The 144179-nt window shown below is 46.4% G+C and overlaps 1 long non-coding RNA gene across 1 annotated transcript; it reads right to left on the bottom strand.

Annotated features, from left to right (window-relative positions):
• Positions 1-64081: 64081 nt before the first annotated feature.
• LOC146344517 (uncharacterized) lies at positions 64082-140639 on the bottom strand. The gene is made up of 3 exons (XR_014792236.1): positions 138689-140639; positions 72676-72738; positions 64082-68248 (listed from the first exon to the last, which is right to left on the bottom strand). It is a non-coding gene; the product is annotated as an uncharacterized LOC146344517 (long non-coding RNA).
• Between the last annotated feature and the right edge of the window lie 3540 nt (positions 140640-144179).

Raw genomic sequence — 144179 nt, 5'->3', positions numbered from 1 at the left:
GGGGGGAGCTCCCCGTCTCCCCGGCCGCGAAATAAAAAAAGTAAATTGAAAAAAAAATGTGATAGGCTACGTAACGATTTACGTAGCCTATCACGGCTAGATTTTCAGTCAGCCGTGATAGGCTATGTAAAATTTTACGTAGCCTATCACAGCTGACTTTGGGGGGGGGGGAAGCGCGTACGCAAATCCTTATTTGGGCACGGGTAGTCTACGTAAAGATTTACGTAGACTACGGCGAAAATAAGGGCAACGCAATAGCGTACGCGCTTTTTTTTTTTTCAAAGTCAGCCGTGATAGGCTACGTAAAGATTTACGTAGCCTATCACGGCTGACTTTGAAAATCTAGCCATGATAGGCTACGTAAATCGTTACGTAGCCTATCACGTTTTTGTTTTGTTTTTTAGCTTTACGGGGAAATGGTGGCGGCGGCAACCGGTCGGAAGACCGGCCGCCGCCCCCACCACCACCGAAACGCCGCCGGGACCCGCCGCCGAGAGGGGCATTCACATGAGGTAAGTCCCATCCCGGGGGGGCGGAGAATTTCCCCAACAATTTCGGGGGGGCCGAATGCGTTGGCATTCGGCCTCCTGGAGATTTGTGGAGAAATTCTCCGCCATCCCTAGACTGAAAGTGTGATTAAATAGATGAGAATGCCCCTCTGTAACTGTGCAGCTGCAAAGGGATGGGGGAAGTAAATGGTGTCACAGGGTGATGCAGGCACTACGCATGCCTACAACATGCCCACTGCAAAATGCAAAGTCGGTTTGGGGAAGGGACAGACAGCTCACTAGCGTGGGGAAACCCATAGCAAACAAAAAACATTGCAGCAAAACGACTCCTTGGAAGTCTGCATTTTCCAGGTGAAAACCACAGATGGCTGCAAAGTCGTAACTGCATCATCTATCATGAGGGACCTCGACTCGCACCCACCCCGGAGTAAAAGCCAGGTGTAGATGGGCCCCTTATCTCAGGCCACCACTCACCTCTCCAGGGGGAACCTGAGAAGGGACTCTGAAGAAGATTTCAGGTGTGTATCAATAGCATGGCTGAGTGCTGTTTCATGTAAAACACTCCATGGTTATGGAAACTTCAGTGTCAGGAAGAAGGGTCCTAGGCTAGCCTCCCCCGTCCCCCCACCCCACCCCAGAAAACATACACACATGTGCTGCGGTACAGTTTAGGAACAGTTTCATACATAGCCCATTAGTATACACCACAGACGGTCTTCTAAACAGTTTTAAATGGGGCAGAACTGCAATCTGGCTGTTCAGTGTTATGCAGCCCACATTTGGTGCAGTAATGGAAAATATGCCCATATCTAAGAAGAAAAGACTACAGAAGCAAACAAGGGCTAGAATGAAACATGAAGAATTTATGAAGTCCTGGGAGGAGAGAAATACCATTTTCTGTCACCAACATTTTAGCAACATGATGGTAATCAAAAAGGGGTTTTCCAACACACACACACACACACACACACACACACACAATTTTGGAAAAGATAGAAAGACTAACAGCAGAGTATTCAAAAATATATTTAAGCTGAACATTTCAGCTTCTGCCGTCATCAGTAGCTGTGCCGTTAACTGAGGATCAGGAGTGGGTAGCACTTTGGAATGCCTGGACATAAAAGTTCCTTAGGAGAAAAAAACAGAGGTATCAGTGGCCTACCAATTGTCCTGCAGATTAAGGCCATTGGGACTAAGAGTTCTCAGCAGAAATTTTCCTGTTTGTCAAGCATGTCATTGTCTTTTGTTTGTTTTATTGGAAACAACTGTAAATCCAAGAGACTGTGTGAAGGTGAGTTGAAATGTCTTGCAGTTGGTTCCAACAGAATAAACAAAAGACCCAAAAGATGCTTGACAAAAGGGAAAATTTCTGGATCTCTAGACTCAGAACTCTTAGTCCAAATGGCCTTAATCTGGAGGACAATTCATAGGCATTACACCACTCATACCTCAGTTTTTTTCTCCTAAGGAACTTTCATCTCCAGGCACTCCAAAGTGCCACTCCTGATACCCAGTTAATGGCGCAGCTACTGACGAGGGTGGAAGGTAAAACGTTTAGCTTAAATATATTTTTTGAACACTCTGTTGTTGGTCTTTCTTATACATTTTACCTTAAGACTGATGGCATCCACAGTGGATCCAGAGCGTCCTCGTTGTTTTGCTGTTATGCCACTTTATACCAGCCTCTCTCTCTCTGTGTCTCTCCATATGCACACGCACACCATTCTTGTGTTACAGCACTATAACACTCAGTCATTTAGGTGATATTTCACTAATATTAATTTTAAACAAATCATACCTAGAAAAGCATTTTGCACTACTTAAAAGATTGGTTTTAAAAAATAAACAGAATGATAAAATGGCGCCCGATGTAAACATTATTTCGAATGTGTGCAGAGCTTCAGAATGACCTCCCTGCTGAATTGGAAGTACTCTTGTTGCATCCACTGGTGTGGACAGAACAGGATGAACATGCAGAAAAAGTGAAATATCCCCAATGGTGTAGAAACTCAGTTGTAATTTGTACAGCGGAAGAGCGATAATTACTAGCGCTAGGAGCCACCCTCTGGGAGCAGCCGCTGTCTGTTATCTCAAGTATGAACTCCATACATATTTTACATGCAAAATCTTGACAAGGTAGAGAACAGGTTGACCTCGTGGCACTACATAGCTAATCAGATTTGGTTATGAGAAGAAGTCAGTAAGGGCAAATGAAGTTATCTGAGGCAGCGGAAGCAAGGGCAATGTAAATGAACAGGTGAACATCCTCACAGGTATAGTTAAAATAAATAGGGGGAAGACCTTGAAATTGTCGAAAATGTTTCCTCAAAATAATGTGTACTTGAAGCAGGACCACACTTGCTCATTTCACATGTGGTCCCACAAGCCCTGCCCCACAGTACCTCCAGATGTTTGTTGCACCACATAAACAATGCATACACACATACCTTTCAGAGTCTGTGACCTTGATATCACGCAGTGCTGACCCCTCAAAACTGGGGAGGGCAGTGGTTAAAGGTAGTACACTATAGGGTGTGTCCGCCTGGAATGGACTATCCACCAGTGGTGTAATGGAGACAGGGCTCACAGGGACGTAGCCCTGGCACTTTTTCATTAGCAGGGACTCTGATGTCATCTGCCACCCCCCTCAGAATTCCCTGTTCCCTCTGAGCTTAGCTGCAATCCTCACTGTAGCTGTGGGGAGAATGAATTTTCCAAGCAATAATATATTGTTCCATGTTGGAATGCAAAGTATTTGCAATGACTTGGTCTGGAATGGGCAATTAAGACCTATTCGCTTTACCAAAGACGTGCTCCTGGTAGAGATGAAAACTCCTAGAACTGGTTTGTTGATATGGATTGACACAGCTGCCTGAAATTTTTGGACTGCCCTTGGAGACTGTCACAATGAGCTCCTGCATTTCCAAATTTACCACTACACCACTGCTATCCACTCTCCCTTGAATCTCATCACGCAGTGCCTGCCTAGCAGGAATGAGGACTTGCTCAAGAAAATCCATGGGCTATACAGTTGACCCAAGGAACCCAGAGGTCAGTGGAACAGGCAAGTCCCCTTTACTCGTTAAAATGCACACCGGCATTCCTTCTTTCTGCTGCACTAGATGTCCAGTTCTCCTCACCTCTCTTTCCTCCATGAGACCAGGGCACAGACAGGGGGTTCCTTTCACATTCTCATCCCACCTGCCAGTCACTGACCAAGCCCCTCTGGCACGGTACTCATTAGTGCTGGAAGGAAGCTGTCTATCCCCAATAGCTCCTCCCTTCTGCCCTATTGCACTGTCCAAGCATTGGGCTCTCCCACCCACACCCCGCATGAATGTTCTCCTGCCTCATTTTTCACTCCAGGTTGGCCAATGACCCAGTGGTGGCAGCATTTGGGGGGGGACTGCCTCTTTGGTTCATAACCAGGCTGGTGTGAGGGATGGTCCTGTGGTTGTCAGCTACATACTGCAAACATGGGGAGTGATACAAGACTGGGACAGAGTATATACAGTGCCCCATGTGTTCTCTTTTACAGAGAACAGTCCTCTATTTGAAGGGCTACGAAAGGACCATCCTCTGTTTGAAGGGTTGTCCTGTCCAATTCTAGTTTAAAGATAAGGAATCATAAAAAGTGTTGCCCATCAACAGTTAAGGCCTGGACACACAGGACACCTGGTCATTCCACACTATAGTGAGACATACTGTATTTCTATTTAAATTGTAATAATTATTTCTAAATTTGCATCTCTCTCTCTCTCTCTGTATGTATGTATGTATGTATATGTATGTGTGTGTATGTGTGTGTGTATATATATATATATATATATATATATATATGCATGGAAATTTTATGCAAACCACTGCCCTCTTTTGTCCTCTTTTTTGGTGATTCATAAATGGCCACCCTAACAGGGCAGGGAGTGTGTCTTAGCATGAGTTCAGCCTATACACTTTGCATACGAAAGGGCCTATATTGCTTACTTTCTCTTTTTAAGAGCATTTCTCCTAATGAATAACTGAGTGCAGTTTAAAGTATATTAGGCTTACTAGTACTTTTGGAATAAATATAAATCTGCCCCTTATTGCTGGCATGTGGCCTCCTGACCACATCCCAATGGCCCAGACACAGCCTGCATAGCAAATGCCTCTTTTGTAACTATTTTCATCTTTGCTACGCAGATGAAGAGGCACAACGTAAGAAATGAGCTACTGATATTCTTTCTGCACTTTCTGTGGGGGGAGGGGGGACGTGGGACGCATGACAAACAGGCATCCTGTATTTCTTATTTCAGCCGCAGCAATAAATACTGTTTATTTATTTTAATAGTATGCTTAGTGAAAGTATTACCAATATTTCCTCGGCTTAAAAACAACCCGGAATGTAAGGCTCAGCATTTTCTTCGTAATTTACAACTTTAAAAGGGTAAATTCTATTATTTCCTGTCAGAGCTGCAACTGGGTAAGTGCAGATTGTTACCAGATGACAGAGGATTAAATTTATTGCTGCAGTCATTAGTGCAGATTGATTTTGTTTATAACAACCCAAAGGGAATAGTAAGCCTATTATGAATGTGCTGGAGTCTCTCTCTCTTTGTATCAGGAGCCCGGGCATCTTAGTGCTGTGCCTCCAAACAGACACCTCTGGCAATTTCTTCCGAAAGGAAGCTTCTCCAGAGATCAGTGCCATTCTTGGGCTTTGTTTACGCATTAGGCTGAAATCCTAAACACGCTTACCTGGGATTAGGTACTTCTAAGTAGACATGTATGTCAAAAGAGAGAGTGGGAGAGAATAGTTCTCAAGCCTGCCTGCTTGCTTAGCTAGAGCCCCATCTACACCGGGCTTTTACTTCGGGGCAGGGGGAGTCAAGGTCCCTCATGATAGATGACACAGCTGCAACTTCGCAGCCATCCGTGGTTTTCGCCCAGAAAAAGTGGAGTTCCAAGGAGTCGTTTTACTGCGTTTGGGGGGGGGGGGTTGAGGCGGGTTCCCCCGCGGTTGCAGGCCACTGTTCCTTCCCTGAACTGACTTCGCACCTTGCAGTGGGCGTGTTGTAGGAGTGCGTAGTGCCTGCGTCACTCTGTGATGCCCCTTTACTCCCCCATCCCTTCGCAGCTGTGCAGCTACAGAGGCACAGAGGGGCATTTTCATCTATTTAATCACACTCGCGCACATTTTTTCAGCTTCGTATCTTCGCAACGGTTGCTTTTGGACTCAGGGCTGGGGAGAGTCTTGGGGGAAGGAACAACATCGCTCCAGGCACTGTTTCCGAGTGATGGCTAGGCATATAGTGCTCACGCTTGTGAGTGCAAACCATCGCGAGAGTCTCAGGCTGGGGCACTGACAAACTGATGGTGCGGAAATGAAGGAGCACAAAACACCCAATTTTTACCTAAAACAGGGTCAGAAAGACACAGCGGAGCCCCTCAAATGTAAAATAGCCACTGAAGTGTTGCACCCCCACACTCATGGGACTGTGCAGCTGTGCATTTCAGTATAATGGCCCCCCCAAAAAGGGCACGGCGAGTCTCTTAGGGAAGTGCGCAGTACATCGCGAGTGTATCGCAGGGCATGATGATTTGAAGCCGCATTGCTACACAGTTGTGACGGGGTGGGGGGTGAAAGTGGTGCCATATATATGGGGCCTAGGAGACTTGCCATCTAATGTGTGTGAGATGACTAGAGATTTCAAGGAAAGACTTGAAGGAGCAGAAAGTTCAGACAGTGGTGCAGGCAGCTAGGTAATTTTAGACCCTGGACTTAATGAACTTATGGGGGTGCAGGGGGCGACCCTTTAGGTGGCATGTGTATTACTTCAATTGTGAAGCACGCACCTAAAATTTCTCTTCTCCTTGCAACCCCAGCCACCATTCCATGCTTTACAACTGATTCTACATTCCTGACATGTTAAAACAACATTGTTTGCCAACCATGATTGTTTTAAAAAATAATACTTCAAGCCTGTTTTGCACTTGAAACTCACCTAAATCATGGCACCATCATGACTACAGGAATAGAATAAAGTTTGTTTCTGCTGCCCTCATCACCTGCTGCAATCTGGCGGGGGGGGGGGGGGCTGGGCTGTGGACCCTGGGACTTTGCCCCCAAAGCCCAGCCCTAGCTGCACCAGTGAGTTCAGGAGGGAATTCCACCACAATCAGTGTTCAGGAGGAAATGCCAGGTATAGAAAGGGCAGGAAGGGAGAAGGGAGAGGGGTGACTGAGACATCAGGAGCCCTTCAGGACAGGTGGTGCAAGAGCAGGAGGCAGCAGTGATAAAGAATTGAAATGGTGACCTGCAGCATGGGGCAGAGTGGATTTTATTTCTCGTGCCTCCCATCATATTGTGTGTATGTGCAAATATATAGATAATGTTGAGACAAATATTTGCAATTATTAAAAATTTGCCCTTTCCATTTTTGCCAAAGAAATTTTGACCATGAAATTTTACCTAAAACTTTGAAATTCAGTTGCCTTAGACTTACTGGCAACTTTTTATTGATATGCCAGCCTTCAAATATGAAATCTCATATCCTGACAACTATCAAATACTAAATACCATTATATCTCACCTATCAAAGACAATAATAAATGTCATTGCATGATAGTAACTATAAATTACCTAATATTGAAATAAAATAGCACAGAATGTCAAATATATTATGAATATTTCATGGTTTTTTTGGGGGGGTAGTATTCAGAGAATATCTGGGTAATTTTTATGTATGCAAACTTTTTTTTGCCTATCATGGGCGTTGCTTGAGAGAGCACATCAGTGCATGTGCCCCTAGTCATTTTAACAGTGGTCATAGTGAATTCTTTATCAGCAGCATGGTTGCAGCAAGTTGCTTTACATACATTACACAAGAACAAGGCAAACAGCAGATTAACTCTGGCCTGCCCTACCCTCATGCCCAAGCATTACAAGGGCTTTTATTTCTTCAAAAGCAGCTTTCTTCACAAATGATTCACTCAATGATCCAGCTACAGTTTTTCTCACCCATTCCTTTCTCATTCTCTTTGCTCCGTCTTCCCTCCTACTAGCATCTGCTTTCATGGTTAAGGAGACAGATGTGATCTCCATGTTTTGATCTGACAACCATACCATTGGTTAAATGTACAGTCTTCCTAAGTGTGGACTTTACTGATCATTCAGAATCACTGTCTCTAGCCTTTGGAGATGAGCTGAATATGGTTGTTGTCATCAGTGCACAGGATCGAAAAGACGTGAACAGTGACCACCGGTGAAAACTTACTCATCTCTGAGACAGCAACCACACTGGCTCCATAATACTTTACTCCTAAGAAAATAATAGCTCAGTGCTTGGTCTGCAAAGTGAGGTGGGGTGCTACCCCACTTCTTTTCAGGCAGACAAAACTGAGTCTGGCCTAACTACCCTGCTTACCCTTTTCACTTGCTTCATCCACTGCCAATACCAGATCATCCCTGTCTCAGAAAGACTTCATTTTCCAAATACCTCAGAAAATATGTTTACCTTTCTTCTCTTCCCTGTCATCTGTTTTTTACATGCAGCTGTCCACAGGCTAAATTCCTCAGAAAGCAGATTTGCTGCTGACTGTTCTCCACCTGCTATCACATCACCGCTAATTAAAAACTGCATCAATTAGTGCTCCAGTGGCATCTCAATGAAGCCATTTTCAACTCTCAGCAATCCTGACTAGACCATCTCCTTAATAAGGATAATGATGCCTGTAAATATTTGCCTCCAGCAACCAGCCCAAGCATGGGGCAGATCGTCTGTTGACAATGTGGCTAATGGGCCTTACAGGTTTTAATCCCAGAGCAGAGCTTCTGTCAGGCACTACACAAGCAAGCAAAACATCTGACTGAGAAAATGCTGGGTCAGAAGCCTATGATTATCTTCCTGCTCAAAAGTCCCTCAGACTCTCGCTTGTGCTTTATTTACCTCACTTTGCCAGGTGCTGGGCTGTTCAAGAGACAGATTTTTACTAGGTGAATTTCCTTGTCAGGATACTAGATTTACAGTATTCCTTTTGTAATATCCATTTGTTTATAAATATACAAATTGAGTAGAAGATGGGCAGACAGATAACTTTAAAAACAGTATTCACCATAACAGTAGCATCAGTTTGCTCTAAAAGCAAACTCTTGGAGTCCCTCCTCGGGTTCTTCCTTGCTAACTAGCTGCAAAAAGTCATGCCTTTCTCTTTTTGCTCAATACATTCCAGCTACTTATTTGTTTTTATCACATGCAAACAGGTGGGGTTTGTCCAAAAGCTAGTAGCCACCAGTCATCAATGCTCATTTCAGCAAGAGTCTTCAAACTATCTGTGCCCATTACAGACAAATCTTCAGCTGTTAGCCTTTTCTTCAGGATTGTGTGTAACTATCACCTCATTTCGTACTACCATAACATCTACTCTGTATTTTTAAAAATTAAAATAATCTACTTCTGTTTCATGCACTCAAAAGTATATGATACAACTAACCTGTATGTCAGAAAAAAAAAACCCAAGGTGAAAAGGGTGGAGAGCAGGGAGTGGGTACCTTTAACAGTTACATAGAAGAGCGATTGTTAGCAAGTGGACTTTTTCTCATGCCTGCATGGCAGGCTGCAGCTGCTAAAATTTTCTCTTCTATTTATTTATTTATTTGTTTGTTTGTTTGTTTATTTACTTCATTTCTATACCGCCCAATAGCCGAAGCTCTCTGGGTGGTTCACAAAAATTAAAACCAAACAACACACAATAAAACAATTTAAAATATATAGAACATTAAAACCACAATATAACAATACAACCACAATAAAATCTAGCAGCAGTGCAGGAGTTTAAAATACAGATTTAAAACAGCAAAGCTGTCTAGAAAGCTAAAATGCTAAAATGCCTGGGAAAATAAAAAGGTCTTCACCTGGCGCTGAAAGGAATACAATATAGGTGCCAGGTGAACCTCACTAGGGAGCTCGTTCCACAGCCGGGGTGCCACAGCAGAAAAAGCCCTCCTCCTAGTAGCCACCCACCTCACTTCCTTTGGCAGGGGCTCACGGAGAAGGGCCGCTGAGGATGATCTTAAGGTCCGGGCAGGCACATATGGGAGGAGGCGATCCTTCAGGTAACCTGGCCCCAAGACGTTAAGGGCTTTGAATGTTAACACCAGCACTTTGAATCGGGCCTGGAAATGGACTGGCAGCCAGTGCAGCTGGAAAAGTACTGGCGTAATATGAGCACGCAGGCCAGTCCCTGTTAACAATCTTGCTGCCCTATTTTGGACCAGCTGAAGTTTCCGGACCGTTTTCAAGGCAGCCCCACGTATAACGCATTGCAGTAATCCAGACGAGGAGTTATCAGAGCATGGATCACTGCAGCTAGGCTATCTCTGTCCAGATAAGGGCATAGTTGGTATACCAGCCTAAGCTGATAAAAAGTGCTTCGTGCCACTGAGTTCACCTGGGCCTCAAGTGACAGTTCTGGATCCAAGAGCACCCCCAAACTATGAACCTGATCCTTTAGGGAGAGTGCAACCCCCTCCAGAACAGGTTGAATATCACCTAGCCGGGCAGACGAACCACCCACTAACAGTACCTCCATCTTGTCTGGATTGAGTTTCAGTTTATTGGCCCTCATCCAGTCCATTACCGTGCCCAGGCACTGGTTCAGAACAGCCACTGCCTCACCTGGTTTTGATGAGAAAGAGAGGTATAGCTGGGTGTCATCTGCATATTGATGGCACCTCAGCCCACACCTCCGGATAACCTCCCCCAGCGGTTTCATGTAGATGTTAAACAGCATGGGGGATAAAATAGAGCCCTGTGGAACCCCATGGCACAATTGCCATGGCACAGAGCAATAATCCCCCAGCACCACCTTCTGGAATCGGCCATCCAAGTAGGAGCGGAACCACTGCAGTGCAATGCCTCCAACTCCTAACCCAGACAACCTATCCAGAAGGATACCGTGGTCGATGGTATCGAAAGCCGCTGACAGGTCCAGGAGAATCAACAGGATCGCACTCCCCCTGTCCCTCTCCCGGCAGAGGTCATCCCACAGGGCGACCAAGGCAGTTTCCGTTCCAAAACCAGGCCTGAAGCCCGATTAAAATGCATCTAGATAATCCGTTTCATTCAACAGTGCCTGGAGCTGTCCTACAACCACCCGCTCAAGCACCTTGCCCAGGAAGGGGATGTTGGCCACTGGCCTATAATTGTTAACATCCTCCGGGTCCGGGTTAGGCTTTTTCAGGAGTGGTCTAATTACCGCCTCTTTTAAAGCAGCAGGCACCACTCCATCTCTCAAGGAGGAATTTACAACCTCCTGGACCCAGCCAGACATCCCCTCCTTGTTTGATTTAATAAGCCATGAAGGGCAAGGGTCAAGCACACAAGTGGTCGATCGGACTTGGCCAAGCACCTTGTCCGCATCCTCTGGCCTCGGTAACTGAAACTCATCCAATAAAACTGGACCAGACGACGCTCTGAATGCCTCTACCAATGGAACTGCATTAATGGTGGTGTCCAATTCATGACGAATCTGAGCGACTTTATCCTCAAAGTGCTGTGCAAACCTATCACAGTGTGCTACCAAGGGTTCCACCATCTCTCTCCCTGGCCCAGAATGTAACAGGCCGCGAACCACTCGGAAAAGCTCCACTGGACGACACTGAGAACAGGCAATGCTGGTGGAAAAGAACTGTCCCTTTGCCACCCTCACCGCCACAGAGTAGGCTTGATAGTGGGCTCTTACCTGTGTTCGGTCACACTCAGCACGAGTTTTCTTCCACCTGCGTTCTAGCCGTCTCCCCTCTTGCTTCATTGCCCTCAGCTCAGGTGTATACCAAGGAGCTGGCCGGGCTCTGCTCAGAGGGAGAGGGCGCTTGGGCACGATCGTGTCAACCACCCGAGTCATCTCTGCATTCCACAGAGCGACCTGGGCTTCAACAGGAGCACCAGCCATACCAGCAGGAAAATCCCCCAGAGCCCTCTGGAATCCATCGGAATCCTTTAGTCTCCGGGGATGGACCATTTTAATAGGTCCCCCACCCTTGCAGAGAGGGAAGGCTGCCAGGAGTCTAAACCTCAGCAGGAAGTGATCTGACCATGACAAAGGGACAGATGTTAATTCCTCCGCTGTCAGATCACCATCCTTCTCGAGAAAACCAGATCAAGCATGTGTCCTTTTATATGCGTTGGGCTGATGACATGTTGGGACAGCCCCATGGTTGTCATGGCGGCCATGAAGTCCTGAGCTGCCCTGGATACAGCGGCCTTGGCATGGAAGTTGAGATCCCCCAGGCCCATCATCCTAGGGGTCCTCAACACCAAGTCCAAGACCACCTCCGTCAGCTCAGGCAGGGAGTCTGATGGGCAGCAGGGTGGGTGGTACACCAACGGAATCCCTAATCTGTCCCGGGTACCCAACACAAGGTACAAGCACTCAAGATCTGCACTCGAATGAGCAGGAAGCCTGGAGAGGGAGATTGAATTCCTACAGACCATGGCAACCCCCCCTCCCCGACCTTTGAATTGGTGTTGGTGCTGCACTGAGTACCCAGGAGGGCACAGTTGGGAGACAGTGACCCCTCCCAGTTCCCCCACCCAGGTCTCAGTAATACATACCAGGTCAGCCCCCTCATCCACAATCAAATCATGGATGAGGGAGATTTTATTTTGGGCCGACCTGGCATTCAGCAGCATCACCACCAGACCCGAGGGCAGACTGGTAAGGCTGCCAGGAACCAACAGGTTGGGGGAAGAACCTGGGGAACAGGGGAAAGCTGTAAGGTGTCTAGCCCCTCTTCTCCTCAGCTGGCCTGTTAATCCCCCAACGCCATACCTCCCCCTGCCTGTGACCACAGTTATAGTGGCACCTCCCCGACCCCCTGAGTTGCCCAATAGTCCTCCCAGGCACATATATATAAAATGCGCAACAGTTTAAAAGAATATAAAAAATAAAAGAGATAAAAGAGAACAGCAGCTAAGAAGGAGCAGATAAAGTCCACATTTGCCCCTTTCCCCTTGTCTTTAAAGCTGCTGCCCTCTGCTGCTGCTATTTGCTGCTGGTATCTGTGGCTGCTGGTGTCTCTGGAGAGGCAGGTGGGTAGGTCTTCAGATCTTACGCGACTCCAAGTGCGACTCCAAGTGCGCACTTAGCGTCGCACTTGGCTCAATGCCGAGGCGCTGCCTCTGGCAGCCCCGCCTTAAGTACCTGTTGGCGGGGGCAGAAGCAGGCTCAGGATCCACCTGGTGCAGCTGCTGGCTGGTCCTCCTTCCCCCAGGCTCCTACACCAATTGTTAAAGGTACATCCCATTGTCTTTGCATTCACTTGTTAGGAACGTCACATTTTTATTGGGCCTGTTTCTGCTCCTTTAACAACAGCCAAAGATATGTGAAAGATGTCTGAACCAAAATTAATTGAAAATTATGATATATGTACAAACATAAGAAAATGGGTTGGATCTAGATTTAAATCATACTGAAATTGGACCACTGAAACCAGTCGGACATATTCTAATCTTGTCTAACACCCATTAAGTTCAATAGGTTGACTCTAAGTATGACCAGTCTTACGAGTTATGGGTTTACTCTAAGTATGACTAAACTTGGACCCATCCCAACATCTATAAAATCACCCAAATACAAAATTCAGTCATAGTCTATGTAAAAAGACTGACTCATCTCAAAATATTCAATGTCAATAGCACATTACTGTCAAGAATAACTACACACAGTTCATACAGTAAGTGAAAAAGAATCAGCATCCAATAGATTTCCAAAATCTTGTCAACTCAATAAAATGGGCTAAATTATGTTGTAAGCCGTTTGGGCACAGTCTATATCTGTATGTGTTCTGTAAAATGCCTACTTTTTAGGAAATTCATACAATATTATTATTATTATTATTATTATTATTATTATTGTACATTTAATACAGTTAGGCCACAAAAAATTGAACAGCAGATTTGGCATGGAGTTGAAGTGATGGGAAAAGTATCAACTGCTTCATTTCTGCAATGCCCAGCTGCTGCTAAAAGGTAGAGGAGCAGGACCAATTTAAAGATGTGGCAACTCTGCTAGTCCCTCTCTTCTACCTTCACCCTGGGCTGTGAAAAATGTAAGGGATTGTAGACAGAAAAAGAAGGCTCCTGGGAATGGAGTTTTGAAACAAAAGCTGCCCTCAGGAGCAGGCTACTTTCAGACTGAAGACCATAATACCTGCAGGGTTCAGGGTCCCTCTATGTGGATCTGCAGTGTCAGATAACAAGCAGAGAAGGAGTTTCAAAGCCGGCCCTTCTAGCAGCTTCCAGATGGTAGGTGGGAGTGCACTGTGGGCCCATCAGAGCTTTGGCTATGAACCATTAGGCTGACTGTAATTCTAAAAGTTGCAAACCGGGCATGTGGTTAAGTACCTGAATCACGGCTTCACCATGTGTTAAGTCACTGCATGGATCCACTCCATTCAAATGTTCAGCATGGCAATTGGGTGGTGTGACTTGGCCCTTCCTTCAGCCCCAAGAAGAAAAAAGATGTCATTGCATTAGAGATTTAATATGTGCATGGCATGACCTTCTATTGTAGTTGCTGTACCTGTTGCCTATCAGGTATAAATAAAGTCTCAATAAACTATCAGGACTAGGGATGGCGGAGAATTTCTTCCCGAATCTTCCAACGCATTCGGCCCCCTGAAATCGGCGGTGAAATTCTCCGCCACCCCCCCCGCCACCCCCGGGACGGGACTTACCTTTGGCGAATGTCCCTCCCAGCGGCGGGTCCCGGCGGCGGTTTGGCGGCGGTTCGGCGCGGGCGGGGGCGGCGGCTGGTCTCCCGATCAGCTGCTGCCGCCGCCATTGCAAAAAAAAAAAACTAAAGTAAAAAAAAACACACACCCGTGCATAGGCTACGTAATGATTTACGTAGCCTATCATGGCTAGATTTTCAAAGTCAGCCGTGATAGGCTACGTAAATCACGTAGCCTATCATGGGTGACTTTGGGGGGGGGAAGCGCGTACGCAAATGGCGGCGGCCCATGGGCGCCGCCATTTGCGTTCCTTATTTTGGCACGTCTCGTCTACGTAAAGATTTACGTAGACTACAGCGAAAATAAGGGCAACGCAAATAGCGTGCCCTTATTTTCGCCGTAGTCTACGTAAATCTTTACGTAGACTAGACATGCCAAAATAAGGAACGCAAATGGCGGTGCCCATGGGCCACCACCATTTGCGTACGCGCTTTTTTTTTTTTTTCAAAGTCACCCGTGATAGGCTACGTGACAATTTACGTAGCCTATCACGGCTGACTTTGGAAATCTAGCCGTGATAGGCTACGTAAATCGTCACGTAGCCTATTACGGGGTCTTTTTTTTTTTTTACTTTTTGTTTCGCGGCCGGGGAGACGGGGCGCTTCTCCCCGGCCTGAATTTCGGCCGGGCGAGGCGGGAAGCCTCCCCCCCTTCGCCTGAACTTCGGAGGGGAAAGCGAAGCGCCTCCCCCCCACCGCGAAGCCAAGCTGCGAAAAGGTAAGTGACTTTCGTACATCCCTAATCAGGACAAGTTCATTGACCAGACAACCATCATTCATGTAATAATTTTATGACAAGTGAGCTTTCCATTCATTAATAGCTGCTGCCACAGGGAGAACAGCCAGCATAAGAATAACAGTTGCTACCCATGGGGTTGTGTTTTCCTTGACTGCAACATTCAGCCAGCAGGAGGCATGTCTGAATATTCCCCCCACCACTCCATTCCTTTCTTATAGAATGCTAGCATGATAGGGTTCTAGCCAAGCATCTCCCCGACATGCTAGTTTTGTGTTGAAGGGCATTCAAACCAAAATTCCCTCACCTGCAAGCTGAAATAATGCAGTCCAAGAAGAACTATGCCATTGTCAAGGCATAAAACAGAATGTAGGCAGCCTGCAGGACAAATAAAGGCAAGCAGAAGACGGGGGCTGAAGCTAAATTCTTAACTGTTGAGACACCTTGCTCAGAACAAAGGGCCAGCCCAGATTCTCAGCTGTTTTGGCAAGGTGATCTTGTATTATTTATTATTATTTATTACCCACTCATCTGGCTGGCTACCTGGCCACTCTAGGTGGCATACAATATGAATAACAACACAAAATACAAGATAATCAACTGAACAAAACAACATTGCTCTTTAAAAAAAACCTAACCAACCCCAAATGCCCACCTGAACAGCCAGGTTTTCAAAGCCCGGTGGAAGCTCATCAAAGAGGGGGCATGGTGGAGGTCATTAGGGAGGGAATTCCACAGAGTGGGGGCCACCACAGAAAAGGCCCTCTCCCTAGTCCTCACCAGCCTAGTGTCCTGTCTGATGGGACAGGCAGAAGGCCTTCCGAGGCTCTTTGTGCCATTTGACAAGCTGTGAAGTCAGTCTGGGCATCTCCGGTCGAAGGCTGTGCGGCCTCCCGCTGGCTAGCTTCATTGGAGATAGGGAAGGGCGAAAAAGCCATGTCCGAGCTCGCCAGGCTCCCCAAGCATCTGCTCTCTGCTCACCTCACCTCGATTTGTGCTGGTGCTTGCGATCGCTGCTTGTTTTGTGGCAATGGGAAAATTGTTCAAAATGAATAGCTGTCGAATGTAAAAGTTGTGCAAACAATCCCCACATTTGCACAAAGTTCAAAAATTGCGCAAATTTTCCCCATAGACTAAAATGTGGCTGGTTTAAAATGTGTGCATTTTCAGAAAGTTGTGCATTTTCAGAAAGTTGCACATTTTTCAAGTATACATTTTGTGAATGGGAAGGAAATTTGTGAACATTTTTGCAGAAAATGCACTCCCGTTCACATTCAGGATCACGCATTTTTGAGTGATTAGCAAACAGCAACTAAAAAACCATACGTCCCGAATCGGTGGTGCTCAAGAACAGCAAATGGCTTCAGGAACCTCTTCTGGCAAGCTGCAGCGAGAGAAGGTCCAAGCCTGAATGTGAGTCTTCCTGGTTCAGGACCCCTATTTTCTTAGGGTCGTGTGATCAGTGGTGATTTTAGACCCTAGCCTTAATTATCTTATGGGGTTTGGGGTCCTTTAGACGGCCATGGGTATTACTTCAGTTGTGAAGCATACAACTATCATTTTTCTTCCTCCATCCCCAACCACCATGCCATTTACAACTGCTTCTACATTCTGCATATGTTAGAACAACAAAACTGTCTTCCAACCCTGATGAGAAAAAGAAATACTCCGACCATGTGCAGTTTTGCATTTTAAACTCACTTAAATCCCAGCACTATTATGACTACAGGAATAAAATGGAGTTTGCTTCTGCTGCCCTGATACTAAATACATTTCTTTGGCAATAAGCACCATTTTGTCATAGAAAAGCATAATATATATTTAAAGTAAAAATCACAAAACAAGCATCTGTAACCATGTACATGCTCAGTCAGCTGCTCCCTAACTCAGCAGCGTCAGCCCTGGTGGGGCCCGGCACACCCGCGTTGGCCCAGGCCCTGATGCAGGGCCTTCTTGCCACTGCCTCCACCACCTGCTGCTCTCTGGGTGGTCACCTGGGAATCCCCTAGGCTGCAGGGGGCCTGGGCTTCGGCCCTGATTCTAGTCCTAGCTGCACCACTGCATGTGTTTTGCTGTGTGTATAGATCAGTTCTAAACCCCCTCTTGGCCTCTACGGGGCAACAGTGTAGAAAGGGTAAAGTCAGACAGTGGCTTCTGCAACAAACAGGATGAACATACAAGCCCCAAACTAAGAATAAACAGGTGAATAAACTCCCGTGCCTCTTTGTTTCAGTGGGGGGGAAAGCCCAAGGACGATTTTTTAGCCCGTTGCCAGTTTTCCAAGGGTGGAAGGGTCACTTCCTAGTTGGTGTTACAAGATATACTTAAAGCAATCTAAAGAGGGAGGGAAAGTGAGAGAGGCAGAAGCACAAACTGTGCTAGGAAAAATGTTTAGCTGACATGTTTACTTTTCTACAGATGTTGCTATAATAGTTTAGGCTGCTTCTGGAAAACTGCCCTTCCTATCTCATCGATTGTTTCTTGCCTATAGATAAACCTGAGTTGAGGCTCCCATTGATTTACATCCGGTTAACAAATCCAGTTCTCACAAGTCATTCCAGTGCTTTTCAGACCAAGTAGTTTTTTAGGGGTGGGAATTCATGTTGGGTATAAATAATAAAATAACGTGTTCTTACACTGGCACCTGCCATTTGGATTCATAGGAAATGTGCTTCAATGCTGAATCATTTTGCATCAGGACTGACTGAATGATCCAATCACATATACCAGGGATGCAGAACCTCCAGCCTGCAGAAGTTCTGCATTTGGCCAGCAGAGCCTCCTTGGGTACCTGCACCAATAGGGATCAGAAAAAACAGCTGTAAGACTGGAAACCAAAACCAAAAAAGGAACAGCTGCACCTACTGAATTCCCAGTGCATTCTGACACAGGTCTTTATCAAGGGGAAAACTCTTAGAGAGTTTTCTGGAGAATTCCCTCTCCCTTACTTCTTCCAAAGAGGATGCCCCCTGGAGGAACCTCCTGGAGAAATCCCGCTGTTATCTCCAATCTCAGGTTGGAGATAACAGCGGGGATGCAGGTGGTGGTGACTCGGCCAGTGTTGGGAAGAGCAGCTGTGCCGGCCAAGTCTTCCTTCATGCACCTTTCACAACCCCACCCCACCCCCGCCCCAAAAGGGACCTAGTTCGTGCAGTGCTTGGAAGAGCAGCCGCCCTTCCCTATGCCGGCCAAGTCATACTTCACATGCCACTTACAACCCCTGATGGGGATGGAGATTGGTGCACGAATGAGGTGCCCGATTCTGCTGGTGCTGGGAGGCTCACAAGTATGGAAACTGCTGTTGCCATTCCGTTATGCTTTAGATATGTGAATGTGCTTTATCCTGAATATTAGCGTATACTTTGCACAGTTCAGGTGGGTAAAAACCCATATTACACAGAAGAGCTGTTGATCTCTCACGTTTCTTTTTTTCACTGAAATTTGCTAACAGCAGATATTTAAACTTTGCACCATTTCCCTGATTTAAAATTGCACGCACACCAGGTGCCGTTTGCCTCACAGGAAAAAAAAAAAACCCATGGGGCAAAAAAGCAGCCCAGGGGGAGGATAATGGCATGAAAGGAAAAGGTCAAATACTCCTCCCCCTCCCCCCAGGAGCAAATTCTCAGACCCTTTGTGACTGCATTAGGTTTTTTTTAATCATCAGGAGATCCATCCGGGGTTCTTACATGAAATGCTTAGTCCAGTCTCTGCTAACATGGACATTTTAGTGCATTGCACAAGCATGAAATGCTATTTTCACTGAGACCTGAAAGTACATGCTAAAGTAGTAAAAGAATTTCCATGCTGATTAGAGGGTCTGGCGGTGCTTAAGACACCAGGCTAGTGCCGAAAAGCCCTTGCTTCCTCAGAGACACAAACAGGATAGAGTCTGCGCATCAGTGAGAAGATTCATTTGCAGAACAAAATACATTTCTGAACCCACAGCACTAGTGAAGAAAGATGGTGATGATTTTAAATGTTTATATGTGGTCCTTAAAGACCATACAGCATTTTCAAGGTGGCTCACACAATGGAATTATAATAAAATCATAAAAACATACAAATGCACCTTTACTTCTTTATATTTGCCTAATGTTAGAAACTACCAATGGCAACTTAATACAGTAATTTTAGAATGTCATTATTACCACCACAGTCAACTCACTTGTTTTCAAGTGTCTTCCTGCTACAGTTCTACTAAATCCGTGCTTTAGGGCACAATCCTATGCCTGTTTAGACAGAAGAAAGTCCTACAATACCCAGCATTCCCCAGCCAGCATAACTAGCTGGAGAATGCTGGGCATTGTAGGACTTTTTTCTGTCTAAACAGACATAGGATTGCACCCTTAAATACTTGATACACCGGTCAAGTGGTATATATTTGCTTCTTGATATATGACCCAAGAATATAGAAGCTGGTGATCATCCCTGCTTTGTCTTTGTATTAATAAACAGAGAAAACTCCTTAAAGGATGAAAGCCCATTCCAGCATTCTGGGAACTCTTTATTTCTGTTGCATTCATTACTTGTGTGTACTCTGCACTAAAAAAAAATAAAAATGAAAATCAGTTCTGTACTTTGGCCATCCAAATTCTTTGCCAAGAAAAGCTGATTCCCATGACCTAGAACTGAGCTAAAATGGCTTCCCAAACTTACCATCCCAGTTGCAGTGAAATGTGTCTGTGTGGGGGGAAGAGCAGTTTTTATGGGCTGAAAGGGGGCAGGGGCTGCTTCTCTAGGTGGCCAGCAGCTACCATTTTTATTTCCCTTCAGTTCCCTGCAAATGGAGATTTGTGATGACACAGGGTCGTTCGCTGGGCACTTTCAGGAAATCATCATTATCTAGCCACTCCTTCATGTTATAATGTAGCAGCAGCATTCTTTATCTTGAAATGTTTTCAAGTCTCTCTGTAGTTGATTCAGTGGACTGCAAGTGTAATTCCCATTTTGTGAGTGTTAAGAAGTATTCTTCACACTGTAACCCAGTGGTTCCCCCCACCCCCAAGTATATGACAAGATCCACCTTTTTTCCTAAATAAAATCTGGAGACATGCTTCACTTGCCCTTATAGGCCAAAATATTTATGATTACTTAGAGCAGCCTTCCCCAACCTGGGGTGGTATCCAATGTTAGCCCTACTTAGAGTAGACCCATTGAAATGAATGAGACCCAAGTTAGTCACACCTAACTTAAGTCCCATTCATTTCAATGGGTCTACTGTAAGTAGGACTAACATTGGATACCACCCCTAGTGCCTTCCAGATGTGTTGGGCTACAACGCCCAACATTCCCAGCCAGTGTGGAACTTATAGGAAATTATGGGAGCTGCTGTCCAGCACAACTGGAAGGTGCTAGATTGGGGGAGGCTAACTTGGAGTGTGGAACAGTAAAACCCACCCACAGAGGTCCGCCCCCACCCCAACTTCCTTGCAGGAGTCACTGGTCTGACTGAGCTTTCTGGTTAGGAGGTAGCAACTCATCGAGAGAGACACAAAGAGCAGCCTTCTCTGAGGGAAGGTAGTTCTCTGCATCAGGAATGTCTGAATGATCCAAACATACCCAATGTGCAGTAGAATCCTGCGCATCTACTCGAATGTAAGCCTGCTTGGGTTTAATGGGACTTACGGCAGGTAAGTGAGCATAGCACGGGTGGCCCTCCAGATGTTTTGGCCTAAAGCTCCCATAATCCCCCACCGTTGGCTAGGGCTGATGGGAGTTGTTGGCTGAAACGTCAGAAGAGCCACAAGTTGCCCACCCCTGGAGTATAAGATTGCATCTGCAGAGACACATCGGAATGATCAGTCCCCAGCAGAGGCTGAACGAAAGGAGGCAAAACCAGAGCACTGAATCCAAGAGATATGCATCAGGCAGCCTTCTCTATGGGACGTAACTTTGGACTCAAAAAAGCCTTTTAAGTATTTCTTGCAGAACACGAGCAGCTTTCTCACGGCACATTATTATGCCATGGCACATAGGTGGGGGATTGATACTTTCATCTTTTAATTTTTGACACCTCTGTGATGACTTTGAGTTGTGGCACATTTCCTTCCCCTGAGGTACTACTATAAGCACTGTGAGTGTGAAATGAAAAACATTTTCTGCGAGTCACCCAGAATGTGCTCCCCCTCCTTGCTATTGATTACAGACGAATAATCAATTGACATTTCACACAGTCTTATTTGTAATAATTCAAGTGAGCAACAGGATAATTTAGAAAGTGGCTACCAAGCATGTGCTGGTAATGAATCAAATCCATATGTGTAATTCAAGCCCTTTTTAAAAAAAATAAGAATAATGCTAAAGCTATGATGGCTTGAAGGAAGCCAAAGAAGTCAGTGCAAAAACATAATAATGAAGTACTGTGCATACAGAGCTTTTAGAGCATTCAAAGTGCTTCACATACTTTATCTTGTTGCAATCCTTACAACAGGGATGCAGAACCTCAGCCAGAACCTCTGTGGGCCTAATATGGCCTGTGGAGCCTCCTTGTATTCCTTCAGCGGGTGGGCCTTGGCCTCCAATTGGGGGGGGAGAGAGGGTGCAAGGGAAGCCCCACTGTTATCTATGATCAGGAACTGGAGAGAACAGCAGGGATGCGAACGGTGCAGGACTTGGCAGGCACTAGGAAGCTGGCCGAGTCTCTTTCTTCATGCTAAGGATGACAAGGAACCCTGGGCCTCTCTCAGCACGGCAAAAGGCAAAATGAGGGGGGTGCAAGAACATCAGTGAGCATGGCCACACCCACTGACATCATCTGGCTCACAGAGGGCCTGGTGGGGGAAAATTTGGCCTAAAACTCCAAAACAGTTCTGCACCCCCGCCTTACAACAACCCTATGAGGTAGGTCCTGGTTTCATCCCTCCCCCTCCCCAAGTCTTCTTCATTTCAACAGCCTAATTTAGGTCAGGGGAGTTCTTGCTATTGTTAAACGATTGGGAGTAGGGATGTACAGATTCTGTTAAATCCATTTTGCCTGTCTTTTGCAGATTTCAGACATCTCATTGTGGCATCCACTCATCGAAAGAAGTGGATTCTTTTTAGGGCTGTACAAGAATTTCGTTCCCTTTGTACTAATATGCATTAGCACTAATTCACACAAATTTAGCACTAATTCAAGTGGGAATTTGCACTAATGCTAATTTGTGCAAATCCCCCCCAAAAGCAAAAGCAAAACCCCAACAGCCTGCAAGTCCATGGAATCCACACGACTGGGAAAAAGCTGGTCTGCTCTGGAATCTGCAGGTCAGATTCATAGAAATCTGAACTCTTTTGAATCTGTTGTGAGTTTCTCTGACATCCCTAACTGGGAGTAGGGAATCCTTGGTAAGCTATTACAAATCACCCAGAGGCCTACCAGTAGATCCCAGTCTATCATCTCCCCCAGCACCCTGCTGACACCTTGAAAAATGCTTTTCCCTTCTCCACTGAAAGGACTGTGAACTGTGAAGGAAGGGAGGGGAATTGGGCCCAGGTCTGCACGCCTGTGGTATGAATCCTCTGTTCCCAGTTCTCTATCTGCCAAAGAGCCGCCATCTTCAAATCCCGGTTCCCACCTACCAGGATCCTTTCAGCAGTGAAGGGGGCTTGCTAAAAGAAGCGGAAACTGGGAAATCCATCCCACTGACTTGTTAGGAACATGATGGAGAAGAGGCTGCAATAAGGGATCTGGAAAAGAGAGCAAACAGGAGAAGCTGCCTTCTCCTGAATCAGATCACTGGCCCGTCAAGTCCAGTACTGTTTATTAAGAATATAAGAAGAGCCCTGCTGGATCAGACCAAGGGTCCATCTAGTCCAGCATTCTGTTCACACAGTGGCCAACCAGCTGTCGACCAGGAGTCCACAAGCAGGGCATGAGCGCAACAGAACCCTCCTGCCCATGTTCCCCAGCAACTGGTGTGCCTAGGCTCATTGCCTCTGGTACTGGAGGTATTCTGGAGGTATTGTGATTGGCAGCTGCTTACAAGGTCTCAGGCAGCAGTCTTTTGCAGCTCTCACCTGAAACTCCTTTAATTTGAAATGCCAGGGATTGGCCTTAGGCCTTCTGTATCGAAAGGAAGAGCTATGGCTCTCTTCCTGTCAGGAGCGCCCCAGCTGCCTCTTGCAGTCCCCTCCAATAGCCAACTCAGGACACAGACGATGAGGATTCTTTCCAAGGCTTTATTCTTGTATTACTTTATGACTCTTACAGATACTAATCACTAGCGACTAAGCAAGGAACTGCACTGGGGATAGATAGCAGAGTAGGGATGTACGAAAATTCCGCCACGGATCTCGGGGAGGCCGAATGCCAGCGCATTCAGCCCCCCGAAATCGGTGGAGGAACGGCCTGCCACCCCCCCGCCACCCCCCGGGACGAGACTTACCTTGGGCGGATCTTCCTGGCGGCGGCAGCTCCGGCGGCGGCTCTGGCGGCGGTGCGGCGGCGGTGCGGCGGCAGCAGCAGCCGGTCTTCCGACCAGCTGCCGCCATCGCCATTTCCAGTTTAAAAAAAAAACAAAAACGTGATAGGCTACGTAAAGATTTGCGTAGCCTATCACAGCTAGGTTTTTAAAAAAAAAAAACGTGATAGGCTACGTAAATGTTTACGTAGCCTATCACGGCTGACTTAAAAAAAACAAAAACGCGCGTACGCAAATGGCGGCAGCCGTGGCCGCCACCATTTGCATACACGCGTTTTTGTGTTTTTTTTTTAAGTCAGCTATGATAGGCTATGTAAACATTTACGTAGCCTATCACGGCTGACTGCAGGGACACAAATGGCGGCGGCTAGGGCCGCCGCCATTTGCATCCCTGCTAGCCAGCGGCCGGATGTCCGGCTGCTGGCGGAGCCGGCCGGCGGCTCCGCAGAATCCCTGCGGAGCACAGCCGGCCGGCCAGGATTCCGGGGGGGGGGAGGAACAGAGCACCTCCCCCCCCCGGCGAGGATTCCGGGGGGAGGGACGGAATGCCTCCCCCCCAACCATAAACATAATCCGTGAAAGGTAAGTGCCTTTCGTACATCCCTATAGCAGAGTAGCCTAAGCTCCAGGTAAGGCAGTTGGTCCCCGTTTGAAGGAGAACCACGGGAAGACTCTGAACTTATGGGCTATGGAGAGATCCTCCCTCTTTCCCTTGGGTCCTTGGGACGCAACCGTTTTTTTAGCGCCAAACGAGCGGAGCGCCTCCTTTCGGCGCCCTCCATCTGTCGTCGCTCCCTGCGTCTGCACAGAGCGTCCAGCAAGCCCCCTTCCAGTGCTCTCTCACTGCCAGGGTCATTGTCTACCCCAGGAATGCTGGCAGGAGGAATCTCTGCCAGCTGCTGTGCTTGTGAGAGATGAGCAAGCTCCTCTCCCACAGATTGCTGTTCCCCCTCAGAATCAGAACTGCTCTGGGGGTCTATGGGCTCAGTTTCCACCCTGACATCATCCCCGCTCCCATGAGCCCCCCCCCATGCTCCTCCCCTGGAGCCCCGGGTTTGTGGGGGTACAGCTGGTGGAAGCGCCTCAGCAGCAACAGAGCATGCACATTTTCCGTGGGTTCCCAGGATCGCTCATCTGGCCCATACCCCTTCCAGTCCACCAGATATTGCAGGTGGCCACAAGAAAGGCGGGAGACCAGAATCTCCGTGACCTCAAACTCCTCCTCCCCCTCCACCAGCACTGGTGGTGGGGGGGAGCTGGCTGAGCGATGAGGGTCACCAGAAACCAGGGGGGACAGCAAGGACCAATGAAAAACAGGATGGATCTTCATGGAGGAGGGGAGAGCCAGGTGAAAAGCAACAGGGTTAATCTGGGCCGTAATTAGGGATGTCAGAGAATTCCGCCACGGATCTCGGTGAGGCCGAATGCCAGTGCATTTGGCCCCCCGAAATCTGGGGTGGAATGGCCTGCCCCCCCACCCCCCTGCGGATCCCCCCCAGGACGAGACTTACCTGGGGCGGATCTTCTGGGCAGTGGAGGCTCCGGTGGATTCTGGATTCTGGGGGGAGGGACTCTGGGGGGGACTCAGCCAGGATTCTGGGGGGAGGGACGGAACGCCTCCCCCACCACCATCAACATAATCTGCAAAAGATAAGTCACTTTCGTATATCCCTAGCCATAATCTGGAAAGGCCCCGTGCGGCGAGGCGCGAGCTTCCTTGCGGGTGAGTGAGAGGGGAGGTATTGGGTGGACAACCAAACCCAGTCCCCCAGTTGCAGAGACAGACCCGGCTGGCGCCGCAGGTCCGCAGAGGCCTTGTAGGCTGTCTTGGCTTGCTCGAGGGAGTCCCATAAGAGGTGGTGTACCGCTTGCAACTCCTCTAAAAACTCATGGGCTGCCAACACCGAAGAGGGAGCTAGGGTGGACGGGAAAGCCTTGGGGTAACCAAATTTGGCAAAAAATGGAGTCTGGAGGGTGGAAGCATGGCAGGCATTGTTATAAGCAAATTCTGCGAGAGGCAGCAAGGAAAACCAGTCATCTTGCTGGTAATTGACATAACAGTGCAAATATTGCTCCAGAGTCGCATTGGTGCGCTCGGTCTGACCGTCTGTCTGTGGATGGTGGGCGGAGGAAAGATGGAGCATCACATGGAGAAGCCCAAGTAGCTCCCTCCAGAAATGGGCAGTGAATTGGGCCCCCCTATCCGAAATGAGAGCCTCGTAGGCATGTCAGAGAATTTCACCACGAATCACAGGGAGGCCAAATGCCAGTGCATTCAGCCCCCCGAAATTGGTGGCGAAACGGTCTGCCCCCCCTGCCCCCCCGGGACGGGGCTTACCTTGGGCGAATCCTCTTGGCGGCGGCGGCTCTGGCGGCGGTTCGGCGGCGGCGGCTGCAGCAGCCGGTCTTCTGACCGGCTGCCGCCACCGCCATTTCCAGTAAAAAAACAACAACAACAAAACGTGATAGGCTACATAAAGATTTACGTAGCCTATCACGGCTAGATTTTTAAAAAATACCATGATAGGCTACATAAATGTTTACGTAGCCTATCAGGGCTGAGTAAAAAAAAAACCGCACGTATGCAAATGGCGGCGCCCATGGGCCCCGCCATTTGCATTCCTTATTTTGGTACATCTAGTCTATGTAAACATTTATGTACACTACGGCGAAAATAAGGGGAACGCAAATAGCATAGCGTCTACGCTATTTGCGTTCCCTTTATTTTCGCCGTAGTCTACGTAAATGTTTACATAGACTAGACATGCCAAAATAAGGAACGCAAATGGTGGCGCCCATGGGCGCCGCCATTTGCGTACACGCAGTTTTTGTTTTTTTTGTTTTTACTCAGCCATGATAGGCTACGTAAACATTTACGTAGCCTATCACGGCTGACTGCAGGGACGCAAATGGCAGCGGCTACGGCCACCGCCATTTGCGGCCCGGCCGGCCAGGATTCGGTGGTGGAGGGACGGAGCACCTCCCCCCTGGCCAGAATTTCAGGGGGGAGGGACGGAGCGCCTCCCCCCCACCGCGAATCAAATTTTGTTACAGGTAAGTGACTTTCGTACATCCCTAGACCCTCGGGCCATCCGTGGAGCCGGAAAACATGCGCCAAAAAAGCTCCGCCGCCTCCCTGGCTGTGGGCAACCCAGAGCAGGGGATGAAATGGGCCATCTTAGAAAACAAATCCACCACCACCGGAATAGTGGTCTTACTGTGTGAGTGAGGCAAGTCAGTGTTGAAGTCAAGGGAGAGCAGTTTCCAAGGTCCTGAGGGGGTAGGCAGGGGGTGAAGCAAGCCTGTGGGCTTGCCGGAGGGAGCCATTGCCCACTGGCAGGTTGGGCAGGAGGCGACATAGGACTTGATGTCCTGACACACACGAGGCCACCAAAAATCCCGCGTCACTCTGTGCAGGGTCTTGGCGAAGCCAAAATGCCCAGCGGTGGGGGAGTTGTGGCACTGATGGAGGACCTTCTCACAGAGGGGTCTAGAAGGCACATAGACCTGGCCGGAATGGTAAAGCAGGCCACCTCGCAAAGAGAAGGGGGTAGAGTGTGGGGGCAGTGGCGAGCCCCAATTCCTCCACTTTTGTGCAGACAAAAGCATCCTGAGCCTGTTCAGAGTGAAGGAGCTCCTCCCAAAAGCGAGGCACTGCAGCTGCCTCCAGGCTCTGGGGGGGAAGAATCAGAGGGGGGGGATTTCCCTCACCCCCTGGCTGGAGGTCTGGCTTATGAGAAAGAGCATCCGCTTGCAGGTTGTTGGAGGCTTTCACATGGCAAATCTTAAGGTGGAACAAGGGAAAAAAAGCGACCACCTAATCTGCCGCTGGTTTAAGGCACGGGCTGTCTGAAGATGTTCCAGGTTGCGATGGTTGGTTCTAACTTTGACTGGGTACTGTGCCCCTCCAGAAGATGACGCCAGGTCTCCAAAGTGGACTTGATGGCCAACAGTTCCTTCTTGCAGATGGTATAATTCCTCTCAGACATGTTCAGCTTCCTGGGGTGGTAGGCGCAGGGTTGCAACCCGCTGCCCACCCGATCTGGCTGAAAAAGCACAGCCCCCACCGCAAAGTCAGCGGCATCAGTTTGCACTACAAAAGGCTTCCTCGGGTCGGGATGTAACTGGATTGGCTCAGAACTAAAAAGCTTCTTAAGTTCCTCAAAACCTGTTGAGCAGATGCCATTCAATGAAAAGGAGATTTCCTGCCCTTAAGGAGGTCCGTGAGAGGAGATGTCAGCCGAGCAAAGCTGGACAGGAAATTTCTGTAAAAATTTGCAAAACCCAGTAAATGTTGCAAGTCCTTCTTGGTGGATGGAGCCTGCCAGGGGAGGACAGCCTGGACCTTTGCAGGATCCATCCTGATACCGTCAGCTGAGATAATGTAGCCGAGATAGTCCAAAGAGGTTAGGTCAAATGGACATTTCTCCAGCTTGGCATAAAGATGGTGCTCGTGGAGGCGCTGGAGGATGGCTTAGATATGGTGCTGATGGACATGGGGGTCCTCAGAAAATGTAAGTAAATCATTGAGATACACAATGAGGAAAGTGTCCAAATAGTCCCGGAAAATGGCATTCATAAAACGCGAAAACGTGGGGGGGGGGCCGCAGGTGAGCCCAAACTGCATCCCTAGGTATTCATACACTCCGTACCAGGTGCCAAAACAGCTCTTCCACTCATCCCCTTCCCAGATGCGAATTAGATTGTAGGTGCCATGCAGGTCCAACTTTGTGAAAATCTTGGCTCGCCCCAGGCGCTCCAGCATCTCCGGTATGAGGGGGAGGGGATACTTGTCAGGGATCGAGACCGAATTCAATGCTCGGAAGTCATGCACCGGGCGGAGTTCTCCCGTTTTTTGTGCACAAACATGTTAGGGGCACAGGCGGAGGAGGAGGAGGGGCAAATGAAGCCACGGCTGAGGTTTGTGTCCAAAAACTCCCACAGAGTTCGAAGTTCCAGCTCCGACATCCAATACAGCCAGCCGGCAGGGATGGTCGCCCCAGGAATGAGATTAATGGCACAGTCAAAAGGGCGGTGAGGGGGGAGCTGGTTGGCCTCCTTCTTGTCGAAAACGTCCCAAAAAGCCGCATACTTCTCTGGGAGGATCATGGTAGCTGAAGAACTACCAGAAGCAGATGAGGAGGGGGAGGAAAGGGTTAAGGCCTGGGCTGGGACTGGCACCTCGGTCGGGAGGCAATGCTCCCTGCAGTAGGGAGACGCAAACTCCACCTGCTGAAGCCGCCAAGAAATCTGAGGATTATGCTTAGAGAGCCAGGAAACACCCAGCACAATTGGGTATTGGGGAACCTTGGCCAAGTGAAACTGAATCAGCTCAACGTGGGACTGGGCGCGCAGAGTGAGCGGAGCTGTAATCTGAGTCACCGTGCCCAAAGAAAGAGGACGCCCATCGATGGTCTCCACTGCCAAACGGGCAGGAAGAGGCAGGGTAGGAATCTTGTGGAGGTGAGCGAACGTTTCATCCATGAAACTGGTCATAGCCCCAGAGTCCACTAAAGCTAGGGCCTCCACCCCACCCCACTGGGAGGAGCGGAGGTGAACATGCAATAGCAGATGGGAGGGTGGGGGGGTTGCGGAAGGCACCCACCTGGTGGGGAATCGACCCCCACACTGGAGACCCCCAGCAAGCTTGGGGGGCAGTCTAGTCAGGCCTGGGGGCGAGGAGGAGGAGGAGGAGGAAGGAGAGGAGGGGGAGGCAGTGGGGCTGCAGGTCTGGTGTGGCAGGTTTTGGTGAAATGTCCCAGCTTTCCACACCAAAAGCATCGGTGCTCTGCGCGCCGCCACTCTAGTTCCTCCGGTGACAGCAGGGCTTGGGTTGCTCCCAGCTGCATCAGGGTCTCCTCCGCCCCCACCGCAGGGGTGGGAGGTGGGGCAGGGGGCAGGAAATGTGGGGGGATGGGAGGGAGGAAATCTCGGCCCTCAGCACCCCACCGGGTCTGCCGGCGCCCCTCCAGCCGACTATCTATCTGGTGGCAGGTCTGGATGAGGTCCTCCAAAGTAGGCGGCCTAGGCGTGCGTGCCAACTCATCCAAGATCCCGTCGTTCAAACCGTCCAAAACCTGAGCCACTAGCGCGGCATCATTCCACTGTAAATCCTGCATCAGCAAGTGAAAAGTTGTCGCGTAGCTGGAAACTGAGTCCTTGCCCCGCCTGAGGCGGCGAATCTCCCAAGAAGCCGTCTGCGTGCACAGGGGGTCACCGAAAAATCTGGCCATCGCTGTCATGAAACCTTGATAGTCCCCGAGCAGGGGGCCATTAGCGAGAAGTCCCGAAGCCCATCTAGCTGCCACGCCTGAAGGTAGGTTAATGATAAAGCCCACACGAACCTGTTCCGTCAGGAAATCCTCAGGTCGTAGGCACATGTACAGCTCCGATTGGGCCCGGAAAATCTGAAAAAGTCCTTTCTCACCAGAAAACTTCTCTGGCAGAGCCACTGGGCACTTGCAGTGGGGAGGAATCGGGGGGGGGGTTGAACCGCAGCTTGCAGACTCTGTACGGCAGTCGTCAGTTGAGCCATTTGATCACGAAGAGCCTGGTTCTCTTGTGTGACAGCTTGCACCGCTGAGTCCATGGCAGCCTCCAGAGGCAGTAGGAGCAGAGAGAAAAAAAAGAGGAACGGGGACCAAGCTGTCAGGAGCGCCCTAGCTGCCTCTTGCAGTCCCCTCCAATAGCCAACTCAGGACACAGACGATGAGGATTCTTTCCGAGGCCTTATTCCTTTATGACTCTTTCAGATACTAATCACTAGCGACTAAGCAAGGAACAGCACTGGGGAAAGATAGCAGAGTAGCCTAAGCTCCAGGTAAGGCAGTTGGTCCCCGTTTGAAGGGGAACCACAGGAAGACTCTGAACGTATGGGCTATGGAGAGATCCTCCCTTGGGTCCTCGGGATGCGACCATTGTTTGAGCACCAAACGAGCAGTACGCCTCCTTTCGGCACCCTCCATCCATCGTCGCTCCCTGCGTCTGCGCCGAGCGTCCAGCAAGCCCCCCTCCAGTGCTGTCTCACTGCCAAGGTCACTGTCTCTCCCAGGAATGCTGGCAGGAGGAATCTCTGCCAGCTGCTGTGCTTGTGAGAGATGAGCGAGCTCCTCTCCCATGGATTGCTGTTCTTCCTCAGAATCAGAACTGCTCTGAGGCTCTATGGGCTCAGTTTCCACCCTGACACTTCCACCATGGCTGCACAGGCAAACAGCTACTGGTGACAGACTAAGGCTAGTGCCATAATAGCATTCTGCATCAGCAATAAATACAGGTGAAGTTGCTCAAATTGCAGAACAGTGGTGGAACTGTTCCTGCACTGTACACCTAGATTGCACAGGGGGATGCATTTTAAGATGCTCTCCCACAAAGACAGAAAAACCATTTCTCCGCTTAGAAAATTAGCATGTCAGGTAGCTAGCTAGAACCCTTCTTCCTGGCACCTAGCTTTCTATATGAGAAAAGACTGTTTGTTTTGATACAAAGCATTCAATCATACGATTCCTCTCACTGCAACCTGAAAGTGCCTGGAACAGTTTTACAATATGATTGCTGTTGATTTAAACTAACCCACAAATGACATGAAATGGGAGTTTGTATATCTGCAGATTCAAGCACAAATGGTATTTCAATATATTTTATGGCATTTAAAATAACTTGAAGACAAATGCAACATCATATCCTAACAGCCTTACTTTTCATAGAAATAGCTTTCCCCCTCATTTTCATTCTCACACGTTATCAAAAATGGTATCATCTTTTTCCAGTGATAATGATTGCATTCTTCTAGGGATGGGGGAGAATTTCTCCCCGAAACTTCGGGGGGCCGAGCGCCAACGCATTCGGTCCTCCGAAGGTTGTTCGGGGAGAAATTCTCTGCCCCCCCGCCCCCCCCCCGGGATGGGACTTACCGTTCACGAATGTCCCTCCCGGCGGCGGGTCCCGGCAGCGGTTCGGCAGGTCTTCGTCAGGGGCGGGGGCGGCAGCTGGTCTTTCAGCCGGGCGAGGAGGGAAGCCTCCCCCCCCGGCCTGAACTTCGGGGGGAGCAGTGAAGCGCCTCCCCCCCACCGCGAAGCAAGCTGCGAGACCAGGTAAGTGACTTTCGTGCACCCCTACATTCTTCTTTTAAGAGTTGTGTGTTTAAAAAAAAAAAAAAAAACGGGGGAGTGTGGACACTTTCCTTGCCACTATGGCTGATCCGAAGCCAGCATGGGCTACTGTTGATCTATCAGGAATGAAACTCCACAGGACACCTGGGTTCAGTGACAGATGCCAAAGCTCATTTCCTCTTTGGATGCTTCTCCCACATTGGTAAACTCCCTAGAGTAGGTTCCTCAACTCGTTCTTACGAATAATTCTGGTACAACGTTCACCAGCAATTATACGCAACTCTAGTAGGCAACAAATGGTTGTTGAGGGAAGCACAACAAATAACATGATTGCTCAGTTTAACCAGTGATTATTGTCCTCCTTGATTTCACTAGGTCAGTCACTATCAGCCAGAAATGCAATCTCCACTATCAGACAGTTGAACTTCTTTGAAACATTTATCCACAACAATTGGTAGAGGGATTCAGAGTTAATTGGCCATTGGTTAACCAAGCATGGCAATGGTTAAATACCTTTCTCTTTTAAATTGAAGTAAAATTTGGGCAGAGTAACAACTGAATAGAACGGGTTGGATCTAGGTTTAGAGCATTTCTAAACCAGTGATTTATTGCACACTCGTCATTGGCCACAGAAGTGCGGGCCCTTTACATGGCATCATCAACCTTCAGGATATCTCTTGTGCTTTCCCCCCTTTATCCCACTTTCAATAATGTCAAGCAGACTAAAAAACCTAAGAGGGGTAGACTCCTCCACAGAAGCACTGGGGGTGACAATACGAGATAAAGCGATAAGGGACGTTAATGCAATATATCGGCAGCACCATCCAGTGGCTAATGAAACATAGAATTTAGCAAGAGAGGAAGTCTTTGATTTAACACACATGTCCAACTGTGTAAAGGAGCTGATCTTAATCCTGCAAAGAATCTGGAAGCAGAAAACCAGGAACCAGTAAATTGCAGAATCTGGAAATTGCAGAATTGCAGAAATTGCACATTGTAAATGACAGAATCCAGAACTAGTAAACTGCAAGATAAGAAGCCTGGTGTGGTTAAGCCCTTAGGCACATTTATTTATTTTATTTGTTTATTTATTTCATTTCTATACCGCCCAATAGCCGAAGCTCTCTGGGCGGTTCACAAAAATTAAAACCAAACAGCACACAATAAAACAATTTAAAATATATAGAACATTAAAACCACAATATAACAATACAACCACAATAAAACCTAGCAGCAGTGCAGGAGTTTAAAATACAGATTTAAAACAGCAAAGATGTCTAGAAAGCTAAAATGCTAAAATGCCTGGGAAAATAAAAAGGTCTTCACCTGGCGCTGAAAGAAATACAATGTAGGTGCCAGGCAAACCTCACTAGGGAGCTCATTCCACAGCCGGGGTGCCACAGCAGAAAAAGCCCTCCTCCTAGTAGCCACCCGCCTCACTTCCTTTGGCAGGGGCTCACGGAGAAGGGCCGCTGACGATGATCTTAAGGTCCCGGCAGGCACATATGGGAGGAGGCAATCCTTCAGGTAACCTGGCCCCAAGCCGTTAAGGGCTTTAAATGTTAACACCAGCACTTTGAATCGGGCCCGGAAATGGACTGGCAGCCAGTGCAGCTGAAAAAGTACTGGCGTAATATGAGCTCGCTGGCCAGTCCCTGTTAACAATCTTGCTACCCTATTTTGGACCAGCTGAAGTTTCCGGACCGTTTTCAAAGGCAGCCCCATGTATAACGCATTGCAGTAATCCAGACGAGAAGTTATCAGAGCATGGATCACTGTAGCTAGGCTATCTCTGTCCAGATAAGGGCGTAGTTGGTATACCAGCCTAAGCTGATAAAAAGTACTCCGTGCCACTGAGTTCACCTGTGCCTCAAGTGACAGTTCTGGATCCAAGAGCACCCCCAAACTACAAATGTGATCCTTTAGGGAGAGTGCAACCCCCTCCAGAACAGGTTGACTATCACCTAGCTGGGCAGGCGAACCACCCACTAACAGTACCTCCTTCTTGTCTGGATTGAGTTTCAGTTTATTGGCCCTCATCCAGTCCATTACCGTGCCCAGGCACTGGTTCAGAACAGCCACTGCCTCACCTGGGTTGGATGAGAAAGAGAGGTATAGCTGGGTGTCATCCACATATTGATGGCACCTCAGCCCACACCTCCGGATAACCTCCCCCAGAGGTTTCATGTAGATGTTAAACAGCATAGGGGATAAAATAGAGCCCTGTGGAATCCCATGGCACAATTGCCATGGCACAGAGCAATAATCCCCCAGCACCACCTTCTGGAATGGGCCATCCAAGTAGGAGCGGAACCACTGCAGTGCAGTGCCTCCAACTCCCAACCCAGACAACCTATCCAGAAGGATACCGTGGTCGATGGTATCGAAAGCCACTAAGAGGTCAAGGAGAATCAACAGGGTCACACTCCCCCTGTCCCTCTCCCGGCAGAGGTCATCCCACAGGGTGACCAAGGCAGTTTCCATTCCAAAACCCGGCCTGAAGCCCGATTGAAATGGATCTAGATAATCAGTTTCATTCAACAGTGCCTGGAGCTGTCCTACAACCACCCGCTCAAGCACCTTGCCCAGGAATGGGATGTTGGCCACTGGCCTATAATCGTTAACATCCTCCGGGTCCAGGTTAGGCTTTTTCAGGAGTGGTCTAATTACCGCCTCTTTTAAAGCAGCAGGCACCACTCCATCTCTCAAGGAGGAATTTACAACCTCCTGGACCCAGCCAGACATCCCCTCTTGTTTGATTTAATAAGCCATGAAGGGCAAGGGTCGAGCACACAAATGGTCAATCGGACTTGGCCAAGCACCTTGTCCGCATCCTCAGGCCTCAGTAACTGAAACTCATCCAATAAAACTGGACCAGACGATGCTCTGAATGCCTCTACCAATGGAACTGCATTAATCGTGGTGTCCAATTCATGACGAGTCTGAGCGACTTTATCCTCAAAGTGCTGTGCAAACTTATCACAGCGTGCCACCGAGGGTTCCACCATCTCTCTCCCTGGCCCAGAATGTAACAGGCTGTGAACCACTCAGAAAATCTCCACTGGATGACACTGAGAACAGGCAATGCTGGTGGAAAAGAACTGTCTCTTTGCCACCCTCACCGCCACAGAGTAGGCTTGATAGTGGGCTCTTACCTGTGTTCGGTCACACTCAGCACGGGTTTTCCTCCACCTGCGTTCTAGCCGTCTCCCCTCTTGCTTCATTGCCCTCAGCTCAGGTGTATACCAAGGAGCTCTGGCTGGGCTCTGCTCAGAGGGAGAGGGCACTTGGGCGCGATCATGTCAACTGCCCGAGTCATCTCTGCATTCCACAGAGCGACCTGGGCTTTGACAGGAGCACCAGCCATACCAGCAGGAAAATCCCCCAGAGCCCTCTGGAATCCATCGGAATCCATTAGCCTCCAGGGGCAGACCATTTTAATATGTCCCCCACCCTTGCAGTGGGGGAAGGCTGCCAGGAGTCTAAACCTCAGCAGGAAGTGATCTGACCATGACAAAGGGACAGATGTTAATTCCTCCACTTTCAGATCACCATCCTCCTGCCCAGTCGAGAAAACCAGATCAAGCGTGTGTCCTTTTATATGCACTGGGCCAATGACATGTTGGGACAGCCCCATGGTTGTCATGGCAGCCATGAAGTCCTGAGTCGCCCCGGATACAGCGGCCTCAGCATGGAAGTTGAGATCCCCCAGGCCCATCATCCTAGGGGTCCTCAACACCAAGTCCGAGACCACCTCCGTCAGCTCAGGCAGGGAGTCTGATGGGCAGCGAGGTGGGCGGTACACCAACAGAATCCCTAATCTGTCCCGGGTACCCAACACAAGGTACAAACACTCAAGATCTGCACTCGAATGAGCAGGAAGCCTAGAGAGGGAGATTGAATTCCTACAGACCATGGCAACCCCCCCCCCCGACCCTTGAATTGGTGTTGGTGCTGCACTGAGTACCCAGGAGGGCACAGTTGGGAGACAGTGACCCCTCCCAGTTCCCCCACCCAGGTCTCAGTAATACATACCAGGTCAGCCCCCTCATCCACAATCAAATCATGGATGAGGGAGATTTTATTTTGGGCCGACCTGGCATTCAGCAGCAGCACCACCAGGCCCGAGGGCAGACTGGTAAGGCTGCCAGGAACCATCAGGTTGGGGGTAGGGATGTATGAAAATCACTTACCTTTTCGCAGGGGTGCTTCGCGGTGGGGGGGAGGTGCTTCGCTTCTCCCCCCGAAGTTCAGGCGAGGGGGGGAGGCGTCCCGCCTTGCCTGGCCGAAATTCAGGCCGTGGGGGGAGGCTTCACGCCTCGCCCGGCCGAAATTCAGGCCGGGGAGAAACACCCCGTCTCCCCGGCCGCGAAACAAAGTGTAAAAAAAATCCAAAACCCCTTGATAGGCTACGTAACGATTTACGTAGCCTATCACGGCTGACTTTGGAAATCTAGCCGTGATAGGCTATGTTAATCGTTACGTAGCCTATCACGGTTTTTTGTGCTTTTTTTACACTTTGTAATGGCGGCGGCGGCAGCTGGTCAGAAGACCGGCTGCCGCCCCTGCCCCCGCCCCCGACGAAAGGCCGACGAACCGCCGCCGGGACCCGCCGCCGGGAGGGACATTCGCCAAAGGTAAGACCCATCCCGGGGGGGGCAGAGAATTTCACCGCCGATTTCGGGGGGCGAATGCGTTGGCACTCGGCCCCCCGAAGATTCGGGGAGAAATTCTCCGCCATCCCTAGTTGGGGGAAGAACCAGAAGAGGGGATAGCCATAAGGTGTCTAGCCCCTCTTCTCCTCAGCTGGCCTGTTAATCCCCCAACACCATACCTCCCCCTGCCTGTGACCACAGTTATGGTGGCACCTCCCCGACCCCCTGAGTTACTCAATGGACTTCCCAGGCACATATTAAAATGTTAGGATATAAAATATACAACAGTGTAAAAGAATATAAGAGATAAAAGAGATAAAAGAGAACAGTAGCTAAGAAGGAGCAGATAAAATCTACATTTGCCCCTTTCTCCCTGGTCTTTACAGCTGCTGCCCTCTGCCGCTGCTATTTGCTGCTGGCATCTGTGGCTGCTGGTGTCTCTGGAGAGGCAGGTGGGTGGGCCTTCAGGTGCTGTTCCATGTGACTCCAAGTGCGACGCCAAGTGCACACTTAGCATCGCACTTGGCGCGGCGCCGAGGCGCATGCCGAGGTGCTGCCTCTGGCAGCCCCGACTTAAGTTCCTGTTTGGCGGGGGCAGAAGCAGGCTCAGGATCCACCTGGTGCAGCTGGCTGGTCCTCCTTCCCACAGGCTCCTTCCCTGGCAGCCTCTGGCAGCCCCACCTTAAGTACATGCATAAGTGGGTGGAAGCAGATTTCCCCACCCCCCGCTCCCCTGCAAATGCTACACAGAGGGTCAGGGGATCCTGCTGAATGCAGTGAGCTGCATTACACTAAGAAAGACATGGATTTGCTAATGCTGTCCTGGGGTTTTCCTGGAACTCCTTTTCAGACTGAAACCTAAAGATGGTGCAGCAGTTGCTGCCAACGGTGTCGTGGTAAATTTCGAAATGTCGGTGCTCATCATGACAGCCCTGATAGCCATGCCTCCAAGGAGATTCCAAAAATGTAGGTAGTTCTGTTGATCCATATCTGTGTGTGTGTGTATGGGATAGTTCTCACTGAGGTGGTGATCGCGGGTGGTAGGCCCATCTACAACCAAATTAGATGACCAGCAAGTCAGTGAGATTGGATAGACCATTGTGTTTAGACTGGGGAGACCAGGCTTTGAATCTAAGTGTAGCTCACTGTGGGACTTAAGGCCTAGTTCAACCTGAGATGGCAAAACCAGGGTCCAGACTGTACAGTTGCAGTTCAGGGCTCTCACAGTTTAATCTACTTCCATAATATTTTTTTTTAATCCATCCACATTGAAAGCTGGAATGTCAAAGGAAAGGGTCTAGCCTTCTCTCTAAAATGCCAGTTTTCCATGTGCAGATATGGTGGTGGTGCTGCTGATGTACAAAAGACCACTCAGTCATGTGAGCCCGCACCTGCAGTCTGAAATGGAACATCTCACACACAACTTCAGCTCCTCCATGAGAACTAGGAGTCTCTCTCTCGACCTAACCTACCTACCTCACAAGATGTTTTAAAGATAACATGGAATGAATCCACCCACCCTGATGTAAATTGCCAGGAGCTCTTTGAAGACAGGTTGGATACAAATATGACAAAAATAATAATGCCATGGATTACAGATGCCATTGCCTCCAGGAGGAGAGAATCAGAGGTATACAGTCACCTCTGTATATAAACCCTATAGGAAGAACAGGGAAGGGTGTGCTGGAGGAGGCATTTCTCTGTACGTCAGAGAGGGCATAATGTCAAGCAGACTAAAAAACCTAAGAGGGGTAGACTCCTCCACGGAAGTGCTGGGGGTGACAATATGAGGCTCCAAAACTAATTTGGTACTAGGAACATGCTATTGTCCCCTGGGTCAGAATGCTCAGTGTGATCTTGAGATGGAAAACGCAATCAGGGAGACATCCTAAATGAGGAAGTGTTGTAATAGGAGGTGACTTCAACTACCGCCAGATAGAGGAGATAAATGCATGTTCCAGTCATGGTGAAATGGTTAAATGTCTCAAAGCCCTAAACGACTGTGCCGTAGAACCTACCAGAGGGGAGGCAACCATGGATTTAATCCTAAATGGTGCCACCCTAGTACAAGATGTGAGTGTTGTCGAACTAATTGGAAACAGTGACCACAGTGCTACCAGATTCAGTATATATTTAAGTGGAAAATTGCCCAGGCAGTCCAACACAGTCACATTTCACTTCAAAAGAGGAAACTTCTCTAAAATGAGGGAACTGGTAAAAAGGAATTTGAAAGGGGACATTAAGAAGGTTAAATCTCTTCAAAATGCTTGTATGTTACTCAAAACCACAATAATGGTTTGGAATAACAAGCTCACCTAGAATGTATACCCAAGTTAGGAAAGGTAGCGCCAAGTCCAAAAGATCACCAGCATGATCAGTGTCAAGGAAGCTATTTGAGAGAAGAAGACTCCCCTCAGAAAATGAGGAGAACAACAGGGAGCACAAAATCGCACAAAGACGATGCAAGCAGACAATAAGATGCAAGAAAGCATTTTGAAGAGCATATCGCAAATTATATCAAGGCCAACAATAAAGAATTATTTAAATATATCAGAAGCAGGAAAGCAGCTAGGGAGGCATTTGGACTGTTGGATGACAATGGAGCTAAAGGAGTACTGAAGGAGGACAAGGAGAGCCAGCCACCACTGAGTTCAGAGAGGGATGACTTTCCTGATAGGACTGTGCCCTAAAGAACTCAAATGTGAAATTGCAGATCTTCTACAAAAAATATGTAACATGTCCCTAAGATCAGCCTCTGTACCAGAGGACTGGAGAATGGCCAATGTAATGCCATTTTTAAAAGGGGGATCCAGGGGGATCTTGGAAAATACAAGCCGGTTAGCTTAAGATCCGTTCCAGGTAAACTGCTCAAAAGCATTATTAAAGATAAAATTAGTAAGAATATAGAAGGACAAGCCCTGCTGGAAAAGAATCAACACAGCTTCTGCAAAGGCAAGTCCTTTCTCTCTAACCTTTTAGAGTTCTTTGAGCGTGTCAATAAACATGGGGACACTCATGTGATCTGGTAGATCTGGTAGACATTGTTTACTTGCACTTCCAAAAGGCCTTTGATAAAGTCCCTCACAAAAGACTCCTGAGCAAGCTTAGCAGTCATGGAATAAGAGGACAGGTCCTCTCATGGATCGGTAACTGCTTGAAGAACAGAGAGTAGGAATAAATGGTAAATTCTCCCAATGGAGGGAAGTAAATAGTGGGGTCCCACAGGGATCTGTATTGGGACCAGTGCTTTTCAACTTTTTTTATAAATGATCTGGAATTTGGGGTGAGCATTGAGGTGGTGAAGTTTGCTGATAACACCAAATTATTCATGGTGGGTAAAATAAAAAGGGACTGAGAAGAGCTCCAAAAGGATCTCTCCAAACTGGGCAAATGGGCATCTAAATGGGAAATGTGGTTCAACGTAAGCAGTTGCATTTTGAGGCAAAAAATCCCAGCTTCAAGTATAGCCTGATGGGATTTGAGCTAACAATGACCAACCAGGAAAGAGATCTTGGGGTTGTGGTGGACAGCTCAATGAAGATGTCAACCCAGTGTGGGGCTGCTGAGAAAAAGGCAAATTCCATGTTAGCCATAATTAGAAAAGGAATTGAGAATAAAACTGCTACAGTCATACTGCCCCTATACAAATTCATGGTGCAACCACACTTGGAATACTGTATACACAACTGGTCCCCTAGGCAAACTGTGCAATTAGCACCCCCAAACCCTAAGGGCAGATCTAGGCTGAGATTTTGGTAAACTAGGAAACATTTTGCCCCTGTTTTTCATTTAATGAAGAGCCAACCCCACCCCACCTCACATCTTTGGAAGCAGAAATATTATCACTTATAATAAAACATGCCCCAAATGGTTTTTTTTAATTTATTAAGCACTGTAGCAGCACAGGGGGATCTGATTTAAAAAACCAAAGGAGATGAGTGCAGCTGTCTGCTCTGTAAAGGAACAGAAGTCCCATCCACAACGCCCAAGGGAGTTCCCTGGAAGAAGGGTCCCAATTGCATCCTCAGGGCGACATGGCCAACCAGGCGCTGCCTACTCCTAGGCTCAGCCCTCTGAGGGCAAAGGAAGCGGCTCTCTTGGGGGGTGGCTCTCACTCCCTGCCTGCAACTGGGGGCAGCAGCACAGCAGGAGAATATCCCGCATCATCTCACTCACGTCCACAGCCTCGGTCATGTTCCCTCTGTACACGCATGTATCTTTTTGTATTTTGTCACTTGAATTTGGTGCCCCACTTTATTTGGCACCCTAGGCAACCTCCTAGTTCACCTGTATGGATGGGCCACCCCTGCATGTGCAGTTCTGGTCACTGCACCTAAAAAAAGGACATTGTAGAGCTGGAAAAAGTGCAGAAGAGGGTAACTAAAATGATCAAGGGGCTGGAGCATCTCCCCTAGGGGAGAAGGTTACAACAGCTGGGATTGTTTAGCTTGGAAAAAAGGAGGGTCAGGCGAGGCATGATAGAGGAGTACAAAATTCTGCATGGTGTGGAGAATGTGGATAGGGAGACATTTTTCTCCATAGAACGCAGGGGTCATCCCATGAAGCTGATGGGTGGGAGACTCAGGACAGATAAAAGGACTTCTTCACACAGTGCATGGTTAAACTATGGAATTCGCTACCACAGGATGTAGTGATGGCCACCAGTTTGGATGGCTTTAAAAGTGGGTTGGACAAATTCCTGGAGGAAAAGGCTGTCAACGGCTGCTAGTCCTGATGGCTATGTGGTATCACAGGCAATATGCCTATGAACACCAGTTACTGGGGAACATGGGTGGGAGGGTGCTGTTACACTCGTGTCCTGCTTGTGGGTTTCCCGTGGGCAGCTGGTTGGCCACTGTGTGAACAGAATGCTGGACTAGATGGACCTTGGTCTGGTACAGCAGGGCTCTTCTTATATTCTTAAGGGATCAATCCTATGTCCCCTACACAGCGTCTGGGGGGACATAAGATATTTGAGTTTCCTGGATTCGAGCTTGAAGGCAGGAAACCGCGCTCTCTGTCCCCGCCCCCCTCACAGTGAGCACAGAGAGAATTGCGCTGGCTGCTGCTACAAGCTTGCAAATGCAAGTTCATAGGGGTGAAAGGGGGTGTTCCCAGGGGAAGGGAGGGGAAGAGACCGGGGTGGCAGCCATATGACAAGTCCTATGGCTAGCCAAGCCTCTTTCCCTCCCCAAAGCCTCTGCTAGACAGGTGAAGACGCCTGTCCAGCTTCAATGCAGCTCTGCATAGGATACCCGTAAGCCTCCGAGTTCAGAGGCTGGTGAGTACCCTGGGCGGATCCCAAAGGACAGCACCCTAAGGCATCCTCTTCTTTCTGAGTTGGCAGCTGAGTGCCAGATGGAACTCATCTGCCAGGTCCTGGCTAGCAGTTGTTGAGTCACACAGCAGAATATTCACATCACCATAAAATGTTCAATTCGTCTCACTGGTTAGTGGGTTTCAAGTGTCAGGGGTTTGGGGAGTGGTATTTCAATTAACTGTCAAGCCTTCATTGAGACCTATAATTGTGGATGTTTAATCCCTACATCCTACTGCAGGGAGCTAGAATTCACATACAAATCAGGCTCATGCACCTATAATTAAAGTTATTAACATTAATTCCAACAGCTCTTACAATGACTTTGATGAAGGATTGGAAATGTGCTGAGTCTGTAGTCGTGGATGCTCTTGCTGGCATTTCAGCATTGAAATTTGTTCACCTTTTTATCTATGACAAATTCTAATCTTGAATGTTGCTACTGAAAGACGATTCAGACTATTTTAATGGCCTGGGCAAAAGTGGTACCTAGGCCTGCTTTTTGGAGCTTTTGCAGTTCTCTGATTTTCTTGCCTCCCTGAGCACACCCACCACAAGGCCAGTGATGAGATGTGGCAGAATTACTTGCCCACCAGAAGGTCACCTGCTGCATTTTTGTTGGAGATGTTGCTCTGGGCACCCCTCATGGTTGGAAGGAGGGATGTGCAGTCTAGTGACTCATGCAGGAGTGGGAAGGGCCATGGGAGAGTGGCTGAGCACCTGCTTTGTATGCAGAAGATCCCAGGTTTGATCCCCAACAAGTCCAGGTCGGCCTGGGAAAGACTCCTGGCTGAAACACTGGAGAGCCACTGCCGGTCATTGTAGACTGAGGGAGGACCCCTTTGGGTCCAGAGGCCAGTGGGTCAAATGATGCAAAGAGGGCAGGGCCCTGCCCTGAAGCCCCAGACCCTCCCACTTTTTCCCCCACGCAGAGGCAAGTTGCCTTCTGTGAGGAAGGCAATTTGTCCAGTTCTTGCAGGAACTGGCCCCTGCAAGCCCTGGCTGAGTCAAGCACCTCCTTCCCAGGGTGCAGGAGGGGCAAGAAGGGACTTGGCTAGTGCTTCCAGGTGCCAGCTCCTGCAAAGCCAGCTGAGTTGTATGTGTCCTTCCCACCCCACTCACCTCCTGAGCGGGACACAAGCAGGGCAGGAAGGGACTCATCTGGTGCTTGCCAGACCTGGTCCTGCAAGCCCTGGCTGAGACTGGGGGCATCCTCTTGTTATCGCCAATCTCTGATAGGAGTTAACAAAGGACTTGAGGACAGAGGGGCCCGTGGAGGGTGCCCAACCCTCTGCCAGAGGGATTGGGCAACTCTGCAGGTCAGAGGTTGACCTCCCCTGGTGTAAACGATACCAGTCTAGATGGAACAATGGTGTAAGTGGTATAAGGTAGCTCGCTATGCAACACTAACCTCTGAAGGAGAGTAATTCTGTTGTCTCTCTGCTGTGGGTGTGAGTGTTAGATCATTCAATCATTCCTGTAGCAAAGGCACAGACGAATGAATGTGCAATCCTATGGGATGCGCCCTGGGTACTTGTAAGCCTCTGAACTTGGAGGCTTTGCACCTCCTGCTCTGCATTTTAGCTAGACAGGCGGTTTCTGTCTAGCGGGGGCTTCGGAGAGGGAGAGGGAAGGAGGTTAGGGATGGCTTGGGGTAGCCTGTAGCCCCACATCCCCAGTCTCCTCCCAGCCCCCAGGGATGCCCTCTTTCACCCCCTCCAAGCTCACATTTGCAAACTCGTAGCAGCAGCCAGTTCGGTTCTTTCCATGCTGGCTGTGACGGGGAGGCAGCCACCGTTTCCTGGCTCCAAGCTCAGAGCCCTGTCTCCGAGCTCGGAACCAGGAAACCATATCCCCCAGACACTGTCTAGAGGATGTACAGTTGCTCTCTAACTTGCTCTCAGAGGAGGCTAGCACGGAGATCCATGGTGGGGAAAGCCACACCTGCTAAATATGTGTGTGTCAAACTGCTATTAAAAGCCTCAGGAGCAGGGCCAGAGAGAGAGAGAGAGAGAGAGAGAGAGAGAGAGGAAGTGATAATGCTAGGCAGAAGAGAACAAGCCATGTTTAGACTGAAACTGAAATACAACCCACAATTTATTGATAAGAGCATCAAAAAGTCACTTAGATAAAATCAACATCCGAGTGATAATGTCCATAAGATCGCTCAGTGTACCATCATGGATTAAGAGCATCCCAAAAGGGTGGGGGCATTTTGCAACTTGAACAGCCTACCTGCACCTTTCATGGTACAGGCAGAGTAGGGCAGGCTGCTACCCTGTACACACACCCAACCCACCCTGGTCCCAGCACTCACCCTCTTCCCATGTCTGCTCTGGGACAACATTAATGCCTCACTTGCTTTGGAAGACTGGACCAGGAAAAAAAAGGGAAGGAGGCACAGTAACAGCAATACCTCCCATTGCATCAGTCAGTCCTGATCAAGGTAGGCAGCAAGATGAGAATGCTGCTGAACATGTTTCAACCATAAAAATAGTGAGGGGAAGAGAAATAGCATTCCTGCCTCCCCAGAAGAAACCCTTTGATTCAATCAACTTTGGTACCATTGTTTCCAGTGGCTACTGCTGCTTTAGCACTATCCCCCCCCCCAAGTTATTGCTTATTTCCTTTTATGAATTAGATTAGTAATCATAGCCAGTCAGGGATCATATAGTGCAATCCCATCGAAGACAGGTTGAAATCCTGTTCCTTCATCTGCCCTTTTACTGACCAGGAGCACCTCTGTCTTACCTGAGCTTTCTTCACACGGAGCTTTTATCCTGCGATTGAGATGGCTCCCTCACAGAAGTTTGTGGGCTCTTTACATGACGCCGTGATCATTCAAGGCACCTCCTGCATTAAATGCCCTTTGTTCCATTTCTGAATAAATCGCAGATAATGAGCTATCAAATGATCCCATTGTTTTTGGTATTTTGAATGTTGCGAGATCAATTTGATCTGCCGGCTTTAGCAGAATGGCAGTATTTGCAATCGAAACGTCTGTTGGTATCTAGATTGGGTCCTGCTGCTTTTACTGCCTCGGAGTCTCCCTCGCTATTGGAAATACTTATTGAAGCTGATCAGATGTATCGACCTACGATTCATGTTTATAAACATTTATTATCAATGAATAAATATGACACAAATGGTCATATAGGAATATATTCCTGTTTATAGCAGGAATGGAACAGAGAATTGGAATGTCCTATGTTGCTTCATCAATAGACTGCCATTTTGGCATCTGTATCAGACATTTCAATGGATCCTCGGTTACGCCTTATTCAGCAAAAGCTCTTGTTCTGGGTCTATTGGATACTACAACATCTTTTTAGTAAAGGCTTGTCAAATTCAGCTAATTGTTGGAGGTGTAATGCAGTCAATGCTTCTTTTATTCATACATTTTTGGAAATGCCCAATGGCTGCCTCCTTTTGGGAGGAAGTTATTGTGCGGATAAATTTTGTATTGGAAAGCTCTTTAATATTTACTGATGTAAATGTGCGTTTAAATTACGTACCTGCTTCTTGGAACGTAACACATGGTCAGTGTAAATGGATTTTTCGCACCCTTTTGGTTGCTAAAAGGCTGATACTATGATATTGGAAAGATAAAAGCTCACCGCCTATAATGCAATGGACTGAAGACTTAACAACACCAGCAACATTTGAAAGAGTGCTATATAGACACAACTTGCAATTATATGTGGATATTTGGTCTGCTTTTACTGAAGTTTATGTATAACTTTTTTTTCTCGAATATTGTAATGTTAGAAACTGAGGATTTTGAATATGTTGTTGTATTTTTGTTTTTATTTCTTTTTTTAGGTTTTGTAATGTTTTCAGTTTGTTTTTTAAAAATTCACAATAAAAGATTAATTTTTTAAAAAATTACCCCGTTGTCTTCTGCTTGAGTTCCCTCCATAAAAAGGGGAAAAGTAGCAAGAAGAGGAGCGAGATCGATGAAAGATAATGAAGACTCAGATATGGGGAGAAGGAGGGGGAAAGGGGAGGGGGGAAGGAAGTGGGTGAAAAAGGGAGTTGTCGTGAGCCTGCATTTAAAATGGACGCAGAAAGCCCTGTTTTAAATGCAGGATTTTAGGCGGGTGTAGAGGCACCCCGGGATTAAGCTGAATATATTCACCCTCCTCTAGTCAATTTAGTGACACCAGAATGATTCAGAACGTCAACAGCTTCCTTGGATTTTGATGGAGAGATGGGAGAGAACTGGGTGTCATCTGCATACCGGTGTCACTCATAGAATCATAGAATCTATGATTATTTTGGGAATTTTACTTGCTCAGTGGTGTTTTATATTGGATGCATTTTGTGGCTAGCCTAAATAATTTTTAGAATGTTTAGTTTATTTCTTCTGCTGTGTTTTATGTATGATGTATTCATTGCAAAGGCAACATACACACATACTCTCAAACACTGCCATACCCTGTTCAGGCTTAAGGGTCTTTTTGTTTGCTTGCTTTTAAAATTAAAGCCCAGAACCTCCTCCCCCTCCCCCCCGCTAATTCATCTGCACCTCTTGACAGGCCTGTTCAACTCTGCCTAAAATGTTCTCGAAAAATGGCGCAGTTCTAATGTAAAATTATTTCCTTCAGAATATGAGAGGAGGGCAAATGTCTAGTTTCGCTGGTCCCAATATGAGACTCTACACTGTATGGAGCTATCCATCTATCCATCTGAGTGGTGTGCTTTAAAAAAAAACACAGTGTCTGTCTTACACTGAGTATAAAGGCTTAAATTGCTCCTCACCGCCACAGATCCTTCCATCCTTGTGGCGCACCATGCACAAGGACACTGATTTTAGGCACACCACTAACCCTAACCAGTCTTTTTATTCTGTTGTGTTGGAAAGCATCTTCCCATGCACACTTCGGAACATTAATGAGGTGAAAGTGGTGATTAATTATCGGCTGCCCTTCTGTAATGATCTATGCATATGATACCTCCTTTGTTTTTGTAAATTGCAATGGCTTCCTCGCACTGCAGCATCCATCAAATGAAGAAGCGGGGGGGTTGCGCCCTCGGCCAGATGTGCCCAGCACCCTGAGGGTAGCTACAAGGAATTTACTATTTTTCCACTAAAGATATATATATATATATGTATGTATGTATGTATGTATGTATGTTTGGTCCCGTCATGGATCACTGCCTTGTTGTGGCGAAGGGGCTTGCGTAACTCAGTGAAGCCATAAGCTATGCCGTGCAGGGCCACCCAAGACGGACAGGTCATGGCAGAGAGTTCTGACAAAATGTGGTCCACTGGAGAAGGAAATGGCAACCCACTCCAGTATTCTTGCCAAGAAAACCCCATGGAACATAACACAAGGCTAAAAGAGATGACACCGGAAGATGAGCCCCTCAGGTCGGAAGGTGTCCAATATACTACTGGGGAAGAGCAGAGGGTATTTCCAAGTAGCGCCAGAAAGAGTGAAGTGGCTGGGCCAAAGCCGAAAGGACACTCAGCTGTGGATGTGTCTGGTGGTGAAAAGAAAATCCGATGCTGTAAAGAACAATATTGTTTAGGAACCTGGAATGTCAGATCAATGAATCAAGGTAAGCTGGAGGTGGTCAAACATGAGATGGCAAGATTGAACATCAACATCTTGGGAATCAGTGAACTAAAATGGACAGGCATGGGCGAATTTAATTCAGGTGACCATCATATCTACTATTGTGGGCAAGAATCCCTTAGAAGAAATGGAGTAGCACTCATAGTCAACAAAAGGGTGGGAAAAGCAGTACTGGGGTACAATCTTAAAAATGATAGAATGATCTCAGTACGAATCCAAGGCAAACCATTCAACATCACAGTCATTCAAGTCTATGCCCCAACCACTGATGCCGAAGAAGCTGAGGTTGATCGGTTCTATGAAGACCTACAACACCTTCTAGAACTAACACCAAAAAAAGATGTCCTCTTCATCATAGGGGATTGGAATGCTAAAGTAGGAAGTCAAGAAATCACTGGGATAACAGGCAGGCATGGCCTTGGTGTACAAAATGAAGCAGGACAAAAGCTAATAGAGTTTTGCCAAGAGAACACGCTGATCATAGCAAACACTCTTTTCCAACAGCACAAAAGACGACTCTACACATGGACATCACCAGATGGTCAATATCGAAATCAGATTGATTATGTCCTTTGCAGCAAAAGGTGGAGAAACTCTATACAGTCAGTAAAAACAAGACCTGGAGCTGACTGTGGCTTAGATCATGAGCTTCTTGTTGCAAAATTTCGGCTTAAATTGAAGAACGTAGGGAAAACCACTAAACCATTCAGGTATGACCTAAATCATATCCCTTATGAATATACAGTGGAGGTGAGGAATAGATTTCAGGGATTAGACCTGATAGACAGAGTGCCTGAGGAACTATGGACGGAGGTCCGTAACATTGTTCAGGAGGCAGCAACTCAATCCATCCCAAAGAAAAAGAAATGCAAGAAAGCCAAGTGGCTGTCTGATGAGGCTTTACAAGTAGCTGAGGAAAGAAGGGAAGCGAAAAGCAAGGGAGAAAGGGGAAGATATATCCAACTGAATGCAGAGTTCCAGAGAATAGCAAGGAGAGACAAGAAGGCCTTCTTAAATGAACAATGCAAAGAAATCGAGGAAAACAACAGAATGGGAAAGACTAGAGATCTCTTCAAGAAAATCGGAGATCTCAAGGGAACGTTTTGTGCAAAGACGGGCATGATAAAGGACAAAGAAGGCAGGGACCTAACAGATGCAGATGAGATTAAGAAGAGGTGGAAAGAATACACAGAAGAACTATACAGGAAAGATTTTAATGTCCCTGATAGCCATGATAGTGCGGTCACTGAACTTGAGCTGGACATCCTAGAGAGTGAAGTCAAGTGGGCCTTAGGAAGCATTACTAACAACAAAGCTAGTGGAGATGACTGAGCTATTTAGAATCCTAAAAGATGATGCTGTTAAAGTGCTGCATTCAATATGCCAACAAATTTGGAACACTCAACAATGGCCGCAAGACTGGAAAAGGTCAGTTTACATTCCAATTCCAAAGAAGGGCAACGCCAAAGAGTGTTCAAACTACCGCACAATTGCGCTCATTTCACATGCCAGAAAGGTGATGCTCAAAATCCTACAAGCTAAGCTTCAGCAGTATGCGAACCGAGAACTACCGGAAGTACAAGCTGGGTTTCGAAGAGGCAGAGGAACTAGAGATCAAATCGCCAACATTCGCTGCATCATGGAGAAAGCAAGAGAATTCCAGGAAAACGTCTATTTCTGCTTCATTGACTACGCTAAAGCCTTTGATTGTGTGGATCACAACAAACTGTGGCAAATTCTTAAAGTGATGGGAGTACCAGACCGCCTTACCTGTCTCCTGAGAAACCTGTACAAGGGTCAAGAAGCAACAGTAAGAACCAGACATGGAACAACCGAGTGGTTCAAAATTGGGAAAGGAGTACGACAAGGCTGCATATTGTCGCCCTGCTTATTTAACTTATATGCAGAGTACATCATGAGAAATGCCGGGTTGGATGAATCAGAGGTCGGAATTAAGATTGCTGGGAGAATTATCAACAACTTCCGATATGCAGACGATACCACCCTAATGGCAGAAAGCGAAGAGGATCTCAAGAGCCTCTTGTTGAGGGTGAAAGAGGAGAGTGCAAAAGCTGGTTTGAAACTCAACATTAAAAAAACTAAGATCATGGCATCTGGCCCTATCACTTCCTGGCATATAGAAGGGGAAGAAATGGAAGCAGTGACAGATTTTACTTTCTTGGGCTCCAAGATCACCGCAGATGATGACTGTAGCCATGAAATTAAAAGACGCTTGCTCCTGGGGAGGAAAGCAAACCTAGACAACATAGTAAGAAGCAGAGACATCACCTTGCCGACAAAGGTCCGTCCAATCAAAGCTATGGTTTTCCCAGTAGTAATGTATGGCTGTGAGAGCTGGACTATAAGGAAGGCTGAGCGCTGAAGAATTGATGCTTTTGAACTGTGGTGCTGGAGAAGACTCTTACGAGTCCCCTGGACTGCAAGGAGGTCAGATCAGTCCATCCTAAAGGAAATCAACCCTGAGTGCTCATTGGAAGGACAGATACTGAAGCTGAAGCTCAAATATTTTGGCACCTAATGCGAAGAGAAAACTCTCTGGAAAAGACCCTGATGCTGGGAAAGACTGAAGGCAAAAGGAGAAGGGGACGGCAGAGGATGAGATGGCTAGATAGCATCACCGATGCAATGAATATGAACTTGAGCACGCTCCGGGAGAGAGCGCAGGACAGGAAAGCCTGGTGTGCTATGGTCCATGGGGTCACGAAGAGTCGGACACGACTGAACGACTGAACAACAAATGTATGTTTGGACCTTATCAAAGAACAGCAAAGCAGTGGGTATAATGAGCTGCTCCAGAAGCAAAAAGGATTCACCCCAACCTGGATAGTGTCCAGTTCTGGCAAAGATGAGTCTGCAGTGGAGCCCAGGGGGAGAAAGGCTGACAGGATTTTGGAGCAGACAGCCATAGCAGGGCAGTGACAGGCAAGGAGTTGCATCCACTTAAACATCACAGGTCAGAAAGCAAAAGGTGCCAGAGACAGGTCCTTCTGAACCCAAGGCAGATATCAGGGAAGAGACAACGCACCAATCCACACTCAGTGATTGAGTGCGGGTTGTTTGTTGAACCGTGGGTTGTCGTGTTGTCTTAACCCAGGATATTTTCCACAGGGTGGCTTGTTAACCATGCAGTGTGGCTTGTTAAACACCCTGAACAACCCAACCACAAGTCATGGGTTCTCAAGGTGGCCTGTTTGAGAAAAATAAGCCACATTACATGGTTAACGAGCCACCCTGCAAAAAATATCCTGGGTTCAGACAACACACTAACCCACAGTTCAACAAACAACCCACACTCAACCACTGAGCATGGGTTAGCATGTTGTGCAAACCCAGTCAACTTGTTCCAGCAAGGGCTGGTGGCTCGCTGAGCTCTTATATAGTCCTTCAACCTGATCCCTCCTTCCAGGCTCTGTCCCCTTGCTTGAAAATTGAGAACTTTAAAGGGACCTGGAGACCAGCACATTGTTGTCTCTCCATTCCCTCTTGCTGGGCACATTGCCTGCAGCAGGGAACAGATTTGTCATGTGAGCCTTTGGGGCCAAGGATGCTGGTTCCTCAGTGGGGTCTGGCTCAGGAGATGCAGTCCCTGGGAACCCGGGCTCATGGGCTCAGGTCCCAGTGGTCCCTTGTTGCCAGGCCTGAAGCTGAGGACCCTGTACCACTGTTCAATGAAAATCACACAGAGACACACAGCCTTAAGCTGCTTTTTTGCCCTGTGGCAAAAAGGTAACACAGAACATGATGCCTCCTATATAAAAACATTTTGTGCCATTTCACTGAAATAGATCAACCATGAGGAACTGAAAGACTCGGCCTGATGCCTCATCTGCCCTTCCAACCCCTCCACTTTCCCATTGCCTACCCCATGTGCTTGTCCACTTGTACTGTCACTGTTCTCAGTTTGTAAAGTGTATCAGGGAAAGTGAAGGGGGAATACTCTTTTTTTTTGTTTGAGTTCCTATTTTCTTGGGGCCTGTTGTTTTGTTTGATGCTGTATGTAATATCACCAAATCAAGTTAGAACAGTTTGCTATCTGGAAAAGCATCCTCTATCAATGCCCTCAGGAAGTCTCAGCCTTAGAGGAACTTCTGTAAAGTATAAAAAATGATTACTTCACATTATCTTAATAGCGCTAGAATTTAACAAGAGAGAGCCACAGGTGAAGAGTGGCAGGATACATTTATCCTCCAACAAGACCTATCAATTTGCATGTCACTTCTGTTTTGAAAATCCCCATCTAGAGCTATAGATGTTGTGTCACAGGCTTCTATTACAAATTACATTTCTACCACTCCTTTGATAATAAGAACCTGCTTAATTATCAGTTGCTTTAAACAACCATAACAGCTAAGGCAGAAAGAGCTTGCCATTATGGGTTTTAATCATTATCAGCCCGGACTTATTTCTCCCTTTGATTCCTCCCAGTTGTGTCCTTCTAGCCGCATATCAGCAGTCACTGGGATTGCACCCCTTTAAGTTTAACCAACTCCTAGTGATCCTAGAAGCTTATAGGCTTGTATAGTTGTGTTATATGGGAACAAGAAATAGTAGGGGGTGACATACAAAGAAGTCCAAAGGTTTCTTGCTGTGCTGTGATTGTAAAGGTAAAAAAGGAAATAGAAATGCCAAAGAAAAGAGCTGTCAATTGCAACAATATAACACAGGAGAGAGTTGGCATCATTTCCTTTTATTTTTAAACACAGGAAAATTTATATCCTGTTTTATTTCCAAAAACAGGAACTCGAGGTAGCTAACAATTCTTTAAGATATAGATATATAGATATATCGTTGGGTTGGGTCCAGGATCTGCCTTCTGTTGGCGGAAAGGCTCCACTCTCAGAAGGTGCCTCCACCCACACAGCTCACCCCATTCAGCAGGGTCCCTATAGATTATTCTGAGTCGCATTTTCGGAGGGCTGGAGGGGCTGCCCTATAGAGGAGGGGTGGGGAAGTCTGCTTCTGCCAGCCTAACTGCACTTGCCTAAATCTGATCCAGCCCAGAATATTTAGAACTATATATCACCCCCACCCTTCCAAAAAACCATCAAACAAAAAATATGAACACAAGAAGCCAACAGCAATAAACCATTTCTGAGAGAAAACTGGGATAGCATTAAACAAAAGTCCTGTTCATGCATGATGTCAGAACGGGTTCTGCTAATGCACGAGTAGGAGTGCAGGGCCATGTACATCAGCGTCTGCTGCCCCCACCTCCTCAGTTCTGACCTTGCTGTATCAAGCAGCAAGTTCTGAAGGGGAGTTCTGTTATTTAAACTGCTTCTCTACTGCCTGACATCCCAGGATTGCCAAGCAGTTTACATAAAAACACATACAATACAATATAAAAAACAATATAGAATAGTATAAAACAATAAATACCTTAAACACATTACAACAAAAGCAGTAAAACAGAGCAGTGCATGATAGATTACAAGTCAGGGAAAGCCTGAGTGAACAAATGCATCTTCAAGAGGTATTTGAAGCTCAGCACGGTTTCCACCGTTCAAACCACATGTGGGAGAGTGTTGCAGAGGGCGGTGCCACTACCAAGAAGGCCCCCTTACTTTTGTTACCTGATGACACACTGTCAGTCATTCAACCACCAAAAGGCCTCCTTGGAAGACCTCAGGGGTTGATATGGTGTATATAAGGGAAGCGGCCAGTTAGGTATCCTGGCCATGGGTTGTTTAGGGCTTTGAATGCCAACAACAAAACCTTGCACATGGCTCGGTAGCTAAAAGGCAGCCAGTGGAATGCAGTTCTTTTAACACAGGTGTAATACGTATAACGCTGTGTCATGGGTTTTAGGAAATAGCTGACTTTGCATTATTGGACACACTGGGAAGTCTATTGAAAAAATGCTAAACCACCTGTTTTAAAACAATGTAAGATGTCTTATGATGAAATGCAAATGCTAAATACTAATTATGAATTAAGAATTTGAAAATGTAAATAAGTAAGGAGTATTGTATGAAATTGTATTAAAGAGAAGACAGGTAGAATAATGGACAGGTGTGAGACTACATAATTTGAGGCCAAAAGTAGACTTAAAGTTTTTGCTTATCAATTAATGAGCAAAAAATATTGTATAAGGTATACACATCAAAAAGTTTGATATATAAATGTCTAGAAAAATTATGTACTCAAGTTTAATCAGCAAATTTTGAGTAAAGAGTTATCGTCTCAAAAGTATAATTCAAAATTGATCTTATATAGCCTGAAAAGTATATTTGTAAGGCTTTTATGTGTGTCCTAATTTTTAAGAACATTTAATAACAATAAAATAATTAAGACAGTGAGCCCTAATTTATGAGACAGTTGGTAATATTAGTTATGAGGTAATTGCTACACAAAAAAGTATAAATATGTCCTGATTTTAGAATGCAGATGCTTCTTCTTAGAAGCTCATCACACACTTACATATCTGTATTGAATTCAGTATTGAATAGGGAACTTGGTACTTAGTGTGAGATCTCTCCTCTTTAAGGTATTAGAACTAGAAGTCTAAGAACTAGAAATGGTTAGAAAATTCTATTTCTTTTTAAGCTGTTAAGATTTAAGGATTTTTAGCAATGCTCTGCTTAACAATAAAATGTTTTATATGCACAATTTTGATGTTATGTTATAAGCATATTTATAATAAAAATAATAAATGGATCAAAAAAGATTTTCCTGTACTAATTCTTGTTAGTACAAAATCTGGCTTGCAACCTACGAAACAATCCTAGGTGTACACTTTGTTAATTTTGTTTAGAAGTATTTAATCTGCTATTAGGTGGTAAATGGGGAGCTAAATGCTCCCAAATTATAGACAGATCACTCAAAGTCCCTATGGGCGCAATCGTATGGCTGCTAGACAGTGGCTAGACTGTCATAGGGTTTTTTGTTTTTTGGGATCCAAGCTTAGATCCAGTGCTCCAAGGTCGGTTCCCAGTAAACCGCCTCCCTGCCCCTCCCCCACCACCTTGTAGGTGGCGTGGTTCATCCCCAGCTCCACACTCTGAACAGCAGTGCAGAGCAGGGGGAAATGGGGCATTCCTGGGGGCGGGGAGGGTACGGGACAGCAGAAGCACCATTATGAAGCTTCCTATGCACCGTCCAACCCCACCTGCCACTCTGAGGTGCCCTGACTAGACAGCCAAAACCAGCCATCTAGCTGAAAAAGCAGGGTGGCCAGAGTGTGGAGGAGAAAATCCCCTCTGTGCTCCGCCTGCCCTGCATTGGATAGTCGATCGCCTCCGAGTTCAGAGGCGGCTGATTATCCCCATAGGATTGTGCCCTAAACTGTAACAGCTAGAGCATGGAGCATCCTGGCTGCTGCATTCTGCACTGGCTGCAGCTTCTGCACCAGGAACAAGGACAGCCCCACATGGAGTGCATCACTGTAGTCTAATAATGAGCTTCCAGTCGCATTCTAGTTGCATGCGCCCAAATGCGAATAGAACTCTCTGCATGATCTGGGACTCTGTTTTATCAGGGTCCCCCATCATGCAGAGCTGACAGCTGTGGGGCAGGCATTACAGTTGGTCTAAGGTGGGTCTGTCTTTATCTGGCCTGCAGCTGCTCCTGGCTCTGTTACTCTCTTCAGGCAGTAGCAGCAATAAGGCAGAGCAGGGTTCTGATGGCAGCAGCCTCTCTTCTCCTCCTTGCTGCTTCTGCCCAAGCCATGCCATGAAGCACCTTCCCCCACCCTGACCAATGATTGGGGAAAGTAATTTCCATTCCTACCTGTACATGTTTGTGCCTGGAGGTCCCGTTTGTGGGTTCCAGCCAACAAGAGATAGAGGCAGCCCAAGGCAAATGCTCAAACAGAGCACAGCAGTGTTGGGTCCAAAAGCCATATCTAGCAGCGATGCTTTTTTCCCCGTTTTCATTTTTACTCAACAATAGGCACCGGGCGCCTGTGCCAGATCTTTAAAAGGGCCCTGTCCCCAGCACTAAAGTCCCAATCCAGATGAAGGGCCCTGCACCTACTCTAGAGTAAAAATGAAAAGAGAAAAAAGATGCAGCTGCTAGTCATAGGGATGTACGAAAGTCCCTTACCTTTGACGAAATTTGATTTGCGATGGGGGGGAGGTGCTCCGTCCCTCCCCCCGAAATTCTGGCTGGGGGGGGAGGCGTCCTGTCCCTCCCCCCCAAAATTCTGGCCAGGGGGGAGGCGCCCCATCCCTCCCCCCCAAAATTCTGGCCAGGGGGGAGGCGCCCCGTCCCTCCCGCCGCGAATCCTGTCCTGCCAGGACTGCAAATGGCGGCGGCCGTAGCTGCCGCCGTTTGCGTCCCTGCAGTCAGCCGTGATAGGCTACGTAAATGTTTACATAGCCTATCACAGCTGAGTGAAAAAAAACACAAAAAACACGTGTAGGCAAATGGCGGCGCCCATGGGCGCCGCCATCTGCGTTCCTTATTTTGGCACGTGTAGTCTACGTAAACATTTACGTAGACTACGGCGAAAATAAGGGGAACACTATTTGCGTTCCCCTTATTTTCGCCGTAGTCTACGTAAATGTTTACGTAGACTACACGTGCCAAAATAAGGAATGCAAATGGCAGCGCCCATGGGCGCCGCCATTTACATACGCGCGGGTTTTGTTTTGTTTTTTTACTCAGCCGTGATAGGCTACGTAAACATTTACGTAGCCTATCACGGTATTTTTTTAAAATCTAGTCGTGATAGGCTACGTAAATGTTTACATAGCCTATCACGTTTTGGGGTTTTGTTTTGTTTTTTACTGGAAATGGCGGTGGCGGCGGCAGCCGGTCGGAAGACCAGCCACCGCCGCCGCACCGCCGCCGCACCGCCGCTGGAGCCACCACCGCCAGGGACATTCGCACAAGGTAAGTCCCGTCCCAGGGGGGGTGGGGGGGCAGACCGTTTCGCCACCGATTTCGGGGGGCCAAATGCGCTGGCATTCAGCCTCCCCGAGATTCGTGGCAAAATTCTCTGACATCCCTAGCTAGATACGGATTTAACGTCTGTTTGGGGCCATGGATAGCTGGCAAAGCAGCATGTTCACCAAAGCGAACAGCATAGCCTTGAAGGCCCCAGTCAGCTACAAAAACTCAGACTTCCATCTTTTTCACTGGCTGCACTCAGAATTTCAATCTGTTTCTTTCCAGCCGCACATATATTTGGGGTGCATATCGTTCCTGGCCCCTGCCCTGTCTTATAGGTATGTGTAGCATCCACCAGCCACCAAAATCTGTTGCAAAACACCTTTTAGCCTTCCACCTTCTGTTACAGAAATTCCAGTTGTAATATGTTTACTGATTTTATAAGCTATGCTATGTCTATTCTACCTTTGGGTGAGATTGTCATGCCAAGCAAAGACACAGTGCCTTATCAGAGACTCAGGAATGCCAAGAATGTGTATACGTTAGAATACATGACTACCTCTCTGCTGCCTCTCTCTGCGCATGCCTGAGTATGTGAAAGGCGTTGCCTGTTTCCTGTCCCCTTCTCAGCTAGACAAAGAGATTAATACAGCGCAAGTGTAAGACAGACCCCAAAGACTTTGTGTATATAAGCCTCTGGGTCACATTACTTGATTGTGATCTTTGTTGGTGCGTTCGCCCCAAAGGTTGCCTTATTCTGCAGAATAAAATAGTGTTGGACCAGATCTCTGCCTCCTCTTGTTCTTGGTAAACAAGTTGGATGAGTCTACCAGGAATAGAACACAATTTCTGTAACACTTCTAGTACTCAGCGAGGAAACATCTTGAGCTGTTAGCTAAAGAAAGGCCACCGGTGGCTCTGTCTTCAGCTGATACCACGCAATAGCATTCCTGTCACAACATCATGTGTACATGTAGTTATATCCAGCCCACTAGATTTTTCCTATTTAACTTACCCTGGAATGGAACCCAATAGGGCCCAATGCACACTGCGACTATGGTGTTGCATACGAAATTCATTGGTGCCTTTTCGTTTTACCTCTTCTCTCCTTCCACCCAAAACACTCGTGCCATTCTATGCTCATACCCAGCATGAACTAACTGGATGACATTGTTTTAAACCAAGGTCTACTGTGTATTTGTAATAGAGCCAGCACAAATTTGACTGATATGGCAAGATATCTCTTTAACTGCATCATAATTATCAAAGCATTACTTCAGCCCCCCATTCCCTCCAAATGCATGGCTACCAGTTATTAATAACAGATTTGTTTAATTAATGGCACGAGGCAAAGCCAAGGTTGATGTTCTAATAAACAGGCCATTAACTTTGGTAATGACCAATTTGGGAAGATGATTACAAGCTGTATTCTACATCTTATAAAAGAGCAAGAATGCAGTTTTAAATCCAATAGGCAGCTGGGTTTTAACAGAGGCGATTTGCCTTGAAATGCCATCCTCATGGTTATAGCTCCAGTTTGTCATGAGAGAAGTAACTTGTAACTGAGAATTACAGCAGGTTCATTTAAAAATAAACACAACAAACTGAGAAGGAGGTAAAAGGAGATCCAAATGGGAGGTGGAAAACAAGCGCTCTCTGATCCAAGCACTGATTTGTTTTCTTGGTTTACGTAGAATCAGAAAATAACATAGCACACGGGTTCACATTGTCGTAGCCAGCATCAAGGGTAGGCATGGTTGGGCACCTGCTGAAGGCCCACACACCAGTAGGGGCCCACTGACAAGGGCCCCCGTTACTTGTTCCTCCTCCTCTTCACCACTGGAACTGGCTTGTTCGCCTGCCTCTCGCTCTGGCCCGGTCAATGGTGGTGGGGAGGAGCAGGACGAGGAGCAGTAGATGCCCCTGCCTACTTGTTCACTGGCTCTCTGCCTGTCAAGCAAGCAAGTGGTAGCACTGGTGAGAAGGAAAATGCAGAGCAGGAGCAGCTGGGGACAATGGCAGTGAGAGGCTAGGCTCCCTGAGGGAAGAGGGCCATCGAGGGTGTCTTGCCCAAGGGCCCTCCAGAACCTGGAGCCAGCTCTGCGCATTGTAATCCTGTCTCCTGAATGATGCTTCCTGATGGATTGTCCCAGTTATAAGAATAGAGAATCTAACCCAAGAGAAAGCATACCTTCCTGTTTTGGACTGCAGCTCCCATAAGCCCTAGCCAGCATGGACAGCAGTAAAGAATTACAGGAGTTGTAATCCAAAACATCTGAAGGGCACCAAGTTGCCTACCCCGATCTAGCCCATGTGATAAGCCAAGAATGAGAAGAAAGGGTTAAAAACTAGGGGTATGATCAACAGACAACCTGCCACCACAGCTCTGTGTATAAGGCTCAATAAATTAGACTAAGGCATTTTTCCACAAGCCATTCCAAGGCATTCCAATTATAAGTACACAATCTGAAACACATCTGACATATGGAAGTCCTAAGCAAATGTAAACAATTTCGAAGTGACCTTAACATTTCAAGCTTTAAATTCTGGTTCCAGAATCTGACAATCTGAATTGACCAATCATTTTGCATAGCACTTGCTTTTTCCTGTGTGGATGTCTAATATTTCTACAGGGATGTTTAACTGCAGCCTCAAATTCCAGCACATTTGGAGTGCACCAGGTTGGGGAAGCCTGGGCTAGATGGACCATTTTGGTGTAAGTCAGTCAAGAAGCTCCTGTTTGCAACGGCAATAAGAGATCAGTGGAGAAAAGCTCTCAGTAAACATACTCCCAGGACAGATTTCTCATTCTGTTTTCTGTTCATTTTAAATGCCTGTATTCCGGTATTTGAAATACAAAAATGGCCCAGTATACAAAGTTCTGGAATGCCTCCCACCAATTTCAGGATACTGACGACATTATCATCAGTTCTACCAATGAGACTTGGGGGCAAGCAGAGGAATGAGCAGAATGGGAAAGAAAATGGGTGCTTCCTCCATAATTGCTGGAACTGCTGTCTTCCAAAGTTATTGGAAGTTCACTGAGACACAAATGGAGTTAATAGTGGGGTCTAGCCATGTAGATTGCCAGAGCATCCATTAGTAGTAATTCTTCAGGGCTTTTCTTTAGATTATTAAACGTTTCAAGGGAATATTGAATGACCTGCAATCATACCACTTAACAGCTGCTAACATGTCACTTGCCAAAAGCCAGAAATGAAAAAATGTTATTTTCACCAAACGCACAGCTGGAGTCCCAGAGATTGCAGTTGTGTCGTGAGCCATGGAACCACTTTAATTATTGCAATGCAGCATATAAATATTTGAACTCATAATCATCAATGCATGCATCCTTCTTCTAATCAGGTTTTGGAATCTCAAGAGTTAGAAAACTGACTTGCTTTCCAAAACATTCAGCACTCAGCATTTCTTTATGCATTACAGCAGTCCAGTTTTGCGGTTGCTAGACCAGAAATGACTGTGCCAGGTCTGACTTTTTTAGACCACTAAAGATCTAAAGAGTTTGGGTCCAGGATTTCCTTTCCCATATGGTAAGCCCCGTTTATTTCAGTGATTCCACTCTAAGTAGGACGAGCATTGGATACAACCCTAAGTCTATAACCCCTTTCGCTATGGAGATATGCAGGGAAGTATTGTACCTAATTGCCCCATAAGGGATGGGGAACAGGGAAATTGATGCTCCAGACCTGATTCCTGTTCAGAAGCTCTTAACCTGTTACTGACCAAACCCACTCTTTTAACTCCTGTTCCGTGAGTTTGGGTTGTTTTTGCACCATGTCAGGATTTGCCCAGTTGGGGGAGGGGGCAAACACTGAAATGGAGACTACATTGAAGGGAGGAGAATAGGAACATGGGAAGCGGCCTTATACTGAGTCAGACCATTGGCCCATCTAGCCCAGTATTGTCGACACTGACTGGCAGCAGCGGCTCTCCAGGGTGTCAGGCAGGATTCTTTCCTCACCCTACCTGGAGAAGCCAGGGATCAAACCTGGGACCTTCTGCATGTAAAGCAGGTGCTCTATCACACTGAGCTACGGCCCCTCCCATAATGGCATGAATTGTTCGTGCCATTTCAGGAGGAAGGGATCTAGCATATGGGCCCTCCTGGCTTGCCATACTAGGAACTGTCAGCCCTTCAGTGCACTGCACTTTCTGTTTCAATTCCAGCGTTGCCAGCAGCCATTCTGAAGCAGGGCTTTCCCCCCATACTCCTATTATGAAATAAGATTCCTGGTTGGCAATGTACCCTCAGTGTAACTTCTATTCATCATATATAATAGGGAACGCTTATCTTGGTGGTGGCTGCCCTGCCCCCCACTTTTTTAATGGTTTAAAAGCCAGCAGCTTCGCTCATAGCAAAAGAAGGCTAATGTGTCCACACTACTGTGGATATGCTATCATCATTCCAAGGGTATTCTGGGAAGAAGGAAGCATGGTAGCTACAGCAGCAAATGGGGCTGGTGAATTAAATGACATTGTGATTCAGTCCCACTTTCTCTTTCTCGCTCTTCCTTCTATATACCCACCATGTTTATTACAACATTTCTACACCATCCATTAACAAAAGGTTCACTGGGCAGTTCACAAATAATAAAGGTTAAAGCCATGAAGTACAAAAATAACAGAGACATAAAATCTTAAACAGTTAAAAGAGCATCACAATAAAACCAGCCACAGAATACCTCTCCTCGCTTATAGCTGCTGATGTTAAGGGAAGCCGTGGGCAGAACTTTTGTGCAAGACCTAGACTGTGTTTCCATCAGCGATTTACTCCGAGCTGGCTGCATTCAGAGGTCATTAGGGATACATGACGTCGTGGCCATCCAGCAGCCACCACGGAGCTTATCAGGGAAAAACCGGATTTCTTGAGCCTGCTTAAAGTCCAATTCTTTTCCTCAAGTCAGGTTCTCCCCAGTATGGTTGCTGTGTGCCCCAACCTCCGCATTGACCTCGGGTATGCTAGCCCTGCCCAGGGGTGTGCCTTTCACCGTGCCCCCGCTCAAGGGGTGTTTCCTGTTCCCCATCCCTGTGATGCCCAGCACAAACCAATTAGTGTCTATTCAGAAGTAACACTGAGCTCAGTGAGGCTTCTCTCCCAAATGCTGCAGCAACAGGATGGAAAGATTGGGTCTCATTGGGAGGCTTGTCTTGCACACATTGGATGTAATTACTTCTAATTTGCACCTTCATTAGGGTGAAAGGGGGTAGACCCTGGAGGGAGGGAAGCCTTTCTTATTGGTTGAGCAGCCCCTGTCACTCAGATGATGTTCACTCCAACCCCCCGCCCCCAACCGGGAAGTATGTTAGGAGAAGCAACTTAAAATGAGGCGATGCACACCCGCGTGGAGCCTTGGCTGGACCAAAAGCAGCTCCTAGAAAAATGCGAGTAAGCCACTCTTTCCTTCTCCTTCCGTTGTTGTGGAAACAGGGCCCTATAGTATTTTGACATTGCCCCTCTTTTGGGGTGAAACGAAGCTTGTTTCTTGCAACCCACTTGCTGCAACGCCTGGGTGAAGGAATACGTGATTCTTCTGAGCTTGTGCAGAATGCCTTTCACTCACCCATGACAAACTACTGTCAAGCCCTTGTCCTAAACTCCCCCAAGAGCTGGGATTAGGACTAAAGAGGGAACACACAGACTGAGAATTAGAGAATGTGTTTCTATTTATTATTGTATATTAATTTATATCCCACCTAGTTCTGTGTTAGAGGGTCTGACTTGAAAGCAGGTGAATCACTGGCATTTCTTGTTTTAGTAATTAAAGATTAGTTAGTTATTTAGTTAAATAATAATGAACAGCCATCTCTACCAGCTCCCCGCCCCCTTCCTCAACAGTTCTGAATCCTAGCCTGTACACCACCCTGAGCTTATGTTCCCCAGTATCTTTGAAAGAAAAACGCAAGTGCTCAAGTTAAATCAGCAAAGGGTTCAAAGTACGATTATAAGAAAATCACTCCTTCCTGGCTAGCGGAGAGTATGCTATGTTACAGACTTTTAAATATATTAGTTTCATAAAGCCCCAAAGCAAGTTTTGGCATTTCAGAAGGTTTAAATGTATGCTCTTTGGGGTCTCAAAACTGTTCCCCTATAAAATGCTCTTTAAAAAAAAGAACTTAAACAAAGGAAAGTAATTAGTAAAATGTGTGATCCAGTTCCCAAGGAAGGCAAAGAGCATTTTATAGACTGAGTAAGAAATAGTTGGATGATATGCTCTTCTAGTATCATGCTCATTTCTGTCATCTCCATTAACTAAATAACCAAGTTCTTCACAGAAGCTACATTTGAGAACTAATTCAACGGAACACATTTCTGCATTATTGTTGTTCTTCAAATTCTTTAGAAACGATCAGTTACCTACCATGTAACTGCATAAAACACTACCACTAATGAGATTGTGGTTTTATGTTTATAAAGTGCAAAAATTGTTAATGGCACAGGCCTATGGCTGCTAGTCAGCGGCTAGACAACCATAGGATACGTCAGTTTCTGGGAACCGACCTCGGAGCCCATGCTCCAAGATTGGTTGCTCGAGAACTGAACTCCCCCACCCCCTCATGCTGCCTTGTAGGCAGCATGGAATGGCCCTGCACTCCGCGCTCTGAAGAGGAGCACGGAGTGGCGAAAACAGGGCATTCTGGGGGGCGTTCCAGGGCGGGGAAGACGGAAATGCCGGTACGACACATCCAACATGTCATCCGGCAGCCTCTTCCCCCACTCTGCCTTCCCGCAGCTAGACAGCCGAAATCGGCTGTCTAGCCGCAAATGCAGGGCGGCTGAAGCACGGAGGGCACAATCCCCTCCACGCTTCTCCTGCCCTGCATTGGATAGGCAGTCACCTCCGAGTTTGGAGGCAGCCACCTATCCAGGTAGGATTGCTCCCTAAGTTAGGTAAATGCTGCACTGGAAGGATAGAGATAACCTCCCTGATTTGAGTGCGATACCAGGGCTTCTCCACACAGGGCTTTTATCCTGCTATTGAGATTGGTTACTTACAGAAGTTTGCAGGTCCTTTAGATGACATTGTCAACCTCCAGGGCATCTCCCGCACTAAATGACTTATTCCATTTTTTAAAAAATCGGAGATAACGAGCTATCAAATTACTGCACCTTGAGTTTCCTCATGAAAAGAGGAAATCCCACAATAAGAGGAGCTAGAACACAGCAGCATCTAGTGGCTGTATAATGAAATGTATAGAACAATGCAGATAAGGGGGAAAGGGGGAGAAGGGAAGCATGGGTAAAGGGAGCCCGCCATGATCCTGCATTGAGGCACAGGTGAACTCAGTGGCACGGAGCACTTTTTATCAGCTTAGGCTGGTATACCAACTACGCCCTTATCTGGACAGAGATAGCCTAGCTACAGTTATCCATGCTCTGATAACTTCTCGTCTGGATTACTGCAATGCGTTATATGTGGGGCTGCCTTTGAAAACGGTCCGGAAACTTCAGCTGGTCCAAAATAGGGCAGCAAGATTGTTAACAGGGACTGGCCTGCGAGCTCATATTACGCCAGTACTTTTCCAGCTGCACTGGCTGCCAGTCCATTTCCGGGCCCGATTCAAAGTGCTGGTGTTAACATTTAAAGCCCTTAACGGCTTGGGGCCAGGTTACCTGAAGGATCGCCTCCTCCCATATGTGCCTGCCCGGACCTTAAGATCATCATCAGCGGCCCTTCTCCGTGAGCCCCTGCCAAAGGAAGTGAGGCGGGTGGCTACTAGGAGGAGAGCTTCTTCTGCTGTGGCACCCCGGCTCTGGAATGAGCTCCCTAGTGAGGTTCGCCTGGCGCCTACATTGTACTCCTTTCGGCGCCAGGTGAAGACCTTTTTATTTTCCCAGGCTTTTTAGCTTTCTAAATTTTTATCTTTGCTGTTTTAAATCTGTATTTTAAATTCCTGTACTGCTGCTAGGTTTTATTGTGGTTGTATTGTTATATTGTGGTTTTAATGTTCTATATATTTTAAATTGTTTTATTGTGTGTTGTTTGGTTTTAATTTTTGTGAACCGCCCAGAGAGCTTCGGCTATTGGGCAGTATAGAAATGAAGTAAATAAATAAATAAATAAATAAATAAATAAATAAAATTTAAAATGGAAGCAGAAAGCCCCAATAAAATTATGGGATTTTTTTTAACCTGGTGTAGAGATGCTCTCAGTCTCTAGAACTGGCCTAGATGAGCATGTGGGTGCCTTGTACTTAAGCCTTGATTTCAATTAAGTAATTTCAAACATTTTTTAAAAAATTGTTTAGATTTTTGCTCTTTCACGTTGACTTGGCACCAGCACACCTCCTCACCATAAAGTGGTTTAGATCCAGGGTCTGCTTTCTGTGAGAGGAAGGAGCTTTCCACAAGAGGAAGGGTTCTGCTTGCAGAAGGTCCCTACACCTGATTTGGGGGGATCCCCCCTCCCTCACACCACAACTCACCGCATTCAGCAGGGCCTCCTGACTATCTATATAGCATTTTCCAGGGGCTGCCGGTGGGAAGGAGTGGGTGGGGACATCCACGTCTGCCAGCCCAGTTGATCCAGTGTAAATCTAGATCCAACCCAATGTCCAGCTAAGGGTCTGGATTAATAGCCACATAATATTGCAAGAGAACATGTGCAGGAACATGGCCATAAAGGTTTGGACTTGTTCAGTATGGCAGTCTTTGTCCCTTAGTTATTAGGCATGGAAATAGACATATGGTGAGGGTGAAGAGTGGTGTAATGGCAGCTGATGTCACACAGGCAATATTTGCTTCCGAAAGCATAGATATTCTCCTACATAGTTCCTAGCAGGATAAACTCTCTCCCAAATGAAAGGTTGCAGGTTCCTCAAAGCAGAGATTACCAGCCTTTCTTCCCACCTTTCAAGTGGTCTGTCTTCCACCACATCAACAAAGTGGTTCAGAAGTGTGGGAGATTCTTACATAAAACCCCCTGGGAAAGAAAACATGAGTGACCATATTCTCTTATTGTTTGTATAAGCTATTTCAACCAGGGTGTCATTTTCCCTCACAGAATACCAGCCCATAAGCAGAATATAACTTCTCAAAAGATACTTGCAGAAGTGTCAGACAGGCATTTCAGTAAACACACCATCTCCTTTAACTTGCAAGACAAAGAACATGAAACTGACACAAGGATATTAAATTAACAGAGATAGACTGTGGACTATAACTTTCAGTCAACATGGCAATGAAAACTCATTTTGGGTACAGATGGGAATTTAGTAACATGATGAATGATGGTATAAAGCAGAACATCATGCTGGTGGAAATATAAATGACTGAACACCTAGGTTATTGCCCAGTGCAGCAATCACAGGAGAGCCATTCCAATTTTCCATCTTTTAAAACATTGTTTTATCTCCAAAGGATGCCTCAAGATGTATGGAAAAATAATTAATGGGAAAAGTGGAATCTGAAAGAATCATCCTCTATCTGTCCTTAAAACAAGCCAGCGTCCATTAATATGCATAGAGAGGCAGACAGAAAAATCAAACTAATCGGGGTAATTTCATCACCAGATTAATCAATAGCATGGCACAATCCTATGTTCCATGCCTGCATATTGCAAGGGTTGCACCACTGTAATGCAATGCCAGCACAAAACCAAAACTGGGCAGCAGAAGAGTGAGACTTAGACAGATCCCTAAGATCCCTCTGCTTCATCTCCACAGTACCACAGAGAATAGATCCTGGTTACTCCAACAGCCAGTCACAGGACTACACATTGACAGCTGTTTGTTTGTTTACTTACAATATTTGTATACTGCTCCATATCTAAAACGGATTTTGGAGCAGTGAACATAAAAGGTAAAATAGTAAAAGAATAAAAAGAATATTAAAATTATGCTTTTTAAAAAACAGAATGCCAGTAAGAACCAAGGCTGGTTAGTTAAGGAATGCCTCCTGGAACAGTGCTGTTTTCAGAAGGTGATGGAAACAACACAGTACTGACACCTGCCTGACCTCCAGAGGCAGGGAGTTCCAAAGAAAGGGGGCCACCACACTGAAGACTCTTCTCCTGGTGGACTCCAGTCAGGCCATACATCCATGTGCAACCACCAGGAGCAAGCCCTCCAATGACCTCAGTGATTGGGCAGGTTGGTAAGGAAGAAGGTGCTTTCTCAGGTATCCTGGTCCCAAGTTGTTTAGGGCTTTGTATACTAGTACAAAAACCTTAAACCTGGCCCAGTAGCAAATGGACAGCAAGTGCAGTTCCCTCAGCAAAGGAGTTGCACGCCGAAAGGGGGCAGCTCCCAACAACAGCTGAGCTGCTGCGTTCTGCACTAGCTCCAGCTTCCAGAGCAGCCTTAAGGGCAGCCCCACGTAGAGCACATTGCAGTAATCCAGTCTGGAGATTACTCACACCTGTACCACTGTGTATACAAACTCCTGAGATTGGTTGGGGTTATAAACAGCAGGCATAGACAATCAAACCAATGAGCATAGAGGAGGTGGGGCAGGATGGAACAAAAGGTGTTCTGAAAAACTTGAGAGGGTGATCAGCTAAGTAGCCGGCTCAGCACATGCTACACACCCTCTAGCCTTTGTGCTACACTGTCAGGTTTGAGGTATGTCATCCAGGGCTCCAACCTGGGATGCCATGCGCACAGAACCTGTGCTCTTCTGCTCAACTCTTCCTCTGCAGCTTTCTCAGTTCTGATGCATATGGCTGGGTTGATGGGTTGGATGGTTGGAGGGATGATAAAAGGCCCGTGGTGTGCGTTCCTCATGTTGACTGTGTGGATAGGGAGCTGCTGTGTCCATTATTGCTTGTGGCCATGGAAAATGTGAATTTTATCATAACTCCACATCTCTCCCCACACACTGCCCAGCAAAACGTTAACCCACCCACCCCGTACCTATTTTCCACCACCGGAATGCAAATGGCACTCTTATCTCAGTGAGCTACTGAGGAGATGGTGGATTTTTCGCAAGTGTTGCAGTCGTGTCTTCCCTTGTTTGTTCTAGTGTGTCTCTACCCACTCCTGGCAACAACAATAACAAAAAGCTCCTACCCACTCAGAAGGCCATGGTTCCTGTCACAGGGCTTCAGCCATTGTCCTGGGCATTCTCTGTGTGCCTGCTTTCTGCCAAGTGTGCAGTTTGGGTGTGCTGCTGGATTGTCCACCCTTGCTTCCCTGTGAGTCCCTGTGTGTTTCTCTGTCAAAAGGTTAATAGCTTGCAGGACATGTCTATATGGCATGTGGGAACTCCAAGTCCTATCTGCAGTAATGCTTGAAGTATGTGCATGACTTGAAGGGAGATGGTTATGCCAGACTCCGTTAGATCCAAATGAAAAGTGAGACAGCATCCCACCCCTTTGAACAGAATGGTGGACCTTGTTCTGCTTGACGCTACTTAGGTCACAGTGTAACTTAGCAGATTGTATCTTCTGGGGTGATGGCATTTCCTCGACACTGTTCATGGCTTGGCTCCTTCCAGCCATAGCCCCGCTGCCATGCTGCTCCATGACTGGTGCATGCACGCATAGTGTTGCCAAGGTCCCTGGTGGAACACCCATTAGAATTGCTACATTATAATTTGGTGGAGCTGTGGTCTTCTGCTCCACTTTGCTGCCACATGTCCATAGGGTCACAGCAATACCACACCAACGTTAAGCCAGCATTAATGGAGTGCCCACTGACTGAGACCATTGGCACTGGATTGCTTTCTAATGGTTCGCTTGATTAAACAGCTGTGCAAATAGTTACAGGCATGTTCAGGCTATTACAGCTCCAGTGTCTTGCTGTAATAAGAAATGAAAGGGACGATATTGTCTTTCATTCAAACAATGACTGATTTTCTCCATTCTGAATTGTAAGGGCACTTTCCATCTGCATCTGGGCACAGCCACAAGTATGCATGTGCCATTGCTGAGAACTGGAGAGTAATGTATGCTAGAGAACAGCACTCGCTGCGGGACAAAATGTTCCTTCATTTTGTTTGTGGACTTCTCAGAAGCATCTTGCTGGAAAACTGGTTACTAGGCGGGATGGACCTTTAGTCTGATCCAACAGGGCTCCTTTTATGTTATACCCATCTGAACAGGGATGCACGGTTCATATCCCCATCCAAGGAAGGAAAAATGGGAGGGGCAGCACCAAACACAAAGAAGCAAAACAAGAGACAAACCCTCAAAATGCTACTGGAAAATTGAGTTTTGTAGCCGACAGGAAGCTCTGGTGTGGGCTGGTCCATGAAGTCACGAAGAGTCGGAGGCGACTGAACAAATAAACAACGAAAGGCCCATCTAAGTGAAAGTAATCCTGCCAGATCAACCCTTCAGATGCTGAAATTAAGCTGCAAATGGAAAAGTCTCTATGAGCAACTGGAATTAACTTATCAGCGTATGCAGTCTGAATGAAAAGCTTTGCAACATTAAAACAGAATATAGTTTCCCAACCCCAAATCTATTAAAAAAAATACAAGACTAACCAATAAACATTAGTGTACCACACATAAAAATATGTGGACAATACAGGCACTATACAATCTTCCATTAAATAAACATTGTAAATGTTTATCCTTATCCTTAATGTAAACAAAATCACTACAGTGTTTTCTAAAAGATGGCTGAGGCAGACCTTTGTTTATGAGTGCCACCACCAAGAATGCCCTGCTATATTTCCCCAGGACCTTGCAGACCCAGCTGTGGGGGTGTGGAGAGGGCAATCAAGACTAACCAGGACCTCTCCTACTAACCTTTAAGAAGAGGAGGGTACCTTTGAGGAGAGATGACTCCCAGTGTTTTGGGGACTGAGGTGACATTTACAACACTTCTGTCAACAGCATATTCATCACAGCAAAACAAAAATAGCAATACTAAGGACTAGGGATACCATGAATATCTGATGTTTCCACTCCCAAAGAAAAAGCCAACTTGTTATTACAGGGTGCTGTCAGACAGACAGCTCCTAGCACAATCAGTTGAAAGGCGTTGTGTAGCTATTCCGTCTTTTCCTCCTTAACCAATTTCTGGCGGTAAGAAAAAAGACAGAAGAAGCAGAGGGCAAACACAGGAGGGTTAAAAATGGAAGACAACATTGTCTGGATGCCCAACCCCACCCCATTTCATAAACAAGGCAGGTTGATTACATGATAAAAGCCTTGTCTGGAAGCACCCACACACAAGTATCTGGAACAAACCACAGGTTCATTAATATTATTAATGGGTCTATGGGGAAAGGGCACAATCCTATAGCCATTAGACAGTGGCTGGATGGCCATAGGGCTTTTTGGTTCCCAGAAAACCACCTTCCTGCCCCCTGCCCTCTCCACCTTGTAGGCGGCGTGGTTTGTCCCCAGCTTCGTGCTTGGAAGAGCAGCACAGAACAGGGGAAAAGGGAGCATTCCTGTGGGCGGGGAGGGGAGGGGATGGCAGAAGTGCTGGTACAACACTTCCTATGCACCGTCCGGCCTCCCCCCACCCTCATCTCAGAGCCCCTCCAGCTAGATAGCTGAAATCGGCAATCTAGCCACAAATGCAGGGGGGCCAGAGCACAGACAAGAAGATCCCCTCTGGCTCCGCCCACCCTGCATTGGATAGTCAATCGCCTCCAAGTTCAGAGGCAGCCGACTATCCCCGCAGGACTGGGCCCTTAATTGCACAAGCTCCCGTAGATAATATTTTGTATGTTATTTCTTTATTTAAACATAGGAAGCTGCCTTATACTGAGTCAGACAACTGGTCCATCTAGCCCTTTATTGTCAACACTGACTGGCAGTGGCTCTCCAAGGTTGCAGGCAGGCGTTTTTCCAGCCCCACCTGGGCCCCATCTACATGGGGCATTTATTCTGGTTCTACTGCACCCCCAAGGTGATCGTGGCACATGACATGTGCCCCTGTCCACAGCAAGCGCAGTTTTTCATGTTTTAAAAATTTATTACAAACTCATTCTGTGACAGATTTTCCCATCGCAGCAACTTCAGTGCAGTTTGGGAGTTTGCATGACCTCAACTGCTTTCGGTGTGGGCTGGGGGAAGCAGCTCGATGTGGAAGGAAGAGTTCCGTCATGAAAGGGTGGACACAGGAGGAGTGGACTAAACATGTCTACTTGGAAGGAACTCCTTGCCTTCAACTGCACTTTACTGAGTACGAATGGAGAGAGGGGTCAGGAGCATTCCTTTGCCCACTTTTAAAAACATCCCTGGACCAGTGAATGAGTTCAAAAAGTGACCCTTACTCCCACCAAGAAAGGGTGAACACGGAGGTGTTGGCTTAATTCAGAAATAACTCATCCTCCATTGCACTTCACTGAGCGGGGGCGAGGGGCAGGAAGCAAGCCTGTGTTTTTAAAACTCGCTCTTATGGAAGTGTGAAGGTATGCAGAACCTTACTGATTTTAAAAGCTGATTGCTCCCAAATGACCCCTAATCCCACCAAGAAAGGGTGGACATGGAGGAGAGGTGTCAGCTGAAGAAGTCTACTTGGGAGTAACTCATCCTCCGTTGTATGATCGGGGGGGCAGGGAGCAAGCCTCTGTGCATTCACTGCCCCGCACCTACGCAGTTGTTGATGTTCAGTTCTACTCGCGGGACCCCTCCCACCCAATCACCCAAACACACTTCAGGTGTCATTTGCCCCATGAAAGTAGGGATGGCAAAGAAATCCGCCACAGACTCCAATGAGGCCAGATTCTTTAGAATCCGGCACCCCGGAGTCCGTGGCGGAACAGACTACTCCCCCTCCCACCACCCTGCGAAATTCTCCCCGGATGGACCCTACCTGCCACTGGCCGGTCCAGGTCCGTCTGCTGCCGTCCACTGCCCTGGTCTGTGGACGCAAATGGCGTCCGGCGTAGCGGATGCCATTTGCATCCCTACTTTAGCTGTGATAGGTCACGTAAATATTTACATAGCCTATCACAGCAAAGAGCACGGACGCAAATGGTGTCCACTATGCCATTTGCGTCGCTACTCTTCTCATGATAGGCTACGTAAATATGTACGTAACCTATCATGGCTAAAGCAGGGATGCGAATGGCATCCGCTACTCCAGATGCCATTTGCATCCGCAGCCCGGCAGCGGACAGAAGTCTGGCTGCAGACGGGCCCGGCCGGCGGCTCCGCACTCACCATGGAGCGGAGCTGGCCGGGGAGGATTCCGGGGGGAGGGACAGATCGCCTCCCCGCCCCCGTGGACGCCCCGAACTGGAACAGTGAGTGGGGTTTATACACCCCTACATGAAAGCGGGTTTTTTCTTTAATGTATACACCACTTTACTGGCTGTTTGCCACAGAAGGAGCAAACACAATTTCATGAAAAAACAGATTTAATGGAATCATCTCAAAAACTGGTGATGCTGGGGATTGAACTGGGGCCTTCCATAAGCCAAGCAGGTGCTCTAGCACTGAGCTATGGCTCCTCCCAGTATAGTCTGACAACTTGTCTCCCTGCAGGATCTTATGGTGGCTAATAATGAAAAGTTAAAATCCAGTTACAAAAATAAGTATACTAAGCACTCAATGTACACCAATGATTTGAATGCACTTTATAACTACAGCATATCCTAGTTGAAATACAGCTGTCCCAAGCCTACGATGCCTGCAAACAGGGTAAAGACCATTCATGAAAATAAAGGGACTGGTTTCACACATTCTAGTTTATTTCTTTGGCCAAAAGAGGGTTTGGACTAAGAACAAATGGGGACTCCTTCATTTATTCAGAAGAAGAAGAACCCTGCTGGATCACACCAAAGACCTTCCTAGTATAACATTCCTCTTATTCTTCTTGAATTAAATTTAACATTTAAGGCCGCAATCCTATTCAGATAGGCTGCCGCCTCCGAACTTGGAGGCAACCATCTATCCAATGCAGGGCGGGAGAAGCACGGAGGGATCGTTCCCTCCACACTTCTCCCGCCCCGCATTTTCAGCTAGGCAGCCAATTGCAGCTGTCTAGTTGCAGGAGGGCTGAACGGGGGAGGAGGCTGTGGTAGGACACATTGGATGTGTCATACAGGCATTTCCGCCCTCCCAGCCCCGGAAGGCCCCCCGGAAGGCCCCTTTTCGGCCACTCCGCACTCCTCTTGTGAGCGCGGAGGATGGGGCTGTTCGTGGAGGTGGGGGGAGGTTGGTTCCTGGAAAATCAGATATCCTTTGGCCGTCCAGCTGCTGTCTAGCGGCCATAGGATTGCTCCCTAAGTTGAACTTCAAACGGTATTTGCTGCCGTCACAGCAAAGGGGCTTCAGGATAGGTGCTCTCCAGGGCCACCTTGCATGCAATGCCTTGCTCTGAGGAAAGACTATTTCCTCAGAGTGAGAGGCACAGGGCAGGTGCACTGGACAGCCCTCTAGGCGCACCACTGGCCGTTTTCCTGCAGCAGCAAATACTGTTTAATTTTAAACAGTACTAGCCACCACTGTAAAAGATGTGATGCTCCATGGCTGGCTGGCTAGCGGGCAGCTGCTACAGCTGGGGGACACAGACATGGTGGCCATGCGTTGGTGTCATCTGATTTGTCACCTGAACTATTTGCCATACATCATGGCATGTAGCTCAAGGGCCAACCTTCCCTGCTGTTGCTTCCCAGCAACTGGCATACCGAGGCCTACTGCCTCTCTGATTCTGGAGGTAGCATGTAGCCGTAATGACTAGTAGCCAAACTAAAGTGAAGAAAGCATCTCCTTGATGTAGCATCTCGTCGGCAATGTTTCCATACATAACGAGGAAAGAAGTGCAGCGGGTGAAGTCTTAAATGCAGCTGCCTCAGCCAGGAATTACTAACCCTTGTTGCGATGCACTTTTGTACAGCAGGTGATGAATGGGAAGTACACATGTTAGTCTTCACCTGCCAAAAGAAGGAAAGGGAAGCAAAATGTGATGTCCATTTGCTAGGTCAAAAGCACAAATAGGTTCCTGCCATGTTTGTGATTTACTGATTTGTAACCCGTGAGTGCATATAATTAACGTTTAAAGGAACCATTGTTGTAAATCTAACCCTTCTCTGTAGCCACAGCATCCTTCCAACACCGCTTATTTACACTCCCGCCCCCTATCCCCGTCTGGCTATATTGATTAATTATGAGAATAGAGACTTGCATCCATGACATTCCATCTACTGAACTTACGCTCAAAATTACACTGCACTTAAAAAATTCTGCTGTGCTCTTTAACTAATGCTAAGAAACATAGGATTCGGATGGTAAGATGTTACATGTTCTCAATATTATTTTACGGAGTGGAGGTTTGAACACTTAAAAAGAACAATCTGAGGAAAACTGAAAAAAAGTGACACAAATGGCGGCGGCTACAGCGGCCGCCATTTCCGTCCCTGCGCAGCCCAGCAGCAGCCAGATGTCACTGCAGGCGGCCCCGGCCAGCAGCTCCGCAGAGTTGCCACGGAGTGGAGCCGGCCGGCGAGGATTTCGGGGGGAGGGACGGAGCGCCTCCCCCCCACTGCGGATGTCACGAAACAAAATAGGTGAGTCGTTTTGTACATCCCTAGGTGATGGTGGGGAGCAGTCCATTCTGCCACGGACTTCGGGGACTTACTGGAGTCCGTGGCGGATTTCTCCGCCATCCCTAAGAAGGAAGTCTTCCCTCACATCAATCTGCCCATCTTTTACAATTGTCACCAGAGACATTGCTCCTATTTCCTTTGGCCTTCAGAGGCATGCTTGGGACACATGTCAGGGCCTGATGTTTAGGCCAATGGTCAAGACATTCTTAGTTTGCCAGGCTTTTGCTGCATATGCTTGTCATCTGTATTATACAGGACTCTTGAGGACTCTTGTAGCCAAAGGGCAGGATATATGCATTCTAAATAAATCGAAGTCCATATGCAGCAGCAGGTCAGCTCACAAGCTCCGTCGCTTAGCACTGATTTCCTTCCAACACGCTGCATGTTAATCGAGCAACATCGCTATGTGATAGTAATTTATCCCAGGAGATCTGTTGCACAACTGAACGTTCCAGCAGTTAAAAAAAAAAATCTTTCTCAAAAATGAGAAATTTTAGTATTTAAAAAGTGGTTGTGGTGGTTTTGCTTCCTGAGCAGGCCTGTAGCCAGCCTAAAAGTGTATGTGTGGGGATGGGGGGTTATTCATCTGGTTTGCAGGCCTTTTAAAGACAAAATTGTAAACTGTTTTTAATTATTTGTTTGTTAAAAAAAATAGGGGGGCAGAGAAAATTGAGGTCAGAGGGCCAGGCCCCCCATAGCCCACCCTTGGCTACAGGCCACTTCCCGAGCTACTGCTAGAGAAGTGATCCAGAATTTGCTAACAGTTCTTTTTTCATCAAAGGATGGCATTTAGTGTTACCCTGCCTGTCATGCCCTCAGCTGTTCCAGGGTGCAACACAGGATTCTGATGAGGACAAGGCACAGGGCATTTCCTCAGGAGTAGGACAGTCAGTGTCTTATTCAGGACCCTCCCACCCAGAGGACACAGCCCTGCCATCATCCTCTGGCTCAGAAGATGAATCCCAGGGCAGAAACTCCCATCTCCCTAGACTCGCAGATGTCTCTGGTGAGGGCCCTTTAATGGTCCAGTCTGCTCATCCAGGAAATAAGGGGTGTAACAATGGACATAGGCGCATGCACTGCAATGGAGAGAACAGCTCTGATAGCGCCCAATAATAGTCTTCAGACACATGTAGGAAGAAAGCCAGACTATGAAGCACATGGTCTTCGATGTCTATATACTAATGCCCAGAGTATGGGAAACAAACAGAAGGAACTTGAACTCTTAATACAAGGGGGAAATTATGACCTGATAGGTATAACTGAGACTTGGTGGGATGACTCTCATGACTGGAATACAGCAATTGAAGGATATAACTTGTTCAAAAAGAACAGGAGGAACAGAAAGGGAGGTGGGGTTGCACTGTATGTGAAAAATACATATCTCTGCACAGAAATACAGGAGGAGGAGCTTGGTAGCTCCATCGAGAGCATCTGGGTTGAAATAAATGGAGCAAAGAATAAAAGGAACCTGGTGGTCGGAGTCTACTACCGGCCACCCAATCAAGGAGAAGACAAGGATGAAACTTTTGAAAAGCAAATAGCCAATGTTTTAAGGAAGCATGATGTAGTAGCAATGGGGGACTTCAATTTCCCCGATATTTGTTGGGAGACAAATTCTGCAAAACATGGCCCCTCCAGGAAATTCCTGACTTGTGTGGCGGATAACTTCCTCCTACAGAAAGTAGAGGAAGGAACTAGAGGATCGGCTATCCTTGATTTCATCCTAACCAACAGAGATGACTTAGTGGATAAAGTAGCAGTTACAGGAACTCTGGGGGAAAGCGACCATGTTGTACTTGAGTTCTTGGTTCTAAGGGAAGCAAAAGCCGAGTGTAGTCAAACGCGTACCCTGGATTTTAGGAAAGCTGCTTTTCATAAACTCAGAACAATGATCAGTAAGGTCCCATGGCAAGCGATGCTAGCGAGAAAAGGAGTCCAAGATGGGTGGGAGCTTTTAAAAAAGTAGGGGTGGACGAAAGTCCCTTACCTGTCCTCGAAGGTTGTTCGCGGTGGGGGGAAGGCGCTTTGCTGCTCCCCCCGCAAAGTTCAGGTCGGGGGGGGAGGCTTCCCTCCTCGCCCCGGCCGAAATTCAGGCTGGGGGGGAGGCTTCCCGCCTCGCCCTGGCTGAAATTCAGGCCGGGGGGGAGGCTTCCCGCCTCGCCCGGCCGCGAACTCGAAAGTTAAAAAAAAAAGAAACGACCCCTGATAGGCTACGTGACGATTAACGTAGCCTATCACGGCTAGATTTGCAAAGTCAGCCGTGATAGGCTACGTAAATCGTCACGTAGCCTATCACGGGTGACTTTAAAAAAAAAAGCGCGTACGCTAATGGCGGCCCCCATAGGGAGCCGCCATTCGCGTTCCTTATTTGGTCGCTGTAGTCTACGTAAAGATTTACGTAGACTACGGCGAAAATAAGGGCAATGCTATTTATTGCCTTATTGCCCCCTATGGGGGCCAATCCTTATTGCCCCCTATGGGGGCCGCCATTATCCGTACGCGCTTTTTTTTTTTTTTAAGTCACCCGTGATAGGCTACGTGACGATTGACATAGCCTATCACGGCTGACTTTGCAAATCTAGCCATGATAGGCTACGTTAATCGTCACGTAGCCTATCAGGGGGCGTTGTTTTTTTTTCTTTTATTGGAATGGCAGCGACGGCAGCCGGTCGAAAGACCGGCTGCCGCTCCCGCCCCACACGAACACCCGACGAACCACCGGCCGGACCCGCCGCCGGGAGGGACATTCGGCGACGGTAAGTCCCGTCCCGGGGGGGGTGCGGGGGGCGGGGGGATGCGGAGGATTTCTCCACGAAACTTGTTCGGAGGGCCGAACACGTTGGTGCTCGGCCCCCCGAAGTTTCGGGGAGAAATTCTCCACCATCCCTATAAAAAAGGAAATTCTCAAGGCACAATCACAAGCAATTCCAACAAGAAGAAAAGGTGGAAGACAACAGAAGAAGCCAATGTGGCTTCACAAAAAGCTTAGGGATGACCTGAAAACAAAAAAGGACACATATAGGAAGTGGAAAGAAGGCCAAGTAACAAAGGAAGAGTACAGGCAGATAGCACAGAATTGCAGGGATGGCGTCAGGAAGGCTAAAGCTGAGAATGAGCTGAGGTTAGCAAGGGATGTTAAAAACAACAAAAAGGCTTTCTTCAGCTACGTGCATAGTAAAAGGCAGAGGAAAGAAATGGTGGTTCAGCTATTAAATAAGGATGGCAAAACGATAACAGATGACAAAGAAAAGGCAGAGGTTCTCAATTCCTACTTTGGCTCAGTCTTCTCCCAAAAGAGGGTCTATGACCCCCCTGGCAAAGGCAAAGTACAGGCTGAAGGGGCAGGATTGCAGCTTGAGATCGACAGGCATATGGTCAAGGAACACCTCATTACTTTGAATGAGTTCAAATCTCCAGGGCCAGATGAACTGCATCCTAGAATCATAAAGGAACTGGCAGAAGAACTCTCAGAACTGCTGTCGATTCTCTTTGAGAAATCATGGAGGACAGGGGAAGTGCCAGATGACTGGAGGAGGGCTAACATTGTCCTTATCTTCAAAAAGGGTAAAAAGGAGGAACCTGGGAACTACAGACCAGTCAGTCTGACATCAATCCCTGGGAAAATTCTGGAGCAGATGATAAAGCAATCCATCTGGAAGCACCTTGACAACAATGCCGTGATTACTCGAAGCCAACATGGATTTGTCAAAAACAAGTCCTGCCAGACAAAACTGATCTCATTTTTTGATCAAGTAACCTCCCTTGTAGACCGTGGGAATGCTGTAGATATCATATACCTCGACTTCAGCAAAGCTTTCGACAAAGTGCCCCATGATCTCCTGATGAGCAAACTAGCTCAAAGTGGGCTAGATGAAACAACGATCCGGTGGATCCACAGTTGGCTACAGAATCGGACTCAAAGAGTGCTTATCAATGGGACCTTCTCAAACTGGGGAGAGGTAACGAGTGGGGTACCGCAGGGCTCAGTCCTGGGCCCAGTGCTCTTCAACATTTTTATTAATGACTTGGAGGAGGAGGTGCAGGGAATGCTGATCAAATTTGCAGATGACACAAAATTGGGAGGGATAGCTAATACTTTGGAAGACAGAAACAAAATTCAAAGTGATCTGGATAGGCTGGAGCGCTGGGCAGAACACAACAGAATGACATTTAATAGGGACAAATGCCACGTTCTGCACCTAGGAAAAAGAAACCAAATGCACAGTTACAAGATGGGGGATACGTGGCTCAACCACACTACAAGCGAGAAGGATCTTGGAATTGTTGTCGATCACAAGCTGAATATGAGCCAACAATGTGATGTGGCTGCAAAAAAGGCCAATGCTATTGCTTCCAAATCCCCGGAAGTACTAGTTCCCCTCTACTCAGCACTGGTTAGGCCTCATCTGGAGTACTGTGTCCAGTTCTGGGCACCACACTTTAAGAAGGATGCAGACAAACTGGAGAGGGTTCAGAGGAGGGCAACAAAGATGATCAGGGGACTGGAAACAAAGCCCTATGAAGAGAGACTGAAAGAACTGGGCATGTTTAGCCTTGAGAAGAGAAGACTGAGGGGAGATATGATAGCACTCTTCAAGTACTTGAAAGGTTGTCACAGAGATGAAGGCCAGGATCCCTTCTTGATCATACCAGAGTGCAGGACACGGAATAATGGGCTCAAGTTACAGGAAGCCAGATTCCGGCTGAACATCAGGAAAAACTTCCTGACTGTAAGAGCAATACGACAATGGAACCAATTACCTGGGGAGGTGGTGGGCTCTCCCACACTGGAGGCCTTCAAGACGAGGCTGGACAGCCATTTGTCAGGGATGCTCTGACTTGGATTCCTGCATTGAGCAGGGGGTTGGACTCGATGGCCTTGTAGGCCCCTTCCAACCCTACTATTCTATGATTCTATGATTCTGTATTGGCAGTGTGAAATGCTACCATTGCACTACACTTCAGCCACTAGATGGTGCTGTTTCATTGAACATATAGAGCATTGCCGAGAAGGGACGTTTTCAATTCCAAGTCATGTGTTCGCCATCTAAAGGAGCCCATCGTAAATGCAGAAAGAGTCTGGAAGAAAAAAGCCCCAGTAAGGATGCAGGTTTTTTCCTTAATGTAGAGAAGCCCTTAGTGTCCCTTACCCCTGCCCCAAACAGAAAAGCAATCTCCAAGGCTGTAGTTTGGTGATTTGCTGCCATTTCTGACTAAAGAGCTCCTACACTTCACTGCTACGAGTCCTGCACCCCATGCTGGGCAAACTGAACTGGAAAAAGGAGTTGGCAAAAGTACTTTGTGAGATACATGACATAAATCCACAATGAGGAGAGAGAGAGAGAGAGAGAGAGAGAACCTTGAATGATCTGTGAAAGATAGAAACCCAGCTCTCATTTTACAGAAGGGGTAGAGAGTGACAAGAGATTCCATTCTGTCCCTTAACTTTTGTCACAAAACCACTATTGTTTATTTGGCAATGCCTTCAGTTTTAAAAGTCAGGTGGAATCAATAGATAATGATCAGTCAGAAGTTCCTTTGCATTCCTATCACTCAGCATCGAGGAAAAATCCTGGTTGCCTAAATCAATCCAAAGTATTCCTTTCTTCAGAACGAAAACGAATGGCAGCAGAATTGGATGGACAATTCTAGTGCATTGCTGGAGACCGACCTAAGTTTCATTCCAGGTGATTGATAGGGAACAAACAGATGCCACATGGCTAATGGAAATGTTAAAGCAAACATCTGTCAAAGGATGTGAGCGGCTACTTAAATGGAAACACAGGTTTTAAGACCCTGTAAATCAATATGTTACTAATTGGTAAATTAATTACCATCTTTCATATCCCAAAGTACCTGCATCTGTTGAACTGTTGCTCACATTTGCTGGCTGTTAAGATCTACAGGCAAATTCCAGTACAATCCAACCTGTTTCATTTTATTTCACACATAAATATGTATATATTAAGAGATGTTAACAGTGGGAGTGGGGGCACCAGTAGCCAGAATAAGGCTTATGAGGACAAACATATTCTCATGTTTACTGGTCCAACTGGTTGTCTTTCTTTACAAGTGGTGGTCGTGATGTGTGTACTACAAAAGCAATTACTTATAAAATAAGTTGCACCAAGACAGTAAGGGAGATGTAAGGCAGAAACAACTTCTATGTCCGGGTTCCCTTCCTAGATCTGACCACATGGTGATGCACATTCAAGTTTAGGTATCCAAACCTATTTATGCGGGGCAGGGGGGAGATCACTAAATACTCAACGCGTTTTGAGACTATGTCTTTGCCTCAGGAGCAATTGATCTGTTTAAAATATATAAAATGCATATTTTTGTTGTACAATGAAATTAACATATACAGTTCTTTAAAATCTTAAAAATTAATTCTCAGCCACGATATTTACAGCTGTTTTCCTTTGCCACCCATACACTTGATAAAATTTCTACAGAAGCAGAAATAGGCTCGTCTAAGGGGTCATTTGCTCCTGAGGAAGGGACATAGTCTCAGAACACGTTGAGCATTTGAGCATTTTAGTGATCTGCCTAGAAAATAAATTATTTGTATATAGTCCAAGAATATTTTAGAGTTCTGTACAACAAATAAATAACGGGTACAGTCCATACTCAGTGGTGCTTTTGGATTTTTTCCTCTTTGGTGTTTTCTGTGAATCTCACAGCCAAACTTGCTTTGCAGTGATGCCCTTCCCTTAGGGTGGCTCCCTCCTATGTTGGCTTCTAAGAGTGGCTATCCTGGTGGAGCATCTGAGCCCTGCTCCTAACTTTTCCTAGTTTGCTTTGCGACACACCCTAGCATCTCTCAAGTCATGCCCCTCTCCCTCCTCCTCCTTGGAAACTTGAGTTCTCATAGTGAAGGGAGGAGGCAGCAACTCAGCCTGGGCCATCTGTTTGTCAGGGTCTTTGGAGGAATCTCTCCTGGAGCCTTGGCTCACTAGGGAGCCCTCCCCCAGGCTCTGATCTAGCTGTTCCAACTCTCTGATTCAGAATCAGAGCTGTCAAGCATCTCAAGGGGCTTGGACTCATCCCTGACATCAATATATATAAATTTAAAATGGATTACTGTAACCACAGGAGGGGGGTGGTGGATCACATGAAAATATGAAGCTATCTTATAAGAAGGATGCTTTCTGACAGGGATGTGCGAACTCACCCTCGTCCGGTTTCTCTGGACACCTGCCCAGCCCCTGCCCCTGCTTGCTGGTCCACGGACAGTGCTTGAGCCCCTCCCACGCTCGGCGAGCAGCCCGCACTCACCCCAGCAGCCTCGGCAAGCTCTGCAGTCACCACTTTTTTGAAAAATAAAATGGCAATTGCAAAAATGCACATCTTTTGTATGCACGAAAATGCGCATTTCTGCAAATGCGCATATTCTCATGTGCGAAAATGTGCATTTTTGTGAAGGCATACATTTGTGTGTGTGCAAAAATGCTCATTTTTTGAAAAATGTGTATTTCATGCGTACGCGAATATGCGCATTTGCCAAAATGCGCATTTTCATGTATGCGCATATATGCGCATTTTTGCAATCTCCATTTCATTTCCTAAAAAATGGCAACCACGAAGCTCGACGAGGCTGGTGAGGTGAGTGCAGGCCATTCGCCAAGCATGGGCAGGGGGCAAGTGGGGCAGAGGCTCAGCGAGCAAAGCTCGGTGGTGTGGGCAGGGGCGGTTCCACCTGATTCCTGTACTGAATCAGGCACCTGAGCCATCCCTACTGACAGAGTGTTTACAGTTTGTTTACTTCAACCCGGGCAGCCCATCCATGTAGGTGAACTAGGTGGTCGCCTAGGGTGCCAAGTTAAGTGGGGCACCAAATTCAAGAGAAAAAAATACAAATTAAAATTAAATACAAATAAATTAACAAGGATGTCATTATTTAAATTCCTGTAGACATGCAGAGGGAATATGACTAAGGCTATGGAGGTGAGCGAGGGACCGACTGGGGATGGTGGGGCTAAGTGAGGCTGCCTGCCCACCTTTGGGAACCGGTCTTCCCTCAGGCAACGCAGGATATCATCCTGCTGTGCAGCGCTGCTGCTCCCAGTTGGAGGCAGGGAGCCCCCCCCCCAGAACAGCCGCTTGGTTTGACTTTGGAGGGCTGATCCTAGGTGCTGGCAGCGCCTTGTTGTCATGTCGCCCCGAGGATGCAACCAGAGCCTTCTTCCAGGGCTGTGCTCGTCTCCTTTCTTGTTTTTATTAGACCTAATACAGTGCTGATACAGTACTTAGTAAAAGAAAACAATTTTGGTCGCATTTTATTATAAATGATAATATTTCTGCTTCCAAAGATGTGGGGTGGGGTGGGGTTGCCTCTTCATTAAATGGGAAATAGGGGCAAAGCGTTTCTCAGTTTACCAAAAACCTCCACCTAGATCTGCCTTGGGGTTTGGGGGTGGGGGCCCAATTGCATGGGTACTGGCAGCGAGTCTAGGGCCGCCCCTCACTTCAACTGACTGCTTTCCCTGTGTGGGAGACACTGCTTCCTGCTGTTGTTGTTGTGGGGATATTACAGCAATATAATTGGGGCAAGATGCAGTATTCACATATGGTAAAGGGGTTGTGGGGAGAGGCATGGGGGACACCACTTTGTGGGTAGGGATGGTGGTGGAGTCCAGTTGGGGGCTCAAGCTCAGTGGATTACTGCCAGCTCGGCCCCCTGGACTGGAGTACGTGGACCGCCGTGCTTGCCTGACTCGGTGTGCGCTGAGTCAGGCAAGTGCAGCAGGCCCCGCTGCTCCGCCGAGCTGCCATTCTGCGCAAAATGGCGGCTCAGCCTTTTCTATAAAGGACAATTTCACATAAATGGCAGCCATAAAGAGGCCCAATTGTGCAACATTACAGGCATAAATGGTCTAAATAGACATTTACGCCTGTAATGTTGCATAAAAGGGCCTCTTTACGGCTGCCATTTATGTAAAATCATCCTGTATTCTGTCATTTCAGGGTAGGTATGGCAAGCAGGAAATTATATAGTCCAGGCCCAGCCCTTGTGTAAAGTTCCACCATTGGTATGGGTATGTCCATGAAAAGAAGGCATGTACAATTGGGGTACCTGTGCCCATAGCCCCACACTATTTTCACCCATCCTGCCAGTGTATCGGGGTAATTCTGCTGGTGTAAATGTCATGTAGCTCTGAATCCGCTGGCACAGTGGGGCTTATACCTGTTTCTGAATCTGTTCAGCTAGCAGATCTGGAGTATAGGCTTGCACCTTAAACGTAATATATAATAAAACGCAGCACTGAAAGAAAAAGAGGTGCCCAGAGTTGATCAACTTAATCAGCTACTATTTTTTATTATTGTTAAAGATTATGAAGGTTTTGGTAAACTACTAATAAAAAAAAGAGAATACAGCATTTTTTTTAAGCACACTGATTATAAGGAAAGCTCTCACTGGCAGAACATTTAAACGTGCAAACAACCCCCCTCACCACCCAGTGAAATGGTAGAGTCAAAGGCTATTTACCACTTGATTCTGCTGGTTGTATAAACTGACTGCTTCTCTGTGGCAGCTACAAGGGTAAAAAGAAGGGATCCGCTGATGGATGAAAGTGTTTTGCTCCAGTCAAGGGTGGGTTGTGATGTTGATCTGGCTTAACTTTAACCTCCTTCGGGAGGAAAGAATTCATGATGGTCAAGTGAAAGAAATTCATTTCCCAAGGTCAAAACTAAATTTGAAAATAATTACACCAGAACTCCAGAGACTGAGATGGGCATATGAGCTCTGTGCATTCAAAGACAGGGGAGGCGGCGTTGCAGAAGAGACTGTTAAGTGAAAGGCTCTAACAGAGGGAGCGTGTGTTTTCTCAACTGTGCAGTATATAGATTGGGATGAATAATACTTAGCTGAAGACCAGAATACTTATTCCTGCATTTCAAAGGGGAATTCATTAAAGAGATCTTTCTCACTTTGTTAAGCAGGCTCACTTTTTAAAATAACACCCTTCATTTACCCAGCTAAAAACACTTTACTCCGTGACTGGGCATGTTTTGTTCAAACCCTAGGCTCTTGTTCATAAATTACAGCAATGTGAAAGTGGTGTTACAAATGCAGAGAGCATTGTTATCACTAAGCTTTAAGCACATATGTTTTGAAAGTCTCTAGGAGATGCCTTTTATTTCCCATTCCCTAGAAATCCAGCCACAAAATGTTTCTGAAATGTTTGGTGTCTGGGACGGTTGTGTGGGGGGTTTTCCCAGGATTAAAAGTGGAAGTGCATTGTAGTTTAAGGTCCCAAAGATGCTGGGCAGGGATCCTCTTTGCAACTGCACTATAGCCTTGTTAATACTTCCACCTGGCACCCCACCTTCCCCTTAGCCCAGTCAGTCAGGGCTCAGAGATGGGTCCATGGTTTCTGGGAAACTGTGATGCTTCTGAGATTCCCCAACATCTGTAGCATGGTCTACATCAGGAAATCCTGGTATGTCTTTCCTTCCTTCATCAGGGTGATGGCACTTGTCATATATTGACCTGAGGAACATGAGGCCTTTCTGCTCCAAGGGGTATAGAGTGATGGATGGTGACTTAATTGTTCAATGGACAGAAGGAAAAAGGAGGCCTCAAATATGCCCCGGGATCAAAGTATTAAAGTCCCAACATGTTCTGAGTCATATGCCCTTAGGAGGAGCCGAACCAATCTCATGAAGGAACAACTAAAACAATCTTGCTAGCTAGCTGAATAGCATGCAGATTGTTTTAGCTGTCCCTAAATGAGATGGTTTTGTTTCCTCCTGAAGAAGAGTTCTATGATTTAAAACATGTTGGGCCTTAATACATTGTGTCTAATGCACGTTTGAGGTCTGCTCTTTCTTCGTTCCCATGCTGATGGGATCCCTGGGCCCCCTCACAGAACAACAGCTCTTAAGGTTCCCCAGAGAGAGGGAATGACTAGTAAGCTCACTGAAGTCTGTGGTGACATGATCTTTCAGTAGTCACAATTCAAACCAAGGAACATACAGCAAATTTGAAGGAATCTGGGGAAGCATTATTTATTTGTTATTTATTTAAAATATTTCTTGGCCACCTTTCAGGGCAGAAGCCCTCCCAAGGCGGCTTACAGCAATAAAATACATAAAAACAGTTAAAATGTTAAAAACGATAAAAACATAAACACAGTAAAATAGCAGTAAGCCAACAATAAAACCACCCACACCAACAAAGGCAGTAACAGCAACAACAGCAGTTCCAGAGAAGGCTACAGATGCACTCATTTTCAAGGCTAGGGCTACGGAGGAGAATTTTTATAGGAACTTATCCAATTTGTACCTCCTTAGTCTATATGTGAACCAGAATGCACTTGTGTGCCAAAGTCTGCACTTTTCAGAATTTTGTGATGCAATTTACTACTAAAAACTGTATATATTGAGAAAAGGTATGCACAAAAATACATATTATCAGGGGAAAGTGTGCACAAAAATGCATTATATTAGGAAAGATCTCTTGCAAGAACTGCAAACCATAGGAAAAGGGCATTCAAAAATGAGTCTATTAAAGAAATGTGCACAAAAATGTGTAAAAATAATTTTGTGTAGACTTTTTTTTTTGCCAGATTCACAAACCAATGTGGAAATGGGCCAAAACAAATATTGGAAGGCATCAATCAACAAGCAATGATGACGGAAACCTCTGAACCCATTCCATACAACCTCCCACAAACAAGGCACTACCACAGTACCAGAAATAGTTCACAGTAATTCCATTTGCCTACCAAATGCTATATAACTCCAGATTAAGTGGGAAGCAGCCTATGCATCCCATTGGGTGTTTTGCAATGGGTCTGTGGAGTCATAGGACTACATTTCCCAACAGCCCCTGGTGTGACCTGTTTCTCTAACCTTGGGAGGAGCGTTGTCTTCCTGTGATGAAGAGGAAAACGAAAGGGACACTTACACACACACACACACACGCACCTGGGACTGGGAGCAGTCTGTGAGGCCTGGGAATGCAGGGGTGGCATGGAAGATCCATGTTAACAGTTTGGAAGCAAAAGTAGCTCTGGGATTGTTGCTACGCGAACTATGGGAAACGCCCTTGAAAAAGGGCAGCCTAACATATTGCTGAAGGTAAGGGCGTATGAATCACTTACTTGTTCTGGTTGGGGCATCTGCTGAGGGGGGAGGCGCTCCGTCCCTCCCCCTGGAATCCTCGACTGGGGGGGAGGCAATCCGGTCCTCCCCCCCCCCAGAATCCTGACCGGCCGGCTCTGCTCCGAGGCAGCTCTGCGGAGTAGCCGGCCAGGTCCGTCCGCAGCCAGACTTCCGGCTGCGGATGGGCTGCTGCGGACGCAAATGGCAGCCGCCGTAGCGGCCACCATTTGCATCCTTCCAGGCTGCCATGATAGGCTACGTAAGAATTTACGTAGCCTATCACGGCTACCCCCAAAAAAACACCCCGGCATACGCAATTGGCGGCGGCTACGGCGGCCGCCATTTGCGTTCCCTATTTTTCGCTGTTCTAGCCTACGTAAATATTTACGTAGGTAATTACGGAGGAAAAAAAGGGAACCGCAAATAGCGTAGTGGGCACTATTTGCGGTTCCCTTTTTTCGCTGTAATTGCCTATGTAAATATTTACGTAGGCTAGAACAGCGAAAAATAGGGAACGCAAATGGCGGCCGCCATAGCCGCCGCCATTTGCGTATGCCGGGTTTTTTGCGCGGGGTAGCCGTGATAGCACAGCTGTCTATCACAGCAGCCTGCAGGGATGGCAATGGCGGCCGCAGCAGCCCAGCCGTGGCCGGCCAACCGCCGCCGAATCCACCGCCGCAACCACCGCCAAATCCGCCACCGCCGAATCTGCCGCATCCGCCGCAGGTAAGTGCCATCCCGGGGGATTCCACGGGGGGGTGGGGGGCAGGAGGCCGTTCCGCCACGGATTCCGGGGGGCCAGATTCTGTAGAATCCCCCCGCAAAAAACCCGTCATACGCAAATGGCGGCAGCAACAGCGGCCGCCATTTGCGTTCCCTATTTTTCGCTGTTCTAGCCTATGTAAATATTTACGTAGGCATTACGTAGGCACGTAGAATCCGGCCTCACTGGAATCTGTGGCGGAATTCTCCGCCATCCCTAGCTGAATGTCTGCTATTGAACTGGCAAACCCAGAGGCCTGAACTGTTATATTTTGAACCCATTTCTTCTGTGCCACTCCCTAAGTGGCTGCTCTCTTCCCTGTTTACCTACTCAGTTAAACTACCAGTTTGTTAGCTATGTGCCAGTGTCATTGCTGGAGCCGGCTGGAGTAGTACAGAGGTTGGTGATACAGAAGTGTCTTCAGCACCTGCCTCCAGTCTTGGTTATACAGTCCTGCTACAGATTTATACATTTGCCACTGTTTGAATCTGCTGGCAGCTTGAAGAAGGTCAATACGCCTTTTGCCAGGAGAATGCTAGGGCCATTCTAGAAGGAATCCCACAAAGCTTTTTCTTAAGGAAACAGGGGGACCGCCAAAGCATCCAACCCCAGCCCCCGCCCAGCTGCATGAGCCCCTTGCTCCTCCTTGCCTGGACCTGTGGGGAGCACCTGCAGCCGTCGCTGTTTTGGAGGGAGTCGCCATTTTCTTTTAAAATGGCTACTCTTGTTCCAGAACTTAAATGTTGCGTAGATTGCAGCCATGAAGAGGCCATCTACACAACATTACAGACGTAAATGGGCCGTTAACGCCTGTAATATCGCGTAGATGGCCCCTTTACTCCGCAATCTATGTAACATTTAATTACCGGGAGAAGAAGAGGAGACAACTTCCAAGACAGCGACAACTGCAGATCCAGGTACGGAGCAGGGGGTTGCGCAGCTGGGCAGTCAGCTGTCTGGATCAGCCCGAAGCGCTTTGGAGCAATCCAACTCACTTTGGGCCACTCCCAACCTGCTCCAGAACCAGACCACTTCATTCTGAATCACCCCGATCTGCTTCAGGATTCAGCCCAAAGTGGTGCACAGCCCTAGGTTTTTGCATGAGAGAGGGAAAAGTGCTACTTGGACAAGCAAGAATGGAAGCTAAAGCAGCAAGCTCTCAGAAAGATTGTGAGCAGCCAAGCACCAGAGTGGGAAGAAACACTGCAAGGGGAAAGTTGGTGGCTAAGTCCCAAACCAGAGAGATTGAAATGCAAAGCCAGTCTTTTCAAGGTCTGTCTCGCATTGGGTTGCTATATTGTCAGGTTGACTCGGTTTCACCTGCATTCCAGCCCCCTGGTGGCTGTTTGCACCAATGGCTGGCCCAGACTGTCAGCTTTCATCGAAGAACCAGAGATCCGAAGCCAAATATGCAGGATCTATTCCATCCAATTATGTTGTGAGAAAGGAGCCTGCACATTCTTTTTAGTATTTTAGCCAAAGAGTGGTCCATAAATGATTGATGTTTTGGGAACCATAGAGATTTTAAAATGGTAGAGTGAAACATCCGTTTCCTGCAGAAGGAGGGCAGGAAGAGACCCATCTTGTAAGTCTCAAAATTAGTCCTGTCAGATGCCTGTGGTAAGCCTATGGTTGTCAAGCCCCCACAGTTTTCTCTCCCTCCTCCTAATCCTAGATCCCACCCACACCTCTAAAATCCTAATCCCCAGCCCCATTCTTTGCACCTGTCTCCTAATCCCAGATCTCACTTTCCTCTCATGCTGTTCCTAACTCCTATTCTAAAGGGGCCAGGGGAAGGTTTGCATAAAGTTTAGCAACAGTGCAATGCTGTACTCAGAAGTAAGGCCCACTGGGGCTCACTCCCAGGAAAGTATGCACAGGCATTAGACTTCTTACAGCATGTAACTGTCTAGTTTTATTTCACCTTTAACAGTTAAAATACACATTGCAGACAACAGAATCTAAGCAAATCCAACCCTATCTATAAAGCAACTATGAAAGGGGTGATTTGGAGTAGGAAAATAGTAGGAGAAAGAACGGTTAACCTTTTCCCAACCCACCAAATGTTTTGCGTAATTGGGAAATAATTGCATGTTGTGCCAATGAGGCTGCCCAGTTTGGGGAACTGGAATATGGCAACCCTAGTCTGACAACAATATCTGTAGATGGAAAAGAGGAGAGAGTAAGAATGGGCATATGAGCTCTGTGCATTCAAAGACAGGGGAGGCGGCGTTGCAGAATAAATTCACATTTATTTGTTACATTTATATCCTGCCTTTCCTCCAAGGAGCCCAAGGTAGCGTACATGATCCTCATCCTCTCCATTTTATTCTCAGAACAACCCTGTGGGATAGGTCAGGCTGAGAGTCAGTGACTGGCCCAAGTCACCCAGTGAGCTTCATGGCCAAGCAGGAACTAGAACCCAGGTCTCCCCAGTCCCACTCCAGCACTCTAACCACTACATCACACTGGGTCTCCAGTTCCACAGAGCAACATCTGACCATACACCCACATACAGATAAGAAGCCCATGATGTGTCCTTTGTATTCTCCCAGGGCCTAAGCCATGACACACACACTTTCTTTCCCACCAGCACCATGCATGAGATGATGCCCAACATACAGCCTTGTACTGTACAGTCCCTATATGGAGCTATAGCTCAGTGGAATAGCACAGGCAAACTCACAGGTTTAGTCTCTAGTAGGGATGGCGCAGGCACCTGATTGGATCCAGGAGTTCAGTGGACTCCCACACACCCATGCCCCTGACCCATGCTTGCTGAGCCCCTGCCCCCGCTCCCCCCCCCGCATGCGCACTTGCCAAGCTGTTTGTGAAAAAATGGTAATCGCAAATATGCACACATATAGTTGTATGCAAAATAGCGCCATCAATGGCGCATATATTCAAGATTACAGTCAGATGCATCTGGGATACAGGGTGTGAAGGTCTGAGGCCTACAGAGGCATAAGGAAAAACAGTCAGGCATAGAGGCCTCTTGGGAAGGGTAAGCCTGAGAAGAGTAGTTTCATTTCTCTGGTGAAGTTTCTATCTCAATTCCTCAGTTAAGTTTCATTTCTTCAGGTCTGAAGCAGTACTTTCAGTTTTGAGGGAGGAGGGTATATAAAGAGAGCGAGAGAGCCAGTAAGACCAGAGACAGCCAGAGCCTGAAGTGAGAGCAGAGTCTGAAGAGTGAGCAGTAAGAAGCAGCCTAGAAAAGTCTAATCCACGTACTCATAGGCTGAAGGAGTATAGGATTGGGGGGGGGGGGTTCACCTCTACTGTGCTGCATCCAGTTGCTCCAGTGGAGTGGTCTGCCAGCATATCAGAGCAGTTGCAAGTCACCAGTGTATGTTCCACAGCAGCGTATCTGGTGCTGCGTTGGCATAGTGGGATTTTCCACCATATCCTCCAGTCCCTCAGCCCAGTGTATCTTGAGTATCGGATAGTGATGTTAATGTTGTGGTTTTGTTTTGTGATTGTTTTAAATTCCTTTAAGGATTATGTATTAATATTTAATGTTCATTTTGGAATTGGTGGAAGAATATAGGATATGTCAAATTTATGTAATCCAACTAAGAAAATTTAAGGACATAAGAACGTAAGAAGAGCCCTGCTGGAGCAGACCAAGGGTCCATCTAGTCCAGCATTCTGTTCACACGGTGGGCAACCAACTGTCGACCAGAAACCCACAAGCAGGGCATGAGCGCAACAGCACCCTCCCGCTCATGTTCCCCAGCAACTGGTGTACATAGGCTCAATTTATTTTTCAAAGACAGCATGTGGCTTGGCTTGCCCTTTACTTTATATAGTTTTTTATTCTGCACATGCCTTGGAATGCAACCCTCAAGTATAGTCCCTTTTTAACAGTGTCTAGTTCTATTGCAAATGCATTCTCCTCAAGCAAAATTGCTTAGCTTAAATTAGATATCTATCTGGGCAGCGTTACCAGCTGGGCCATTGACAATGAGTATTTGATCCTTGGCTTTAAAGGGCTATTGCTTAACGTGGTGAAGATTCACTCCTCCCTTCTTTTCAATCCACTTCCTGTATCTGTATATCAGAAAATAGGAAATTTAAGGGAAGATCTGAGTTTTGTGGAAGGAAATTCAGAGTTCCATCTAACCACTGATCACCATAGCAACTAAAAGAAGAAGATCTTTAACCTGCTTTCAATCACGGCTCCTTGAACAATATGAATGTGGCTTTATCTGCCAAGGCTTTGATAAAAGATCATCAAAACAGCTTATTTTAAGGAGGATAAGTGAATTTCCCACCCCCAAGCAAGTTCTTTTTTTATTTCTAATCTAATTTAAATTCAAGCCAATGTAGCTTATGCTATTATAATGTGCTATGACATTTCCTAATGTACAGTGTGGAGAAACTCTCCCTTTTTTTTAGCCGTGGCTATTTGTGGCATCACTAAAAGGTGAACTACCTAATTATCTATTCCGGCAGTGGCTAAAGTGTGCCACAAATCATGCCTACAGTACAAGAAAGTAGCCCATCAGTGCACACTGCAGTCAAATATGCAGCCCCTGGTACCCTGTGTGCAGCAGCCATGTATGGTGAGGCTCATTGTGTCCACTGCCATAAGAACAATGCCTTCAGATGCAGACTTGCAGGTAAGTTGTAGTTCCATAATCCATAACCTTTTCCCTTAATTACCCACCATTCCCGTGGCTGACAGTGGATGTCCTTAAAGAAAAGAGCCCCACTACAGCTGTTGGCTGTCAAAACCTCTTCCTCAAATCTTTCCTGCATCCCATCACCCAGGGCTGCCTCCTCCCACTGCAACTCTTATGGTTCCAACCTCCTACATCCATTCCCATCACCCCAGAAGCAGCTGTTTAAGGGACAGGGCCATAGCTCAGCGGGAGAGCCCCTGCTTTGCATGCAGAAGGTCCCAGGTTCAATCCCTGGCTTCTCCAGGTAGGAGAAGTAGGGTCTGGGAAAGACCCTTGCCTGAAACCCTGGGTCACCGCTGTCAGTCAGTGTGGACAGTACTGGGCTAGAAGGACCCATGGTCTGACTCTGTATAAGGCAACTTCCTATGTTCTGAGAGTTGCAAATATATTTCCCATCACATGTTTTCCTACATTCCTAAAGCTGCTTCCTGACTGGTGCACCGTCTGCCTCTGATCCCTGGCTACTGAGCCCTTCTGTCCATCTCCAGCTTGATCTGCACCTGCCTGGCACCACCAGTGATGTCATCTGGGTGCTGAGCACCACAGCCTCACTATGCAGACACCTCACTGGGCTACAATTAACGCGCAAACCAGCAAGCGGGCCCCCACAGGTAGCCCACTGTCTCACAGCCAAGCTCATGAGCCCTTTTGCTTTTGCCAGGACATGTCACTAACACGCCCCATCTGCACCACTTTGGCGCTGATGCTGACACTGGGCTACCCTGGCCTAATCAATACCCACAGCCATTTCAAGGTAACTGATGCTATGCACTACTGCAGCCTCCCTCAGCCTGGTGCCCTCCAGATATTTTGGACTACAACTGCCAGCATTCCTTACCATTGGCCATGCTGGCTGATAGGAGTCGAAGGCCAAAACATCTGGAGGGCACCAGGCTGGGGAAGGCTGTGCTATTCCATTTGTCCTGCCTTTCTCCCAACCCCCACTGATCCTCCAAAATAAAGTTCGGTAAAGCGTGGCATAAAAATGGGTACTGTGGTATATGTATTCCTTCCTCCTAAATGCACAGTGAGTAAGGAGCTAGAATTTACTTCTAAGTAATATGTTCAGAATCGGAGTATAAGCTGCTAATTTACAAAACATATGCCAAAATGTTCCAGAATGAGCAACAGCAGGCATCTTGGTATTATTAAAATGCGGTGCTTTTAGACAGAGAAATGTTTTCTGTCACTGAGTGGGCAAAAAGTACTTTTGCTATGAGCATCTAGAACTAGCTCAATTGAATTTATATCCCGACTGGGGATGTTTGTAAGCTGTAGGCTCATGTTTTTATCTATTTCTGATTAAATATTGTCCACATAAATGGCATGCACATTTTTCATCTTTAATTGTTATGGCTGAGAAGGTATGATCTATACAGAAATTCAATAATACGTTAGCAATTGCCATCCATGAGAAATCTGATCTGATAGTTCTGTTCAACTGAGAAAGCTGAGTTGCTTGAGTGAGGGCTTGTGGTCTTCCTAGGTGCATCTGGCTGCCCATGGTTGGAAACAAGATGCTGGACTAGCTGGAGCTTTTGTCTGATCTGGCAGGGCTCTGCTTATGTTTGTAGAATGGATTCCGCTGTTGCTTTCCTATGTAACCCTGGGCAGCTCTCATCCCAGTTCCCTCCCCTCCTTCAACCTTTGTTCTGCCTATCTATAAAGGATGTAATTTTGTTAGATGAGTCTCTTGATATGTGTATTGAAAATGGATCCCCTAAGCCGTGCTGTAATATATACAACAATGCTTGGCATTCTGGGTTCTAAAGCCAAGCGGATCAGAAATTAGTAGTCCCTTACCTTGAAAACAGTGGATGGCCTGCATTCATCACCTTGGCCCACAGCTGGGCAGGGCAATGCCCCATTATTAAGACACACTGATGGCTCTTTCCCCCTGGCATCCCCAAGGAAAAGTTATACCCTGTCTGCAGAAAGCACCGCCCTTCACGTGAGTGCTGCACCAGAGGTCTTTCAGGCAAGACGTGGCCAGCAGGGGTGGGCAATGTTTGTCTCCCACCAGCCCCAGTGTTGCCCCCGCTGCCCCCCCAAAATCAGCCCCCCAAAAGACCTTCATAGTGGCTACAGAGATTCCTCAGATAGTCCAAACTGGAAAGTGAGACTTAGGCTGATCTACATGGCAGTGGAATGTGAAGCGCTTTCATGTTTAATGTGGATTTCCATGAAATGGGCTTTGGTCCATCAGGGGCACACGTAGCCAGAAAAGCAGAGGATACAGTGCCTGAAAACATGCCTTCGCAGGTCACACGGCATGCATGACTGTGGGACTGTGTGGGCAGAGTCCCGTCACTCCCACTGAACCTCATCAAACACACAGATGCTGCTGAGCAAATGAGCAGCTTGTTTCCGGCCCCTGTCCCTGCTCCCCTGCTCAGGGAAGTTTGGATGTGCTGAATGAAGCCCCCATGGTTTACCCCACACCTCTCCCCTCTCATCCACCTGTGGGATATTGTGAAAGATTAAGGATTAAAACTGCATTTTTATGCATGGAGAAAACAGGCTGCATTCTACGAATGAGTCAATCCTGACACATGGGAATTGCGAGACTGCGCCTTTAAGAAGGGAGAAAATAGGCTGCATTCTATGAACGGGCCAAGCCTCTAATGGGAAAGCAGTGGGGAGGAGGCGCTCTGGTTTTCTCAGTGGGAGAAGGATGCTATAGAGGCAGTGGGGAGGGCAGGCTGCTCAAAGAGGCAGTGGGGAGGGCAGGTGACAGCAGAAGGGCAGCTCCTTATGGCTCTCTTTTGCCACCCTTTTGGCTCACTTTCTTGCCTCTGCTCCTTACATCTGAGTAGATTTAGCAGGCTATTCTCCCATCGCCTCTCTCCTGACCAGGCACAGCCAGGCAAAGACACACTCCTAGGCACGCCCAGCAATTTAATCTGGGTGAATGGGGCACACCGCATCAGAAGCATGCAGGAGCTGCATTTAAGGTAAAATCCACATTAAAACAACTTTCAGAAAAGGTGCGTTTTAGAGGGGGAAGCAACGGGGTGGCTGCAGGGTGGCCACAACATCATGTGTCCCAAATGACCCTAAAGTGCTTTCCTTCTACAGTAAATTCCATGAATAGATTGGCTCTTACTGTGAACTTCCATTCCGGTATTCAGGCAAGAGAGTGGGCAAGAAAGGTCTAACACACCCTTTCAAAGACAGGGCCAGCAAGTTCCTCCCATATTCAGGACACGGCTTCAGCCATACGAAAATCAACAACTCCTAGGCACGTGCAACAGTCGAGTCACTGCCTGAAGACTGCTAATGCCTAATGAACAAACATCAGAGAAGAGGAAACATGGACAGAGAGGGAGCCCTCAAGGAGTCTGCACTGAGGGGAACTGTGCAAAACACAACATCGCTTTTCACCACCAACCTGCCTTCCACCACCCAAGCAACGTGAGGATCTGCCCCCTCTCCTGCCTGTATAGCAGAACGGAGCTTCCAACTTTCCATTCTGAATCCCAGGGCAGGAGTACAGGCGGGAAAGGGATGTCCAAAGGCAGTAGCCGCATCCTGGGGAGTGGAAGAGGATTGCATGCTGAATAAGGAGGTTCTGCTGAGGCAAAGGTACCATTACTATAGTGCCTAATGAGGACATAAGGAGTCGGCAAGGTAGCCACCATAAATGTCTTCTAGTAGAGTGTTAGTGCTTAAAGCTGAGGAAATAGCAACTCTCTGGCTTAAATGGGCAGTCATCCTGGAGTGGAGTGGGTGGGGGGGAGAGAATGGCCCCCTGGCCTATAGGTAAGAGAAAGGACACTTGGAGACCCGTCTACTGACATGGTGACTTTAAGGTCTTGGAAACGTGTCTGGCACATACAGACATGCATCAGAGCATCTATATTCCTCTGTCCTGCAGATGTAAGTATGATGAAGCTGACGTCTAGGTTATGCCAAAGTTTCTCTTTGGCGTGAACTAGATTCAGGGGCAGGGCAGTCTTCTAACTCCTGTGGAAGGCCAAATTAATCTTGGCTATGAAGGCTGGATCTGTGTGGACTCAACTATGTGTTCTTGCCGTGGGAAAATACACTCCTTTTCTAACCGATAAGGCCTCCCACATTCATGGTAGAAATAAGCATGACCAAGAACACTGTTTCCAGGTAAGCTCTCAAGGAGGTTCAGAAGAAGGCTCATGAGAGCCTTCAGGACTAAGGTCACAGATGGAGAACCTGTGGGTAGGTGGAGAACAGACAAGCATGCTTCCCCCTTCCCTCTCCTCCATCTTACAAACTCCTTTCTTTCATTTGATGAAATCACCATACATTCCGGTTAATTTGGGGTGCGTTTGCACCAGCTATTTTCCTGGAAAACCTCTTAAGAAAAACTGATGCTGTTCATACCAAATACTGGGCAAAGTCATTGGTTAGTGCCCTACTTCTGGGTTGGTCACAGGAAAGTGTGTTGCTCATAAAAGTGGAACTCAGTTCTGCAGTGACATTTCATACAATTCCTGAACAGATGTAGGAACATCTGATCTGCCAACTGCCTGGGACTCCCTGTCAGCAGATCTACTTATACTCAAGCAGTTCAGTTTGCTTTCTCATGAATAAATCCACAAGCACAAGGGAGGACTCCTGTCTGCTTCAGACAACTGCTTAAAATATAATCCAGTTCTTGGTGCAAAATGGCATTGCTGCTGTATCCTACAGACCAGCAGCCTTCCCCAACCAGGTGCCCTCCAGTTGGACTACAACTCCTATCATACACCAGCCAGCATGGCCATTGGGGATGGTGGGAGTTGTAGTCCAACATGTGTGCACCAGGTTGGGGTAGGCTAATATAGCCAATCATCTACCTATTTATCCACCCACCCCTTGAAATGGAGCCCTTCTGATGAAGGGCTGCAGCAAATCTGTTGGCTAAGAGGGCTCTATTTCAAGTGGAAGACAAAGAGCTTTGCTACACCAGCAACATATTGCACGCTTGTGATTGGTGACTCATGGAAGTTTGCGGGTCCGTTACATGATGTCATCAACATCCAGAGCCGCTCCCACGCTTTTTCAGGTTTTTGTTGTTATTCAGTCGTTCAGTCGTGTCCGACTCTTCGTGACCCCATGGACCGTAGCACGCCAGGCCTTCCTGTCCTGCGCTCTCTCCCGGAGCGTGCTCAAGTTCATATTCATTGCATCCATGATGCTATCTCGTCATCTCATCCTCTGCTGTCCCCTTCTCCTTTTGCCTTCAGTCTTTCCCAGCATCAGGGTATTTCCAGAGAGTTTTCTCTTCGCATTAGGTGGCCAAAATATTTGAGCTTCAGATCCTGCTGTAAAAACCATTGGACTAAATCAGGTATTTTTTTAAATTGCACAGAATAGGTAGTATGTAATGCTGCCGTAGCGCTATACTTAAGCCACTAGATGGTGCTGTCTAAAGGAAAACATAGGAAAAGTGCCAAAACGGAAGGCTTGCAAAACCACGGGGTCGCCCATGTCCACCCATGAAATGGAGCTGATTGTAATCCTGCAAAGAATCCGGAAGCAGAAAGCCCTGGTAAAGCAGCAGGATCTTCCACTGATGTGGACAAGCCCCAAAGCTCTTGCAGTCAGCTCTCTGACAAGATGCCTTGTTTGTTGAATCGCATGGCAGATCAGGCTACTTACTCACTAGTAGCTGTTCTGCTGTGCTCTACCAGTACAAATGGCAATTCTGCAGACATCAGCACCAGGACATTCTGGAAGGAGGAAGGGCAAGGAGTTTTGCCTTCCAGACAAGAGCTACCTGGTCTGAATGTGCCCATACAGCAGCTGTGCCCTGCATTCAGCACAACGGATAAGATTTCACCCACTGTAGATGTAAGTGGCTGTACACTTGGATCCCAAAGCCCTGCCCTGTGGGCGTTGTTCTGTGCATATGCTGTCTTGGTACGGTGGGTTTGTCCAGCCATCAAGGCATCCTGGGAAAACAGTGAATGAATGTACAAGAACAAACAATAAGAATAAGTTCTCTCCGTGGTTTCCTAATCATTATATGGCTCCATTATCTCAAAACCATATCTATATATCTGCCCAGAGGAAGCCTTTCTTCCTCTACCACGAGACCTATTTAAGGCATTTTTCTTTCTAAATGGGTTTTGAAACAGTCACATCAGTCCTCCGAAATCTAAATGCAACTTCCTGTTGCATCTATCAAAACACTGGCAGTATTCAGTGGCATCCATGTGCACAGCAAGCTTACTGGAGCCCAGTGAAAATCGACGGGACTGGCACGCCACTCTAAAAGGAATGCCACTGTCTGCACAACAAAGCACGTGCAAGAAGAAGGATAGAACGTCCTTTCCTTTCATCCACGGGGAGGGAGGGAGAGACCAGGGAAAGAACTGCTTAAATTTCCCTTTTTCAAATATAAACGTAAAGGCAACTGAATAAAGAGCTGAACCAAGTACTCCGTCCATCAATAGTGGCCAGATTCCCAAACATGGGGACTGGGGACCATTTGTGTACCATAAGAGAGGCTAAAGTACACCTTGAAAAATTAAGCTACGCATATTGGGCTCATCAAGTGCTCCAGCCTTCCCTGGCCCGGTGCCCTCCAGATGTTTTCGATTGGAACTCCCAGCATTCCTGACCACTGGTCATGCTGGCTTGAGCAGACAGGAGTTGAAGTCCACAACATCTGGAGATTGGGGAAGGTGGAACTCAGGGCCAGCAGTCACCTGGGGCGGAACTCAGGGTGAGCTGGGCACCAAGCTGAGGGGAGGGGGATGCTAAGCTGAGGGGAGGGGGATGCTAAGCTGAGCTCAGTGGCTGTGGGGGGTTTTTAATGTACTGTCTGCAGGGAGGTAGGGTGGCAAAAAGCAAGTATTGTAACCTTTTTTTCAAGGTTGTACAGGTTGTTCGGGTGCTACCTACAAAAATGATCTTCCTTCAGTTCACTTTAAAGTATGTTTGTTCTTCAGTTTCCACAATTTGCCCCAGGCCCCCACAAAGCAAGCCCCCCCCCCACTCCTGTTTCAGTTCCTGGGCATACCATTGGCCCCTGCCCTGACACCGCTCGCCAGAATTCCTGGTATTTTGTTTGCAGTTTTCATAAGAAGAGGGACTGCTATATTTAAGAGTGTAAGCTGCCACTGAATCCCAACATGCAATTGTGACTTTGTGGGACCTCTCCCCAGCCATGATGAAGTAAATATTTTACACAGTTTTGTATGAAACAGAAGAGATGCTAATTTGAGGCTCAAACTGGCTGTGAAATGTATCCTTGGGAGGCTGGAAGGGAGAGAAGGGCCTGCTTATTAGCCAGGCCTGCAGTCCAACTGTAAGGAGTCTAAACCCATCGCGGGAAGGTAAAATCTATATGTCTGAGCAGCAATACAGTTAAGATTGGACAGGCAGGCTTAGGAGTGGCCCAGGCCCAGTAGCCCCAGTTACAGCGTTTGTGGTAAGGAGAGAAGGGTCAGGGAGGGTTTTCAGGAGGGATTCTGTGGTGGAGCAAGCAGCCTGTTCTGATCACAGGAAGAACTCCAGGCCCCCTGGGGAAAGAATTCAAGGAGGGAAGGAGGGAGGGAACGCCACCTAAGAGTTCCAGGCAACATGTCCGGCTTGAGAGAGGTTTCAGTGGTCCCTGAAACCTCCCTCAAGCCAGAGAATGCAAATACGGTGTTAAGGAGTATATATTTATTGCTCAAACAGTCTAAGAGAATAACAAGCTTTAGGTAAGAGGAGGCATATTACAAACATCCCTAAATACACACATGTTATAATCACTAAGATTATAATGAAAATAATAGCAAGCATATTGTTAACATGGTAAAACCTAGGTTCCTCTAACAGTCAATATCAAAGTTTCATATTTACCTAAGTGGAAGGCATGGTAGGCAAAGCCAGCCTATGCCCGTATGGTGGGTTTCTCGTTCTCCCAGGATCTCTCTCCCAAACAAATCAAACCCTGGTCTCTTATAAGCCCCATGAAGTTAATGACCTCATCCTTAGTTTCAGACCTGGTCTTACCACCATTCCCATTGTTTTCAATGTAGCCAGGCCTGCCTTTGATTCCAGTAATACATGAACAAAGGTATCGCTGCTAAACTAAACTGCTTGCTGTTTCCAGTACCTGACCAACCCACCTGTAGCAGCCTTCCTTCAGCTCCAAGGGCCGATCTACACTTACGGGTTTTTCTGCTTCCAATGAGGTTTCACCACCCATCTTTCACACTACGCAGTACCCGCCTCGAATTGGAGCCGGAATTTCCTGCTTCCGTGCTCCCGCTTTCAATACCCTGATATCCCGGTATTTCCCCTTAATGTGCTCTGATTTTCCGCCTTCGCTACCATATCTGGTCGTAGTCCCCTCCCCCGCCTGTCCATATTCAGCGGTGTTTGTATTTCCCTCCTGTCCAATCACAGCTCTCAACGGCTCCATGTCATCTTCCAGCTACTGATCACATAGCTTCCTCAGCACTCAATTTTTCCTCCGCAACAAGCAAAGGGCTGGATGTCTGCGTGCTTGTCTGATCTTGGAAACTAAGCAGGGTTGGCCCCGGTCAGTAGTTGGATGGGTGACCACCTGGGAATCAGGCTTTCTGCATTGAGCAGGGGGTTGCTCTATCCCTTCAAATGAGACTAAATTTTACCCCCTTCTATCCCCCGCTTTGGCTTAAAAAAAAAAATGAAGGCGTTATCTTCAAAGAATCATGGCTTCTCCATGATGTTTTTTTTTCTAATTCAAGCATGATCTTTGAAGATTCGAATCTTGTGAAGATGCTGGGAGCACCCCCCAAAAAAACACGAGTGCTGGGTGTGAAGCTGTGAAGCTTCACATCTTCGAATCTTTGAATCTTCAAAGATCATGCCTGAATTAGGGAAAAAAAAACATCGTGGAGAAGCCACGATTCTTCAAAGATAACACCTTAATTTTTTTTTTTTTTAAGCTGAAGTGGGAGATAGGAGGGGGTAAAACTTAGTCTCATTTGAAGGGATAGAACAACCCCCTGCTCAATGCAGGAAGCCTGATTCCCAAGCGGTCGCCCATCCAACTACTGATCGGGCCGACATGAAGCTTCAAATCATCAAAGATGCCAGCAGCAGCACCCCCCCCCCAAACGCAAGCCGCCGCCACTGCCCCTCTTCCTCGCACTGGCTGTCAAGGGCTGGTGTGGCGAAAAGAGCATTGGCAGACACCCCCCAGCCGCTCACCCTGGCCTCCAGCAGGGGGGGGGAAGAGGATAGGTGCCTCCTTCTTCCCTCCACCCCCATCTGCTACAGCGGCGGTGGCAAGGGACAAGCTGGTCATTTTCCCCAAGGCCAGGAAAACATGCGGAAAATGACAAGCCTCTCCCACGCCCACTGCTGGTGAGCGTGGAATGAGCAGAAACAGGAAGAGTTTCTGATCCTCCAATGAGAGCCGCCGTCTTTAAGAGCAGGAAAACAGCACAGCGTGTGAGTGTGAACCGAGCTCGCGCATTCGATGAAGCACCGCAACAGGGAAAATGGCTGAGTGTGGATAATCACGTTTTAATGCGAGAGCGTTTAACCCAACAGGACACTGAATTCGTTGTGATGATGGGCGCAATGTAGATCGGCCCCAAGAATGCATTCCATTACTCATAGTTATCTCATAATACACACACATGGAACTAGTCACATCCACAAAATACAATAAATTCTGATCAATTCCACACAGTACTATTCATATTCCACTACACCATCACCAACATTGAAGTAAAATTCAACTGCCTGTCCAGTTAGGTTTTGTAGGTGGAAAGACAGGAGGTGCCATCTTGTTCTTTGTCTCAGGCAGCAAATTATCTTGGGCCAGCCCTGTCGGAGGAGAAGTATATAGCTTAGTAGAGTCAGACTTCTGTTTCTGGCACCTGGTTATCACTGACTTCCCCTTAGAGGGTATGTGCTTTTAAAACACGTTAATGTGAATTTTTAGAATTGCCATTATTCAGGTTTGGGGGCCTTCCCTTCTGGTCTACAGAAGTCAAATCTCAACCAAGGGCTATTTCTAGAGCACATGCATGTAAATGCAGTCCACACTTGAACACTAAGGGCTCAATCCTATTGAGATAGATGGTCGCCTCTGACTTCTTCTGAAGTCGGAGGCGACCGCCTATCCAATGCAGGGCATCTGAAGCATGGAGGAGAAGATTCCCTCCATGCTCCGGCTGCCCTGCCGTTTACCTTACACGATTTTGGGTGTCTAAGCACAGCTTCGGGTGGAGGCAGGAACAGGGCTGGAGTCTAAAACAGCTTCCGCAGTCTCCTCCCCTTCAATCCCCGGGAACGCCCCCTTTTTGCCCTATCCGTGCTCTCTGTTACAAGCACAGACAGGCATGGAGGGGCAGCTGCCACGGTTCTGTCTGCCCTGGCTATGAGGGGGCAGGGACACGGTTTCCTGGCTGCGAGCTTGTAGCACTGGCTACAAGCTCATGGCTGGGAAACCAAAAAATCCTGTCTCTCTCAGACACTGTCTAGAGGACACAGGATTGCTCTATAAAGCTCCATGCAATGCACTACCAGCCATTTCACACACTGCAGCTGGGGAAGGTTCCTTCTGAACCGTTGAAAACATCCTAGAAGAACAGAGCTTCCCTATAATATATCTCTAAGCAAAAGAACAAACACGTTCTGTGCATTAAATGAGTGCTGGCATGCTTTTACAGGGTAAATAAATTCAGCACACATTTGACAAAGTGTTCGAGGGAGTTCAATGTGAGAGGATTAGGCAGTGATCCGTAACATGAGAGCAGGAATGTGACAAGTACACAAGTGTCCATATTTTCATCTGCGAAATGTTGAGGGATGTGTCTGCAGTTGGATCTTGGAGCGGCTATGCTCCATGCGCCCACAGTTTGCAAATGCCTCATTCTCCAGTTCCTACATCAAAAAATGTACAGAATATACAGAATATCACAGGATATACTTCCTGGTGGGGGTGGGGGTTGGAGTGAATGTCATCTGTCTGGAAGGGGCTGCTCAACCAATAAGAGAGGCTTCCCCCCTCCCCTTTCCCCTGAAAGTCCAGAAGCACCTGCATTTCAGGAGCAAGCCTCATTGAGCACAATGGGAGTTACTTCTGAGTAGACACACATATGCTTGTGCTGTGAAAGGCGGGGGAGAACACAAAGAGGGAAACCAGGTCCCATTTTAACCCACAGGACTTCGTTGACCACAGTGGGAGTTACTTCTGAGCAGACAGCAATGGGTTTGTTGTGGGAAAGAGAGCAGTAAACACAAGGACAGAAACCAGCCCCCATTGTACCCCACAGGATATCTATAACGAAGCACTTTAGGAACCACTTACTTCCTAAAGCAATGACTCAAAGCCTTGAGATCATGCTTAATCGCACTTAAGGAACTGGGCTTTAAAATGTGCCATTTCAATTCAGGGAGAATCTCTGTACTTTCTGATGTGGGCAGTCACATGCAAGCCTCATTCAGCACAATGGCAGTTACTTCTGAGGAGACACTAATGGGTTTGTTGTGGGAAAGAGAGCAGTAAATGCAAAGACAGAAACCAAGGAGAATCAGAGTCTCCAAATCACTCTGCGCCATGTCAGTTGAGGGGCTTCTCTGTAATTTCTGTGGTCATTGAGAGGGCAAGCCTTATTCAGCACAATGGGAGGAAACATCCCTTGACGGGGGTGACAGTGAAAGGCACACCCCTGGGCATGGCTAGCATACCCGAGGTAAATGCATGGGTTGGGGCATACAACAACTATACCGGGGAGAACCTGACTTGAGGAAAAGAATCGGACTTCAAGCAGTCTCAGGAAATCTGCTTTTTCCCTGAAAAGCTCCAGGGTGGCTGCTGGATGGCCAAGATGTCATTTATCCCTAACGACCTCAACACTCAGCCTGCTCAGAGTAAATTGCTGGTGGAAACACACACGCCCCAATTAGCAGAGCTCTCATACCTTTACTATGTGAGTGAAAGAGGGAATTTCAGTAAATGCATCTTGTCTCAGCCCTGCATGACACTATTTTGCAGTGCAGAGCATCTTTCTCTAAGACTACAATCCTATCTCCACTTGCCTAGGAATAAGCCCCATTGAACTTAATGGAACTTAATACCAAGTAGATATGTATAGGACTGTAAGATTTTTTTTTTACTAGTATACACACACACTCAAAAATGTCATGCCATCTAAATGAGACTCTGGGCCGATCTACATTGCGTCCGCCATCGCAATGAATTCGGTGTCCCGTCGGGTTAAATGCTCTCGCATTAAAACATGATTATTCACACTCACCCATTTTCCCTGTTGCAGTGCTTCATCGAATGCGCGAGCTTGGTTCACACTCGAGCGCAGTGCTGTTTTCCTGCGCGCGCTTGTCTGATCTCGGATGCTAAGCAGGGTCGGCCCCAGTCAGTAGTTGGATGGGAGACTGCCTGGGAATCAGGCTTCCTGCAGTGAGCAGGGGGTTGTTGTATCCCTTCAAATGAGACTAAGTTTTACCCCCTCCTATCCCCCGCTCCAGATGTTTTTTTTTAAATTAAGGTGTTATCCTCGCAGAATCAGGGCTTCTCCGCGATTATTTTTTTTCTAATTCAGGCATGATCTTCAACAATTCGAAGCTGTGAAAAAAAAACATCGCGGAGAAGCCCCGATTCTGCGAGGATAACGCCTTAATTTTAAAAAAAACATCCGGAGCGGGGGATAGGAGAGGGTAAAACTTAATCTCATTTTAAGGGATAGAATAACCCCCTGCTCACTGCAGGAAGCCTGATTCCCTGGCGGTCGCCCATCCAACTATTGACCGGGGCCAACTCTGCTTAGCTTCTGAGATCAGACAAGTGCGCACACATCCAGCCCATTGTTGCTGAGGAAATGGGGGCTGCTGAGGAAGCTATGCGATCAGTAGCCGGAAGAAGACATGGGGCCGTTGAGAGCTGTGATTGGACAGGAGGGAAATACAAACACCGCCATATATGGACATATATGGTCCCAGGGGAGGGGACTACAACCGGATATGGTAGCAAAGGCAGAAAATCAGAGCACATTAAGGAGAAATACCGGGATATTAGGGTATTGAAAGCGGGAGCACGGAAGTGGGAAATTCCGGTTCCAATTCAAGGCGGGTACTGCGTAGTGTGAAAGGCGGGCGGTGAAACCTCATTGGAAGCAAAAAAAGGTGGTAAGTGTAGATCCATCCTCTGTTTAGTAAAATCTCTCACACTGAGCATCTCTACATGAAACAAAAATCCCACACCCTTACTGGGGCTTCTTCTTACAGAGTCTTTGCGGGATTATGATCAACACGATACACATCCTTCCCCCTTTTTTCATTTCTTTTTTGGCCATTTCCTTTGTGAGCGAGTTCCATGTTTCATTTATACAGACAGTAGATGGTGCTGCAATATTATGTGATTCCAGAAATACACCTCCTCTTTGATGGCAGTTTATATTTATTACTGCACTTTCGGTGATTTAAAAAAAAAGTGGAATAAAGCTTTAAAATGAAGTGAGAGGCACTGGAGGTTGACAACATTGTGAAAAGGACCCACAAAGTTCTGTGAGTGACTGACCCCGAGTACATGATAAAAACCTCATGTGAAGAGGGCATCTCTCTCTCTTTAGTTCCTCTACCCCAATAACCATTGAACAAATCATTTACATATGTGTATTAAGCTCATCTGATGTATTCCTTACCATGCTTCACAAGAGTTGACAGAATAATTTGACAAGAGTTCACATGACACATTGGATAAGTGAATGAAGAAATTCCTCTCAGTAAATAAAAAATAACTTTTCAGTCTTCTAGTTGAAGTATCTAATTATTCAGCCAACAGCAGGACTGCAGCTACGGTAATAACTTCAAGCTATTACAGTACAGTAATAAGTGGTGCAGTAATAACTTCGAGTGACAATGTCAGCATCAACTCCATATTATTCTCATCATCTCATTTTAAATTCTAAATCAAATGCTTCTAATAAACACAAGCTGTGCTGTGAACAATGGCCACAAAGAAAAGTATTATCAAAACAGCAAATGCTGGTGTCTTTTTAGCAGCACTGTCTGAGTTTTCAGTATATTCCAAACCAAGGGGCATTGTGGCGGGAGAATGGGAGACACCTATAGTATCTACCTACTGTATGGACATGTTTCATTCACATCTTCCTCCTGGTAGACCTGCTTGCCATCTTCCAATCTTCTCAGAGTGTGATATAGTATGTGCTCTTTCAAGCAGATGAAACAAAGTTGGGTGGAAGGCACAGATGTCATTTCAAGACATTGATTGTACTTTCCAAGAATGGTCCAGCATCTCTACAATGTTTGTTTGTTTGGTAACCACAAATAATCATTTTAGAAGCAGATAGCAGTGGAACACCGCTCACTGAAAACACATGCATTTTGTTAGGGATAGTGCAAAATACGTAAATGATTGTGTTAGAAATAAATATAACGACAGTTGGATCCAGGATCTGCCTTCTGTAGATGGAAGGGCTCCATTCACCAAAGGTCCTCCACCCGATTTTCAGGAATCCCTCTTCCCCTTGCACCAAAGCTCACTCCATTCAGCAGGGTCTCCTGACTTCCTGTAGCATTTTCTGGGATCTGAAAGCCAACTTCTGCCAGCCCAGTTTCACACACCTAAATCTGGATACAGCAGAGAATGATTATGCATGCAATCTCACTAATTTATCTACTGTTTTATGTCAAATCATTTGAGGGATGGTAAGGAGAGTATCAGATGAGATGCTTAATACACATATGAAGGTGACGTTTGGGTTATGTGATGGTTATGGGATGTGTGACTAAAGCACAGTGACATTTTGCTCTACAGCACACAATTTATGGTAGGGCTGTGCACTGCTTCAGCCTGAGGCCCAAAGACGGAGTCGAAGCAGGCTGCTTTGGGCCACTTCAAGCCCTTTCCAAGGCGAAGCAGAGGGGACACGAAGCAACCCGGAGCGGGTCGGGGGCTCTCCGAAGCATCTCGGTGCGCTTCGGAGCTTCAGCACCCCCGACCCAGCCACGCAGGCACCCCCAGGTCCTTACCCGAGCTGCCCATCACCGTCATCATCGCTGTCGCTGCCACCACCACCTCCATCGCCACCACTGCTGCCTCCACTGCTGCTATGCTATCGCCACCGCCTTCATTGTTGCCGCCAGCTCCTGAGGCCTGAACACCCGCCAGCTCTTATTGCGGGGAGTTGCCATTTTTAAAATGGCAAGTTCTAGGAACTTCCAGGAAGTTGCCATCTTAAAAATGGCAACTCCCTGCAATAAGAGCTGGTGCGCATCCAGGCCTCAGGAGCTGGCAGCAGCGATGATGGCAGAGGCGGCAACGGTGGCGGAGGAGGAAGCAATGGAGGAGGCGGCAACGGAGGCAACAGCAGTGACAGAGGAGGAGGCAGTGGCCCAGGTAAGGAGCAGGGGGGTTGCATGGGGGCATCAGGGAGGCCCTGAAGCGGGATTTGGCCATCTGAATCCTGCTTCGGGTTCAGGGCTGAGTCAGGTCGGGGTCCCCCGTATCAGCCCGAGCCGAATCGGGCCCGCCTCCGAAGCCATGAAGCAGCTTCCGAGTCGGATTGAGGGGGTCCCTGCACAGCCCTAATTTATGGCCATGCTGCCTCAGTGGTGCTAAAAGTGCTCAATCAACCCATTATGCTTTCACTACTGCATGTGTGCTGTCTTTGGCTGCCAGGAAAGATTTGAGGGCTCTGTCCCAATTCAAGCTCTTGGACTCCAGTCAGGTGGTTTGCTATAATCAGAGTTGCCTGCTGTGGCTAGAGAGTGGCAGAATTCTGATACCTTTCTGAATGCTGTGCTCCCCTCTTGTGAAAGGCCTCTCTCTACCATTGTCTGAGCTGCTCTGTTCCTAAAAAGGGGTGGGGCAGGTAGAAGAACCTAGTGGGGAGATGGTAAAAGGAGCAAGGGCCTAGGAAAGCAAGGCTGGGAAAGGGCATGATACAGGAGAATGAGGGGAGGAGGAAATGGAAAGAAACTGGGGAAAGAGGCAGAGAGGACAGGTGCAGATGGCCAGGAGCTGCAGACATGGGGAAGTTTTCAAATATCAGTAGGAAGTAACCAGCCAAATATTTTGCTGCAGGCCTCTTGTACACTTTGGATACTTTGAATCCAGAAAAAAAATGTATTTTTCACTCCATAGGGAGTGTTTTTTCCAATAGTAAGCACTAGTGTTTTTAATTATGAAAATCAATCTTATAGACTAATAAAATACATGATCTCGATCACAGATGAAGAGAGGCAGGTTGGAGAACCCTCTTATAAATTAAAAAATGCCAACAATGTTTTTTTTTTAAAGCCCCATAAATGACCCAACCCAAACCATTGCTGGTTATGTGGCAATGGTGTCATCCCTTATCTGTCACTGGTTGAGTAGCCATCTGTGCCACAGCAATTTCAGTTTTGTTGCTCCTTTTCTTTCTGACGGAAAGCTCCTTCCTCAGGTCCCTCTTCAGCATCTTCCCTCCTTGTCCACTGACCTCTTCTCCCCTTGCTTTTTCTCAGCATCTTAAGCACCTCCCTTCATAATCACAGTGGTGTGTTAAGGATTTTTTTCCCGATCATGCAAATTATCTATACTTTTTTCTTCCTATCAGGAACCTTGTTGTTTTATGCTCTGTAGAAATTACATTTTCTTCAGTTTGGGGATCTAAAGGCAAAAACACAGTAAAGAGTATTGTATATCCATGCAAAAAGCAATCTTAGTCTGAAGGCTACACTAATAAAACATGTAAAATGTCATTTTTATTCATTGGGATTAATAAATGATGTGTTCTAAAAGGTCAGGCTTTGATGTAGTCATTGCTATGGGAAAGCAGAGTGTGAGGTGAATATCAATATTCAATATGAAGAATGGGATTTTGTGGCAATGAAGCCCCTTGCCATAATTGGTTGAGCTGCCTTGATGTCACAGACAAGCAAGGCAGGAATAAAGGTCTCTGGCTATCATTAATCAGAGAGATAGAGAGGGACTGCAGGCAGAAAAGGACTAAGGGCTTCACCACATGAGCCTAAAATCCTGCATCCTTACTGAGGCTTCTTCTTCCAGATTCTTTGCAGGATTAAGATCACTCCTTTACACTGGCTGACACGTGCTGTTTTTATTTCTCCGCAAGTTCTATATGTTTTACTTTATAGCCACTAAATGGCGCTGCTCTTATGGCGCCATTATGGAAGTACAGACTGAGTAAAGCAATTCACTATGTTTCCTAGAGAAAAATCGGACTTTCCCCATGTTTTTCAAAGGCAGGATAAAGCTCATAAACTGTGGGAGGGGCCCTGGAGGTTGACGACGTCATGTAAAGGACCTGCAAACATCCATGAATAATCTCTCTTGATTGCATGATATAAAACCCCGTGTGGAGAAGCCCTAAGGCTGCCTTCCCCAACCTGGTGCCCTCCAGATATTTTGGACTTTAATTCCCAGCATTCCTGAGCATTGGCCATATTGACTGGGGTGGTGGAAGTTGCAGTTCAAAACTTCTAAAGGGCACCAGGTTGGGGAAGGCTGCCCTAAGAAGAGAGGGTGGGAAAACAAGGGCATCGGAAGGAAGAGACAGGCCCAACACAGCCAAGTATTTTGACCTACTTTGGAGAACATGAAATTTAGACAACCAAGAGGCATATTCCAGAACTGGAGGAAGAAGACAGTCAAGAATATGCCTCCCAGAAAAGATGTATCAGATAAATTTGTAGGCATGGCAAGAGATTCCTGGCAGTCATTCTATTGCAGCCATGAAAATAATTTCAAGTTAACTTGATACTTTCTAAAGAGTGAAAACAGCACTGCTGAGGAAACCGGAAAGCTCTGAGAAGGATTTCAAAATTACTTGATTTAAAAAATGTTTTCATATTTCCTACTGGGACCAAAGTAATACTATGGCTCTATTCTCCTTGGGGAGAGCATAAGCGTTCTAGACCACTGATTTTCTCTGCCTGTTTTAAGCTAGGTTGTTTCCTTGCTGTCTTTGCACACTAATAAACCTCTAGACTCTTTGCAATCTTTCCACTAGGTGTGTGTGAGAAAGGCTGCAACCCAAGGTCCAACTGGACAGATGATTTCCTGACCAATAGAAGCCAAAGAGAAATAAAACATCAGGAAAGATCTGCAAATTTTACACACAAGTAACAGTATCATAACAATAAAATTTATAAAACATTATACCAAAATTATAAAAATTTATCAAACGTAGCTAGAATTGCACAACAAAAGGTGCAGGTAAGAGTCAATTACCGAACCAACTTCTCAGTAATATACGGGGTTATAAGGACAGTCAAAACATATCACAACCTTGTTACGAACACCACAGTCTCAAATTAAAAGGTCAATCTGTTGAACTTAATGTTTGCCAAACACATTTCAATTGGATATTAATCTTCAGTGACAGATTTACAAGACTTCAGATGTCTACTTCAGCATGGATCCAAAAAATCCAATATCCAAAATAGTACAACTCAGGACATACGCTTTTGGGGAGTAAAATTGTTTTTTAAAATGTTGTGTTTTACACACAGGTCTATTTACCTATAGTGTAAGTCCCTAGACTAAAACTAACACACAACACAAACCTATACCACATGAAGTGGGCGGGGGGGAGAGATATCCAAAGAACCCTGGGTTCCCTGGAAACAACGGTCCTTATTTCACACAACTGCCCCAATTTAGCCAGAGAGATTTTCTTTCATCCCAAGCTGAAGACATTGGTCACCAGCAACTACTGAAAATGAAGCAATTGTAAGAAAGTATTTAAACATTGTCTAGAAGGCCAGGATTTTATCACAAGCAAAATCTCAATTCAAACAAGAACATATTCTGCAAAATGCTCTAAGCACAGAAATTGGACCAGGTACCCTGACCTGACAGATGCTTGAAAAATTTGTTGTCCTTACATTAGGAGTGGGGAACATGACATCTGGCTCTCCAGATGTTGTTGGACTGCAACTCCCATCAACCCTAGCATAGCATAGCCAATAGTGAGGGATGATGGGAGTCACAGTCCAACTCCATCTGGAGGACCACACCTTCCCCATCCCCGACTTACATGAAAGAGCAGAAACGTAATACCTTGCCATGCTACCTATCCTACTTTTACAACCTTAGAATTATTTTCATTTGACAGACTCTGTAGCGAGCTCTTAATACCCTGAGATAAAAAGTTTTGTTTCAGAAACCAGAAAATTGAGCAACTGATGTCATGGTGGGTGGAGGAATCAAGGAACTCCACATTTCCCATAACAGGTTGCCAGGGACTTTGAAAACTGAGTGGCAGCCCAGTCCAAGAAAATCAAAGCAAGCCAAAAGGGAACAGAGGCGTACAAGTCCCTGGATTTGCTTCATGGCCAGAGCATCATTCTGAGTGACAGATCATTCATCTTTTACCACCTGCCATTGCCTGGAGATCATCCTCGCAGTTGTTTCCGGCTAAATGTACATAAACTGAAGCATTTTCAGGCAGGAAACCAGATGTGACAGGGACAGCCCCAGAATGTGACAGGGACACCTGGGTTAATGATGACTGATGCCATAATGCTTTTCATAAAGTGCACACCAGCCATGATGGGTATTTTTGCTGTCATTTATGGAGTGTTGCCAAAGACTTCAGCTATAGGGGTCTTTAAGGTCAAGGAGAAAGGAATGGAGGTGTAAAATAGCAAATTAGACAAGGCTGGGGAGGGAGAGAAGGAGATAATATAACTGCAGGTTAGCTTATATCCATAACGTGTTGAAACGCATTTCAATTTCAGGATTGTTTAGAGGCTTAGATATCCAGTACCAGCTGAACAGTTTTTTTATTATGTAAAATCTATCATTGGCCCAGCACTGGTTGAACTCACATTCTGTTTGTTTGTTTGTTTGTTTGTTTGTTAGCAATTTGATATATCCCTTGGACATTAAGTGATGATTTTCAAGCATTCTGCTTTCAAGGAACCCCATCCATATCAATGTCTGCTGTGGAACCATCTAAACCAGTGGCCATCACCACATCTTGTGTTAGTGAATTCCATAAGTTAGGCTGCAACCTTATGCACAGTTACGTGGGAAAAATTCAACAGGACATGCTTCTGAGCCGGCATGCAATGAGTTGGGTTGCCCTGGTAATTATGTGCTATGTAAAGAAGTACTTAATTTTGTTCTTCCTGAATCTACTGCAGTCCATTTCATTGGGTCACCCTCAAGCTGTAGTGTTAGGGTTGAAGGTACAAACTGTCCCTCAGTCTTAATTCAAATGTGATGCATAGGGCAGTATCCAACAAGGCCATTGCACAAGTGGCCCTTCCCGCCACCAATTCTGTTGTGCAAGCAAGACCCACCACTTGCACAATGGTGATTTAACACTTCCTATAAGAAGCCCTGAAAAGAGCGGAAACACTCATTTCTAGATTGGGACAGGGTGGCAGAGCTTCCTTATGCAAGCTCCACTGACCTGACCCATTCCAGAAATAAGTTGTTCTGCTCATTTCCACTTGCTCTCAGAAGCGCTAAATGTTGGTTGTGCAAGCAGTATGTCTCACTTGCAGAATGGAGGCACAGCACCCTCTTGGATACCACCCTTGGTGTGTTGAAGGAACTTAACTCTGCGAGGTTACATGCAGCTGGCAGCACACTTAAACAGGGTCACTGGCCTCTGTGCATGCAACGTTGTGCATCATGTGCCATTGGCCATGTGTAAACATGTACACCTTCAGTGTCTCTGAAAGGAGCCATGTTCATTTTATATGTTGTCCCCTTCAACAAAATGGTGGCTGATCTTCCACTGCAGTCTCTTTTTGAGGCATTTCAGTTGTCCTGCCAATCACTCCAAAGTGTCCATTAAATATGCCAGGCTACACAACATGTTCCCCCACGAGGTTTTTTCCCTATCGCACAGACTATGTGCTAAAATTATTCCCTTACTTTATTATAGATGTTGCTCTTCCAGAAGAATGTTGGCAGGGCAGGAAATGAAAGAGAAAAAAATTAACAAACAACCTTCAAATTAGCTGCAGAGAAGTGCACAAAATGAATTACCCACTGTTTGTAGCCTTTCATGAATAATTCAAATCCCCCCATGTCAGTGGATCTAATTAGTAATCATCCAAACTATTCTTAAATTATCCAGCTTTAAGTTACTTGCATAGCAACTATCTTCTGTTCCAATATAATTATTAATCCATTTGCAAGGCAACAGCCCATGCACCTCCAATTTGCTGCTGGAGACATCACCCCCTGTAAGAAGCACACCATCCATTTAGATTATGAACGGCCCTTTTAACAACTGACCTTTCAAGTACTTGGGCCACAGTGTATCTCCCAGATGAATGGGTATTCGTAAAGCTCTATCAATACATACTGAGTATCATGCTGGTTCAGCTACCTAGAAATGCAGAGATTCTACATTAAGGGGGAGCAAAACCAAATTACACAGTGACCTACATGCTATACGGGGAAGCAGGGACACGCTTGTAATAAGGGATAGGGGAGAAATTCACTTTGCATTTTACTGCAAACTTACCTAATTTCGCACTTTCACTATGTGAACTGAAACTTAGTTATCATTTGAGATTCGTACTTCCCCAAATTTTACAATGGAGTTCTCTATCAAAAATTCATACAAAAATACATATATTGTGTTAAAATGCATTATATTAGGAAAACTGCTTCCAAAAATGTGTATATTAGGCAACAATATATACAAAAATGCATGTACTGGTGCCAATGGAGGTTTTTTATTTCTTTAACCCCCAAGTGGAGAAGGAGCAAATTTAAAAGGGAAAAGTGGCTGGCTGAGAAGGTTTAAACCTCCTCTACCTGTGCACGTTGGTCCGATCTGGAACAGAAACTCATGCGCTTACATGGAAGTAAATAAAAGAGTGAGGATCAGCTGCACACTATGTATTTAACGTCACGTGTAGTTTAGCCCTTGGACAGTTAACTTCTAGAGAAGCTTTCCCCAACCTGGTGCTCTCCAGATGTGTTGGACTGCAATTTCCATGATCCCCAGCCAGCATGGCCATTGGCTAGGAATTATGGGAGTTGCAATCTAACACATCTGGTGGGCACCAGGTTGGAGAAGACTGTTCTAGAGATTTGGAAAATGGAACTCAACCCTGAGGAATGACAATTCTAGAAACACTCTAACAAAAATGTTAAAAGGCATTCCCCAAGAGCAAAAATAAGGACAACATAGAAATAGTCATCAGAAAATATTAGGGGTGTGCACTGGATTTGGTCAGATTTGGCTGAATCCCAAATCCAGAAGCAAATCAAGCTTGTTTGGACAGTTTCAGGAGATATCTGAATCAAAGCAGAGCTCCTCTGAAGCAGCCTGAATCTGAATACTCCTGAAGATTTGGGATTCACAGGAACACAGAGACACCGGCAGTGTGTCTTCAAAATTAATATATTTGTCCCCAAGCTCGCCGTATAAGAAAATACCAGTGTGGTAATGGAGGAAGGGAGTGCAGTTTTGTGACTGGAAATTCTAGCTTCTAATCAGTGAATGATTTTACCAGGGTGCACCAATACCAGCACTTTGGGAGTATTAAAGTAATATATTGCAGGACTGATCCAGTATTCAGTGTGCTTTGCTAGTTCTCTCTCCCAGGAGCAAGAATGTTAAAAGGATTTTGGTAGAGTCTGTGGAACCTGAGAGGGTGCTTGCTTGGAAAATGCTAGATGCCTGGTTGATTGGAAAATGGCTGCTTACTTGGAAAATGCTGGATGTTTAAGTCCTTCGCCTCTGCATTTTCTATGACTTTGGTACCAACTGAGCAGAAAACAATAAAGCCTTAAACTTTTTCATAACTCCCAAGCCTCTGCAGCTATCTTTCTGAAATTCTGCAGGTTTCTTGGCTCTACAACACATGCCATTTTGATACAAATTGCAAAAAAAAAAAAAGCAAAAAAAAAAGCACGTACACAGAGAGAGAGAGAGAGAAGGGGAAGGGGAAATGAATAACTTATCCTGCCCTCTCAAACATCAATACCGCAGTTCCACAAAGAAACTGCACTTATCCTTCTGAAATTTTGCTGGCTTCTTAACTAGGGCCATCTCTATGCTTTACACCATTTTCATAACAATTGCCCACAGAAAGCACAGGGGAATAAGTGAATCCTTTTTCAAAAAAAATCCCTAAACTTAAAATGGTGCTTTTACATAAAACCTCCTGTACCTGTTCATCTGAAACTTGACAGGCTTGATCCCCTCAGAAGGAGCAATTATCCTGGAAAATTTCATCCTATTCTCCCAAGAAATGAAAATAAAAATATAAAGCACATAGCACAACAACCCCTGCCCCTATTCATCTGAAATTTGGCAGGCATAACCCCCACATGCGGGACAAATATGCCCGCAAATTGCCACCAGTTCTGACAAACAGAAAAAGTCATTGCCATTTGTTTATTTCCAATGATAGTCAGCTGAGGCATGAAGGTCTGGAGTTCTGAATCAAGATTTGGATTTGGACCTGAGTCAAAGCAGGCAGCCTCCAAATTGGTCTGAGCCTAATCAGGATGTTTTATGAATCACCACATTGGGATCAGAATCTAATCTTAGGCATTCTTCACACAAAGCTTTTATCCTGCTATTAAGATGGCTCTCTCATGGAAGTTTGCAGGCTCTTTAGATGACACCATGACCCTCCAGGGTGTCTCCTGCACTCAATGCCTTTTGTTCCATTTTTAAATAGATCGCAGATAATGAGCTATCAAATTACCGTGTTGCGTTCTGCTTGAGTTCCCTCCATGAAAAGAGGGAAAGTGGCAAGAAGAGGAGCGAGATCAATGAAAGTTATGGAAGACTCAGATATGGGGGAGAAGGAGGGGGGAAAGGAAGCGGGTGAAAAGGGGAGTCGTGATCCTGCACTTAAAATGGAAGCAGAAAGCCCTGTTTTAAGTGCAGTATGTTAGAATTATAGAATCATAGAATAGTAGGGTTGGAAGGGGCCTATAAGAGCATCGAGTCCAACCCCCTGCTCAATCCAGGAATCCAGGTCAAAGCATCCCTGACAAATGGCTGTCCAGCTTCATCTTGAATGCCTCCAGTGTGGGAGAGCCCACTACCTCCCTAGGTCATTGGTTCCATTGTCGTATTGCTCTAACAGTCAGGACGTTTTTCCTGATGTTCAGCTGGAATCTGGCTTCCTGTAACGTGAGCCCATTATTACACGTCCTGCACTCTGGGATGATTGAGAAGAGATCCTGGCCTTCCTCTCTGTGACAGCCTTTCAAGTCCTTGAAAAGCACTATCCTATCTCCCCTCAGTCTTCTCTTCTCAAAGCTAAACATGCCCAGTTCTTTCAGTCTCTCCTCACTGAGCTTTGTTTCCAGTCCCCTGATCATCTTTGTTGCCCTCCTCTGAACCTTCTCCAGCTTGTCTGCATCCTTCTTAAAGTGTGGTGCCCAGAACTGGACACAGTACTCAAGATGAGGCCTAACTAGTGCTGAGTAGAGGGGAACTAGTACTTCATGTGATTTGGAAGCTTTACTTCTATTAATGCAGCCCAAAATAGCATTTGCCTTTTTTGCAGCCACATCACATTGTTGGCTCATATTCAGCTAGTGTAGAGATGCTCTTATAGTCTGTGCACACCCAGGGACTGTTTCTGCTAAATATGGACAGTTGCAGTGTAGTAAACTAACCAGCAAGAGTGCTGTCCCCCTACCCCAGTCCCTCCCTTAAGGGCCAAATTCAACCTTCTTGGGTTATTTACTTCAGTGTAAGTGTGCAAGGTCCCAATTTGCATTGGGACCATAGCACTCTCGGAGAGGAGAGTTAACCATCCCCCTCCTGTTTTCATCCTGAAATTCCACCCCCTCCCGGGGCAGGGGGGGGGTTAAAAAAAAGAAAGAAAAATACCTCCAGTGGAATCAATTGAAACATTTTTTCCCTTTTATTACCACCACCCCAGCAGGGGAGTGGGATTCCCAGATGAAAATGGGATGGAGAGAAAGCTTAGATCCCCCCTCCTGGGGTGCCATGGGTCCAATTCAAATCCCAGCTGTATGCACTTACACTGAAGTAAGGAAGCTAATCACGCATAGCTCTACTGTGTGTGATTTAAAAAATGTTTTTGGTCCCAAGGCAGGCCATGTTGCGATCAAAATTCACTGAATGTAAACTTACAAGGAAAATTTGGAGGATTCTGCTCAGGAAAAACATCTGAGGATTGTTGGAGGAAGAAAAAACTCAGTAGGAGAAGAGAAATACATACTTGGAGTTTGTGAACACACATCACTGCCTGAGACCGACAGAAATCATTAATGCGCAGTTAAACGACACTCTACATTTAATATATAGCATGGAGAGGAGCCTCGCTTGCTTTCTCTTTCCCCTTCCTTCTGCAGTCCCAGGGAAACTGTCAATGGGAGCCAAGAGTTCTTCCTGGCAGGGAGGGGGAAGCAGCTCCCTCAACTGCTCCTTCTCTGGTCGATGGGTGGGCCAGGTTGGCCACCCCGTTGGCTTGAAGCAGCAGGTGTAGCCTTCCTGCAGGTCCCTGGTTCATGGCACAAGCCAGAGCATGCTTACTTTCTGCCTGCCGTGCCAGTCCCAGGGAAACTCAGGGTTGGAAACCGTCTGCTTCTTGTCCAGTGAAGAGAAGCATAGTAGCATAGATTGCCATTGAGCTCCCAGTTTAGAACTAGGTGTGCATACACACATAGACAAATTATAACCATTATAACCAAGCTCTCTTGACTGCAATCCTGTGTAGAGCGTCATTGGAATTTGGCAACAACAACATGTTTTTAAAACCAGTTAGAGTTAACTGAGTGCGTTCTGCAGACAATGCTGCATTCCAGAGTTAATAAAGGCCAGAGAAAGAAACAGAAGTGTGATTAATTAAGAATTTGTGAGTGCTTCCTCATTAGCTCAATATGTTTTGCCAGAAATGACCATTTGGAAAAGTTCTGCATGATAAACTACCGCACGTGTGCACACAAATAAAATGGATGCCGCCAAAGAAAAGCAGCAATTACCGTAAAGAGATTTCTACGGTCTAAGCCAAACAGGTTGCATGGCATAGCCAAGAACATTAAAGAAAAATCTGTTTAGCAGGTAGCTCAAAATCAGTGTTGCCCATTGGGCCGTCGTATTAATCAATAAATGGATCTGATCAATCAGTTAAAAGTGATGGGCTCAATTAAATTAGAGGGCCTAATTGAATTACAGGGTCATGTGGGTGTCGCCCCTGCATCATGCCGCATGACATTCACACACCAATTGGACGGCCTTGTGGTCTCAGTTTCTCCTTGCTGCAGGCAGGCTTCACTCCAACCAAGAAAGGGGATATTGCCCCCAGTAGACCTTGCAATGGTGCTGGGAGGCATCTGGGAAAACTTTTCCCGGTGGGATGAGTGCACTAATCTTACAGTCAGGGCCAGAAATATTGGAACAAGGATAACTGTTTTGGCAGTTGGCCTCTGTACACCACCACATCGAAGTTGAAAGGAAACACACCCAGATGGGAGCCAAGTCAGGACTTTCAGCTGTAATTCAAGGGGTTTGACAAAAGTAGGGCACTAACCATGCAGGAAGTACAGCCAGTGGCATATTACAGACACACCCATCCTTGGTGGCTCAGAAGTAATGGAACAAACCAACATCATTTCAAACTTAAGGATCGCCTTTAATACCTGGATGAAAATCCTTTGCAGTCAATGACTGCCTGAAGTCTGGAACCCATGGACATGACCCAATGCTGAGTATCCTCCCTCGAGATGCTTTGCCAGGCCTTTACTGCAGCTGCCTTCAGCTGCTGCTTGTTTGTGGGTCTTTCTGCCTTCAGTCTTATCTCCATTAAGTGAGACGCATGCTCTATTGGGTGGAGATCAGGTGACTGACTTGGCCATTGAAGAACATCCCACTTCTTTGCCTTGAGAAACTCTTGGGTAGCTTTTGCTTTATGTTTTGGGTCATTATCCATCTGCAATATGAAGCGGCGTCCTATCAATTTGGCAGCATTCGGCTGAATCTGAGCAGAAAGTATAGCCCTATACACTTCAGAATTCGTCCTGCTGCTTTTATCAGCAGTCAGGTCATCAATAAACACCAGTGACCCGGTTCCATTGGCAGCCATACATGCCCATGCCATAACACTGCCTCCATCATGGTTGACAGATGATGTGGTATGCTTTGGATCAGGAGCTGTTCCTTTCCTTCTCCATACTTTTCTTTTCCCATCATTCTGGTACAAGTTAATCTTGGTTTCATCAGTCCAAAGAATCTTATTCCAGAACTGGGCAGGCCTTTTTAGGTGTTTGCTGGCAAAAGGTAATCTGGCCTTTCTGTTCTTGAGCATTACCAGTGGTTTGCACCTTGTTGTGAAGCCTCTGTATTTATATTCATAAAGCTGTCTCTTGACTGTAGATGTTGACAATGACATGCCTACCTCCGCAAGAGCATTCTTGACCTGGCCAGATGTTGTGAAAGGGTTCCTCTTCACCATGAGCAGAATTCTGCAGTCATCCACTTTAGTTGTCTTCCGTGGTCTTCCAGGCCTTTTGCTGTTGCTGAGCTTACCAGTTAATTCCTTCTTTTTCAGGATGTTCCAAACTGTTGTATTGGCCACTCCCACTGTTTTTGCTATCTCTCTGATGGGTTTATTTTGTTTCCTCAGCCTAATGATGGCCTCCTTCACTTGCATGGACACCTGTTTGGACCTCATGTTGGGAGTTCCAGTGAACAGCTACCAAATGCAAATGTAACACTCAGAACCAACTCCAGGCCTTTCATCTGCATGATTGGTCATGGGGTACCCAGGAAACAGGCCACACCCGGTCATGCAGCTGCTTGTCAGCCATTCGTTCCATTACTTATGGGCCACCAATGATGGGTGTGTGTGCATGCCACTGGCTGTACTTCCTGAATGGTTAGTGCCCCACTTTTGTCAAACCCCTTGAATTACAGCTGAAAGTCCTGACTTCACTCCCATCTGGGTGTGCTTCCTTTCAACTTCGATGTGGTGGTGTACGGAGGCCAACTGCCAAAACAGTTATCCTTGTTCCAATATTTCTGGCCCTGACTGTATGTACTCCAACGAACTAGTGAGGCTAAAGCAGTGCAAGAGAGTTACGCTTTGCTACCTCCAGGCATCCCACCCAATGGGGAATGGATGGAATGCCTGGAAGGGGAGGCACTACTCTTTCACACTTCTTAGCCCAGTCAGTGCTAACAGATTTAAAAGGCATGTGGAAGGGCCATGTTCTACTCCTTCCAGACACCCTTCCCATTAAGGAATGGGAGAGTTGCCAAGAAGGGAAGAGGCACACTCTGCTCCTTCCAATGGAGCCATGTCGGGGTGGGAAGCTACAGCAGGAGTCACACACACAGAGAGAGAGCACAATCAGGCTTCTTGGTGATGTAAGAACATAAGGCACTGTCTCATACTGAGTCTTATTGGTCCATCTAGCCCAGAATTGTTGGCACTGACTGGCGGCAGCAGCTCTCCAGGGTTTCAGGCAGGATTCTTTCCTAGCCCTACCTGGAGATGCCAGGGATTGAAACTGGGACCTTCTGCATGCAAAGCAGGTGCTCCGTCACTGAGTTACACCTCTCTTTTCTGATCTGCAGCCCTTCCCTTGCCAGCCTTCACAAGTCTGGGGTTATGCATAAGGCCTTGCAAGGTAAAGGGCAGGGATTCCTGGAAAGCCAGCATCCCAGTTCAACAATTAAGCAAGTGAATGAGCAAATCCATAGTAGGTTCAATGGCAAGAAATCATGATTGAGCAGCTTTTGGTATGTACTATATTTTGTGACTATGTTGCTGGTTACCCATCAGTTTTACTGTTTGGAACAATGTTAGAATGGACCATTAGCAGCAGTGTGTTAGTTTAATTAATTGCATTTTTATCCCGCCTTTCAGCCAAAAATGGGTCCCAAGCAGATCACAGCAATTAAAATCCAATAGAAATAATTATCAAAATTAAATAGAAAATTAACCTGGGGAACAGGGTTCGGAGCTGGAGCCAGGCAGGTTGTTGGGGTGCCCTCCTGCGACCTCCCCTCTTTCTAATGTCCTTACTTCCTGAGGATATCATATTACAAGTTTAGTCGAATACGTTTTTGTAAGGGGACCATATTGTCTGGTTAGTCTCTCCCTGTCCTCCATTTTTGTACATTATATGACATGCCCACGGACAGCCAATGCTAGGACAGTAGGCGGTGCTGAAGCAGCCTTGAAGCAGCAATGTCTATGGTTAATGATAGAGAGAAATGAATACATGAAGGGCCATGACCTTGGGTGTGCTGCCCTGTATTTAGAATATAGTTGTGATGGGCATGAGGAGGTGGATTAGAGACTGACTGCATGAAATTCATAGGAAGAAGGGAGAGAACTGTGAATTTCATCTGTGGGCCAATAGTTATTTTGGCAAAGCAAACTTAATCAGTTGTAGCAGGCTTGAGAAACAAACAAGACTGACTGCATTTCTGGGGCTCAGTCATGTCATGAATTCAGAATTTAACCCTAGTCTGCTTTTTAAGAGCAAATGAGAAGATTCATGAAATAACCTAGTATATAAAGTATGCTTTAAAAAAAAAAAAAGCCCTAGTTTTCTCATAGTGTGATATATGCAATGAAGAATTCCCAGCGTACTACTATTTAGCCTCAAATAAGCCAAGGTTAATAGCTATAGTGGGAAATAATCATCCACAGCAAAGCAGTAATTAGGTAACAATGGGAGCAAATGGTATTCCAGAGGGATGCAGAATTTCTTCTCTAAGGAAAAGATGTGCTGCTTTCTCAAGACTTGAGGAAAAAGACATTCCTTAGTGGGCTACAGAGCATTTCTACACCAGGCTAAAATCCCACAACTTTACCAGGGCTTTCTGCTTCCATTTTCTTTGCAGAATTATAACGGGCTTCTTTAGACAATGAGCACATGATATGGAAATGAAAACTTCCTTTCTAGGCAATGCTCTATATGTTCAATGAAACAGCGCCATCTAGTGGCTGGATTATAGCGCTACACTGGCATTACACGCTACTGATATTGCGCAATTAAGGTTTATTGTAGCTTATCTTTTTGAAAGCGGGATAACTGGGGGAAAGTGCGGGAGACGTCCTAGTGGTTGATGGGGTCATGTAAAGTCCATGAGTGGCCAATCATGAGCATGCAATAAATCACTCACATATAAAAGCCTTCAATGTATGTTTTTGAATCCTAGCCGCTATGAAAGGATTTGCTGAAGACATGCATCTTCTAGCAGTACTTTTTGGTTGATTTGTAACCCCAGACAAGGACAGAAAAACAGTTTAAAAAGTGATAACATGTCATGGTGCATTTGTAACCGCTTGCTGAGCCAGTTATATGTAAAATCCTCCCACATGGTAAGAATTATGCACATATCCACACCAGGAAAAAAAATCTGGAGCAACAGTGACATTTTCATCCACCCTTGGCATGACATTAGACTACCATCTTACCAGGTGGCTACATGCACATTGGGCTAAGTTACCCATTGCTAAAGGGCTGACTGAAGACAGTTGCTCTACATATGCAGCAAAAGGTGGTGGTAGAATAAAGGAGTGATAAGAGTGGACTATACCACTTCAGACTGCATGCCGGTGGGTTTGCCATTTTTGAGTGCTCCCGAGCAAATGAAAAACTAGCACATCTAAGAGACAGGTTCTAACCCGGTGTGTCTCCCTGTTCTGCTAATGTCCTACCTGCCGGGAGGTGCTGTGTTTTTATGAAGGGAGGCATTCAAAACTGTGATCCACTCACCTGAAGTGGGACAGTACAGTCTATTACCTCATTCTGCTGCATGTATACACCAGGCCTATGTTCACCTTGAAGTACTCTGGGATAAAGTGCTACCATCATTCCCACACACCTGAGGATACCGTTGTAACCCAGGGCCGAGTTCAGTGTTTAAGGGTTGGTCTTCCCTTCTTTTTAACTCAGGCTCAAGCCCCTGCCCAGAAAACCTGGGACTCCAGTTTGGACATTTGAGTAGCAACCTTCCCCCAACACACTCCTGAAATAGGTATAAGAAATGGTGTTTATTCAAGGTAACAAACTACAGTGAATCAACAAGAGATCCGCAATATAGAGAAAAATTACAAAGACCTTTTAATCCAACACATCCCCCTTTGTCCCCAGGTCCAGATATGCCAACGGGCGTCTGCGTCCTTTGGCTTTGCTCACAGTTAGTCCAGGGATGCAACCAATGAGTAGAGATCCTCTCAGTGAAGGATTTGAGAGCACTGCAATATTTTGCACCAGCAGGTAGCAGCAGCAACTGGGGTGCATTGTATTAAGGAGCCCCAACCAGCAGGTGGCAGTAGGAAGGTAAACACAGGATTGGGGAGCATTGAAATATCTTGCACCAGCAGGCAGCAGCAAGAGAACTTCTGAGACTCTGCAGCTCTAAACTGATGGGCATTGCTAAGGTAGCTCCACAGTACTAGTACAGCTCTAAACCTCTCCTCCTAGCAATGACTTCTGCCAACAGTGACTCAGCATAGGAACACTATAGCAATGCTCAACAATTCTCTACTGCCAATACAGAAATAGTTTAGGTTTTCACTCTTTTTCTTAAACAAGAAACTACTTCCAGCATACAACTAATCCAATTCTCTTTTCTACAGAAACTGTAGCTCCTAATCCCGGCCTTTCTTCTTGTCCAGAAATGCCACCCCTGCTCTCCAAGGGACACTTTAGGTCGGGGCGAGCCAGCACCCAGTCAGCCCCCATACTGTGGGTGGCTGACAAGGGGAAAATCCAAGTGTCCCAAACACGCCTTTTGGTTTTTTAGCTCATTTTAACAGTTACAGTAAAACATATCTATGAACAACTCTATCCAACATGCAAATAAGCTCCTTCGTGGCTTGGCATGCTGGGCTCGGATGGTTGCTTCGCCTGCTTTAGCCAGAGACTCAGGGCCACTTCACACATGCAATGACCAGCACCTTCTGCATAATACAATCTCAGACTCAAGGGTAGATGTGTGGATTTTTATTTATAAACCCAGAGAACTGGCAGCTCTATTGCCTAGTTTGAGGAGTGACTGGACAATACCACTTCAGAATGCAGGTGAAGACTCACGTGATAGAATTCTCATCCATACATTTTTTCCCTGCACCTAGAGAAATAGCATATCAGGGAAACAGGTTCTAGACAAGCCAGTTTTCTATGTGCAGGGAATCTTTTTGTACAGAGAAGCATTCTACATGTGAACCCTCACCTGCAGTCTGAACTGGTATAGGTGCAACCCAGACACAGATGACCACCTCAGTAGAACTAGGCCATGTCTGACTTCAAAAAAGGGAACAGTGATACCTTAAAAATGCAATTAAAATAGGTGTGTGGGGGGGGGGGTTAAGAGCAACACCTCTTGGTTTTTCAAGAGTTACAATTTTATAGATTCTTTAACCAGATTATATATATATATATATATATATATATATATATATATATATAATCTCCCCACTTTCCCTCTCAGCAGTTCCCTCTTGTTGTGGAGGGAACTATGAGACCTGGGTTCAAAATGTAGTGGCATGGATGAGGTGGAAGAACACCAGGGCCCCAAAATAGTGCATAGTGCCACCAGCCCTCACATTTCCTGCAGAAGGAGGGGAAACAACAGTGGACAATGTAATAGAATGAGGAAAAAACAAGCTTTAGAATTTATTTAACAGGGAGGGGGAAAGAGTGGAAGAAGCAAGAGGAACAACTTAAGTCGGTATACAGTTTAAAATAAGCCTCTAAGCAACACAGTAAAAGGGATGGATAGTCCAATAATGGAATTAGGTAAAGGTGAGCAAAGTCTCTCAGACATCTCTCTGGCTACACAGTCCTGGGATGCAGGTGTCAGCTGCCTCAGGCTCTCTCACACCCCCTGGTGACGGAGCTGCTGAGCTGAATTAATGCTGAGATGGGAGGCACTTGCTCCCTCCTCCACCATCTGCTCTGGATGGTCCCTTTCCACTCCCTTCCTCTCTGTTCCCTCCTCAGTCTCTCTGGTCTCTCTCCAATCTGATCTCTTTTGGTCTCTCTTGGTCTCTTCAATCTGGTCTCTCTTGGTCCTCTCTTGGTCTCTCTCCAATCTCATCTCTTTCTGGTTTCTCTTCCTCTCTGTTTCCTCCTCAGTCTCTCTGCTCTCTCTCCAATCTGCTCTCTCTTGGTCTCTCTCTTGGAGGGTGTTTCCACCAGTGATTTCTCTGAGCAGGCTGCATGCTGCGGTCCTTAGGGATACATGACGTCGTGGCCATCCAGCAGCCATCCCGGAGCTTATCACGGAAAAATGGGATTTCCTGAGACTGGTTGAAGTCCAATTCTTTTCCTTAAGTTGGGTTCTCCCCAGTATAGTTGTTGTATGCCCCAACCCATGCATTTAGCTCGGGTATGCTGGCCCTGCCCAGAAGTGAGCCTTTCACCATGACCCCAGTCAAGGGGTGTTTCCTCCCAGTGTGCTGAATGAGGCTTGCCCTCTGAATGCCCACAAAAATAAGAGAGAAGCCCCTTAACTGACATGGTACATTGCGATCTGGAGGCTCTGATTCTCCTTGGTTTCTGTCTTTGCGTTTACTGCTCTCTTTCCCACAACAAACCCATTAGTGTCTCCTCAGAAGTAACTCCCTTTGTGCTGAATGAGGCTTGCCTCTCAACGCCCACATCAGAAAGTACAGAGATTCCCCCTCAATTGAAATGGCACATTTTAAAGCCCAGTTCCTTAAGTGCAATTAAGCGCCATCTCAAGGCTCCAATTCATTGCCTTAGGAAGTAAGTACTTCACAGCTTCATTATAGATACCCTGTGGGTTACAATGGGGGCTGGTTTCTGTCATTGTGTTTACTGCTCTCTTTCCCACAACAAACCCATTAGTGTCTCCTCAGAAGTAACTCCTATTGTGGTCCATGAGGTCCTGCAGGTTAAAATGGGGGCTGGTTTCTGTCTTTGTGTTCTCCCCCCCCCTTTCTAAGCACAGGCATATGTGTGTCTACTCGGAAGTACCTCCCATTGTGCTCAGTGAGGCTTGCTCCTGAAATGCAGGTGCATCTGGACTTTCAGGAGAGACGGGGAAGCCTCTCTTAGTGGTTGAGCAGCCCCTGCCAGTCAGATGACGTTCACTCCAACCCCCACCCCTACTGGGAAGTATGTTCTGTGAAGCAATTTTTACTGGTCCAGAGAATCTGCTCATGGAGCCCTGCTCACAGCAAAGCCAATTCCTTTTAAAAAAAAAAAAATCCAGTACTCCTCCATTAGCTTCTCCTTCTGTTGTCATGGAAACACGGCCCAGGTCACTCTCTTGGTCTCTCCAATCTGGTCTCTCTGGTCTCTCTTCCTCTCTGTTTCCTCCTCAGCCTCTCTGGTCTCGCTCCAATCTCAGCCTCTCTGGTCTCTCTCCAATCTTCAGCTTTCCTCAGAATCTCCTCAGAATCTCTATCTGCCCAGACCAAAAACCAAGGACCTTAAAGCTTTGGGAAGGAAACTCAAGAACTTTGGGGCTATGAGAGATAGTTTTCTCATCCATCCTTCCAGTAGTTAGAAGAGGGATAGAAAGGGAACGAAAAATACTCCGGGTGAATGACTGGCTACGAAGGTAGTGCCGACGAGAGAGATTTGGATTCTGGGACCACAGGCTATACTTCCTGGAAGATGGACTGCTGGCAAGGGATGGATTGCACCTCACAAAGGCTGGGAAGAATATGTTTGGCCACAGCATAAAGAACTTCATCAGGAGGGCTTTAAACTGAATCCTAGGGGGAGGGAAACAAAGTTGGGGGTAACAATGGTTGAAGGCTCATGCACCACATTGGAGAGAACAGCTCTAATAGTGCCCATGTAGGAAGAAAGCCAGACTATGAAGCACATGGTCTTCGATGTCTATATACTAATGCCCAGAGTATGGGAAACAAACACAACGAACTTGAACTCTTAATACAGGAGGGAAAGTATGACTTGATAGGTGTAACTGTAACTTGGGATGAGTCCCATGACTGGAATACAACAATTGAAGGATATAACTTATTCAAAAAGAACAGGAGGAACAGAAAGGGAGATGGAGTTGCACTATATGTTAAAAATATATATCTCTGCACAGAAATACAGGAGGAGGAGCTTGGTAGCCCTATCGAGAGCATCTGGGTTAAAATAAATGGAGCAAAGAATAAAAGGAACATGATGGTCAGAGTCTACTACTGGCCACCCAGTCAAGGAGAAGATGGGGATGAAATTTGTGAAAAGCAAATAGCCAATGTTTCAAGGAAGCATGATGCAGTAGTAATGGGGGACTTCAATTTCCCCAATATTTGTTGGGAGACAAATTCTGCAAAACATGGCCCCTCCAAGAGATTCCTGACTTGTGTTGCTGGTAATTTCCTCTTACAGAAAGTAGAGGAAGAAACAAGATGATCGGGTATCCTTAACTTGATCCCAACCAACAGAGATGACTTAGTAAATAAAGTAGCAGTTACAGGAACTCTGGGGGAAAGCGACCACGTTATACTTGAGTTCATGGTTCTAAAGGAAGCAAAAGCCGAGTGTAGCCAAACGCACACCCTGGATTTTAGGAAAGCTGATTTGAATAAACTCAGAACAATGATCAGTAAGGTCCCATGGCAAGCAACTCTAACGAGAAAAGGAGTCCAAGATGGGTGGGAGTTTTTTAAAAAGGGAATTCTTAAGGCACAATTACAAACAATTCCAACAAGAAAAAAAAGGTGGAAGACAACAGAAGAAGCCAATGTGGCTTCACAAAAGGCTTAGAGATGGCCTGAAAACAAAAAAGTACACATATAGGAAGTGGAAGGAAGGCCAGGCAACAAAGGAAGAGTACAGGCAGGTAGCACAGAATTGCAAGGATGGCGTCAGGAAGGCTAAAGCTGAGAAAGAGCTGAGGTTAGCAAGGGATGCTAAAAGCAACAAAAAGGCTTTCTTCAGATATGTGCATAGTAAAAGACAGAGGAAAGACATGGTGATTCAGCTACTAAATAAGGATGGCAAAATGATAACAGATGACAAGGAAAAGGCAGAAGTGCTCAATTACTACTTTGGCTCAGTCTTCTCCCAAAAGAGGGTCTATGACCCCCCTGGCAAAGGTGAAGTACGAGCTGAAGGGGCAGGATTGCAGCTTGAGCTTGATAGGCGTATGGTCAAGGAACACCTAATTACTTGGAATGAGTTCAAATCTCCAGGGCCAGATGAACTGCATCCTAGAGTAATAAAGGAACTGGCGGAAGAACTCTCAGAACCGCTGTCTATTCTCTTTGAGAAATCATGGAGGACAGGTGAAGTGCCAGATGATTGGAGAAGGGCTAATGTTGTCCCTATCTTCAAAAAGGGCAAAAAGGAGGAACCTGGGAACTGCAGACCAGTCAGTCTGATGTCAATCCCTGGGAACATTCTGGAGCAGATGATAAAGCAATCCATCTGTAAGCACCTTGAAAACAATGCAGTGATGACTCTAAGCCAACATGGATTTGTCAAAAACAAATTCTGCCAGACTAATCTGATCTCATTTTTTTATCAGGTCACCTCCCTTGTGGACTGTGGGAATGCTGTGGACATAATATATCTTGACTTCAGCAAAGCTTTCGACAAAGTGCCCCATGATATCCTCATTAGCAAACTAGCTAAAAGGGAGCTAGATGAAACAACTATCAGGTAGATCCACAGTTGGCTACAGAATCGGACTCAAAGAGTGCTTATCAATCGGACCTTCTCAAACTGGGGAGAGGTAACAAGTGGGGTACCACAGGGCTCAGTCCTGAGCCCAGTGCTCTTCAACATTTTTATTAATGACTTGGAGGAGGAGGTGCAGGGAATGCTGATCAGATTTGCAGATGACATAAAATTGGACGGGATAGCTAATACTCTGGAAGACAGGAACAGAATCGAAAGTGATCTTGATAGGCTGGAGCGCTGGGCAGAAAACAACAGAATGACATTTAATAGGGATAAATGCCAAGTTCTGCACCTAGGAAAAAGAAACCAAATGCACAGTTACAAAATGGGCGATACTTGGCTCAACAGTACTACAAGCGAGAAGGATCTCTGAATTGTTGCAGATCACAAGCTGAATATGAGCCAACAATGTGATGTGGATGCAAAAAAGGCAAATGCTATTTTGGGCTGTATTAATAGAAGTATAGCTTCCAAATCCCATGAAGTACTAGTTCCCCTCTACTCAGCACTGGTTAGGCCTCATCTGGAATACCGTGTCCACTTCTGGGTACCACACTTTAAGAAGGATGCAGACAAACTGAAGAGGGTTCAGAGGACAGCAACAAAGATGATCAGAGGACTGGAAACAAAGCCCTATGAGGTGAGACAGAAAGAACTGGGCATGTTTAGCCTGGAGAAGAGAAGACTGAGGGGAGATAGGATAGCGCTCTTCAAGTACTTGAAAGGCTGTCACAGACAGGAAGGCCAGGATCTCTTCTCAATCATCCCAGAGTGCAGGACACGGAATAATGGGCTCAAGTTACAGGAAGCCAGATTCCGGCTGAACATCAGGAAAAACGTCCTGACTGTTAGAGCAATACGACAATGAAACCACTTACCTAGGGAGGTGGTGGGCTCTCCCACACTGGAGGCATTCAAGAGGAGGCTGGACAGCCATCTGTCAGGGATGCTTTGACTTAGGTTGCTGCATTGAGCAGGGGGTTGGACTCGATGGCCTTGTAGGCCCCTTCTAACCCTACTATTCTATGATTCTATGACCAAAAAGGTCTGTGCTCCAGGCATCTTATAGGGCAGGGGTGGGCAACTTTTAGCCCTCCAAATGTTTGGCCTACCAGCTTCTATCAGCCCTAGCTAGTATAACCAATGGTGACACTACACTGGCTTACGTAGACATATATTTCAAAACCCACCACTTAATGTGGATTTATTGTTCAAATACCATTGCCCTTCCTCAGCCAGTATTAGAACACAGTAAGCTCTTTTTTCTTTTTCTTTTTAAAGTTTTTTTGCTTAGCAGTTCTGGATTCCCCACCCCCACCCCTCTCCCTGAATTACTATGGAGGAGACTTTGTGAATATGCAGCCTTCTGAAGCCTGAAATTGCAGTTCTTCGAGCGTTGATTTGGAAGTTAAGGAAATCTTTACAGACAAAAACCCAACACAGCTTGTTGCTCTGGAATGATATCTCCCCTGGGGTTCTTTTTAAGGGCAATGTTTATGTTTCCTTCTTTTTTGTTTTTGTGTTGGGAAGCTGCAGACATTCTGTATCTGAGCCAAACTACATATTCTCTGTCTGATATGTTGGCTGGAAAGCTATATTCAGTCCATTGGATATGCTGCAGTTCTGGAGGAGGACCAAAAAAGTGCAGAATGTGGTAGCAGGTGCAAAATTAAGTTTCCTAAGGGAGCAATCCTATCAAGATCAACAGTCACCTCCGACCCCAGGGGCAACCGCCTATCCATTGCAGGGCAGGAGGAGTGAGTGGTGAGGAGCGGATCTCCTCTTCACTCCCCCAGCCCTGCTTTCACAGCTAGACATCGGAGCGTGGGAAGCAGCGGCTGGATGGTCGTACCAAATTTCCAACTGCCCTGCCCTGCCCCACCCCCGGGAATGCCCCATTTTCACTGCTCTGCGCTGCTCTTATGAGCGCGGAGCGCAGGGTTGATCCACACTGCCTACAAGGCGGGGGAGCGGGGTCAGTTCCCGGGAACCAACCTATCCTATGGCCATCTAGCCTCTGACTAGCAGCCATAGGATTTCACCCTTAGAAACTGAGGTTTCATTTTGAAACAGCAGGTTTCTAGCCCTTATGGCCACAAAGCTGTACTTAAAAGCATGCAGCTAAACATTCCTGAATTCACAGAAGCCAGAGGAGCAGTGAAATAATTGGCTGGGAGTGGCGCTTCAATGCCCTCCATAGCACAGTGACCCTCCCTATGACAAGAAAACTAGAACAAATGATGAAAATTACTAAACATTGCAGAATAAATCATGCAAAACAGTTCCATTTGCACAGTTTAGACAGTAGACAGGTCTTGGAATTGAATGAGTCTTGGAGCAGAATTTGAATAGCCTGGATGTAAGATTTCTCACTGAATAGAGACAGCCCTGGCTATAGTGCTATGCTAGGATTGCTGATACCTGGACATTCAGGAGGTGGAGCACGCAAGTGACGTGGTGGCAGCTGGCAGCCTGATGGCGCTTCGTATGGGCAGAGAATGTCACTGGAGTAAGGGAAGCCCTGCTTGCCTGGTGCCTCGGCAGCGTCAGCTACGGGTTTAGGAGCCCTAAAGGAGCTCCCCCAGGTATCATCTGCCCCCCCACCCCACCCCCAAGCATGCAGTGGCTCTTCTTTCTTCCTCCCCTGCTTCTCCTAGAAGGAAGACAGAAGCAACCACTTCTAACACCAATCATGAGCGAGTGAAGCTAGCAAACAGCAATGGCTGCTAGGATCAGTGCAACCACCACAGAAGAGGGAAAGCGATAGCGACAGAAGCTCCTCCTTCGTGCCAGGTGATGGTAGCTACTGATGTAGGCAGGGTGGGCCCTCCTGACATGTTGCGGCCTCAGTACCTACCCAATGATGCTAGGGTGGCCATGTGTCCTCTTTTACAGAGGACTGTCCTCTATCGGAGGGCTGTCCAATCCAAGTCTGGTTTAAAGATACAGAGCCATAAGAAGAGAGAGCCAGCAGGGGCCTTGAAGTTGCCCATCGACAGTTAGCACCTGGACCGCAGACTGAACACACACGGGCACACGGGTCACCTGGCCACAGTCTTCCCTACTTCTATTGAGGTTATAACAATGATTTCTAAATTTGAATTTACACATGTCAGCTGGCCTATGCAAATTTTATGCAAATCTGCATCCTCTTTTGTCCTCCTTTTCTGCAATGCATAAATGGCCATTCCAACTATTGCTGTGCAATGAAGGCTGGTGGACATCGAGGGGGCAGAGGAAATGTCACAGGAAGCCACTCTCAATCCTAACCCCCCTACCTTGATTCTGGTCCCTCCCACTGAAATGTTAGCCGTTCCCCCAGAGACCCTCAGAAGGAAATTAAAACCCAAGAACTGCAGATCAAACCCAGACACCTGGCAACCCTATGCGATGCTCTGTCCCTAGTGTCTTTCCAAACAGTGAAGAGGGCAAAATAGCATTCACTGAAAAGCTAAGCACTGCACTTAACAGAATCAGCACTAATTAATGTGGATTGTCAGCATTAATTAAGATGGGCATTAATGCAGTCATTTATTAAAGTGTGGGGGATTCAGTTTGTATATCTGAGCAATTGCCCCAGGACCCAACACTCTAGCATGTTATAGTTAATGTCTGAAAGCTGCGAAGAGAAGTTACACCATGGTGTGGTACCTCCCAAACTCTCTGCAATTTCCTTATAGGGAAAGTATTCTAAGGGAGCAATCCTATGGCTGCTAGTCAGTGGCTAGACGGCCATAGGATATGTGGTTTTCTGGGAACTGACCTTAGAGCCTGTGCTATGAGGTCGGTTCCCAGAGAACCCACCTTCTACCCCTTCCGCGCTGCCTCGCAGGCCGTGCGGAATGGCCCCATGCTCCGCGCTCAGAAGAGGAGCTTGGACCAGCCAAAATGGGGCATTCCGAGGGGCGGAGAAGGCGGAAATGCCCGTATGACACATCCTATGTGTCATCCATCAGCCTCCTCACCCGCTCTGCCTTCCTGCAGCTAGACAGCCAATATCAGCTGCCTAGCTGCAAATGCAAGGCAGGAGAAACGCGGCAGGAACAATCCCCTCTGTGCTTCTCCTGCTCTGCATTGAATAGGTGGTCACCTCCGAGGCAGGTGCCTATTCCCATAGGATTGCACCCTAACCTACTTACTTTAGTTGCTTTGTGGTGGCGAGTGGCTATGTAGGCCACCGGTCTAGGACAGGCCTGCACTTGCCACCTAGCCCCCAGAGGTTTATGAATGCCCAGGTAGGCCACCATATATGGCAGGTGAGTTTTGTTCAAAGAACTCAGGGCAAAGGACCTTAAATTCCCTTACCGTGAGTAATGCCACTGCATTGTCTCTTCCTCATCGCCCCCTTAAAAGATCAGTTATCCATCCACTCCTGAATTTATGAAGTAGAGTTTTGGCACCATTGCAGCACACTCATCAGGGAGTACAGCTGCAATAGATTCACCCTGCCAAGAGCTTATCCATTAAAGCAGCAGCCTCTGTGCTGTACAGTCTTTTTAGGCCGGTATTAGTCAATGATGATTAAAGTAAATTATATTCCATGCCACGTCATGTCACAATTAAGAAAGGAATCACCATGCCTCTCTCATATATGGACAGGTATTTGCGAGATCACCATGAAGAAGTCGGGGCTATGGCACCTTGACTTAGCACATCCCATCACTGCCACGCAGCACCTGTGTGCATCCTGCCTTGATCCCTCAGCAGTCTGCACCACAGAGCAGAGGAACCACACAGTGAGTTCTGCAGGTACCTGAAGTTGGTCTGGTTCTGTTGTGTGCCATAGTTCTGAAACACATTGCCAAAGGAGGCCTAGCTGGATACTTCTGTTTTTAGGAAGTTAGTGCAGGCCTTACTGCTGTGCTGCCAAACATTTCCAGCAGATTACTGACATTGCTAAAAATGGGTTTTGACTTTTGAGTGTCACTGCATGATTGTGGCTTTGTTTCTCATTCTTCTTCTTTACTTGCTGTTGGATTGTTTTTATGAATGTTTTTCATTTTTCATTATTTTAACTTATGCACCAATTTTTGTCATACAACTGTACATATCTGCAATTCTTGAGAAATCATCCCAATCTTGTCAACTTTCTTTTTTCCTCCCCTCAAAATTCTACAAATGTTTTGCCAAAGCAAACTGAACTCTCCAAATTCACTTTGAAATGTGACGTAGATCAAACTCAGTGGCACTGGCCGCTTAGGGATTTACAAACACACACGCACACACCCAGAGGGAAGGAGGGAGGGAGGGAAGGAGGGAAAAAATGCCATTTGTCAAAAATCTTTTGCTTCCCTCAAATTTCCTTTTATGTTTCAACTGCAAAGGACCCTCCAAATTAGCCTCAACAGTTTGCTTTAGGTGACATTTTGTGGCGTGACTGGGGACAACATAGGTAGCGCACTCTGCACAGACAGGGTGCACAACATCTGTGTCACATCATGTGGGGCGTGATTATCTGGGGAACCCTAGAGGGCTGATTTGGAACACCAGGCAGGCTGGATTTGGCCCACGGGCTTCAGGTGCAGCACCCCTGGTATAGAGTGACATAAGCAACAGCAACAAGAATCCAAATGACCCTGAGCTAGATGGACCAAGGGTCTGACTCCAGAATAAGGCGGTTTCCTATATTCCTAAACAATCTACATTTTGACAATGGGGATGAAAACAAAGGGAGATGAAGAACGGATTAATGTGAACAGGTGCAGTTGCACATGGGGATGAATAGTGTGGAGTTAAGGCACAGACTTCACGGAAAATATGTATCTTTCACGGAAGAGTGGGGGGTGGGGTAAGATGCAAGTATTCTGGGAAGGAGTTCCAGCCACTGAGGTAGAAAGATCTATTACATCTGGAGCATAGATGGCTAAAGGGACTGAGATGTCTTGGACAGGGATCACCAGGTTACGTGAAGGCAAAGGACAGAACACAATTCAGAACTCTGCATGTACACAATATTTCAGTGCATTACTGTGCGCTCTCTCTCTCCCACTCTTTGTGACAATCTTTCTATAGGAATAGAGCCACCCAAGGGAAGGATTTGTTTTGTTGTCTGGCCACTTTGCAGCAGAAGTTCTAATGAGCAGCCAGTTGGCTTAAAAGACATGATTGCAAGAATGCTTCCAAAATTATCTTTGCCCTGGAATTCAGAGTACTGAATGAGCTGGGCTTTTCCAAAGCAAAACTGATCTGTTAGGAAATCTCCACTGTTCCATATTTTTATTTCCAAAACATGTATACAAGTGCAGCTTTCCATTCCTGTCTTTCATTTGTGTCTCTGTTCTCTAATTTACTGATGCTCAGGCGCGCATTGGCAAAATACTGCAAAGAAGCAAATCTTTATGTCATCATTCATACATTCATATCGAGCTTCTTTCTGCATGTTGTTTTATCATTGTGCAGGAGTACAAGTTTTTACCTTGGCAAAACACTATGTAAAGCAGCCTTCTCCAACCTGGTGCCCTTCAGATGTTTTGATTACAACTCCCATCAACCACAGCCAGCATGGACATCTATGACTCCCATCATCCCCAACCAGCGTGTTGGTCGAGGATGAAGGGAACTGCAGTCCAACACATCTGGAAGGCACCAGGTTGAGGAAGGCTGGCATCAAGAACATTGACAATCTTATGTAGAATTGCATCAAGAGTGCTTCTTTGCAGTGTTATCAGTGTGCAATGCATATTGGTAGCAAAGGGTCAGGGTGGGGGAGATAAATGAATTGAAGGGATGGAAGTGTTTTAGACTTCCTAGTTAAAACTGGAATTCAGTTTAACTTCTAGTTAAAACTGGAATTCAGAAGGAGCGGGACACAGGGCAGAGCAAACCAATGGAATAACAAAGGAATGAGACAGAGGAAATCCACTCACCCCTGTGTAAATATTATAAATGAACATTTTAAAAGCCAACAAGTGGCAGAGGCTTGTGTGATCATTACTCAGCGCCCCGTAACTCTTTCAACCACTGGACAGCTGGCCTAACAGGATCTGAAAATTATGCTTTTAGCACAATCAATCTTTCTTGCATTCGCATTTTGCAGCCATAATACCATAAATTTATTGTTGCTTTTGTTTCCTCACATGTTTTGTATAATTAATCTTTATGCATGGCTGACACCTCTGGAGATAGTACATTTTCTGTATCCCTGCCCGCCGCTTTCTTAAACAGTAGGGCTCCATCAGACTTTATATATCAAATAAAACACAATCTATTAACTCTACTGACCATAATTCAGGCACAACACATATCCATTCTGAGACTCATGGCAGGGCAGAGGAGCAATAAGTCAATACAAACTGAGTCAAAGCTGCCTTGCCCAACACTTATTGATCTGTCTGCTAGCTCGCTGTTTACAGAAAAATGCTCATTGTCAGTACTGGTTCTATTATCATCACCATCACCATGAATTAGAGCATGCAGCTCCAAAGGGCGAGCCAACCAAGACCTGCTGATATTGAAAACCTGTAAAATTTCCATAGACAATGATAACATTCACTTTGGATTTACCCTTACCCTGACACAAAGATCTCTGTGTTATACATATGTATCTAGAAGGATCACTATATTTGTAGGCTCTTCCAAAAGAAATAATAACCACCCTAAGACTATCAATATGTAACCTCCATTTTGTACGTATGGCCAATATTAATAACTAAAAACAATTTTCCTGTGCCGCACACACACACCCTACCACACCCCGATGATATGATTCCCACATTCCTATTTTTTAGGATATTTTTAATAACATAAATTGTTGTTCAGTCGTTCAGTCGTGTCCGACTCTTCGTGACCCCATGGACCATAGTACGCCAGGCCTTCCTGTCCTGCGCTCTCTCCCGGAGCGTGCTCAAGTTCATATTCATTGCATCGGTGATGCTATCTAGCCATCTCATCCTCTGCCGTCCCCTTCTCCTTTTGCCTTCAGTCTTTCCCAGCATCAGGGTCTTTTCCAGAGAGTTTTCTCTTCGCATTAGGTGGCCAAAATATTTCAGCTTCAGCTTCAGTATCTGTCCTTCCAATGAGCACTCAGGGTTGATTTCCTTTAGGATGGACTGATTTGACCTCCTTGCAGTCCAGGGGACTCGTAAGAGTCTTCTCCAGCACCACAGTTCGAAAGCATCAATTCTTCGGCGCTCAGCCTTCCTTATAGTCCAGCTCTCACAGCCATACATTACTACTGGGAAAACCATAGCTTTGATTAGACGGACCTTTGTCGGCAAGGTGATGTCTCTGCTTCTTACTATGCTGTCTAGGTTGGCCATAGCTTTCCTCCCAAGGAGCAAGCGTCTTTTAATTTCATGGCTACAGTCACCGTCTGCGGTGATCTTGGAGCCCAAGAAAGTAAAATCTGTCACTGCTTCCATTTCTTCCCCTTCTATATGCCAGGAAGTGATGGGGCCAGATGCCATGATCTTCGTTTTTTTAATGTTGAGTTTCAAACCAGCTTTTGCACTCTCCTCTTTCACCCTCAACAAGAGGCTCTTGAGATCCTCTTCGCTTTCTGCCATTAGGGTGGTATCGTCTGCATATCGGAGGTTGTTGATAATTCTCCCAGCAATCTTAATTCCGACCTCTGATTCATCCAACCCGGCATTTCTCATGATGTACTCTGCATATAAGTTAAATAAGCAGGGTGACAATATGCAGCCTTGTCGTACCCCTTTCCCAATTTTGAACCAATCGGTTGTTCCATGTCTGGTTCTTACTGTTGCTTCTTGACCCTCGTACAGGTTTCTCAGGAGACAGGTAAGGTGGTCTGGTACTCCCATCACTTTAAGAATTTGCCACAGTTTGTTGTGATCCACACAATCAAAGGCTTTAGCATAGTCAATGAAGCAGAAATAGACATTTTTCTGGAATTCTCTTGCTTTCTCCATGATGCAGCGAATGTTGGCGATTTGATCTCTAGTTCCTCTGCCTCTTCTAAACCCAGCTTGTACTTCCGGTAGTTCTCGGTTCGCATACTGCTGAAGCCTAGCTTGTAGGATTTTGAGCATCACCTTGCTGGCATGTGAAATGAGCGCAATTGTGCGGTAGTTTGAACACTCTTTGGAGTTGCCCTTCTTTGGAATTGGAATGTAAACTGACCTTTTCCAGTCTTGTGGCCACTGTTGAGTGTTCCAGATTTGTTGGCATATTGAATGCAGCACTTTAACAGCATCATCTTTTAGGATTTTAAATAGCTCGGCTGGAATACTGTCATCTCCGCTAGCTTTGTTGTTACTAATGCTTCCTAAGGCCCACTTGACTTCCCTCTCTAGGATGTCCGGCTCAAGTTCAGTGACCGCACTATCATGGCTATCAGGGACATTCAGATCTTTCCTGTATAGTTCTTCTGTGTATTCTTGCCACCTCTTCTTAATCTCATCTGCTTCTGTTAGGTCCCTGCCTTCTTTGTCCTTTATCATGCCCGTCTTTGCACAAAACGTTCCCTTGAGATCTCCAATTTTCTTGAAGAGATCTCTAGTCTTTCCCATTCTGTTGTTTTCCTCGATTTCTTTGCATTGTTCATTTAAGAAGGCCTTCTTGTCTCTCCTTGCTATTCTCTGGAACTCTGCATTCAGTTGGGTATATCTTCCCCTTTCTCCCTTGCTTTTCGCTTCCCTTCTTTCGTGAGCTACTTGTAAAGCCTCATCAGACAGCCACTTTGCTTTCTTGCATTTCTTTTTCTTTGGGATGGATTGAGTTGCTGCCTCCTGAACAATGTTACGGACCTCCGTCCATAGTTCCTCAGGCACTCTGTCTATCAGGTCTAATCCCTGAAATCTATTCCTCACCTCCACTGTATATGATTTAGGTCATACCTGAACGGTTTAGTGGTTTTCCCGACGTTCCTCAATTTAAGCCGAAATTTTGCAAGAAGCAGCTCATGATCTGAGCCACAGTCAGCTCCAGGTCTTGTTTTTACTGACTGTATGGAGCTTCTCCATCTTTGGCTGCAAAGGACATAATCAATCTGATTTCGATATTGACCATCTGGTGACGTCCATGTGTAGAGTCGCCTCTTGTGCTGTTGGAAAAGAGTGTTTGCTATGATCAGCATGTTCTCTTGGCAAAACTCTATTAGCTTTTGTCCTGCTTCATTTTGTACACCAAGGCCATGCCTGCCTGTTATCCCGGTGATTTCTTGACTTCCTACTTTAGCATTCCAATCCCCTATGATGAAGAGGACATCTTTTTTTGGTGTTAGTTCTAGAAGGTGTTGTAGGTCTTCATAGAACCGATCAACCTCAGCTTCTTCGGCCTCAGTGGTTGGGGCATAGACTTGAATTACTGTGATGTTGAATGGTTTGCCTTGGATTCGTACTGAGATCATTCTATCATTTTTATGATTGTACCCCAGTACTGCTTTTCCCACCCTTTTGTTGACTATGAGTGCTACTCCATTTCTTCTAAGAAATTCTTGCCCACAATAGTAGATATGATGGTCACCTGAATTAAATTCGCCCATGCCTGTCCATTTGAGTTCGCTGATTCCCAAGATGTCGATGTTCAATCTTGCCATCTCATGTTTGACCACCTCCAGCTTACCTTGATTCATTGATCTGACATTCCAGGTTCCTAAACAATATTGTTCTTTACAGCATCGGATTTTCTTTTCACCACCAGACACATCCACAGCTGAGTGTCCTTTCGGGTTTGGCCCAGCCGCTTCACTCTTTCTGGCGCTACTTGGAAATACCCTCTGCTCTTCCCCAGTAGCATATTGGACACCTTCCGACCTGAGGGGCTCATCTTCCGGCGTCATATCTTTTAGCCTTGTGATACGTTCCATGGGGTTTTCTTGGCAAGAATACTGGAGTGGGTTGCCATTTCCTTCTCCAGTGGACCACATTTTGTCAGAACTCTCTGCCATGACCTGTCCGTCTTGGGTGGCCCTGCACGGCATAGCTTATGGCTTCACTGAGTTACGCAAGCCCCTTCGCCACAACAAGGCAGTGATCCATGAAGGGGAACATAAATTAATAAGTATTTAATATCCCACCCTTTGTCAATAAAGACTCCGAGCAGCTTACAAAAATGTTTTAAAATCAATAAAGGTCAAATACTTCAACAACAGAGGGGTCAAAATGTCTCAACATAAAAACAGAATTAATACAAAAAGATCTAAGACCTAAAAAGTCTGGGAAATAAAAAACCTTCACCTGGTACAAAAATGTTATCAAACTCACTCACCTGAGGGGGTGTTGGCAGCTACTTGTAAGGAAGTCAAGGAAGCGTGTATCAACCACAGGACAAGTGGAGCGGCTTTCTCTACAAGTGAGAAACCCAGTATGCATCCAATTTCTTAGAAGAGGATAGTTCTTCATAAATACTGGATTAGTTTCAGTTGAAATTAAGTCAGCCTTCCCCAACCTGGTACCTTCTAGATATGTTGGAATACAACTCCTAGCATCCCCCAGCTGCCTGGGGAAGGCTGAATTAGGTTAATGGCTAAGGCTGCAATCCTATGCATGTTTAGACAGAAAAAAGTCCACTCTGACTTTCAGTCAGAACCAGTCAGAACTCTAAAAAGAGCTATCCCAAGTGGTTAACCCTATCCCCAAAATGGGTTCAGCACTTTGGATAGCTCCTTTAGAGTTCTGATTGAAACCCAGAGCAGATTCAGCACCCCACTGACATAGGAGCCACCAGCCTGCACTGGTGAGGCGAATGCACAAAAGCTGGGAGAGAACGATGATAGCAAAGTGGGGAACTTTAGAAAATTCCTCCCCCCACCCCATTAGCTGGAACTGTGAGCAACTTTAAAAGGAGAATTGGTTTGTTTGCAAAATGTGCGGGAAAAAAGAGTGTCCGGGCATTCCCTTCTGCCCCCTGGGCTGTTTGACAGCTTGCTTTGATGGTCTAAGTGCTAATCCCAAGACATGGTCGGAAGGCACATGAGGCCGCCACCTTGTTGAAGCTAAGCAGGTCAGGGTCTGGTCAGTGCTTGAAGGGGAGACCACCTGGGAACCATATGTAGCCACCTTGAGTTCCACAGTGGCAGAAAGGTGGGATATAAATGTAATAAATCAATATAAATAAATCAATAATCCTACTTAAAAGCCAAGCACCAAAGACTGATCAGACCGACTGCTTTCAAGCACCACTCCTCTGCTCCGATGCCCAAGAGCATCTATGAGGACAATCCCTGGCAGAAAGCAAGATTACTGGCTAAGGGTCTGTGGGCTCTCTAAGCCCCAACTTTCATGGTGCAATTGGAGTATTTGGAAAAGTAAACCAATTGATTCATTACTAGTTGTAAACAGTGGAGGCGAAAAAGGAGAGATCCCCGGTGGGAGAAATAGTATTGTGTTTCTTGTCTCATTTCCTAACCTCGTGCCCCGACGTACACTCCATGAGATTACAAGAACGCCTGTGAAATGCTCCAGAAAGTAGCTCTTCAAACATGTATGAAGCCATGCCACGAAAGCCAGAAAGCTGCGCTCAGAGACATGGACAAATGTCTGGCCAAGCTTTTATATAGCTCATGTCAATCTTCAAAGTGCTTCAGGTCAATTATCTGGTAAATCTTTACAAAGACCTTGTAAGGTAGACCAGTATTATTATTTCCCCTTCTCTTCCAGTCATCACTGTTTCACATCGCTATTTCACAGCCCTCCTCCATATCCACAATATGGGAATAATAATACTGGCCTTCTTGACAGGGTTGTTGTAAATATTTCTGAGATAACATACGGTAAGTGCTTTGAACACTCAGAAGTGCTAAACAATTTATTGTCATCATCATCATCATGTACTTTTCTTTGCATTCAATTAACAGAAGACCTGTGTCAAGGTTCCAGTTATGACCTGGACCCCCTGAGCAACCCCTTAAGGACGTCTTGCCTCCTTAAGAGTCCCACCTTCCTTCTTTTAAATTTCCCCTTCCCTGTAGATGTGGGGTAGCTGACACTCTAGACACAGGGTTTAACCCCACTTTACTGGTAAATTTAAAGCAAGCAAGTTACAATTAAGTTATTTACACCATAGAGCTCAGTGATACAAAAGGCCTTAAAAGAAAATAAAAGTTGCAAAATGCAAGTTCTTTTACCCTAGCTGCACTTAGATTTTTTCAGGCTGCTTCCTCCTATTCTCTCTTCAGGCTCTGTTCTCACTTCAGGCTCAGGCTGTCTCTTCCTCTTGCTGCAGCCTGGTCTTTCTGACACTTGCTGGCTTTCCCCTCTCTTTATATATCCTTCTCCCTCAAAACCAAAAGTACTGCTTCAAACGTGAAGAAATGAAACTTAACGTGGAGAAATGAACCTGACACAACCAGAGAAATGAAACTATTCCTCTCAGGGTTACCCTCTCCCAAAAGAAAACTCCAGGCCTCTAAGCCTGACCTTTTTTTCCTTTTGCTTCTGTAGGTCTCAGACCTTCATAACCTGTGAGGTAAATCTCTATAATGTTTCCAACTACAGCTGGCCACCTGTAAAGCAGAAGTGGAGAGAGAAAGAGACACAAGCAAGGATTCGGGGGGGGGGGGGGCTACAGAAAGGCCGCTGGGCCCTTCCTTGCAATACTAAATCCTACTACTACTACTAGCTTAGGAGGGGGGTTCTTCTGGTGGAGCTGGGGGCGGGGGAGTAAATATATAAATATATGCTGTTGCAAAGGTCCTTAGGAGGTGGCAAAGGAATGAGGGCTATTAGCTCAGAACTGTGCTGCTAAGTGACTAGCAGTCCAAATGTGCACTGATGACTTCATAGCCCGCACCCATACTGGGCTGAGCTAGTCTACATGGTGCTGACATAGGTCACCCATGATTGTAATGATTCTCCCCAAAAACCTCTAAAGTGTTCAGCAAGGTACAGAGTGAGAGTGGGGAGAAAGAGACTGGACATGATCAAAGATCATGTGATGTTCTAGTAAAAAAAAAAAAGTACACACAAATACACCAAAAAGAGAGAGAGAGAAAACTCCCACCAAAATTGCTAATTTTGAATTTTAATTTTTTATTTAGCTTTTATGCTGAAGCGCTTTTAAACACACACACACACACAGAGACACACACTCTCTATGAGCAATTTCCCTCCTGCAGGAAGACACACACACCCCTAAAAATAATAGCAATTAAAATTTAAAAGCAACAGTCTGCTATGATGAGCAAAAATTAAAATTAAAAAGCAGCTGTTATGTTGTGCAAAACTGCACAACTAAAAACAGAGCAAACCCCCAATCTGTTTTAAAGAAAGGAACAAACTGGGGTTTATTTGATAAATTGTTTATTGTGTTTCCTGTAAAATTCCAGATTCCACAAGAATAAAAATTCTAACAGGAGAGTTCCATTCCAGAAAACATGCCAGAGAATACAGAACATCAAAATCCAGGGTAGAACCAAGTAGAGGTAGATTCCTCAATTGGACTCTTTCGAGTTATCATTGCCCATCTGAAACTAATATTAAAGGTCCCTGCAGACGGAAGATTTCCCATCTTAACACTTTCAATGATTCCGATTGCTTCAAGGCAAGAACATTTTGTTAATAGCTATAAATCTTTTTAAGCCCTGCTCAGTGTAGTGTGCTGTGATTGACAAGGCAATAAAAGTGTTAATGAAAGAAACTGGCAGGACCAGAGAAGAACAGGTGCCTGTAAGAAAAGCAATTCTGATGTCCAATTGTGTAGATCTCTTCCAAAGAACTTGAGAATATTTTTTGATAAAAGGACTTTTATCATTAAAGAAATGCTCCTTCTATAATGTTTCCAGCTAAATTAACTATAACAGGAAAGTGGCTTGGGTGCACACACCAACATTTGTTTGAGAGCTCACACATGGTTAAGAATGTGAGATGAGAACCAAAGAATTCCCTTACTGGATCAGCCCAGTCTCCCGACTAGCCCAGCCCAGTCTCCAACAACAATCAGTCAATCAGTCATTCTAGTTGTATACCACTTTTCTATACGGTATGCTCAAAACAGTTCACAACAAGGCATTATGAAAAAGAATAGAATCATAGGGTTGGAAGGGGCCTACAAGACCATCAAGTCCAACCCCCTGCTCAATGCAGGAAGCCTGATTCCCACGCATTCTCCCACCCAAGTACTAACCAGGGCTGACCCTGCTTCGCTTCTGAGATCAGACGAGATCAGGCACATCCTGCCAGCTTCACTACACATTTACAAATTAAAGAAAAATCAAAACAATTCCGTAACAAGTACATAATAAAACGTCAATATCAAAACAATTAATAATTCCATTATCACCAAAAACAAAGTGAAACTACCTTCTGACCATGCTAGTTAGAGTATGGCCTTTTAAAGAGCTTCAGAGGGAAGCAGGGCCAGTTGTGAGTCCCAGATGTTAGGAACAGAATGAAATACTTCTCTGTCCTGGATGACAAACAGTAGGTGGCAGAGCTCCCTCCTCTGGAGATGGTGGGAAAAGCAGCAGGCAATATTGCAGAGGGCAGCAGGGCCAGTCTGAGGTATTAATAAGAATAGGATGAAACACTCTCTGTCCTTGACTCCATCCACACTGATTATTCAATAGCTGTTTCCTGTGCTGTCACAGACGTAGGAAACGGTTACAGCCCAATTGCTTGCTGTTGGACCCAATTCTTGGGGGGGGTGTCAATTTGGAAGCTGTGTGCTCTGGTGCTGAAGATGGTCTGCTTTCCCATCACTCAGCACTTCTCACTGGCTGCATAACCAGCAAAAGCAGCACATTATCTTTATCTGAACTCCTGGGTCTTTTAAGTTTTCCCATCTCATTGCTCCCCAGCTGTTGCTGAGTGCCATTCCTCTTTCAGAGTGGTGCTAATTTGATAGACATCTGTTCTTCTCCTCAGTTCCTGGCTTCTTGCCCATGGCTGAGAGGCTCAGGATGAGAGCCCTTGAGCTCTCACCCTTAGGCTCATGCCAAGGGGTCATACTTTGGCTCAGGCTCTAGCCTTCTATTTACCTGGTGGGGAAGGGCAAAAACAACCTTAATGAGGAACAGGGCCCTCAAGTGGTGATGCAGCAACTCTTCCCCACAAACTCCTAACAACAGACATTGAGATGACTCTGGAGAATTTAGAAGCAGAGCACCAAGGCAATTGTCTTTAGCATTTGGTATTTGGAGAGATAATATACCTTTACCTTAGCCAAAGTCTCACCAGGTCATCTCACTAAGCCACTGTCTCTGAGTTTCCACTCCTCTCCATCTGCAATATGGTGGAAAGAATACTGACCTACCTTATACAACTGATGGAAGGGTTGCTGAGATAATGTTTACAAAGTGTTTTAAGCACTTAAGAAAACAGTAGTATATAAATGTTAAGTATATCATTCATTATTATTTGTGCTGAGCTCAGATCATATTCCCAATACATGAGTTCACAGCTATTGTACTCATGAATTTCACTTCGTTACTACTGAAAGACCAATTTGCCTGTGGCAAGAGCAAACACAGCATCCAGAAAAAAAGAGTGCTGTAGACAAGGAAGGTGTTCCTGTTGTCTCTCAAAAAGAACTCTGAAAAGCTGTGATCTGTGTTTCCTTACTGGGGCTTCTACACTCCAAGTAGCATTTAAATTATTCAGAATCTTATCTTTCGACGTGGAGGGAGCAGTTGAGGGCACTCATATGCGGCTTTCCATTGGGTTCAATGGCAGTGTTTTTACATACACTGCCTGATGTCTCCATTTTGTCGTTGGCAGGACAGACCCCAAGTGAGCATATGATCCCAACGAAAGCACGCTCC

This window comes from Heloderma suspectum, chromosome 5 (genome assembly GCF_057233095.1).
Source record: "Heloderma suspectum isolate Gila_16-S chromosome 5, 16-S_ref, whole genome shotgun sequence".
NCBI classification, from domain to species: domain Eukaryota; kingdom Metazoa; phylum Chordata; class Lepidosauria; order Squamata; family Helodermatidae; genus Heloderma; species Heloderma suspectum.
This window is presented reverse-complemented; position numbering and strand designations above follow the sequence as displayed.